At 52.5% G+C, this 103,647-nt stretch overlaps 2 protein-coding genes and 1 pseudogene across 4 annotated transcripts; 1 reads left to right on the top strand and 2 right to left on the bottom strand.

The window, feature by feature from the left end:
- The first annotated feature begins 10,649 nt into the window (after nucleotides 1-10,649).
- On the top strand, nucleotides 10,650-34,015 carry TKT (transketolase). Its single transcript, XM_043442686.1, has 14 exons — nucleotides 10,650-10,899; nucleotides 20,184-20,301; nucleotides 21,093-21,206; nucleotides 21,895-21,992; nucleotides 25,757-25,948; nucleotides 27,444-27,562; nucleotides 28,899-29,092; nucleotides 29,392-29,556; nucleotides 30,727-30,883; nucleotides 31,004-31,134; nucleotides 31,738-31,821; nucleotides 31,930-32,023; nucleotides 32,621-32,743; nucleotides 33,725-34,015. Exons 1-14 carry the CDS (start codon nucleotides 10,793-10,795, stop codon nucleotides 33,898-33,900), a joined length of 1,872 nt encoding a protein of 623 aa, XP_043298621.1. The 5' UTR covers nucleotides 10,650-10,792; the 3' UTR covers nucleotides 33,901-34,015.
- Nucleotides 34,016-47,607: 13,592 nt separating this feature from the next.
- LOC122424815 lies at nucleotides 47,608-49,296 on the bottom strand (annotated as a pseudogene).
- Nucleotides 49,297-53,826: 4,530 nt separating this feature from the next.
- On the bottom strand, nucleotides 53,827-83,807 carry PRKCD (protein kinase C delta). 3 transcript variants are annotated; one of them, XM_043442976.1, is made up of 19 exons: nucleotides 83,531-83,807; nucleotides 79,959-80,065; nucleotides 66,120-66,280; nucleotides 64,810-65,009; nucleotides 63,489-63,549; nucleotides 63,160-63,322; nucleotides 63,029-63,060; nucleotides 62,301-62,386; nucleotides 61,910-62,039; nucleotides 61,257-61,357; nucleotides 60,488-60,581; nucleotides 60,204-60,301; nucleotides 59,864-60,037; nucleotides 59,461-59,552; nucleotides 58,832-58,894; nucleotides 57,931-58,069; nucleotides 57,591-57,779; nucleotides 56,864-56,992; nucleotides 53,827-54,436 (listed from the first exon to the last, which is right to left on the bottom strand). In XM_043442976.1, the coding sequence occupies exons 3-19, from the start codon at nucleotides 66,232-66,234 to the stop codon at nucleotides 54,278-54,280; spliced, it is 2,025 nt and encodes a 674-aa protein (XP_043298911.1). In that variant the 5' UTR covers nucleotides 66,235-66,280; nucleotides 79,959-80,065; nucleotides 83,531-83,807; the 3' UTR covers nucleotides 53,827-54,277. The 3 variants fall into 3 exon arrangements, with proteins under 3 accessions (XP_043298911.1, XP_043298910.1, XP_043298912.1); XM_043442975.1 differs by having other exon boundaries at nucleotides 66,120-66,253; nucleotides 83,531-83,805; XM_043442977.1 differs by lacking the exons at nucleotides 79,959-80,065; nucleotides 83,531-83,807 and adding an exon at nucleotides 74,082-74,209 and having other exon boundaries at nucleotides 66,120-66,253.
- Nucleotides 83,808-103,647: the final 19,840 nt, after the last annotated feature.

The following is a 103,647-nucleotide window of genomic DNA, read 5'->3' as shown; positions in this document are numbered from 1 at the left end:
ATTACAGAAAAAAACGTGAACAAACATTTTGGCCAACCCAGTATGTTTCCAAATGAAATTTTCCCTAAAATGTTTGCTTTACCTGCCTGCTTTCATAGAGCAGAGCATATGCTTAAACCTTGCTTTATGACTTTTATATACATACTCAGTCACCACTAATTGCATGCTCATTCAACACATAAACATTGCAGCTATTTTCTTGATCTTCACAATAACCCATTTTAGAGAGAAGGGAATTGAAGCCAAGAGTGACAAGGATGTGCCAAAGGCTGCTGCTTATTAAGCCAGCATTGAGTTAGGGACCTGAAGCCAAGCAGACTGGTGGGCTAGTCTAGAATTCCTTTCTTGATTCCATTACCTCCATGATAAATTACTCTAGATTGCTATTGCTGGGGCTTCTATGTTTGTCAGAGCTACAGGAAGCAGCCTGTCTCTCCTGGATGAGCAACTGGAAATCCAGCCACAGGGTTTCCTCTAAGGATGAAGCGGGGTTCTTGGAAAGCAAAAGAGAAGAGCAGCAAGAAACAGTCACTAAATCAGGCAAACCCCAGAGCCCAGCCTGCATTCCCTCTTTCAGGCATTTGGGGGTCTCTGTTATCTGTAATGGGAAGAAGTCAACAGGTTTCTAAAGGGCTTAAATCAATTTAAGATCCTCACCTCCTAGAGTTTGCTGCCATACTCAATGCAAACAGAACTCATGATATAAGCCTCCCACCTGGCGGGAGGATGGGGCTTACACACATCACTTCAGGTTCACCAGGCAAATAAATTCTCTACGGATGGCTGCTAAGAGATACGTTATACCCAACTGGTAGAATGGCTCAGAAGGAGGTGATAACAGAAGCAACACGACAGTCTCATCATGTTTCACAAACATTTCTTTCAGTTAAGTTGGAATAAATTTGAAATACAGTCCCATGATGAATCATAACCAACATTTGTTGTGTGCTGTGTGATTTTGTGCATTGTTTGTTAATCTTCCCCACATCCCTGGGAGGAGGAGGCCATTCAAAGTGCAGCCTCCAGAAAGGGCTCGAAACACACCAGCTTCCTGTCATCTTGAGAAGGGGAAGAAGGGGTACGGGCTCTGGTTAGACTCATGTCAGCCCGTCCATCTGAAAAGAGCTCCAGAACGTGGAGCCGAGAAGGCAGCCACACTCCACAGGAACTGGTGTCTTTGTACCCAGGTCCCTGCCACTCCACAAAGATGAGTCTGGCACTGCTTGACCCTGCCAGACGGAGCTCTAGAGACACCCCCAGCAAGCCACACGCCATGTTCTGTGGAGTTTCTCAGAGTGTTGGCAATGGGGCCCTGGCTTCTGAAGCAGGTACAAAATCTGGATCCCTACACATTTTGCGACCAAGCCCCGTTTATTGTTTCTATATCTGGCATCTGAGTTGATGCTTTCAAATTGCGATGCTGGAGAAGACTTGATAGTCATTTGGACTGCAAGGAGATCAAAGCAGTCAACTCTAAAGGAAATCAACCCTGAATATTCATTGGAAGGACTGATGCTGAAGCTAAGGCTGCAGTACTTAGGCCACCTGATGGGAAGAGCTGACTCACTGGAAAAGACCCTGATGCTGGGAAAGATTGAGGCAGGAGGAGAAGGGGATGACAGAAGATGAGATGGTTGGATGGCATCACCGACTGAATGGATATGAGTTTGAGCAAGCTCTGGGAGATGGTGAAAGACAGGAAAGCCTGGCATGCTGCAGTCCATGGGGTCACAAAGACTCAGACGTGACTTAGCGACTGAACAACAATATCAGGTGTCCCTACCCCCAGAGACTGGCCCTCCAGCCTCTCTCAGGCTAACATCCTCTCCTGTCCTGCTGGCACCCAGAGGCTTCCTTGACTTCCACTTGACCCCTTACCCTGACAGGCCCCCCGATGGGAAAGGGGGCTCCGGCAATACCAGTTACTTTGTGGTCTCCACCATGGGCTGCATGCACCCCAGCAGGCACCTCACCCCATTTTAAACAAATATTTTGTCATCTCACCTTTACCATTTTATTTATTTATTTTTTTTTACCTTTACCATTTTAAAAAAGTATTTGTTTCTTTGACTGTGCCAGGTCTTAGTTGCAGCATGTGGGATCCAGCTCCCTGACCGGGGATCAAACCCAGGCCCCTTGCTTTGGGAGCACAGATTCCCAGCCACTAGACCACCAGGGAAGCCCCTCACCTTTACCATTTTGACCCAGAATTCACAGAGAAGGTAACCTAGGCCTACATAATTTTTAAATTAATATCGTAATACAAAGGAGAAGTTTTAAAGTGATTTATAATCAGATGTTCTATATTAAATATGTAAATGCTTGGGCACGACTACACAAATTCTCAAAATGCCCCCATATATCAGAGCCCTGGCCTTCACCCCGACACTTCCCCTCCCCCACAAAAGACAGCGGCTCTCCCATAGCGGGCCTGTCCAAGGCCGACACACACTGCCCACTCTGTCTCCCTGCGCTCCTGCCCACAAGGAGACTGAGGAGCTGTTTGTGCTCCAGCCCAAGATGGTGAGGTTATTAACGCCTCCCAAGGACTTTAGCACCCTTAAATGATGGACCTGTGCAATGACTGGTAGCTCAACCTCAGAGCAAGTTAAGAGGGAAGATGGGAGAGAGACACATACACGCACAGACCCTATTTGTTGGTCCCCATCTGACCCTCGGGGCTGCGGGTAAGAGCTATTCTGTCTCAAACCCAGTGCTGGACACCACACGCACACACACCTGCCCCGTCCCCTTAGACTGTGGCTCCGTAGGAAACTGCGGACTGGGGAGCCCCTCTGTAACCACAGTGTGGCCCAGAGCAGGGATGCAGGGCGCTGTGGAGCAGAGTGACTTTCACCCTCCTGACCACCTGGGGGACACAGATGAGGGAACTGGCCATTGAGTGAGTGGCCAAAGACCGTCCGTCCAAGCTCACCCAGCTAGAGGGCAGCAGAGGCAAGGGTTGAAGTGGACTTATGCCCACCACCTCCCTCTGGGTTTGTGGACCATGGAGAAAGGCTTCGGGTCCCTGGAGAATTTCGGAGCACATTTGGAAGTGACAGCAGCCTTGCTCCCAGTCCCCTTCTGTTATTCCTCACTCACAGGTATGGTTAGTTCTCAGAGGGTTTTCTCAGCCCTAAGCCAGAGAGGGTAAGAAAATGGGAGAGTGGATTACAGGCATCCTGCCAGGACAGCCAAGCAGGAAAGCCAAGGCCCAGATCTGAAATGAGTTTATTGTCTCAATCCCCATCACCCATGCCAGCTTGACACAGGTACAGTTTGGGGGCAAATTTACTGTTGGTGGTCACCTCCTCCTCAGAGCCTTCCCTGATCTGCAGCCTCAGGAGGCAATACTTTTGTGTAGATCACAGGGGCAGAGCCGCATGGCCCCCACTGACCTAATATGACCTGTGAGCTGAGAACTGATACAGGATCATCTTCTCCAAACATCTAGCACAGTACCTGCACACAGGCCTTGGCAAATGCAACAAATAAGTAAATTCATGAGTGAATCAAAACGTCATTTGAGGCCTCATCAAAGTCACCAGAAGGAAGGCTGACTAGATGTCGTTGCTAACTCTGAGGGTGGGGTGGGGAGAAAAAAACCATTGTGTTGTAATCTGAGTAGGGAGCCTGGGCGCCTCCCCTGGGTGCGGAGCAGCCAGCTCGGGCATGGGACTTCCTATAACTGCTGACTGCTCCTCCCAGCCAAGCACTCCTACAACTTCTTGTTTCCCAGGAGGAGCTGTGTGGCTCTGAACAGGGAAGTGATCCATCTCCATGCCTTTCTCCAGAGTCCTCGCCTAAAAAACTACCACTTCAGCTATTCAATAACTGCCCAGGAGGAAATCCACTTAATCTCACCACAACAAAACAAAAATAAAACATCTGGAACAAAAACCACCCCTAGTGCCCGGCTTGCTTGGAAACAGGAGCAATCAGAACAAGGCACAAGGTGACATCTCTCCCCACTCCACGCTGCAGGCCAGGCCAGCTGCCCTGGAAGTGCCCCGATTGTCAATAGCACTATCGGAGCCCAGCCTGGCACGGTGCCCCCAGACAGGAGCTGAGGGGGGTTGACTCCTTGCTCCCAACGCAGGGGAGGTGCCCAGGCTCCGCTACTCAGATCACAAGCTGCAGTGACTAGGCACTTTTCTTTTGTGTGCAAGAAAAGCAGGCCTGGCTTGGCTGGGCTCCAGCCTGGTGCTCACCTGTTAGGAATGCCAGGTGCCTGCAGCCCTGGCCTTTGGTGGTGATTCAGAGGGTCAACCACCCAATTTGGTCCTGAGATTGGCCAAGGACACAGTGAAAACCAGAAAAAAAAAGTCCTCTCTCCTGGAAGCTAGGGCTAGCTGTTCTGAAAGCATACATATTTTTTGTTACAGTGCAAATGCCAAAGCAATGTCCAACCAAGGGGGGGCAGTGGATAACCTTCCTCTGCCCAGTGATAATCCTGGGGGAGAAGAGCACGTGGACTCTGTGGAAAAGAATTTAAGATGCACAGTGATGTAAACCAGAGGGGTCATGACCTTGTTTGAAATATTTATATTCATGGAGAAAAAGGAGAAAAAAGACTGGAAGGAAATAAATGTTGTCCTCGGTGACCTTGGATGGTGGGATTATGAGGGATGAAGTTTTCCTCTTTGTGTATCAGAGTTCAAGCAGAGAAGCAGAAACTGTCTATATTAAGAGATTTGGTACAAGGAATTGAATTGCTCCATGGCAGGGAGAGTGGAGAGTGGCTGATCAGGTAAGTCACAAATAGCAGGGCAACCTGTCAGGAAGTGCAGGCTAGACCCTTGGGCTCAGGTGGAACTGCCATTGAAGGAGTTTTTCTTTTTCAGCCTTTCAACCAGCTGAATCAGATATTCTAGATAACCACCCAGGTTATTTAGAATGATCTCTTTTACTTAAAATCAACTGACTATGGGATTTAATCACATCTATAAGGTATCTTCACAGCAGCACTTAGGTTAGTGTTTAATTGAATAATTGGGGACTACAGCATAGCTGAATGACATAAAACAGACCATCACAATATTTTTGTTATATTCTCAAATTTTCTGCAAGGGACATGTGTTATTACTTGTATAATTTTTTTAAAAAGCAGTAAATGACAAAACCACCATGAGATACCACTTTGCACCTACAAGGCTGATTAAAATAAAAAAGACAAGACAATAACAAGGATTGACAAGAATCTGCAGAAATCAGAACTGGCATCCATTGCTAGTGAAATTATATAATGGTGCAATCACTTTGGAAAACAGTTTGTTCCACAGTGTATACCCAAGGATACACATAGACCTGGTTCCCTTTCCCCACCACTGCCTTCCTATCATGGGGTGCCCTGCCCAGTGCCCACGTCCCAGAGTTTGCAGCTGTCCTGGAGAAAACCATCTACAAAAGTCATCTCAGAATTCTCTCGGAGGGTACAGTCTCCAATCACTCCTGCTGCCTACATACCACTACCAGAGAGAGCTCACGGTCCTGTTAAAATGAAGGCAGGCTCCCACCCTTGAAAGAAAGGGAAAACAAGAATACATCTCTGTTTATTGTAAGAATGAGCCCATTTTACAGACGTGAGGGATCCATCCAAGGCCATGGGGGTCTTGGATTCCCTCCCGCCACCCTCTCCCCCAGGCACAGTCTGGGACGGATCTACTAAGAGGCAGAAGTACCAGAGTCACAGAACCAGATTTGCTGGAGAGCTCTTTGCCAAATACGTATCAAGGGCTTTGGAATGGTTGCCACCCTCTGACTTAGAAGTTTCCTAGTTGAGAACTCCCAGTTCAGAGCTAAGCTACCAGGACAACAAGGATTTAGGTACCACATGTTAACTGCAGGGTAATATATCTTGGTGAAAACCTGGAAGCACTCCAAATACCCATCACTAAAGGATGGTTCATAAATGAGGACATAGCTCCATGATGTGACAATACACAGCTAATCAATATGATGTCTTTGAAGAATAGGAAAAGGAGTACGTCAAGACTGTATATTGTCACCATGCTTATTTAACTTATATGCAGAGTGCATCATGAGAAATGCTGGGCTGGAAGAAGCACAAGCTGGAATCAAGATTGCCGGGAGAAATATCAATAACCTCAGATATGCAGATGACACCACCCTTATGACAGAAAGTGAAGAACTAAAAAGCCTCTTGATGAAAGTGAAAGAGGAGAGTGAAAAAGTTGGCTTAAAGCTCAACATTCAGAAAGCTAAGATCATGGCATCTGGTCCCATCACCTCATGGGAAATAGATGGGGAGACAGTGGAAACAGTGGCTGACTTTATTTTTTTGGGCTCCAAAATCACTGCAGATGGTGATTGCAGCCATGAAATTAAAAGACGCTACAGCTTGGAAGGAAAGTTATGACCAACCTAGAGAGCATATTAAAAAGAAGAGACATTACTTTGCCAACAAAGGTCCATCTAGTCAAGGCTGTGGTTTCTCCAGTGGTCATGTGTGGATGTGAGAGTTGGACTGTGCAGAAAGCTGAGACTCTTGAGAGTTCCTTGGACTGCAAGGAGATCCAATCAGTCCATCCTAAAGGAGATCAGTCCTGGGTGTTCATTGGAAGGACTGACGCTGAAGCTGAAACTCCAATACTTTGGCCACCTCATGTGAAGAGTTGACTCACTGGAAAAGACCCTGATGCTGGGAGGGATTGGGGGCAGGAGGAGAAGGGGACGACAGAGGATGAGATGGCTGGATGGCATCACCGACTCAATGGACACGAGTTTGAGTAAACTCCGGGAGTCGGTGATGGACACGGAGGCCTGGTGTGCTGCGATTCATGGGGTCGCAAAGAGTCGGACACAACTGAGCAACTGAACTGAACTGAATGGGAGAATGTAAAAGAAAATGGTAAGTTTGATATGATCTTGACAATATCAAAAAAAAAAAAAAAAGATAGCAAACACCTATTGAGGGGATGCCCAATTCTATTCTCCAGCCCCTCTCCCTAACCCTTGATCCTATTCTATTCTCTACATAACAATTGTAATAAATCAATATTTGTCAAATGAGTGAAGTCCTGGTCCAGTGGTTAGGACTCTGAGCTTCCACTGCAGAAGACAGGGGTTTGATCCCTGGTTGAGGAACTAAGATCCTGCATGCAGCACGATGTGGCAAAAAAAATAAATAAATAAATGAACCAATGACTTTTAACAGTGGTTCCTCTTTGAGTGGAATTATGTGCAATTTTAGTTTACTTTTAAATTTTCTATACCTTCCAGGTTTTTACAATGAGCATGCTTTCCTTTTACCTTTGAAGTGGGGAAACGTGTTTTAAAAAACAAGGACAATAACAAAAGTCAAATCAGAAAAGTCAGAGGTTCTGTGAGTTAACTGTGTGAGAGCTCACATTCCTGGGGACATCATTATCAAAAGAAGCATTTCACCAAAAATGCCTCTGGAAGGAAATCTGGGGCACTAAGAGGAGAGATGGGGACTTCCCTGGTGGTCCAGTGGCTAAGACTCTTGAGTTCCCAGTGCAGGGGGCCCAGGTTCGATCCCTGGTCAGGGAGCTAGATCCACATGCTACAACTAAGACCCAGAGCAGCCAAATAAATAAATAAAATTTAAAAAAAAAAAAAAGGAGAGATGGATTTATTAAAGCTTGGTTCTTCATCAACCTACACTCCTGTTAGACAGTGTCCGAGAGTGGGCCCTCTGCAGGGCGTTAGGGAACACCAGGCTGGACTCACACACACACACTCACACAGGAATCACGTCAGGCCCCCACGGCCTTCAGTCCTGGATGTGAATCAAAGAAAGTGTCCTGAAGACCCAGACTGGCTTGTTGGCTCCACTGCAAGCTCAGTGCTGGCTTGGGCCCCCAGCGCCAGCCCAGGCCTGCCCCAAGAGCATGACATAGACCAGAGCTGCCAAAGTGATGCCCAGTGCTGTCACTCAGGAACACAGCTGCTCAGGGCCCGTTCACGCCTCATTGGTGTCCACTCAGGGGACGTGCAGGAGCACATCACGATAGCTCTGCCCTGCCTTTCATGCAGACAGCTGCGCAAGGGCAGGAGGGGCCCCCACTGGTGAGCACCCCCGCTGCCTGGAGGTTTGCTCCCAGCTCAAAAACATCAGGGCAATGGCCTGGCTTATGAAACACAGAAGCAGCTTTACATAATCACGAGAAATGATAAGAAAAAGCACATTCATAAAAGTGCATCTCCCAATCGACACAGTAATTTTTCAAGATAGAATTTGGTTTTGCTGGCTGGTGGTTTTTTTTTTTTTTTTTTTTTTTGTGGCAGGTTGGGGGTGGGGGTGCAGATTATAAAAGTCAACAGTGTTTACTAACACTAAATTCCAACCAAAGAAAAATTCATAGAAACCAAATACTCTTGTTGAAATGAAGAGAAAAATTAACCAGTGGGTTTTTCTGGCACATTTATGGCTGCAGGATAATTATCCAGCTTCCACAGGTGGAAATTATAGCTTTTACCATAAAGTCCCAATGCCTCCAAAGTCCCCTGTGACTTGAAGCGCATCCTTGCAGCCTCTGCTTTGCCCAGGCACACTTACGAACATGCATGTGCATGAGAACACATGGATGCGTGTGCACACTTTCATTTATTTTTGACAGAAATAGGATCACACTCTACAGGCTGTTCTGTACCTTGCTTTACTCGTTTACAACATGGCAGACATCTCCCCACCATAGCTGATCTTTCAGTGCTTCACTCAGCCCCATGGGGCAACCAGCAAGGCACTGGACTCACATCTCCCTGGTGTTTTCCTTTGGAGAGTTCGCAGAACACCAAAACGGGACTGCCTGAGGGTCTTCATAGAAATGCAGAGTCCTAGGCCCTGCCCCATAGGGCTTCCTGGTGGCTCAGTGCTGTTTCAGCCCCTGGGGTGGGAAGATCCCCTGGAGAAGGAAATGGCAACCCACACCAGAATACTGGCCTGGGAAATCCCATGGACAGGGGAACCTGGTGGTCTGGTCCATGGAGTCGTAAAGAGTCAGACTTGACTTAGTGACTAAATAACAACAGCAATCAATCCTTCTCCAGAGATTCTGATTCAGAAGGTTAGATGTGGTGACCAGGGATTTGTATGTAGAATAACTGCTGCAGGAAGGCACAGAGCTTACAAAAGTTTCAAAGGTGTGTCCTTTCTTATCAGACTGAGGGCAGAGGTACATGTCTGGTCTCTGACGTGGCATACCCTTGGGGCTATCTCACTCTGATCTAGCCTGCAGCCCTTGCCAGCTTTGGGGCCAATCTTGGGTGGGCAAGCCTCCATGGTTTGGGCCAGCAGGAGCCAAGGCCCATGGGATGCACTTGGCTTAGGGTTTGGCTGGACATCTGGGTGCCAGGCCAGCAGAGGAACAGGCAAGGAGCAACTGAGATGGGCTGCAGGACTCACTCACACTCAGTCCATTGCTCCTCATGACCCAGAGCTCTGAGTGTGGGCCATGCAAAAGACAAGAGGGCACAGGCGAGCAAGGACTGGCCACTTGCCTCCCACAGATCTGACACAGCCTCCTCCTCAGCCACTGATTTGAGGGGGTCCCTTTCTCTGTCCTCAGTAATGTAAAATGGAGCTCCTTCCTGTACAAGACATAGTAAAGGGTATCCACCTCATGGGGCAAGTGAGGTGGGTGGACTCCACCGACAGAATCTGTGATAACTGTCTCCTCCCTACTCCCACTCTGGGGACCCTCATCCCCCTGGGGCTCAAGGGCCCTGGTAAGAGCAGAGGTCAGTGCTTCTGTCCCTACACCCTGTAGGTGCTGGGACCAAACCCAATGACCTCCCTCAGAGTCATTGTGTTATCAGGTCCTAATAACTTGTGAAGGGCTTGCCTCTAGTAATTTCTCAATTAACACTAGCTGATATTATTACTAGTGCTAAGTCGCTTCAGTTGTGTCTTACTCATTGTGACCCAGTGGACAGCAGCCCCCGAGGCTCCTCTGTCCATAGGATTCTCCAGGCAAGAATACTGGAGTGGGTTGCCATTTCCTACTTCAGGGAATCTGCCCGACCCAGGGATCGAACCCGCAACATTTTCGTCTAATGCATTGTCAGGAGGGTTCTTTACCCCTAGCCATTACCACTGTTCTGTAATCTCATTTTCATAGTCATCATCCCCCTCGAGGCTCAAGTCCTGGCCTCCCTCTCTGGGGCTAGGGCTTGAGGATGGGGCACGTTTGCTAGTACTGAGCCCAGCACCCAATAGCCCTGTGACTTTAATTGACCTTGCCAGTTTTAATTTGATCAGTTTTAAAACGGGATTACCAGTGAAGCCTCCCCTGTCAGTTTCGCTCAGGGCTATGGGGAGGGAGGAGAGCTGTCTGCAGGGAGGATTCGAATCAACAGGAGAATTCTGGTCCGGGCCTAGAACCTGGAGTTACGATCACATTATTTGTGTGTTGTGGTTAATCCCGGCAGAGCAGTGCCGCTTGACTCAGGAGCCTGGCAGCTCGAAGCTGCCCCGCAAATTTCGGGGGGAAGGAAAAAGGAACCGAGAGGCGAGGCGGGTGGACAGCATACGGTCGGGTCGCAAAACGCCCAAGCTCGCCGCGGCCTCAGTTTCCCTATCAGCGCTGGAGGGCTGGGGCGGAGCTGCCCGCGCAGGTCCGAGGGCGGGGCGGGGCGGAGCAACCTGGGGTGATGCCGGCGCCCCGCCCCGCGGGCGGCTCCCGGGACTCTTAACGCGCCCGCGAGCGGCCTCGGGCCTCGGCCGCTGCTTGCAGCTCCGCAGCCCTGCGTCTTAGCTTCCCCGTCTGCGTCCTCTGCCTCGCCACCCGCCCGTTCGCCCGGCCGCGCCATGGAGGCCTACCATAAGCCTGATCAGCAGAAGCTGCAGGCCCTGAAGGACACGGCCAACCGCCTGCGTATCAGCTCCATCCAAGCCACCACGGCGGCCGGATCGGGGTGAGTTGGGACGCTGGGCGGCGGCGCCGGGGCGCGCTGCACAGTGCGACCACGGAGGCGGCGCCGGGGTGGGGGCGGGGGGTCGGATGGTGGAGCGCGCGCCCGGGAGGTTGGAGCGGAGGATCCTTCCGCCGCGCCGGTCCTCAGCCCGGCTTCCGTCCGCAGGGGCCCGGCTCTCTGCGCGCTTTAGGCCGGCTCGGCCCCTCCTTCCCCTCCGCTCTAAGGCTCAAGAGACGCGGCTCGGCACTGTGGAAACCCCTCGTCCGCCGTGGGGAGAGTGCCACCATTAGTGCAGTCTCGCCGAGAGCCAGGCCCTGTGCTTGCGATCGGCACACGCGGCCCCTGGACCCTTTACCCCCTGGTAATTGATAACGTTCCGCCCACACGTGAGGAAACCGAGGCTCCGAATTTGTCAATTGGCCGAGATCGGGCGCAGAGAGAGCTGGAATTTGAACCGGCTCTGCCCGAGACGAGAGCGCCTGTTTTAACCCCTCATCTTGCTGGGAAGCCTGGGGCCCTGGCCTTGTCCCTACCTCAAACTACCCGTCCCTGTCGCCACCTCACATTCCTGTTAAGAATCAAATTCCTGCCACCTTGGGTTTGGAGCGAGAGCGCTGCGACTCTAGGGGAGTAAGGGTGAGCAGGGAGGTCGCCACGTGGATGCAGAGCCGTTGCATACCTTGTGAACTGAAGGTCTAAGTGAGATCTCCTCTGAGGAGACAGGAGAAGGGGATGGGGTGGAGGAAGGGAGGTTTGAAAGGCTAAGAGAACCAAGAACCAAGTCTCAGGGCCTTGGGGTGAACATGCAGAGCCAGCCTCCACATGCACTTTCCCCAAGACAGGCCCATCCCCCAACGCTCTTTCCCGCCAGCCCTTGTGGCTCAGAGGCGGAGAAAGGCTGCTGTCCATCTCAGGGAGCCTTCTCTGAAGGTGGCCAGTTGCAGGGACAGTAATGATAACCGGTCACTGTGCAGCTGGAGGCGTCCGCTGGGGTACTTAAGAAAGTCAGCCAGTGAGTCACTTCAGAGCCTGTTTCCCCCTCTGTAAAATGGGAACAGTAGTAACTCCTACACAACTCGGTGGTTTCCAGGATTCCAGCCCTTTAGGACTTGGGACCAGGCTGCCCAGACAGCATTTCATGATGGGTTCCTGAAATGATTTTGAAGTCTGGGTTGGGGATGGTTTCCAGGGACCTTCCCAGATTAAGTCTGTAGAACAAAGACAAGATTCTACCTTCTGGCTAATTTCATACAGAATATATATATATATATACATATATATATGTATATATATATATTTTTCATTGAAGGATAATTGCTTTACAAAATTATGCTCTCTGTCAAACCTCAACATGAATCAGTCATCAGTTCAGTTAAGTCACTCAGTCATGTCCGACTCTGCGACCCCATGAACTGCAGCACGCCAGGCCTCCCTGTCCATCACCAACTCCCGGAGTCCACCCAAACCCATGTCCATTGAGTCGGTGATGCCATCCAACCATCTCATCCTCTGTCGTCCCCTTCTCGCGCCCTCAATCCTTCCCAGCATCAGGGTCTTTTTCAAATGAGTCAGCTCTTCACATCAGGTGGCCAAAGTATTGGAGTTTCAGCTTCAACATCAGTTCTTCCAATGAACACCCAGGACTGATCTCCTTTAGGATGGACTGATTGGATCTCCTTGCAGTCCAAGGGACTCTCAAGAGTCTTCTCCAACACCACAGTTCAAAAACATCAATTCTTCTGCGCTCAGCTTTCTTTGTAGTCCAACTCTCACATCCATACATGACCACTGGAAAAACCATAGCCTTGACTAGACAGACGTTTATTGGCAGAATACTGTCTCTGCTTTTTAATATGCTGTCTAGGTTGGTCATAACTTTCCTTCCAAGGAGTGTTTTTAATTTCATGGCTGCAGTCACCATCTGCAGTGATTTTGGAGCCCAGAAAAATAAAGTCAGCCACTGTTTCCACTGTTTCCCCATCTATTTGCCATGAAGTGATGGGACCAGATGCCATAGGTATACATGTATCCCCTCCCTTTTGAACCTCACTCCCCATCCCACCCCTTAAGGTTGATACAGAGCCCCTGTTTGAGTGTCCTGAGCCACACAGCAAATTCCCGTTGGCTATCTATTTTACATGTGGTAATGTACGTTTCCATGTTACTCTTTCCATACATCTCACCCTCTCCTGGGATATGTTTTTAATAAAACATAAAATCCTAAGCTCCAGTGAGGGGCTCATGTTACCAGGAAGACTTCTTGGACAGGTGGGAAGCACCAGGCCAGCGAAGAGAAAAACTGGAAAGGGGGAGACCAGGCTCAGTGATGGGCATCTCAGGAAGTTTGAAGGCACTTGGAGAGAAATGAAACAAATACTTACAACTTGGGGTGGGGGGCTCCCAAAGGGAGAGGGTGTCTAGTGGTACTTCTGCATGGATCTTTGTTGGATAGTTAAACTCTGATTTCTACTGGGAAAAGATAGTGGATCTGGCAACTGAGTTACAGGCAGGTTTATACTGTAATGCCTGAAGGAAGAACTCACTGAACTCAAAGTGTCCATTTACAAAGAGAAAAAAAGTGAAAGATACAGTGATTCCTGTGAGTTGTGAGCAAGCCTAAACGATTCAGGAAAGAAATACTTAAGAGAAACATGCCTTAAGACCAAAAAAAAAAGAAATACTTAGAAAACTGAGTTTTCAGAAGGAAGTAACATTACTATGTAACCTCTGTCAAAAGAGATTTTGAAAGGCATGTGCCAAGAGTTCTGTGTGCAAAACAAACAAACAAAAAAACCAATAAAGGAAGACTTGAACAGGCCTCCAAGATGTTTGTTTTGAGGCAGTTCCCTCATGACAGTGCATGAGCTCTGCAAAGTGAAGGCACAGCTTTGAGGCCTTGGCACTGTGCAATCATGGTCAAAGGGACCGTGCTGCCAGGCTGTCTCCTTCCTAGGGGAGCTTACATCCCCGGTGATGCAAACAACACTTTGACCAAAAGGCTTTGCATGGTCACTGCAGATGCTGGATTGATAGTGAGTCGGTGAGGACCATGGGGTCCTGATATCTTGGTAACTTTCCCCTTCCTCTGCCATCACTGGGCAAGTGACAGTGAACGTCCCCGGGCCTGGAAAGTGAGGACACTGGCCTCTGTGTCGTGGAGCTGAGGGATAGCCTGCACAAAGGGCTCACTGTGCAGTAGCCAAGCTGCTCCAGGTCACCTCGCCCTCCCTCCGCGTGCCGGAGGAGCTGTGGTCGCCGTGGCAACGGTCCAAGTCACCCAGTCTTTAAAAGATGATACTCAGGGACTTCCCTGGTGGTCCAGTGGATAAGACATAGAGCTCCCAAAGCAGGAAACCTGGGATCGATCCCTCATCAGGGAACTAGATCCCACATGCTGCAAAAAAAGACCTGGTGCAGCCAAGGAAAAAAAAAGATGACACTCCGTGGCCTTGTCAGAGGGGCCCTGACTTCTAAGGCTGTTGGTAGAGATTTCATAGTTCTCACCAACCACGCTAGACTCACAGTATCCAAACAGTGCTAAGTGTTATCTGAGGACTCCATCAGAGTCAAACCTGAATCTGAAGGCTCAGTCCGTGCTTAGAGGTCCCCAGGGCTCTGACCCACAGCGTTGGGGCGGGTACTCAGGAACAGAAGGTCTGGCCAGGCCCAGCTGGTGGGCACAGAGAGACAAGAATCTCACCGTAGCTGTGTGCCGAATGACTGTGCCTTTGTTGAAAAGACCCTGTTCCGTCTGAGGCCTCAGTTTCCCCATCTCTAAAGAAGTTCATAGCTAGATGGTTTTCAAACTGGGTTTCTTGAGAATGGGGCTGGGGGACCAGAATGAGTGAACTCTGGGGTCCTGCCACCACCTGTTGTGGGTTTCATGTCCTGGAGAGAGTCCCTGTGACCTTAAAGTGGCTGAAAGTGCATCCTTGCCACCCAGCTCTGGTGATGAGGGACTTGGAGTGCTCAGAGGGCCCCTGTGGGCCCAGCCTATCTGGGCAGAGAACTGCTGCCCAGGCCTTCTCCATTTGGTCTGTCTTCACCCCAGCTCGGCCCTGACTGAGGCAAGAACAAGCCTGTTGGGATTTCCCCAGCAGCAAGCAGCATTTCCCAACTCCCTGTGAGGACATCTGGCTGTCCTGCAGTGACTCTGTTCTCTGCCTCTGAGCTCAGCAGGGCTGGTGGGAGGTGCTCCCTGAAGCTGAGAACCTGGTGCACCTACTCAGGGCCTGAGACGTTCTCCTGGCTTCCATGAGCTGATGACACTGTGGCCCCTGGGCCACCATCTCTCTGACCCCTCCCTGGACTTGGCCTCCAGTCCCACAACATCAGGAACTCCCTTATTGTGCACATGACAGTTGCCTGCCCTGGATGCTGGGTCCTTCTGCAGACTCTGTACTCTTTCCCTGAACAGTGAGATCAAGTGCACTCCATGAGGCGGGCTTGCAGGAGCTGGTAGCTCCCCCAGCATGTGGGTCTGGCTGACGGGAGCCTGCACTGTTTGACCTTCTTGCTCAGAAGTCAGTTGCACCCATGGCCTGGCTGTTATCTCTAAGGACTGCACAACTGGGTAAGGGAGTGTGGCCACTCAAGAACTTCCTCATCTGGGCCCTGAGCACCTTCTTCTTTTTAAAAACCATCCTTTTACAGCTCTAGTGAGGTATAATTTTCATATCATGGCATTCTTAGTGTATGATTCAGAGGCTTCTAGTAGATTTAATGTATTGACAGTGAGTTATTAATGCAGTAAGTTGTAGTGAATTTACCACTTCCCATTTTAACTCATCTGGATATTTCATATAAATGGGGTCCTACAGAATGAGATCTTTGAGGGTCTGGCTTTTTTCACTTAGCACAATGTTTGGAAGGTCATTAATGTTGTAGCACGTAGTGAATGTACTTTGTTTTTATTGCTGGATAGTCAGGTGTTTGGTTAAACTACATTTTGTTTATCCATTCATTCTTCACTTACTCTTAGCATTTTGCTTTTCTGGCTCTTCTGATGGTAGACTGCAACCTTGGGCAAGGCATTTCCTTTCTGTGGACCTCAGTGGTCTTATCCTCAGATGAGGAGGTTAGATTTCATATCTGACATTTTTAGAGCTAGGATTTTACTGAGCAGTTGCCATTTTTCTATGCACTGTGCCAGGCTCTTTACACATAGAAACTACCTCATTCAGATTCTGCTATATCTCCATTTTACACGGAGGAAACTGAGTCTCAGAGAGTTCACATCCCTGGGGTCTTAGAAGCTTGGCACATCATTTATTTGTGCACTGTTTGTGCCAGATGCTCTTCAGGCCCGAGGCTACTACAGTGAAAAGGCTCAATCTGAAGCGTGGAGGCAGTCTTCTCAGGCAGGAGCCACCCCTCATGGTTCCTGGAACAGGAAGAACAAGGATGGCTTTCTAACGTTTGCTTCTGCCTTGGCATCCTAGGATTCTCTCCTGAGGTTTTTTGTTTTTTTTTTTTAACATATGCCTTAAAAAAGAGTATAACTGATGTACATGTTATAAATAATGGACCTGGTAGTATACCTTCCACCAGGCTTAAGAACTAGGATATTACAGGGCTTTAGAACCTACTGGGTGTCTCTCCCTCCTCATAGAAGGAGGGTTCCCCCAAGAACGAGCTATACCCTGAGTTTTGCATTTTATTATTTTCCTTATAGTATAAGTTCATAAACAGTATGGCCTTCCCTGGTAGAGATCTGTCTGCAGTGAGCTTTGTTCACGTGTCATATTTGTGAGATTTTATTGAGATTGCTGCATAGTATTCCAGAAATTTGTTGTCATTAAGTATCTTCTTGATAGATGTGAAGGTGGCTTTCAGATCTGATCATTGCACGTTTCGCTGTGAGTGTGGTCCTAGAAGTGGAGATACTGGGCTTTAGGGAATGTGCATTTACAGCTGTTGATTTGGTCTTTTTAATAGTTAAAAGGTTACTTAGGTTTTCTATCTCTTCCTGAATCAGTTTTGGTAAATCATTTTTTCCTAGACATTTTCCTGTTTCCAAATTTATTTGTATCATGTTGTTTGGAGTATTTTATCATCTGTTCTTATGCCCATTCCTCCACTTCTAATAGCACCCTTTCCTTTTTCTGGATCCTGCCTTAACAGAAGTTAGCTAAACCTTTTATCTTTTTTTCTTTTCTGAAGAGCTTACTGTTGGCTTCGATTTTTAAAAATCGTGCATTTGCTTCGTAGTTCATAAATTTCTGTTTTTCCTTCTACTGTCTTTGAGCTCACTGCATTTTTTAACTTTTTAGGTTGGATCTTCACTGTTGTGTTTTCAACTCATATTTCTCACTTTTTCCTTCAGGAACTTAGTTTTTTCTTCATAACAGATTATTTTTCTTCCTGTTTTGAGGCATGAGAGGCTGGCGGAGCTCGCCTCCCTGGTTTGTTCATTGTTTGAGGCCTTGAGGTATGTGTAGGGTCGGGAGAAGGGCCGTCATGGCAGCTGGCAGTATTAGCTCTTGATAATGGAGTGGAGCCCGGCCAGAGGGCTGAGGGATCTTCTCTGCACTTTTTCTGCAGGAAAACCTGTGAGCAGACAGAGTGCTGAAGGAAGGGGGAAGGGAGAAGGGAACATCTGGAAGGTGTGTCCTCCCCTGGGGTGGGTGGGGAGGGCTTTGGGAGACTTAGGCCCAGCTCCCTCAGCACCACCTTCATAGACTGAACTAATTGGGAATAAGTAGACAGGGTTTAGAACAGCCTTGTAACTCCCATGCATCACAAAGAGTTGCTTAGCAGATAAAGTTCCCTGCAGCTGCCCACCCTGTCCCTGCCTCTCCCCATCTCTAGCTCATTTATATTAATAGGTGTGTCCTCAGCAGCATGTGAGGTAGGCCCCCCCAGGGCAGGCTGGAGTTGCTGGGGAAGCACAGGTCCTCGGGCCACAGAGTCTGTACACTGGCGCTCCTCTAGTAGGTTAAGCCTAAAAGTAACTGTCTCCCAGGAGTTCAGCAGAGCCCCATCTCAACCCTCAGCTTTTTTCCTGCCTGCCTGCCCCATGCTCAGCAGAGGGTCTCAGTCCCAGCCTGCTGATGAGTGGGAGGTGCTGTTGAAGACCGCAGTGTGGCATCTGGTCTTCCAGCAGATGGTGGTGGCTGATGGTGACCTGGGCACTTTGAGTTCACTGTCTTAGTTCCTTGACCCAGGATGTCCCCACATAGCATCCCATTTACAAGTGAGGAAGCTGAGCCACAGGGGGCTGAAGCACAAGCTGAAGTCACACAGCCGGAGTGGCCCATATCCCCACCATGGGACACCTCTCGGGGAATTCCCTGAAAGCTCTGGGGTGGGGGGGTGGGGGGGTGGGCGGATGCCTGGACCCTAAGCATCCCTTACTCTGTATGTCTTTATTTGGCAGTTATGAAGGTAGGGCCAGCAGTGTGTCCATTATGCAGGCTTTCAAGGGAGTAAAATATTATAGGGTCAACCCTCATGCGCTGCATGATTCTTTGTGACTCCATAGACTGTAACCTGCCAGGCTCCTCTGTCCATGAAATTCTCCAGGCAAGAGTACTGGAGTGGGTTGCCATTTCCTTCTCCAGGGGATCTTCCCGACCCAGGGGTCGAACCCGGGTCTCCTGCATTGCAGGTAGATTCTTTACCAACTGAGCTACTAGGGAAGCCTGGTTAAAATCAAGTACTTTTCAGTTTCTGGTGTCTCTTCATGGATAACCTGCCTCCTTCCATGTCAACTTTGCCCAGGCGAGCATGCTTTTGCCATGTGCAGAAAGTGCTTTTGCCAGGCCCTTTATCCCTGAAGCCTCTTCCTGGAAACCACTGGTGGGCAGGAGAGGCTGAGCCCCATCCTGGGCCTGCCTTCTATCTCTTGGAGCAATTTGGCCTGCTGTCTACCCGCATCCTTCCCCCACTGTTCTCCTTATAGGATCTTGACTTTTGAAACAGGGCTCCTCAGGGATGAGGCTGCCCTCGGAGGGAGGGGAGGGCAGGAGGTCAGCCTGGCCGGTGTTGACTGGGGTGTCCGTCCATCCCCGCCCCCCCCCTTGCCCCACTGAATTCTGTGCTAAGGACAAGGGAAGCTGGGTTCCTGCCAGGCAGGGAAGAGGTTTCTCGTTCACATTTCCTCACCTCCCTCTTTCAGGTCTAGTGTCTTTCCCCATGACCCAGGAGTTCGTAGAAATGGTTAAGTATAAGTCAACTGTGTGCTGGGGATGTGGCTACTAAACCAGCATGGACAGTTCCGGGTTTCTCTACTAATGTGTCTGCTCTGGGAGTGACTCACCCCTAACCCGTGCGGGGAGCCGGCTGCAGGGAGGAGGGAGGCCCATGTGAACTCCAGATGGTGCATGTGCCCTTGGGTTTGGCAGTGGGCATGTTGCAGCGTGGAGGGGGCGGCTGGGAGACACGTGCCCTGAGGCTGACGCTGTAATCAGACTGTGGACCAGAGGGCTTCAGGAATTATAGCATGTCCTGCCAGGAACCCTAGTCTCTACACCTGGGGGCTGGGGCTGAATCACCCAAGTGGGTCCTGAGAAACCTGAACAAGTCTCATCTCTAAGATGTACTATCTCTAGCTGAGTCCTCTGCCCAGTCGCCATTCAAATAAGTGTGCTGTGAATAGAACAAGAGCCTAATAAAGGCAGCCCCCTTGACCCCACCAGGACCTGGCAGGACAGGCTCTTGGCTACTGTCAGCCCCACCCCAGTTCTTGTCTCAGGCAGAAGGAATTTTTATTTTTTTAGGATTGTATCCTTTGTAGAAGATAAGAGATTGCTTTTGCCTTTTCAATTCTGTATGAAAGCATGGTTTCTGGTGCTATACCAGCCCTCAGAATGCCCATTAAAAAGCTGCTGAGTAGCCCAGTGATGCTCTTGGAGAGCCTAAAACCCCAATTGCCAGACTACCCCACCCTATGGGTGGAGTCTACTGGAAGTCTCAGTCCATTAACCCCTGACCGTAGCCATGGGGGGCCTGGATCCGTGAGGGCCATGGAGGCCAAGTTGCCCTGGCAAGTGGGCAGAGTCCTGGGCAGTCCCACTGGAATTTAGCTCACTGGTCCTAGAGGGGCTACCACCATCTCCTGGGCCCCTCTTCCTCCATGTCTCTGAGGGTGCAACCCCCATGCTGCCAGCAGTGGCCTCCTTGACACCCCATGCAGCCCTCCCAGGGCCCAGATCACGTGACTCCTTGACAAATCAGGCCCGTGACTCCTTGACACCTGCACCCGCAGTGCTCGGGTGTGGTGAGCCCTGAAGTCAGGGGTCTGGGGCCGTGATACATGTGTCCATGTCTCTCCCGGGCCACAGCCACCCCACGTCATGCTGCAGCGCTGCTGAGATCATGGCTGTCCTCTTCTTCCACACCATGCGCTACAAGGCCCTGGATCCCCGGAACCCTCACAACGACCGCTTTGTTCTCTCCAAGGTAGGAGGCCAGCCCACCACCCTTCCCCTGGGCCTGGGTGGGCCCTGGAACGGTGAGGAGGAGACCTGATGTAAGCCCAGCCTTTTGCCACCTTTCCTCACCCCAGACTCCTTCTCCACCTGCCCCACCCAGCCCTACCCCCTCTTGCTCTGTGCTGACCCTGCTGGTAAATTAAGAAATAAATGACTGAATTAGTAGGAGAGGATGGAAATGACCTTGGGAGTTCCACTCGTGTTTGGTGTTGACCGGCAGGACTGGAGTCCAGGTCTGGGGTACAGCTTTGTGACTTTCTGCACGTGTCTCTGCTGTGCCAATCCTCAGGCCATACTCACTCTCTCAGGAGTCGGGGTGCCCTGCAACAGAGTTTGGGTTGGGGAGCCCTGACCGCCCCCCACCCCACCCACGTGAGAGCCACAGCCGCAAGCCATGCCACGAACCCCCGAAATCCACCAGTACCCAGGCCTGGCTCCGTGGCCTCTGGTCTCTCGAGGCAGGCATGAGAGCTTAGAAGTCTGTCCAAGTTGGCTCACATGCCAGAACCCAGGGATTAGGGCGACCGGCTGCCTGCTGGGGTTTTGGCCTCCGCAGCCTCACAGCTGTGTTCCCCCTGCACCTGTCCTGGGCTCCACTCGGCCTTGACTGTGGGAACCTCGGGCTAGAGAAGGATGAAGGGAGTGGCCTCCTCCTTGCTGCTTCCTTCTCTGAAAGGGATATCCTGGCCGGCAGGCTCGGCCAGGCCCCGGCGGGAACAGCTCCTCACCTGACCTCTCCCCACGGTCCGTCCCCTGCAGGGCCACGCTGCGCCCATCCTGTATGCCGTCTGGGCTGAAGCCGGCTTCCTGCCGGAGTCAGAGCTGCTGAACCTGAGGAAGGTCAGCTCCGACTTGGACGGGCACCCTGTCCCGGTAAGTGCACCGCACCAGGAGCCCTGCAGGCCTCTGCCTCCATTTCCTGTTTCTCAAGGCTTTTGGGGAGCGGGCAGGGCACCCACTGAGGAACTGAGGCTGTTAGAGGGCAGAGGAAGAAGTGGGTGCTTGGGGAACACTGTTTACCCCAAACTTATGCTGAAGTCTGAGGCCTTTAAAGCCCCAACCTAGGGTGCTCTGGGCTGACTGCCGGGAGGGCCTTTCCCCAGCACCAAATACCAGCTTCCCTTCCCCGCTGGGCCTCCTTGGCCATGACACAGCTTGGGAGATGAGATTCACTAAGGGGGTGGCAGCAGGATACTGGTGATATCCAGGGAAGGGGCCCAGTGCGTTCCTTAGAGGTTACCATGAAAACTGTCACATCCCATCAGGGCCAGCCACTAGGGCTAAATACTCAGTTTTGTCCTGAGTTCTCCCACCGACTTCACAAGGTGGGTTCTTTTACAGGGGAGGGAACAGATTCAGTCCATGGCCTGAGGTCACACAGCTCCATGTGGACTGAGCTGGCATTTGAAGCACACCCACAATTACTGCTGCAGGGAAAGAGTGGGAAATCACACCCCCTGGGTCTGGGTGGGGCATGGCTGCCAGGCCCTCATGGCCAGGTTCCTGGGAGGCACTTCTAGGAATCACTGCCTGTGGTAACTGAAGCCCTCTGTCATGACAGAAACAAGCTTTCACCGATGTGGCCACTGGCTCCCTGGGCCAGGGCCTTGGAGCCGCTTGCGGGATGGCCTACACGGGCAAATACTTCGACAAAGCCAGGTAATGCTCCCACTCCCCCACCCCACCCACAGTGGTTTGGTGGGTGGTGCTGGGGACCCAGTTTTACTCTCCGCCCCCAAGCACCTCCTTGCCTGACCTAGTGGAAACTGTGTCATCAGCCGTGCATGCGTGGTGTGAGGCTGGTACCAGAGCTAGCCCCCTTTTAAGATGAAGAAATCGGCTCAGAGGAATGAAGGGACGTGCCCAGAGTCCCTGGAGAGTGGCCAGCAGGGCCAGTTTTGCATCCAAGGCCGCGTGCTCCTTGGCCAGGATGCTTTGACTCATGAGTTTCCTTGCTGCCCTCTTGACCCAGCTCCTGGACCCTGCAGGTCTTAGGAGGCCCCGTCCCACAATGCCTGACTAGGTGGCACAAACCTAGGCCTGAGCCACTCGGCCTTACCTCAGGAAAGGAGTAGATGGTATGTTCTGGGGAATTCTGGGCCTCCCTGAGCCCCACCTGTCAGCCAAGGAAGCCATGAAGCCTGGAGAGGTTGGTCTGTAGGGAGTGAGCAGCCTGGTCAGAGCTTTGCTGCTCCAGGACCCGGGCAGTTTAGGGGAGATGCCCCTTGAGGCAGGTTTCAGCCACAAGGCTCTCCACCGTGGCTTGCAGACGAGTCTCTGCTGTGGAGGGGAGTGTTGGCTACAGGCTCTCCAGGTGGCTTCTGCATTCCTTTATCCTTTGGGGCTGTCTACTCTGCTCAGAGCTTTCTAGGGTTTCGTCTTGATAAGCCCCGTGGGCTGTGTGGTGACATGCGTACAGCTGTCCCTCCACACAGATGAGGAAACAGAGGTAAGATGTTTGCCTGTGGTGGAGGCAGGATTTTGAACCCAGGGTGTGCATCCAGAGTCCGTCTTCAGGGTCCCCAAGGCTGCTCTGAAGTGCCCAAGGGAAGCACAGGAGGTTCAGGGGGCCCTGTGAGTGGGACGCTTCCCAGAGGAGAGGCTGAGGGAGCCTGGCCTGCAGGTGGCAGGTGGCTGCAGGGAGCCTGACTGGATGCTGCACCTCAGTGAGCACCTACTGTATGCACGGGAAGCTGCTGAGACAGTTTTCTCCGGGAGGTAGACTGGGGCTCTGAGGCCTTCCAGGCTCAGGCCGGTGTCAACTGACTGCCCAGCTTCCCCGGCTAGGCTCTGGGGCCAGGCTCAGCTACACCCAGACGTGATGCACTGTGAAGTGAAGAAAGTCACAAAGAATGGGATGTGTGTTTAAGAGTATTTTATTTGGCACAGAACCAGACTTGTGAGTTAATTATTCTCTACAGTTGGTTGAAATAATTCCTCGTGAAGGGTCATTTCTTGACCCTTGACATAATGGGAGAAGCCAGTGCAGGGAGAAGGGGTTTAGCAGGGTTCTCGGCAGCCAGGGTTGGCTAAGGCTGAGGGGTCGAGGGAATTATCAGGCTGTGCTGGCTGCCAGAGTTCCTGATAGAGCAGATCCAGCCTCCAGTCCAGTCTGTCCAGCCAGCAGCCGGGGAGCACACATCCAACTGGCTCTTTTCCATTTCTCCCTCTCTCTTTTTTTTGACTGCACTCTGCAGCTTGTGGGATCTTAGTTCCCCAACCAGGCATCAAACCTGGGACCCCAGGCAGTGAGATGGTGGAGTCCTGACTACAGGCTCACCAGGGAATTTCCCCATTTCTCTTTTAAATAATTTGGGGGGGGGGGGGAATTATAAAATACATACTAATCTGAAACACAGGAATGCATTAAAAAGAAATGAACATTTTCCCTATTCTTAACCACCCCCCACTCCCATTTCAACCTTCTTAACAACAATGCATTCTATTTCCTCCATGTTATTGTGAGAAGGAACTCAGAGATTTATCATCCTAGTATTTATACACTTTTACCTAATGCTTTTTGGGAAAATCTGAACATTTCCTCACGCACTGTCAAGAGCTAGTTGTAATGCCCATTCTGTTTCATGGGGATGCTATAACGTGTTTAGACATCATTTGTTGTTGGACATTTGAGGTGGTTTCCCAACTCCTGCAACAGATATTGGCCCTGTCATTAGGGTTTCTTCATGGTCGTTCAGGACTGTGGGTATTTGCAACTTCCGCCCCAAATCTAACAGCTTCAGGCAATACACAGCCTCAGGGTTAGCCCCAGCTTCTGCAGGGCACCCTTTTCTGTTCTTTCCAGTCCAGTGTCTCCCCAGGCTGCCCTCCTGACCTGAATCTGAGGCTGTGCTGTGACTCCACTCTTGGCCCCAGTTCAATTTCCTTGGAAGTGGGTGTGGTGTTGGGAGGGTAGCTGATCGGCTTCCCTGGAATCCCTTTCTGGAGAAGTCAAGTTCCCTACTGGCCTCTCTGCTCAGCCCCATCAGACTGGTCATTTTGGGGAGCGGCTGTGCAAGACGCCCTACCCCTGGTGGAGGAACCAGTGGCCTGGCCCACTGGAGGCCGCGAAAGGGAAGATACAGGCCTGACATGACATGGAGAGGATGAAGGAACTCTCTATGACCTGGAGGCCTGCAGTGGTGCTGAGTCATGCTGACAGCTCCATGACTGGCCCCGCCTCTTCTCCAGCTCCTCCTGCCTTGGCCCTGCAACAGGGAGGCACGGAGGCCCGACCCGCTCAGCAGCAGGCAGTCTGTGTCCGCTCCAAGCCATCCAGGCAGCAGCCTCACTTCCTGGTTTCAAGTACCTCAGCCTTTGAGCCTGTTTCCTTATCTGTGTGTTTTTTGGGGAATAACAATTGCACTTACCTTTTTGTGGGGCTTCTCTTCACAAGGGGCTTCCCTTGTGGCTCAGCTGGGAAAGAATGCACCTGCAAAGCAGGAGACCTGGATTCGATCCCTGGGTTGGGAAGACCCCCTGGAGAAGGGAAAGGCTACCCACTCCAGTATTTTGGCCTGGAGAAGTCTCTGCCTGGGTGGCAGAGACTCGGACACAATTGAGCGACTTTCACTTTAACTTTACCTTCTTGAGAGGGTTACTCAGTGCTAAGCATAGTTAGGGGGTGGGAGGTGGGGTCAAGGTCTCTGAGTTGCCCTCCTGGCCTCTAGCTTCACTCTTGGCTCCACCCTCCCCAGGGAAGGTTTTATTTCTGGGTAATTTATCCCAACTTCATTGCCCTTTATACTGTGTCAGACTGCCTTTGGAAAATCATGGCTACCTGGGTTGAGGGCAGGAGATGGCCCCTGGAGGGGCAGAAAGCCTAAGCCCAGCTCTAGTCTTGGGCAAAAACCAGCCCCCCCCCCCCAAAAAAAAGCAAAAAACCAGCCCGAGAACCTTGGGAGAAGCCCATCCTAGGAGGCACCTGCCCGCAACAGTGATCTTGGCCTTTAAGCCCCCTTGTGAGTGCTCATCTTCACCTGAAGCCTGCCTCTAGGGTGCTGCCTGCTGTGCATCACAGGTGGCCTCTCCAGCCCACCTCCTCTGAGCAGAAAGGTCTTCTCTCCCTCTGGCCCGCCCAGTGAGTCCCAGGGCTCCCCCAGCAGTCCTGGTTCAAGTTGGGGTAGAGAGAAGCGGATGCACCCCTGTGGTGGGTGGCTCCCACCCAGTGTGAGTAGTTAGCCCCCATGAACCTCACCGTTTTCTTCATGCCCTAATAACTCCTGATTGCCTGGATCTTATTGGTTAGACTGCTGTCTGGAGCTCTTTTCTGGGCAGCCAGTACTACTTTCTGGAGCTTCTGACAGTTTCCATCACAGCCCTTTCCTCACTGGGTGTGGACTTGGGTTTGGCACAGCTGTTGCATGTCCCAGAGGGAGAGGCCAGGGGCACAGGGAGGCCTCTAACCCGCCCCCCATCCACAGCTACCGGGTCTACTGCCTGCTGGGAGACGGGGAGCTGTCAGAGGGCTCCGTGTGGGAGGCCATGGCCTTCGCCAGCATCTACAAGCTGGACAACCTTGTCGCCATTCTTGACATCAACCGCCTGGGCCAGAGTGACCCTGCCCCGCTGCAGCACCAGATGGACGTCTACCAGAAGCGCTGCGAGGCCTTCGGGTATGTACGGGGCAGTGACCTGAAGACCCTCATAGCGAAGGAGACCTCTATGCCAGCAGCTTTGTAGGTGCAGGGGCTGAGCCGGAGGTTAAGCTGCGTTTTGATGCAGACTCACTTCAGGGTTTGACTCACATGGCATTTGGGCTTAAAGGGGCCGCCTTAGCCAGTGGCATGGATTTGTGGGCTGAGACGCAGCTCTGGGTTCCTGTATTTGCACATTGGTGTGATGGCTCTCAGAGCTTCCGCGTGATACGATCTCATACATCCTCACTTTGTTCTTGGGTGAGGAGGCAGGAGGTACACAGTGTAGACCAGGATCGCTCAGTACATCAGTCCACTGGTCACCAATGACCAGCCAGCCTGGGGAGGAGGAGTGTGCCCTTCTCCTAGGGAAATGGGAGATAGGCTTTCCAGATATCTCCCCTGGGCCTCGGATGGTTGTGAGTTCAGAGTCACCTGTTACAAAGCAAGGAGGTCTGTCTGGGTGGGTGGCATCCAGAGGGGCCCCCACCTTGATGTCCCTCCCCTGCCCCAGGTACAGGCTGCTCTGCAGTTGGGCTCAGAGCCCTGGGCCTCCACGGCCACCCTTCAGAGATGAACTGATGGCAGGGAAGGCAGGGGTGGAGTTGTAGTACCTGGTCACATAGATACAGGGCTGTTACCTCTTTTGTGACCTTACAGAGGGAGAAAATGAAGAGAGGAAAGATTTCTCTGGACGAAGAAAGAAACAGCTACAAAATGCTTCAGGGACAGACCTCCCCCAAAACCACATGGACCTGGGGACTTAGAGTATAACCCTGGCAGCGTCCTTGGGTCTGTGTCCATAACCTCGTGACTACAAAACCAGATTCCTTAAGTCCTGGCTCCATCACTTAACTTGGTTTTGTGATCTTGGGGAGGTTGCTCCACCTTCAGTATCTCAGTTTACTTGTCTATAAAATGGAAGCAATAATAGGCTTAAGTGAGTTAATAGGTGCTCAGCTCCGTGCTTTAGAGTGCGTGCTCAATAAGCGTGAGCTGCCACTTCTGTTACTATTAATCTGCCAAAAAGAATTCCAGAAGGGACTGGCTGAAAGAGAAAGTTTCCTTCTGGATGTTTGACAACATAGCTTATTTTATACAAGTTTCTAACACTGCGTCCAGCAGCCATGGAGAGGTCAGCTTAAATAAGAATTCATCAAAAATCTAATAGTAGATTCCAGTCTCAGCACATTGTCCCAAGAGCAGCTTTCAGTAGGAAATGAATAGCTCAGGAATGAAAGACAATAAGTACACTGGGCTTTGCTTTACTCAGAAGAGAGGAGGAAGGTCTGTCCAAAGGCAAACAAGAGGAAGTAAAACAATGTGAAAAAAGAAAATTAAACCCAAATTGGAAACAGGCAGGTTTGAGCCATCCCAGCTCCTCTAGGTCCTTTTTTGCAGTGAAAGGAGGGCAGGCCTTTCCCTAGGACCCTCGTCAGGGCCCTTGCCCCTCACACCCCTTCTCTGTTCCCAGTTGGAACGCTATCATCGTAGATGGACACAGCGTGGAGGAACTGTGCAAGGCCTTCGGGCAGGTGAAGAACCAGCCAACAGCCATCATCGCCAAGACCTTCAAGGGCCGAGGCATCACAGGTCTGTACATGAGCCTTCCACCCGCTGCCCTGCCCGGGACTGGGCCCTGCAGCTGACTTTAGAGCTGGAGGTTTCGGGGGTACCACTGGAGAGCCTGCCCCTTGCCCTGCTCAGCGGAGTGTACCCAGTCTGAGGAAGGAGATGTAGGAGACTCGGTGGGCAGGGTGGCTGAGCTGGGATTTAGGACCCTAGTTGGGTGGCCTATGGGGTCACGTATAGGCAGGAGGACTTTGAGAGGCCTCTGGGTAAGGAGAAAGGACACTTCCTGGCTGGCATTTGCAGAGAGACCTTGGCAGCTCCAGCTGTCTGCCCTGAGCCAAAGGGCTGATGCAGGGAGCCCCAGGAGAGCCTGGGGGGACCTAGATTCTCCCCTCAGAGGTGAGCAGGGTACCCCTCGTGCAATGGAAAAGTGATTCCAGAGGCTTGTGCAGGTGGGTCGCCCAGGAGGGTCTGTAAGATAGTTCCTGAGCCAGGCCTGAGAGCTCTACAGGCGTTAAGTCCCTCCCTAGCACCCAGCCATAGATTCCAGACCCTTGTTTGGGGCTAGGATGGCCACTGCCCATTGTAAAGAAGGGAAGATGGGGCTAGAAGTGGCCAGGAACTAGACTATGGAGTCTGGCATTAAGAGAGCTACCTGTGGATCCTGGGCGGGCTTCACTGTGGTCCCCAGCTGGTCCCCTACCCACCAGGGGTCACGTCCCTCTCTGCCTGCGTGGACCTGGGGCAATTGAGGACGTTTCACTGGAATCTGGGGAGAGCTGTACAGCCCTCTGAGCCTCTGGGAGAGGCCTCTGGGATACTCTCACAGAGCCTCAGTGCTGCTGACACTCACCCTTCAGGTGTTACCACTACAGCTTCTGTGGGCTGCCTGTGTCCTTGGCTTTCCCTGGGCTGTGGTGACATCTGAGGTGACCTCAGAGGAGAGGGGTACTAAGCCTCACTGGCCCTCCCACACAGCAAGGCACCATGGCAGGGGGTGACTTTCGGCAGTGCTGACCCTGCCCTGGTTCACAGCTTCCCTCCCAACTCCTTCAGCAGAGTGTGATTTCTGCAGCAGACCCCACTCTGCAAGCTTGGGGTGGGGAGGTGACGCAGAGAACGGGTTGGGCCAGCATGCCAGCAACATTCGTCCACCCACGCATGCCCCCTCCCACTGGGAGCTCCCCGAGGACTGGGCCCCCACTCAGTAGGGGCCTGCAGTTGAGCGCTGGTCAACACAGTCCTCTGTGGTGGTGGCCTGCCCTCACATGGAGGGCCGGGCCCCCCAAGCAGCTTCCTGGTCCCCTGGGAACTGTCACCTTATCTGTCCCTCTGTCTTCCTACATTGTACCTGTAGGGATAGAAGATAAGGAGTCTTGGCATGGGAAACCCCTCCCCAAAAATATGGCTGATCAGATCATCCAGGAAATCTACGGTCAGATCCAGAGCAAGAAGAAGATCCTGGCGACACCCCCACAAGAGGACGCCCCCTCAGTGGACATCACCAACATCCGAATGCCCACTCCACCCAGCTACAAAGTTGGGGACAAGGTACCCAATTGAGCCTCCAATTTTCTGGACTGGCTAGGCTGGGGTGGCAACAGTACTCTATTTTCCAGAGAGTGAGGCCAGGGGAGAGAAAAGAGATTAGTTCAAGTTGAGGAGGAACCCTGAGATGTTGCTCCTTGCAGTTCTTTCATGGGGACAGCCAGCTCTGGAGTTACTTACTTTTCTGTCCCTATATTTTTTCCTTTTCCTCCCTGGTGGAAGCTGTGGCCCAGGGGCTGAACAGGGCTCCAGGCCACATGCCTCCTAAGGTGCTCAGCCTACCCACTCTTTTCTCCCCCCAGATAGCTACCCGCAAGGCCTACGGACAGGCCCTGGCCAAGCTGGGCCATGCCAGTGACTGCATCATCGCCCTGGATGGGGACACCAAGAACTCCACCTTCTCAGAACTCTTCAAAAAGGAGCACCCGGACCGTTTCATTGAGTGTTACATTGCTGAGCAGAACATGGTAGGTAGAGCTGGGGTCTGTCGGGTGTGGGGGCAGGGCTGAAGCCCTCCCATTCCGTTGAGCAGCTGTATCGGCATGCTGGTCCTTGACCCAGCATGAACCCATGACCTCAAGTGACTGGTGGGAGAGGGGTGATGTGACACCCAAGGGCTGGATGAGTGGAAACAGGGGAGCTGAACAGGGGGTACTGCATGCCAGCCAGGCATTGTGGTGGATGGGCTTTCTCTGGGGGTAAAGGGCTCTGCGGATGGAAGGGAAGGCACGCCCAGGAGGCTGGTAGTTTTAGCAAAGGCTGCTGAACCTTTTTATGCACAAGGCTCTGGCCCCTGCCACCCTGCGGGATACAGAGATGAGAGAGTTTGGTGAACCTCTATCATGTGCATGGCTGTATTCACAACTCCATGTCAGGAACTGTGGTTGTTAAATAAGAAACAATGTTTTGTCCAGTGTTTCAAAATATCTGCTCCTCTCTGCAAAGGAGCCCAGCAGGGCCTGCAGGCCCCTAGGAGCTGGGAGCTTCCGCCCCCTGGTGGCCACTTGGCTCTATTGCACCCAACATTCTTCCTCTTAATACCTGAACTGGAAGTTGTCTCTGGCTTCTGGCCTTGGCAGCTGGAAGATCCAGACTAAACTGGTGAGGTGTGGAGAGGGTGGGGGCTGGGGAGGCCCCAGGTGTGCTGGGGAAGGAGGGCTCATGTCAGCTGGTGGATTTCATAGCTGGGGAGGTGGTGCCGATTTGGAACTGATGCCTGCACTCAGTGCTTCTAGGCCAGGATTTGGGGCCTGGAGCTTGCGGAGCTTAGGGTTGCAAGGGCTTGTCTTTGCAGAGGCCTTGGGGCAACAGGGAGATGGTGGAGGGGAACTTGCACAGGCCTGGGAAGGATGAATCATCCATGCCCAAGCTGACTAGCTTGCTCTGTGAAAGGCTTTACTGGCTGCAGGAAAAGTATTCCCCAGGAGAGTGATTTTTTTAAGAGAACTTTTGAAACAGTTATATCAGTTCAAAGGAGTCTGGAAAGAGACTGGAGTCCCTAGGTGCACAGGATCACTTGCATGAGAGAAGGAGAATTAATGGTTACTGGGATGATACAACCCTTGCCTCCCAGGAGGTGGTCCTGGGCTTCCTGGTCACCTCTCCCTAGGGGCTGACGCCGTCCGCTCTGTCCCCAGGTGAGCATTGCTGTGGGCTGTGCCACCCGCGACAGGACAGTGCCCTTCTGCAGCACCTTTGCAGCCTTCTTTACACGGGCCTTTGACCAGATTCGCATGGCAGCCATCTCCGAAAGCAACATCAACCTCTGCGGTTCCCACTGCGGCGTGTCCATCGGTGAGTGGAACTGGGGTGCTTACACCTGTGACGTCCTCAGACTTCTGGAGCAGGGTGTGGGGCCAGGATTCCATTACATGCGTGGGGTCTTACGTTGACATATCCTTTCCCACACCCTAGGAGAAGACGGGCCCTCCCAGATGGCCCTGGAAGATCTGGCCATGTTTCGGTCTATCCCCATGTCAACTGTCTTTTACCCAAGTGATGGGGTGGCTACGGAGAAGGCAGTAGAATTAGCAGCCAATACAAAGGTGGGTCATGTGACTTATTTCTTCAGCTGCAGCTAGTCCTTCCCTAGAGAGACAGGAGGGGAGGCCAGCATGCTGACCCAGAGCTGCTCATTTGCTGCCCCAGAATGGGTGTCTCCTGACTTTGCACTGGTGGTGTAGCTTGGAGGAGTTAGACCAGGAAAAATGAAATACACACCTCCCTTCCTGCTACATGGCAGACATTGCTAATTGATCACTGCACTCTTTGCCCATTGAGCATCCCAGCAGCTCCTGGGATACTCCAATCCAGCTCCCTGCCTCCATTCCAGCAGTTGAGGCTTATTTGCCCTCCCTGAGTTGGATTCTCCAAAACAGAATGAACTGAGTCCTGACCAAGAGCCACCTGCTGTTGACCAGACAGCCCCCACATGTTTCTGATTCCTCTGTCTGAGGACAGGGACCAAGGCACAGCGCTTGGGTAGGGGCAGCCCTTCCTTGAAGCTAGTCTACCTGATAGAGACTCTTCTGTCTAGGACTTGGGGCTGGCTCTCACAAAAGAGGAGAGGCACACGCTGCAGAGGACTCTGGTCCTTGAGATTAGATGTCCTACATCCTGAAATCCTTCATTATTCTGTTTCATTCCAGGGTATCTGCTTCATCCGAACCAGCCGCCCAGAAAATGCCATCATCTACAACAACAATGAAGATTTCCAAATCGGACAAGCCAAGGTTAGTTGCAGTTTATGCCCCAGTGAGGCCCCGTAGAGTGAACCCGAGGTCGGGACCCACCCCAGGCCCCCAGTCTCTGAGCCTCACTGGCCCCCATGTTGCCCTCAGGTGATCCTGAAGACCAAGGATGACCAGGTGACTGTGATTGGTGCTGGGGTGACCCTGCACGAGGCTTTGGCAGCTGCTGACCTGCTAAAGAGAGGTAAGGAGGGTGGGATGCACAAAGTCTTAGACACTGACTGCAGACCAGGCTTGGGGGTGAGGAAGAATCTCATCTAATTAAATGATGAGAATATCAATAAAAGCCAGACTTGGAGCCCTTATTGTGTGCCCAGCATGGTGACCAGATCAGAAGCTCTGGAGCCTGACCATAGGACTTGAATCTACTTAGCTGGCCTCTAAGTATGTTATTCAGCATCACTGTGCCTTACCTTACCTCAGGGCAGACTCTTGGAATGTCCCTCGGGCTTCCTCTTTAGCTTGAAAAGCATCTTTGATGGAGTTTCCTGACAGTTCAAATGCCAACATCCTGCAGCCCAGGGCAGGAGGGGGAGGGTGGGGTGCTCCTCATCTTCCTGGAGACCAGTTGATCCGAAATCAGGCCAGGGAGGCTCCCAGGTGGAGGGGTGGGTATTGGAGGATATGGCATCACTGGTCAACAGCGGAGGGGGTGAGCTATTAGGGGTGGGTAGCTATGTGACAGGCTCCCTCCCAGGGTGCCCATCCAAGGCCCTTAAGGGCAGACCCACAGCACCCAGCTCCTTTGCCTTAGCCCACCCCTCTTCTTCTCCCCTCACAGAGAAGATCAACATTCGCGTGTTGGACCCTTTCACCATCAAGCCCCTGGATAAGAAGCTCATTCTTGACAGTGCCCGTGCTACCAAGGGCAGAATCCTCACTGTGGAGGACCACTACTATGAAGGTGAGAGCGCTCGGGGCACACGGCTGGACATCCAGCCCCAGGAGGGTAGCTGCAGCCCAGGAAACCCAGAGTAGCTGGCGCTTGGTTTCTTATTAGACCTCAGGCTTGGGCTGTGGACCAGTGAACTCAATGGCTGGAACGGCTCCTTGAATCCCTGCCCAATCCAGGAAAGCTGCAGGGGGTTCCAGCCTTGCTAAGAGTACACAGTGGTTATTGTCCCTGAAGTTCTTGAACATTAAGGCTGTTGTGGAGAATCAAACTGGGAAAGCAACACAAATATCAGACTTTTATGTGTGTGTGTTTGCTTTCAGTCGTGTCCGACTCTGCGAACCCAGGGACTGTAGCCCACCAGACTCCTCTGTTCATGGGGTTTTCCAGGCAGGAATACTGGAGTGGGTTGCCATTTCCTCCTTCAGGGGATCTTCCCGTCCTGACCCAGGTATCAAACCTGGGTCTCCTGCATTGTAGGCAGATTCTTCACCACTGAGCCACCTGGAGAAGGGAATGGCAACCCACTCCAGTCTTCTTGCCTGAAGAATTCAATGGACAGAGGAGCCTGGCGAGCTGCAGTCCCTGGGGTTGCAAAGAGTCGGACATGACTGAGTGACTAACACACATCTGGGAAGCTTTCACTAGTTCTTCACAAAGCCATCCTCCACAAGTGTATGCTACCCTCCTCCGTGGCAGGCCCCTGGGGCAGAGACAGGCTTAGACCCTGAAGTCAAGTGCATACACTCATTGGTTGATGCCCAGAGAATGGTGTTAAAAGTGATTCAGAGGCCATATTTGGGCTTATGGGGAAAAAAAAAAAAAGTGCTGTGATTGGTGACATCTGGTCTGGTTACAGGCGTGGGGCAGGGTGGAGTATATGCCCTTCCCCATCCTCAGGACTGATTTGGGGCTGGGCGGCAGCTAGGGGTGACCCGCCCACCACTCTCCCTGAGGCTGCGTCCCCTGACTTACCTCCTTTCCTCTGTCCAGGTGGCATAGGTGAGGCAGTGGCCTCCGCGGTCGTGGGAGAACCTGGCGTCACTGTCACCCGCCTGGCGGTCAGCCAGGTGCCGAGAAGCGGGAAACCGGCGGAGCTGCTGAAGATGTTCGGCATTGACAGGGACGCCATCGCACAGGCCGTGCGGGGCCTGGTGACCAGGGCCTAGGGAGAGCGTGGGGTATGGGGTGGGAGTGAGTTCTACACATTCCTGAGATCCTGGCCAAGGTGCTCAAAAGATGTACTGAGAGGAGTCATAAAATATATGTTTTGAGAAAAATGAATTGGCTCCTGAAATGTTTCTTCTTGGATGTGAATGCAGCCAGTGCTGGTTCGGAGGAAGAAGGGTAGAGAGAGAGGTGGGGAGCTTGGTTCTGGACCACGACCTGGGGAGGCCCCTCATCTGCCCCCCACTGTCAGCGCTGTTGCTGCCTCTCAGGCACCACCTTCCAGCCCAGAGGCAGAAACCCTCACCCTTGGCTGGCCTTACAATCCAAGCCCCGTCAACCCCAGAGAAGCAGAGGGATATAGGGCAGCTTGTCCTGGGGAAGAAGGTGCTTCTCAGGTTGGCATCAGAACTGCAGGTGGCAGAAAAAACAAAGAAGCTCTCACCCAGCCCCTCAGACCAGCTCTCCTCAATTCCAAGTGTGCAGAACTCCCTTCAACTTGTGAAAACGCCTTGCCTGTGGGGCTGGGGACTCTGCTGACCAGGAGCTTCTGCTCACACATAGCTCTGCAGGCCTGAGCTCCCAGGACCACCGCGGATTTCCCCCTTGCTCCCTGGGCTCAGCTGGGGTAGTCTTGGTTGTGCTTAGTCACTTGGTCATGCCCGACTCTTTGCGACCTTTTTGGGCTGTAGCTCACTAAGAGGGCTGGGTGCTCCCAGCCACTGGTGGGGTTCCCAGGAAATCCTTAGAGTCTTCAGGGAGATGAGACATCCGCAGGCATGTCCATTTGTCCACCCAACAATCTGGACAGTATGAACCAAGTCACACCCACATTGAGCAAGCTGCTGCTCACAGATACTCAGCCAGGTTTGGCTGGGCCAGGGCCTGTGTGCCTAGCTTTGATACCAATTCCAGAAGGTGCCAGGAAGAGCAGGGGTAGAGAAGAGCCCTGGGCCAGGGCTTGTCTGCCTGCTGGCACCAACTAGAGGTGAACACGAGAAGAAGCCAAAATCAGGGTGAATACCAGGGAGGCGGGCACCAGGTACCATAGAAAGCCTACATGGGTAGAGCGAGGAGGGGAACAGACAAGCCCTCTCTCCCTGCCTGCCCAGTGGGGTGGGGGAAGAAGACAGTTCTCAGCCAGCACTCTGGATCCTGACGTAACCATGACGCCCCTTTTATTGAATATAAACCATAGAAGAAGAGTAAGGAAATCTATGGTAGTCTGCAAAGCTGAGCCTGGGGATAGGGAGCTAGAGGGGTGGGTGCCACCTGGTGGTCATCCCTGGTATTGTGATGCTTGGTAGGGGCTGAAAATGGGAGTGGGTCAAGGCTTTGTCCCAGGACTGGGAGAGCAGCCAGTCAGGAAGGGTGAGGAGTGGGCAGTGAAGGTGACATGGCCTAACACCTGCAAGCCAGTGCTTTATGTGTACACGTCTATTTAGCCCTTGCAACGGGATTATCCCCATCTTTCAGATGACGTTCGAACTAAGGCAGTGACCCCAGCACGGTGAGTAAAGGGCAGAGCTGGGATTGGAACCACATCTCTGACTCCAGAAGCCCCGACATCTGCACCCTACTACCCCTTGGCCCCCTGGAGAAGGGTCTTGGGTCTTCCTGCAGGACCATGACCATGGGGAATGTGGAGAGAGTTGACTGAAGCTCAGATTCTGTCATCTGTCAGGAAAGCCACCTGTGGTTCTTGGGGCCTAAGGCCCATGCAGAGAAGTTTCCAGAAGCAAACGATGAGATTTGCCTGGTGGTCCAGTGGTTAAGAATCAGCCTGCCAATGCAAGGGACACAGGTTCATTCCCTAGCCTGAGAAGATCCCACATGCTTCAGACCCACTAAGCCCATGTGCCACAACTACTGAAGCCCGTGTACCTAAAGTCCATGCTCTGCAACAAGGGAAGACACCACAGCTAGAGAAAGCCCTCTCAGCCAAGAAGACCCACCACAGCCAAAAATAAATAAATAAATATAAATATATTTAAACAGAAGGGGGGAACAGAAATTCATCCACAGGTCACTGACCATCCCCCAACACACACTCAGGCAAAGGGTGGTGGAAACCCAGAGCCCCCATTCTTTTTCCAGGTCTCACTGCAAAAAAAAAGAGTAACAGAGTTTCCAACACTGGCAAATGTTTTTCCCCGGAAAAGGTCTTTCTGCCTCAGTCCTCAAAATACCAAGGGTGAGTTTATTAGTACATAAGTCATACATGGCCCATTTTTATATTGCTTTCAGATCTTAACATGCTGTTTTTTTTCACATATTTTCACAGGGGTAGGAGACAGCCGATCAGCGTTTTAACAAAACGTCCTATCCGTATGCAGCACCTTAAATTCAAGACGTTTGCACCTCTGCTCTTCCATGCCCAAAAGACTAAGAAAACCACCACCCAGTTAAGAACTGGATAAGAAGTTTTTTGCTATTGTTTTATACTGTTGCTCGCTCTCTCTCTCATTTTATAAATTTAATTTATTTATTTGGTTGCACCAGGTCTTAGTTGAGGCATGCGGGATCTAGTTCCCTGATCAGGGATTGAACTCTGGCCCCCTGCACTGGGAGTGTGGATTCTTAGCCACTGGATTTCCAGGGAAGTCCCTGGATGAGCAGGTCTATCCCCACAAGAGGTATTTGGAGACAAGCCAGGGCCTCTACACCTGCATGAGCCCAGGTTCACCAGGCCAAGGATGAGGAGGGTTGAAGTTTAGGCTCACCAGGAATTCCATTTTAGCTGATCCCGGGAACACAGACCTCAGCAACTAGCCTGTCTCCCCATCACCTCAGAGGTCCAAGTCACATCACTTTGTGGGAAGCAGGGGCCCACGTGGAGGAGGAGCCTGCACTCCCAAGGACAGGGTCAGGGAGGGGCTGACTCACGGACCAAGACCCTGGGCTACAGCAATCGCTCCCAGTAGTCACCGGGCACTGAGGTTTCAAGATGCATCCTGGGACAAACAGGAAGGTTTTGGGCAATTACTCACCCGCAATCCTTCCTATCCTGCCACCCCTGCCCGTGGGCCTGGACGGAATTCTCTCCCAGTTAACTCCAGGCCTCACTGACTTCGCTTACTGTGGCTCAGATGCGCAGCCGTGTCTGACTCTTTGTGACCCCATGGACTGTAGCCCACCAGGCTCCTCTGTCCATGAGATTCTCCCGGCAAGAATACTGGAGTGGGGTGCCATTTCCTCTGCCAATGGATCTTCCCGACCCAGGGATTTAACTCAGGTCTTTTATGTCTCCTAAACATGCCACCTTCTGTCTTCATCCTGCTCCAGACCTCCGTCATCTCTTCTTACACAGAGCACAGTCAGTGAGGGTGCCTTCTGACCTCGGCCCCTGCCCCCAGCTCATTCTCTACACAGCAACTCAAGAAAAACCTTCTCGAACCTAACACAAGCACTTACAGGTCAAGCACATCCCCTCCATTATGACTCCCACTGGATGAAGACCAGCCTCTGGCTGAGCCCCTGAATGACCTCCTCCTGCCCTGCTCCAGCCTCACTGCAAACCATCTCCCCCTGGCTCTCCAGCCCCAGCCCAGCTTCCGTCACTTCCGCCATGGTCTCTCCCACTTCCTCTTCTGCCTGCCCCCCGCCGCGCATGTGCGCCCCCACCCCGAGATGCGTCGTGCTGGAACGCTTAGTGCTGAGGAAAACACGAGGCAGTTTGACAATAGGAAGGAAAGGGGGACCCAAGAAGAGGAAGAGAAAGCTTTGGGCAGGGGGCGGGAATCAGAAAAGACTTCTGGGAGGAGACGGCACCGAAGCCAAGCCAAGCCTTCTTCGGGCGGACTGCGGGAGGGGCGGGGGCGGGGATGGGGGCGAGGGCCTCTCAGGAGGATGGCACAGCCAATTTGGGTGACAGCCCAGGCCTGGTGTGACTAGAGGGCACACGTCGGGGGGTGGGGATTCGGTAGGGGATGTGGGTAGGGGAAGAATGCACCCTTGAATGCTAGCTTCTCTAATTTAGATCTCAACTCTGCCCGAAAAGACTTCCAGTTTTACTTTAACAGGAAGAGGAACTTGTTTCCTTCTCCAACCAATATTTTATTGAATGCTTTCCATGGCCCCGGTCTTGTACAGAGAATCCAAAGCTGGACTGGCCCTAAATTGTGTCCTCCAGACCAGTGATTCCCCAAACTTGGCTAATGAACAGAATGGGAGATTGCCACACAAATCAAGTCCTAGGCCCAGAAAATCACCTGTGTGTGACTTTCCTTAGCAAAGGCAAGATGGGCTGAAATTCTCATAAAAGGATCCACTAAACCAAGAGAAAGCAAAACGTGCATAGAGTAGTTGAAATACAATTTTTTTTTTTTTCTTTTTGGCCATGCCACATGGCTTGTGGGATCTTAGTAGTGAAAGGATGAAGTCCTAACCACTGGATTGCCAGGGAATAAATCCCTTGGAGTATAATATTTTTTTTTTCTTTTTTTTTTTTTCCCCCACACCCTGCCCCCTGCACCAGGAGTATAATATTAATTACACTTTTCCATAGATTCCAAACCAAAAGGTCATCTTTCTGTTCACACCCTCTACAACAGTCAGCCCTAAAGGAAATCAACCCTGAACATGCACTGGAAGGACTGATGCTCAAGCTCCAATACTTTGGCCACCTGATGTGAAGAGTTGACTCATTAAAAAAGACCCTGATGCTGGGAAAGATTGAAGGCAGGAGGAGAAGGGGACAACAGAGGATGAGATGGTTAGATGGCATTACTGACTCAATGGACGTGAATTTGAGCAAACTCCGGGAAGTGGTGAAGGACAGGGAAGCCTGGTATATTGCAGTCCATGGGGTTGCAAAGAGACACAACTGAGTGAACAACGGCTGAGAAATCTGCAAGCAAGCCCAAACAACAGTCATAATTTCCAAGTCCACTCACCCTCTTACCCACCACCTTTGAAGATAATCAAGATATTCTGGTGGTGAAAACTATGTTCCTCCACGTTGTTGCCTCACCATCCATTATCTGTGCATTCTCTCCTCATCTCTCTTCCCTTCCACGCCCCTCCAGTTTCAAACATAGTAGAGTAACAGAAGGTGTGTTGAGCATGAAGCAAGAGGAGAAGTTTTATATTTTATATTCTAAGCATTTAATATTTTAATCAGCAGTTGCCAGTAAATGACAGATAAGGTGCAGCCTTTCTTAAGTAAATATTTCTAAATTCTCATGCTTTGGAGGGTTACCTAGGAAATAGCCTTTCTTAGATCTCTGGTTGGGAGAAATCCCTCCTGGCCTCTTCTGTATTTCTTCCTTTTATAAAGCAATTATATTTATTACCTTCTCTCATGGTGATTTATTCTAGATTGTGAAATCCTTAAAACCTGGGTAATTTTCTGGCTCATCTTTTTCTCTGCATAGCCAGTAGCATGCTGTGTTGTGTACAGGGCAGATGTCACATGAATGGCTGTCCACCAAAGTGGGTAAATGAGAAATGAGTATCTGGGACTTCCCTGGCAGTCCAGTGGTTAATACAGGAGGTCCAACGTAGGGGGCGTGGGTTTGATCCCTAGTTGGGGAACTAAGGTCCCACATGCCATGGGATGTGGCCAAATTTTTTTTTAAAAATAAATAAATAGAAATGAATAGCAAAAGAGTACAAGTAACCTGAGAAAATTTCATTGAGGTGGTTGAGAAAGGTGCATGCAGATGCATTGCTAATTTCCTATAGTTCATTGTCTACAGAAGCAGTTTTCCTGCCTTGAATCCACCCTTATAGCAATAGTGACATTTTTATAAAGCAGTGTTAAATCACGTGACCTCTGGGACTAAGATGGCCTCCATTTGCAATTCTAGAAAACAGTTCACCAAAACTTCATTACTATACCAGGTCATCCATTCTGTTGTGCTTGGGATTCACTGAACTTCTTGGATCTTGTTTTCATCAAGTTTAGAAATTTTTCTGCCATTATTTCCTCCAATATTTTTTCTGTACCATCATCTCCTTATACTTCAGAGATTCCACTTATATACACATTAGATTGCTTGAAATTGTACCACGACCTACTGGTGCTATTAATTCCACCACCACCACCCCCCATCTCCCAGGTTTCATTTTGGATATTTTCTATTGGTATGTCTTCAGGTTTTTAACTATAATGTCTAATCTGCAGTGAATCCCAGCCAGCGTATTTTAAAATCTCAGACATCATTGTGTCATTGGGATCTTTTTAAATATCAAATATATATTCTGTTTATTTTTTTTTTTTTTTTGAACACAGGCTTTATTTTTTAAAAGCAGTTTTAGGTTCACAGCAAAACTTAGTGGAAGGGAGAGTTCCTATATACCCCCTGCCCCCACATGTGCATAGCCTCCTCTGCTGTTGACATTCCTGATCAGAGTGGTACATCTGTCACAACTGATGAGCCTATACTGACAAATCATTATCACCCAAAGTCCATGTTCACATTAAAATTCACTCTTGGTGTTATATATTCTATGAGTTTGAGTAAATGTATAATGACATGTATTAATATATTATTAGTTTTTTATTCATTGCTTAAAAAATCCTCTGTCCTTTGCCTTTTCATCCTCTACTTTTTTTTTTTTTTCATCCTCTACTTCTTGAAATATGAAAGAGTTATGATAATTGTTTCAGTGTCCTCGTCTGCAAATTCTAACATTTGTGTTGGTCCTGGGTCCATTTCAATTGACTGATATTTTTCCTGTTTATTTTCATGCCTGGTCACTTTTGATTGGATGCCAGACATTGGGGGTTTTACCTGGTTGGGGGTTGGATGTTTTTACATTCCCATAATTATTCATAGGCTTTGTTCTAGGTACCTTCTGAGTACTCCACATAATGACCCTGAATCATGAGGATTTCCAGTCTGGCTGCTGGGGAACAGGTACTGTTCCTGACAACAAGTGAGTTCTGAGGATTGCTCCCTCTCACCCACTCAGATGAGCCTTTCCTGCCTTGGGGTGTTTCTCACACGCATGTACTGCTGAGTACTCCAGGAGAATTTTCTGCAAACCTCCAGGCTTTTCTGTCTCATCTCCCATGGACTACATTGTGAATTCTAGCCACCTTGGCTTCCCTGAACTCCCAGTTTCATCTTCCCAGCTTGGGGACCCCACAGGGCACTCCCTTGGTTCCCCTCCTGGAGCCTTGGCCTGAGGACTGTCTTGAGGCAGTAAAGCTGGGCAACCATGGGGTTCACATCCCGTGTTTCACGTCTCTCGGGGAACACTGCCCTTTGTTGCCTCATGTCCAGAATCTTGAGAACTGATCTTATCTTGTTTTGATCTTATCTTGAATTGATCTTATCTTGTTTATGTTTTTAGGGTTTTTTTTCCTTCCTGCTCAGGCAGGAAAGAAGGTAAACACAGTCCCTTTTACTCTATCTTGGAAGGATAAAAGCAGGGTTCTACATCATTTATTTGTATGAAGTGTGGTCATTATATAAGATAGAATATCACACAGCCCTGAGAGGAATGCCTTAACCAGTCACAAGAGACTACATATTGCATGATTCTATTTATATGACGCATCCTGAAATAGGCAAATCTATATAGTCAGAAAGTAGATTAGTGGTTGCCAACAGCTGAGGATATGGGGGAAATGGGAGGCTGATGGCTAAAGGGTATGGGGTTTCTTTTTTGGGTGATGAAAGTGTTCTAAAATCAACTGTGGTAATGATTGTGTAACACTATGTGCATACTGAAAACCATTAAATTGTACACTTTGAGTGGAGGAATTGTATGGTGTATGAATTATATCTCAAAGCTCTCACAAGAAGGAAGGAAATACACTTGAACTACAGGGCTTAGAAAAGGTCAATTTTAAAAGTATGCGTGGGTGGGGGGGGGTTAGAGGGGAAATCTGGGGGCAGAAGGATCCTCTGTGCATGGACTCTATTTATAATGACGTTTAAAAACATGCAAAACAATTGCCTGGGCGATGTTCAGGGTCGCCTATGGTACAGAGAAACGGTCCACACACCAAAACCAGCTGCTGGTTCCCTCTGGAAGAATGCAGAGGAAATGAGGAAGTTACCAGGGGCGATGTGCTACCCTTTTCTTTAAGAGCTTTCTTAAGAAGATGGCTTGTCAGATAAATCAGCCTCATTTGCACTGACTGTGCCCCTCCATCCCTGGGCAGGCCCAGCACCCCACCGGGAACACCAGCCCCACAGAGCCCGATTTCCTATCGCTGATGCAGAAAGAATGCCAGAGAGTTTTAAAAACAACTCTTGAGCTTGTTTCTGGCTTCCCTTGGGAAAACTCAACTAGCCCATCACTCTCGCCCATTCCGTGTCTGCCTAAACCTTCCCAAAGCCGCAGAAAAGCCTACCGAGCTGGTGCAGGTGGCCATCAGCAGAACCTCGGGAGCCCAGGGGGGTCACTGCTACTGTGTCCAGGGTCCTCAGCCCTCTTTCTGCAGCCCGTCAAGCCGCCAAACCCTGGCCACGAGTTCTTGCATTAGCTCAGCTTCTGCCTCCAATGAGAAACGCTAGCATCATGATAAGCCCCACCTGGGAACCTCACACCCGCCGCTACCACACCAGGAGGGGCTTAAACCACTTCATCAAGCCCATCTTCTCACTCCAGCCAGCGCCCCTGCATGAGCCCTCACTTTCTATCCAGCCTCGCGCAGGAATCAGCCCTGCCGGTCCCCCAGTGCAGAGAGACAGACCACCTGCGGCCCAGGGCTGGGTGCAGGGCTGTGCTCAGGGGACCCCACTCAGCCTCGGGCTGGGGCTCCCAGGGCCCTGCCTGGCACCCAGGCCTTGCCCTGCTAGTTCCTCTGCCTTGGACGGCTTCCCCGAACCCAGCCTGTCACCTACTCATTCTTTTTAACTTTTAAAAAACTGTGAATTATCACCTCTGTAAAGAAAAGTGCAAATGTACAGCGTAAAAAAGTCATGCAAAAGGGACAGCTGGGTAACCAGCAGTCAGGTCAAGAAACAGAACGCCTACCTGTTCTCTTAAAAAAAAAAAAAAACTTAAAAAAATTATGAAACATTTTGAGCATGAAGCACAGAGAATAAAATAAGCATCTGCAGATCCTCCACTAAGCTCTGTGAACCTTTAATGGGCTTTTTGTACATGCCTCAGATGTTTTTAGTGAGGTAAAGCCTTACAGACAGAAAAGCCCAGCCCTTGGGTAGCCTCTGGAGTCTAGGCCTCCCCCACCTATTTCAGAGGAGCCAGCACCCCGGCCCCTGGGGGTCTGGATGCTTCACACAAAAGCTTGTTTTCCCGAGGTCATACAGCTCTGCGCTTTCCCATTTCATCACCCCACATGTATCCTTCCACATTTCCCCTTAATGTGGGCTTGAGGCTCTATCAGCGTTGAAGCTGGCAGCTCTGTCCACTGCGAAGGAAGATGAGCTATACCCACTGCGTGAACTCACTTCCATTTCTCCATTTAGTCTTCTGTGTGGACATTCAGCTGTTTCCAACTTTGCACTTTACAATGTGCCCAGGAAAAATCTTGCCTGTGTGGTCATCAATACTGCGACCAAGACTTTCTCCAGCTAGAAGAAGGCTGGATCTTCAGCAGTCCCCAAAGGTGTCAAGTTGCCTTCTGGAGGAATGTGGCCAATTTCATTCCCACTCCTTGCTAACAGGGACCCACAGCTTCGCATCTCTGCAATACTTTATATTAGCAGACTTTATTTATTTATTTTTTTTACATTTTTAAAAAAGTTTTAATTGAAGTATAAATGACTTAAAATACTATGTTAGTTTCAGGTGTATAGAATAGTGGTTTGATATTTTTATACCTTACAAAATGGTCACCATGATAAATCTAGTTACCATCTGTCACCATGCAAAGTTATTATAGTATTACTGATTGTATTCCCTATACTGTACACTATATCCCCAGGTCTTACTTCCTTTAGAGCTGGAAGTTTGTTCTTCTTAATCCTCTTCATCTCTTTTGCCAAACCCTCTACCTGCTTCCATCCAGAGACCACTGGTTTGTTATCTGTCTCCATGGGTCTATTTATGTTTTCTGTTTGTTTGCCAGATACTCTGCCACAGGTAGAAAGCATGTAGTTCTCATCTTCTCAAAGTGGCTTCTTCCAGTGGAAGAGGAGGTTCTTTCCCTGGCTCACTCCACCCCCACAAGCAAAGGGAGTGTAACTTTGTTTCTTCACTCACTAGTCCCGCCTCCCCAGCCTGGGATGGAGATGCTAGAGCCAGCTGAGCTGAAGTCGCTCAGTCGTGTCCGACTCTTTGCGACCCCATGGACTGTAGCCCCCCAGGCTCCTTGGTCAGTGGGATTTTCCGGGCATGAATACTGGAGTGGGTTGCCATTTCCTTCTCCATATATCAGCAGACTTTAAAAGTGTTGCTGGTCCAACGACCAGACCGACTCTTTCTTTGGACCTCAGGATTAAACGTCTCCTCTTCCAGGAGGTCTTCCCAGTCCCTGCTGCCTTCGCAGGAAGAGCCGGCACCTCCTCTGTACACCCACAGCCCCAGCGGGCACCCTGACCGCCCCCCTTCCCTAGTATTGTAATTGCTTACAGACCTGCCTCCCCCAGGAAACCACGAATCTGTTCCTCATTTGCACAGTTTTCCACCATCCTGCAGAATCCCTGATATACAGTCAGCGCTTACTAAATGCTCACAGAGTGAACTGATGAGTCCGGCCTTCATTTCAGAGTCCTGACCACAAATGTATTAAAGAAGCCTCCGGTGCAGGATCTGACCTTAGTAGCTGTTCGAGAAACATCAACCAAGCCTGTGTATGTCTGCATCTCAGATGCTATTTGGGGTCCCCCAGGAGACTCCAGCTCTGCCTCAGAAACATGCTGGGGAAGGTCATGAGGGTCAAGGGAAAGGTTTTCATGTGGCCCTGAGATGAAACAAGAGGAGGCGGAGAAGGGGTGCCCTCCAGGCATCGGCCGCTCTTCCTGCTGCTGTGGCAACTTTCAATGGAATTTTGTGACAGTGGGAATTACTACCTTTCATGTCATTTGGTTTTAGTTTGTGCCAAGAACTGGGGGTATTCTAATTTTCTTTTTCATAATTTAAAACCGCATGAAACCTACCTGCCACTCATGTCAGTTTTAGACTCTCATTTTCCTACTATAGAGCTGGCTGATGGCCCAAAGCCCAAGGTGAGGGAGGAGGGGATGGACCCTGTTGGAACCCACTCCTGACTCAAAATCCAGGGCTCTTCACTCCACTCCCATCCAGGAAATTTGTGTCACCTTTCTATAAGATTCCTGAACACTAGCCTGGGCCCAGCCATGCCTTGTACTTACAGCACTGTTGTGAGGCAGATGTGCTTGGAAACATGGAAGATGTTCATGGAGTTAAGAACAACATTCTTAGATTTCCTGAGCATTCACTGGGTGCTGGGCTGCAAGAAGAGTTTTCCAAGTTTTGGCCTCATAACAACCCTATAAAGCAGGTATGATTATGCCCAATGACAAGGGAGGAAACTGAGGCTCAGAGAGGCCAAGTAACAGCGGAGGATGGGGCAGGCAGGCATAGAACCAGATCTGACTCCAAGTCTCCATCTCACAGTTTGTCAACAGCACCTCCACTTCCTGTCCCATGCTAGGCTGAGTCTGAGTATGGGTCCAATATAAACAGGGGCATCTGCTATCCAGCCATTACAAACTTGAGCCAGGATTTAAGGGCAATCTTTTTTTTTTTCCTTAAAAAAAAAAAAAAAAAAAAAAAACCTTGTTTCCAGAGTACTCAAGAACAGTTAAGCTAACTAGACCCATTTTTAATAGAATGCAAGCATGTTGTGAAGTGAGTTACTTTTTAACTTGTCATTGATGCAAAATGCATCTAATTCGCTTAATTTTTTCTCAGCTCATGATTTAAACCCAGGAAATGGCTCAGAGAGGTTTTGCCGATACTATTGATGGCAAGTTTCCAATGGGCTGTGGCTGGCTACAGCTGTCTTGCTCTTGAGCCAGGTCCCAACCCTCAGCTGGGGCAATGGACCAATGCCACCTGCCACCTGGAAGACATTGATTGCTGAGTTCCTGGGGTTAGGTCACCTGCTGCTGCTAATGCCACAAAGCAGGACTGGCAGCCACCCCCTGTTTTTACCTACTCTTTACTGTGTCCCCAGAGCAGGGGCAAGGGAACTCATATTAGTCATTCACACCTTAGTAAGGAATAAATTGGGGGAAATGGGATTCTAATTGGGTGATGGATGCTAGGGAATGGGGTTGAGGTTTGGGGCAGTCCAGAGACCCTCTTTATGCCAGGGGAGCTGTCTAGATGTGTAATCTCCCCATCTCTGACTCTCTGCAAAATGGTCCTCAAGCACCTTGTTGCTGGAATATTTCCTCAGAGTAATGATAGTAGGTGGGTTATAGCACTGAATATGTGTCTAGCACAAAATGGTCCTCCCTGGGCCTGAGAGCCTGCCTCCCACCAGAGGGCGCTATAGCCACCCCAGCTGCTGCAGGCTCCCTCCCCTGTGCCTCTTTGACCCGCCACTCTTTTGCCTGTGGTGGGCGCTCCCACAGGAGTGCCAGGGTCCAGCAGTGGAACCTTCCTCACACAGGGGCTGAAAGGTACTGGTTGGTGACTTTGCCTTCCAGGGTGTGGCCGGCTCACAGCAGCATCTCCCTGCTCCAACAGGATGACCGGGCAAAATGTAGATTCCTGAATCTCAACCAAGTGACTCTCAGTTCTGGTGCCCATTGGATTGTGGGGCGATTTAGCAATACTGATGTGGGGTCCCCTCCAGAGACCACCTAGAACTAGACCCAGGGCGGCCTGGGCATCACGTTCCGGTGCACAGTCAGGGCTGATACCTGTTGGTTAGAATCTGGCATAAAGGACGTATCTTAGCAGGATGCGTTGCATGCCGACTATGAGAGCCACTGCCATGAAGGGATTGTGATCTGCGCAGCCCATTCATTCATCCTTCACTTTTGGGTGACCACATAAGCTGGCACATGGAACCACAGAGTGGAATCACTCTGAAATTATGGTTCTCTAACTTGCTTGTCTCGATCCCCTTGTCCTGCACCACTTTCCACATCAGGGAAGTATTTAACCACCACCCCACCCACCCCTAGCTGTTGAGGGTCCTGCTTGCTTCTGGTTTTCCCCAATTAATCCATGAGGTGGTGGGTATCCTGATCAGTTTCCAAGGGCCTCTAGGTGAGTCTCCTTTGGGTAACTGCTTGGGAAGGGGGACTGCTGAGTCATGGGGTGGGTGCATTTTAGGTTTTAACTGAAACTGCCAAGGTGTCCTCCTGCAATCTGGTCAGAAGGCCCAGGGGTTCCAATGTGCAACTGACAGGCTGCTGTCCTAAGCAACTTTCATCCCCTTGAAGGGAAGGGGTCACCAAGGCTGCTATTTACTAAGCATCTACTGTGTCTGGAGCCCACGGGATGCACTTACAGAAATCATCCTAGTCCACAAGCAGCATCATAGTTACAGGCATAACTTGGCGATATTACAAGTTTGGTTCCAGGACACCAAAATAAAGCATGAGTCACACAAAGGTTTTGGCTTCCCAGTGCACATAGAAGTTGTGTTTAGATTATCCTGTAGCCTATTAAGTATGCAATAGCATTCGGTCTGAAAAAAGTGTACAGTGGTGGTCCGGTGGTTAAGACTCCACACTTCCACTACAGGGGGCATGGGTTCTATCCCTTGTTGTGGAAGTAAGATCCCCCATGCCGTGCTTCAAGGCCAGAAGGTAAAATAATAACAAAATAATTTAAAAATTTAAAAATGTATATACCTCACTTACACAGTACTTTATTGCTAAAAAATGCTAGCCATCATCTGAGCCTTCAGCAACTCATAATCTTTTTGCTGGTGGAGGGTCTTGCCTCAATGTTGGTGGTCACTGACAGATCAAGGTGTTGGCAGCTTGAAGACTGAGGAAGCTGTGGCAATTTTTTTTTCAGCTGATCCCTTTTATTTAGAAACCCTGCACCTCTTTGCTTTGATGAAGTCACATAGCTTTTCTTCAACTTATTAAAAAAAAATTCTACCTAAAATAGCTGTATTTTTTAAATAACAAATATACTGCCAGCTTGTAGAGCTGGGGAACTGGGTGCTGTGTATCAACTTCCATTATCATTTCTCCCCAAATGCTGCTGCTACTGCCATTGGTGTCCATATGCTTCCTCTTGCTGAAGCTGTCAGTTCCTCAATTTCAGCATTTAATTTACGCATTACCCACTCCATTTCTTCTTGGCCTTTATTAGCATTTGATGATATCATACTTGCCATCAGCCCTTCAAGGTAATGGCTGAGACTGACTCCTTTCACGGTAATTATGGCTTTATGAGTCAAAATAGTTTTTCTGAGTCTTGAGGATGTGGTTTGTATGTAAGTCTCCCATCTATTCAAACCATATTTGTAAGTGAAATATTTGTAGATTTAAATTCCTTTGTTTTCTCTACAGGATCCACTACAGAATATTCTTGCACAGATGTTTTGGTCCTTGCTGCACCAATAATAGATTTCACAATGGAAGGCAGTCCCCACTCTGTGCTGAGAAGTCTATGACTGTGCAACTTTCCAGAGGGATCTATGTGTCTGTCCAGTACATCAACTCCAACCACACTCAGGTTCAAAGGGTTTGAACTGCAGCTGTTGTAACAGTTTCCCATGGGTGGTCAAAGTTGTGCTCCGAAGTCCAGATCGTCATGGTACTGGTGGCCAGCATGGTGTCAGGGCGGCCTAGTGGCAATTTCTTACAATAAGACAGCAATGAAGTTTGCTGTATCAAATGACTCTTCTGTTCATGAGCAATTTTTCTGTAGTACACAGTGCTGTTTGATAGCATTTTACTCACAGTAGAACTTCTTGCAAACTTGGAGTCGGTTCTCTCAAGCCCTGCCACTGCTTTATCAACTTCGTTTATGTAATATCATTCTAAATCCTTTCAACAATCTTCACAGCATCCTCACCAGGAGTAGATTCTGTTCCAAGAAACCACTTTTCTTTGCTTGTCCATAAGAAGTAATTCCTTGTTCATTTAAAGTTTTGTCATGAGATTACAGCAATTCAGTTATGTGTTCAGGCTCTACTTCTGGGGCTTCTGTGATTTCCACATTTGCAATGACTTCCTCCAGGGAAATCCTGAACCACTCAAAGTCATCCATGAGGGTTGGAATCAAATTCTTCCAAACTCCTGTTAATGTTGATGTTTTCTGACCTCTTCCCATGGATCACATGGCATCTAGAATGGTAAATCTTTTCCAGCAGGTTTTCAATTTTCAGATCCATCAGAGGAATCACTATCTGTGGCAGCTATAGCCTTATGAAAGGTATTTCTTTTTCCCTTTTAAATTTTATTTTGGTTGTGCTGGGTCCTTGTTGCTTAGTTGCAGTGCGCAGGGGCTTCTCTTTCACTGAGGTGTACAGGCTTCCCACTGCAGTCACTTTTCTTGTTGTGGAACACCGGCTCCAGGTACACGGGCTTCAGTAGTTGGAGCACACGGACTCAGTAATTGTGGCATGTGGGCTTAGTTGCTCCATGGCTTGTGGAATCTTCCTGGACCAGGGATTGAACCTGTGTCCCCTGCACTGGCAGGTGGATTCTTATCCTCTGTACCACCAGAGAAGTCCCTGAAAGGTAATTTTTAATAAGATAAGACTTGAAAGTCAAAATTACTCTTTGGTTCATAGGTGGGATGTTGTTTCAGTGGGAATGAAAGCAACATCAATCTCGTACATATCTATCAGAAGCCTTGAGTGACTAGGTACATTGTCAATAAGCAGTAATATTTTGAAAGGAATCTTTTTTTCTGAGCAGTAGGTTTCAACAATATGCTTCAAGTGTTCAGTAAACCATGTTGTAAATAGATGTGCTATCATCCAAGCTTTATTGTTCCATTTACAAAGTACAGGCAGAGTAGATTTAGCATCATTCTTACGGGCCCTAGGATTTTTGCAAACGTAAATGAGCACTGGCTTTGGCTTAATCTCACCAGCTGCAATAGCCCCTAATAAGAGTCAGCTTGTCCTTTGAAACTTTGAGGCCAGCCAATGACTTCTCTCTAGCTATGAATGTTCTCGATGGGATTTTCTTCCAAGATAAGGCTGTTTTATCTACAATGAAAACCAGTTGTTTAATGTAATCACTTTCAGTAATTATCTTGGTTCTCTTCTGGATAACTTGCAGCTTCTACAGCAGCCCTTGCTACTTCTCCTTGCACTTCTTTGGAGAAAGTTCTTTCCTGAAACCTTGTAAACCAACCTCTGCTAGTTTCAACCTTTTCTTTTGCAGCTTGCTCACCTCTGTCAGCCTTCACAGATCTGAAGACAGGACCTTACTCTGGGTTTCCCTGGCGGCTCAGATGGTAAAGAATCTGCCTGCAATGCAGGAGACCCGAGAATCCCATGGGCAGAGGAGCCAGGCAGGCTACAGTCTATGGAGTCCCAAAGAATCGGACATGACTGAACGACTGACTGTGAAAGTCGCTGTCGTGTCCGACTCTTTGCGACCCCATGGGCTAGACAGTCCTTGGAATTCTTCAGACCAGAATACTAGAGTGGGTAGCCTTTCCCTTCTCTTGTGGATCTTTCCAACCCAGGGATCAAACCCAGGCCTCCTGCATTGCGGGAGGATTCTTTACCAGCTGAGCCACAAGGGAAGCAACTAACACTTTCCCTTTTTTTTCAGGGCCTTACTCTAGATTGGACTTCCCTGGTGGCTCAGATGGTAAAGCGTCTATCTACAATGCGGGAGACCCAGGTTGGATCCCAGGGTCAGGAAGATTCCCTGGAGGAGGAAATGGTAGCCCACTCCAATACTATTATCTGGAAAATCCCATGGACAGAGGAGCCTGGTAGGCTACAGTCCATGGGGTCTCAAAGAGTCGGACACGACTGAGCGACTCCACTTTACTTTACTTTACTGTAGATTAGGCTTTGGCTTAAAGGAATGCTATGGCTAGTTTGATGTTCTTTCCAGACCACTAACACTTTCTCCACATCAGCAGTAAGACTGTTTCACTTTATCATTTGTACAGTCACGGGATTAACACTTTTAATTTCCTTCAAGAACTCCTTTACATTCCCAACTTGGCTAACTGGCCAGAGGCCTAACTTTCAGCCTGTCTCAGCTTTCCACATGCCTTCCTCACTGACCTTAATCACTTCTAGCTTTAGATTTAAAGGAATGTGTGACTCTTTCCTTTCACTTGAACATTTAGAAGTGACTGAAGGGTTGTTAATTGGACTAATTTCAAAACTGTTGTGTCCTGGGACTTTCCTGGTGGTCCACTGGTTAAGAATCTGCCGTCCGATGCAGAGGACATGGGTTTGATCCCTGGCAGAGAACTAAGATCCCACATACCTGCAACGAAGCCTGCACGCTACAGCTACTGAGCCCGTGCAATGCAAAAAAACATCCTGAGTGTTGCAACCAAGACCCAGCGCAGCCAAAAATAAATAATATTTTTTTAAAAGAAAATATGTTTAAAAAACAACAACAACACAATTCTGTTGTGTCTCAGAGAATAGGGAGGCCAAGAAAAGGAAGAGAGATGGGGGAATAGCCAGTCAGTGGAGCAGTCAGAACACACATAGCATTACAGGTTAAGTTCTTATATGGGTGCAGTTTGTGGTACTGCAAAACAATTACGATAGTAACATCAGAGATCACTGATCACCATAACAGATATAATAATTATCTAAAAATCTGAAATATCCAGAACATCACCAAAATGTGACACAGAAACACAAAGTGAGCAACTGCCATTGGAGAAACAGCACTGATGGACTTGCTCCATGCACGGTTGCTGCAGACCTTACATTTGTAAAGAACATGATGTCACAGAGTGCACTAAAGTGAAGCGCAACCAAACACAGTCTGCCTCTATCCCCGATTTACAGGAGAGGAAACTGGAGCTCCAGGAGGCCGTCACATACTGAGGTCACACAGCTAGGGACGTGCAGGGTTTGAAACCAGGGGCATGTGACAGAGCCCTGCCCCTGCCCCCAGGACCTCCTGCATCTGTGTTAGTCTGCTCGGCATGAGTGTGAGGCCTGCTACACATTTGAGGTGGGACCAGAGCTTGCTGCTCTGCCAGCAAACCTACTTGACAAGTGGAGGGCTGTCTGCCTGTTTCCAGACCCCCGATCCCAGTGAAAGTGTGACTCTGGGCCCAGCCACTGTAGGCATTTCTTGGGCCTCCAGGCAGGCCTGATGCCTACCCAACTCTGGGAACAGGTCTGGAGCTGCACGGCTTTCCAGGCAGTTCTGCAGCATCTCCAGTAGCTTGCTCTTCTGTCTCCTAGGCTTCGCCCAGGACCACCGGGTACTCAGCATCAGTCTCCAGGGGGTCCCTCAGAGCCAGGATCTCCACGAGGCAGCAGGGAGTAATAGTGCCATTTTACAGATGAGGAACTGAGGCCCACCGAAGAAACTCATGGCCGTTACAGTGTGTGGGTGGCGGACTAAACACACACTCCCATTCTTCCTGCCACCCTCCACTGCCTCTGGCTGAAAAACTACTTATTCCCCCAGCCCACGCTGGAGGAAATGGGGTCTGGGTGCACGGCCCCACCTTGGAGCTACAGAAAGGTGGTGAGAGGCTCTGAATTCACACACCAACTGTATTTCTGTTCTAAACTCACTCTGAACCAACCCAAGGCTGTCTGGGGCCTGGGCAGCAGGGGTCCCTAGGCTCCTCCTCTGGGCCCTCGTAGCCCCAGCGTGCCCCAGCACAGCCCCTGTCACCCAATGTCTCCCCGACCTGATTGTGAGCCCAAGGGGACAAAGCCCCACTTCTGGACGCACAGCAGGGACTCAAGCGTTTCCTGAGAAGATGGCAGGTGGGGGGAGGGGGGAAGGGGACGCTTGGTCTCTCCAGGGAAGGTTCGACACCCCCCAGCACCCTCCCTGGCCAGCACCAGCCCCCCTCCATATCCGACTCCTCTCCAGCTGTGGAAACTTGTACCTCAGCTCAGAAAATAAACTTGCTGGAAGCCAGCTGCTTGGCTGCCGGGGCCAGCCAATCAGGCTCTGGGGGCACCTCACCTACCACCAGGGACCAGGGCTGGGGGCGCTGGACCTGAAGGACTGGAGGGCGGGCCCTCCCCAAGGCCTGTGCCCCAAGAGAGACAGACGGGAAGAAACAGGAAACCGAGAGCAGGCCACTGAGGTGGTGGGGACACAGGCCTGCAGGCTCAGGGGCAGCAGCCACCCCCCGTTTCCTGGCTGCACGAGGGCACACTGGGGCAAGGCTCTCGACCCCGACCCAGCCACTCAGCATTTTCTCGCTTTTTTCACCTACCTGGCTCCCCTCCCTGTCCCCAGGGCTCCTGGGGAATAGATTCTAGAACTCAGACACAGACTCCTCTGTGGCAAGGGTGGGGACAAACTTGAGGAGTTAAACTGAATAACTCAGGCCCATTGTACAGATGAGGAAACGGAGATTTTGGATGATTAAGTGACATCTGAAAAGCCACATCTTTTGGCTCCTCTGCGATTTGAATCCACATCTGCCTGAAGTCTGAGCTGTATTTCCTTCCTCTCCCCTCTTCTCCTCCCCAGTCTAGGCTGGCCTCGCCACCTTTGCTCACGTCTTCTGGCTGGCCCTTGCACTGTCCTGCTCTTCCACGCTTGCCCCTCATTCTTCTGAGATGGACTTTCTGCAGCTGGTCCCATCACCCCAAAGAGACAACTGGGGCTCCCTCAGCCACCCAGAAAAGTTTTCTGCTTTTGGCCCCCAGCTTTGGAGCCAGAGGAAACCCATAAATACAAACACATTTGCATGAAAGCCCAGGGGTTCTGCATCTGCAGTTAACAGCTAGGTTTAGCGTCCAAGACAGCTGCCGGAAGTGGAAGCAGCAGCCACCAGCTTCCTGGGACAAATGTGTCCCATCAGCCAGGTTGGTACCACTTGGTGTTTATTTAGACAGACAAATCAAAGCACCTGGTGGTTCAAACACTTTGTGCTCCTTTTTCTTCTGGAGAGGGGGTAGGAGGTCGGGAGGGTGTGTGTCATATATATATAATATATATATTTTAAAAGATCAACATATCACCAGTCCCCCACATTTCTTCTCTACTGAGCAATATATACAGCCTATATATATATATATGTATGTGCATATATATATATAATATATATATTTTTCAATAGATAACTACATTCAAGTCATGAAACACAGGATTTACAATTTCCCTCTGAGGGCAGAGGAAAAGCAAATTCACACACAATTCACAGAGGAAGTACCATGAAAGCCCAGCTGGACAGGAGCTGAGGCCCCTCTGGGGGATACGGGGGGCGGGCAGCAGCAGAAATCACGACAACTGCACAGTTGCTTATCGTGGGGGGCAGGCAGGTGCCGATGAAGTGTGGGCCCCACCTGCGCTGCCGGGTCGGCAGGCAGTGCTGGCTGACCCAGGCTCCCAGGCTGGGATGGGTTTCTGGGGCACACGTTCTGGAACCTCAGTTTTCCAGGAGCCTCTCAAATTTGGGGTTCACGAAGGAGAAGCCAGCAAATGCTGTTTGGTCCATGGAGTCGATGAGGTTCTTGTCGCTGTAGGAGAGGCGCGGCTTCTCATTCAGGAACTCCTGGTCGAAGTTGCTGTAGTCTCCGGGTGACTTCTGCAAGCAGAGGGCAGGGGTGTGTAAGCAGGACTCAAAGGGCGTAGGTTCCTGAGGTTCCAGGGACCCACCCCTGGGGCCAGAATCCCTGCTGGGCTGGGCCAAGCAGAGCCATCTTTATTGAGAACAGAAAAGGGAGCCTCTCTGCTGGAAGGGGGATGCTGTCACCCAAGGGGCTGAGGGAAGCCAGCAGGGGGCCTGGAGGAGGAAAGGTGGGCATTTGCCCAAGCAGGCAATACAGCCCTGGGCCAAACCCCTCCCACTGACTGTTTCTGTAGGTCCCACAAGCTCAGACTGGATTTTGCATTTTTAAATGTTCAGGAAAAAAAACAAAAGGAGAATAAAATTTCATGACATGTGAAAATTAAATGAAATTCAATGGTTCAGCATCAATAAATAAAGTTTTATTAGTACACAACCATGCCTATTAACTGATATGCTGCTGTGTCTATGGCAACATCTATGGCCACTTTGAGACTATCTGGCCTGCAAAGCCTACAGTATTTTCTATCAGGCTGTTCACAGGAAAAGTCTGCCAACTCTGCTTCTCAGGGTACAGTGAAAGTGTGATAGAAAGAGGTCTCAAGCTGGTGGCCCTCAGGCCAAACTGAGTTGCAGGTACAACCATTTTGACTAGCCATTAGTTTCAATAGCATTTGAGCCAATTTTTTTTTTTGGCCGCACCACGTGGCTTGTGGAATCTTAGTTCCCTAGCCAGGGATTGAACCTGGGCCCTAGGCAGTGAAAGCTCAGAGTCCTAACCATTGGACTGCCAGGAAATTCCTGAGCCAATATTTTTAAATTAGGCAATATGACATCAAAATCAAGTTTTTGGGACTTCTCAAAACCACAGGTTCAATCCCTGGTTGGGAAAGTAAGATCCCATGTGCTGTGTGGTTCAGCCAAAAAAAAAAAAAATCCAGGTTCCTGGCTTCTTTGAAAAACTGACAGAGCAGAGCAGTTTAGGCCAGTTTCCTGGCAGGTCTGTCCACTCTTGGTGCTGAAACCCCTTGGCCAGCTCATCACAGGCCCTACCTCTTCCCTCCGAGAGGGATTGCTGCTGATTAGCACATATGCCTGGTGTTGTTTAAAATCAGTCCATCCCTCTTTCTGTCAAAAGCATGACACTAAACGCAGGCTGTGGGATATTCCTGCCTTGCCTGGTAGTAATGTGCCCAGTGCAGGAGGCGGCGAGTTTGAGGTCCCTGGAGTTGGGGGAGTTCTCTGTGGTCTTAAGACACAAACACTGGAGCACGTTACACAGGCTGCTAGGTGGGAACAGTGTCCTCAAGGAGCGAGGAGGAGGAAAGGAGAGACAAAGGAAGGGAGGGAAGAGCTGTGATCAGAGAAGGGCCTTGGCGTCCGACTTCTGAGAAGCCCAGCCTGCCTCTGCTCTCCTGCTTGCTCCTGGCGGCTTCTCTAGATTCTAGGCTGTTATGTACAGCAACCCTGCTTTCCTTGGAAAGCATCTGGCCCCAGCCTGGCCGAGCCTCCTCAGCCCTGCCCACATCCCATTTCCTCTCAGACCTACTCCAAACTCGGGACCCTGGCTCCTGCCGCCAGATCCTCATGGCAACTGATCATGTGTGGCCTTGTGACATCTCTCATACTGATGTCTTTTATCATAAATGATCACCAGCATGCAAGTTCTTATCTCTCTGAGGAGCTGGGGTCCTCCAGTTCTGGGGCTGGGCCTCCCACTCGGCTGTGCATGCAGCCCAGCTCAGTGCTCTGCACTCAGAAGGCACTCAGCATTTTCAATATTTATGGCAAAATGGATTGAATGGGTGGATGAATAGATGGAGGGAGGGAGGCCTTAACTCTGATTACCAAAGCATACTCCCCTGCACACAGTGGGTGTTAAAGAATGTATGGTTGGATTTCCCTGGTGGCGAAGTGGATAAAAATCCACCTGCCAAGGCAGGGGACATGGGTTCAATCCCTAGTCTGGGAAGATTCCACAATGCCTCAGAGCAACTAAGCCTGTGTACCACAACTACTGAGGTCTGTGTGCCTGGAGCCTGTGCTTCTCAGCGAGAAGCCACCACTATGAAGAGGCCAGGCCCCACAACAAAGAACAGCCCCCCGTTGCTGCAACTTGAGAAAGCCTGCGTGACGCAACAAAGACTCAGTGTAACCGTAAATAAATAAATAAAAGAGAATGTATGGTAAAGGGTGCTGGATCCACTGTTACCAAATGTTTGTTGAATGACTGACTGACCGAGGAGAGACCATGAGAACACAGGGGTAGAGGCTGTGACTCAGCCTGCCAGAAGGGTTGGGAAAGCAGATTCATCAGAAGAAGGGAGAGGCGGAGAGCATGTAAATGATGCAGGAGGGAGGAAGGGCAAAGCAGGAGGAGCCCACCCAGGAAGGCAGTAGGGGGCAATGTGGAGTGGCAGCCCCCACTGGAGTGGGATCACGTACCACTTTGGGCTTGAAGGGCGGCTCCACTGCACGTTTCTCCAGCAGAACCCAGTTGATGGTCTTGAAGAAGGGGTGGATTTTGATGTTCCCTGTCACTCCCAGCCTCTTGTTTATGTCCCGTTCAAGCAGCTGCAACCCAGCAAAGGAACCTGGTTAGCACCCAAGGGCTGCAGGAAACGGGTTCCTCAGAAAACCCCCAAGCAGGCCCACGGGTACCCGGGCCAGTCTGGCCCAGCCTGGCATCACACCCCAGAGCCTCTGGGGTGGAGGAGTCCTCTCTGGTCTCTGCTCCCAAGTCTGCATGGATGGGGGCTGCTGGGACTCCGGCTGGTGGGATTTGTGAGTAAAAGCAGTGGTCATTTACTGGGTGTTTACCGTCTGCCTGGCACAGGCCTGAGCATCACACATTTATGTTTCCCCCCTGCCAGAAGTCTGTGAGAAAGGTTCTCTCCTAGCCTCATTTTGTAGATAAGGAGACAGACTCAGAGTTTAGCCTAGGGTCCGTCTATCTCCTGACCCCAAGCCTGTCACTTCCATGCCAGACTGACTCAGCGCAGGGAACCCAGACAGGAGGTCCTGGGATCGCAGCAGGAGGGTGACTCCCCTGGGTGGGTGAGGACCAGAGCATCGGTGAGGCCACCATCCCTGAGACAGGGGGCTTCTGGCACTCCCAAGACCTGGTATCTGCCAGCCCCCACCCTGGCCAGCCCCGCCCAGGGCCTCCCACCTTCTCCAGGATGTCCTTGGACTCCCTGGTGATCCAGCGAGGATAGTACGGTGAGTCAACCCGGATGGACTCGAAGAGTTCGTCCTCATCATCACCATGGAAGGGGGACTGACCAATGAGCATCTCGTACAGAAGGACTCCGAAGGACCACCAGTCCACGGAGAACGAGTATTTCAGGCCCTGAAGGATCTGGAGCAGACAAAGTGTAGGAGCTGAGGGGGCCCCGGAATACAAGCCCCGGCCGGATCTCCTCAGCCTCCCAGTTGCGGCTCAGACATCACCAGTCATGCCCGCCCTGTGGAGGCAAGGTGTTGGCCGGGGCTGGGAGGGTGCCGCTCACCTCGGGGGCGATGTAGTCAGGGGTGCCGCAGAAGGTGCTGGCCTGTTTGTCCCCGGACATGTTCTCCTTGCACATGCCGAAGTCGGCAATCTTGATGTGGCCGGTGTGGTCCAGCAACACATTGTCCAGCTTGAGGTCCCTGCGGGGAAAGGACAGGAGGACTAGTCATTAGGGCCCACTCCCCTCCTCCAGGCAGCTCCCTCCCATATCCCCACTGGTAGTCTAGCATTCTCCCACAGGGATGGGGGAATGAGGAAGAGGAGGGCAAAGAAGTGCTAAATACAAGTGCTTCCTGCAAGCTGACTACTGTGTGTTCGACACATACCATCCTACTTCCCTAGAGTGAGTCTAGGCATGGACTGCATGTTATAATGTGCATCTCACACCACCTTTTAAAGCCTGGACCCTAGTACTCAGCACACACTGTCCCATGGATTGGTTTTCCACTTGACGACATCCCGTGGCATCATCCCACAACAGCACAGAGTCTGGCCTCATCCTTTGGCATAGATACATATGAATGGCAGGATAGGACTGTCATTTGTTGGGTGAGAATTTATGAAACCAATCCCTATGGGTGGAAGTTCAGAGTGCTCGGATGGGGCTTTAGAGGGAGACTCCATAGTGAGGGAGACACCATACCAGTCAGTGCTGCGCTCCCTGCCTGGCACTGAGTATGCTTGGGGAGTTCCCAGTCCCTGGAGCTGTGCCAGCCTCAGCTAAGGGGCCACAAGGAATTCTAGCAATGGAGTAGGTGGTTTAGGCAAATACCCAACTAAAAGACCGACTCCATGCAGAGATGGGGCCACAGCTGGACCGGGCCCCATTCAGAGCACTTCAGAGGATATGATGGGGTTGGGGCCTCCCCTCCTAAACACCCCCCATCTCCCGATCCCCGCACCTGTAAATGATCCCTTTCTGGTGCAGAAACTGTAGTCCACAGACTATCTCAGCCGCATAAAACCTGGATGAGACAACACACACACATACAGTGTCCTGAGATTTCTGTGAGCAGCCCCTGCTTCTCCCTAGGTCTTCTTCTGTCCCCCCAGGGACAGGAAATGCTGCGCATAACTTCACAGACAACCTGGGCCTCATCAAGTACATCTTGTGTTGGGCAAGTAGGGGCTGGTAGCCAAGACAGGAAAAAAAATTAAGAAGGAAAAAGCTCCAAAGGAGACCATTCTCTGTCCTAAGAGTGTATGCATTTATACAGATATGCCTATGTGCACACACACAGTTTAGCGGTGCATGCAGGTTTAAGGGCCACCCACCTGGGTCCTGCCTTGAACAAGATCCCCACCTGGCTGAGGCCCAAGGAGGGGACAGGATCTGGCATATGACCAGGCTGGGTTCCCAGCCACAGCTCACCCACCACCCCTGGCTTCCCACACCGGGCGGGGGATGGCCCTGGCCACCCCAAGTCTCTCCAACCCCAGCTCCAGCCCAGCCTAGCTTCTCCAGGGGCCAAGGAGAAGGAATGGAAGGCAGGCGGGCAGAGGGCTCTTCCCCCCATGGGGCCTCACGTACGTGGCACGGGAGAGCTCGAAGCGGCCTTTGTCCTGGATGTGGTACATCAGGTCGCCCCCATTGAGGAACTCCATCACAAAGAACAGGTGGTCCTGCAGTGGGGACAGTGGGGTGGGAGGATGGTGAGCAGAGGGACAGAAAGCAAAGGCAGGCACCCTGACAGGATCACCAGGGGCAGGCCCTAACAGGAAGCAGGGAACAACTCTGCCCTGGGGGACCTGCGGGGGGAAGAATGGCCCTGCCCGGAGACATCTGAGGACGGGGGAACTCAGCCCTGCCTTAAGTGATCTGAGGAAGAAGAAGGGGCCCTGTTCTGGCGAGTCTCAACGGGAGATGCGGCCCTGAGCTGAGCAACTGAGGAGGGCTGTGGGCCAGGGGCATTGACAGTGGGTGGGCCAGGCACCTTGGTCTGGAAGGTGCAGAAGAGATGGGTGAGAAATGGATGATCCCCGGCGAGCGCCAGCACACGCTTCTCCACCATGGTGCACTCCACGTCGTCATCGATCAAGACCACGTCTTTCTTGAGAGCCTTGATGGCGAAGAATTCCTTTTTGCCCTTCAGCTCTGCGAGCAGCACCTGATGGATGTAACAGGGGTGCTGAGCGGGGGAGGGCCAGAACCAAGTCCAGGGTGCGTGGCCCCACCCCACCGGGAAGCAGACAGGGAGGGTGGGAAGCAGGCGTCCCCGGGATTCTGGGCTCAGGTGGCTCAGGCTGCCTGCCCCGGGGCCATGGGGCTCTCACCTTCCCGAAGCTGCCTTTGCCCAGGACCTTGACGAAGGTGAAGTTGTCAATGCTGCACTTGGTGCTGCTCTCCCAGATCTTGCCGTAGGTCCCAGTTTCTGCCGAGACATGGCCGCTTCCGACTCTGGTCTCTGCCCGGAGGCCCAGAGGGTGGCCCTGCCCTGCTGGATCCCTCCCAACGGAGGGGCCTCCTCTACAGGCACGTTCGACTGTGTGGGGAGACAGGGTCCCATGCTGGCGGGGGAGGGGAGGGGCCTTCTTGGAAGGCATGGGCATAGCTTTACCTGCGACATCATCTCCAGAGACTCCTGGCTTTTTCTCAAAATTCTGGTAGATCCCAACAGTCTCTTGGGCCTCTGATTCCTTCTTTAAAGATCTCTGGAGGAGGAGGTGGGGGTTGGTGGGGAGGCACCCAGAGGTCATAGCATGGTCAGAACTCCCAACCCAGAGGGAGGACCCCAACCATCCATAACTCCACCCTCAATACCAATGGGGGACAGCGAGGGGCAGAGCCCAGGACGCCTAGGTGGTGCATGTGAGCAAGAGAGTACACACAGAGACACACATACACACACTTCTAGCACAGAGATGCCTTGGAGGTCTGAAAGGCACTGGTTACAAACAAAAGTTTTGGAAATTGAATCCTACCCACCCAACCACTTAATAGAACCTAGACTTATTTTTTGTTGTGGTGGTTGTTTTCCTTCACTTGTGATAGATTCTACAATTTTAAAGTTTTGTGACATCCTTCAAGCTTCACCCACATACCCAAACACACACACACAAAACATAAACATATAAAGGCTTTAGTTCCAAGAGTTCCAAACTTGCAGTCCTCCAGGTTCACCCTCAGAGCACTGCTTGAATAACTAATATCTTAAGAGAACAAGCCCACCACTTTCTAATGGCCAGACCTTGAAATGGGTCTTTCAGAAGTGGGGTCTTAGGTATAAATGCCCCTCACTGCAGTTCACCCCCCAGGAGTGAGCATGAGCCTGGACTGGTCCCCAACCCCAAGACCCTCTGTCCAAGCTCCCCACAGTGCCTGCCCACCTGGCTAACTTGGTTCAAGGCCTCGGCCAAGAGCTTTTGGTTGATGCCACAGAGGTTGGCTACTTTCGTCTGGCACTTGTGATGCACGTTCATGCCACAGTCTGTGGTGGGAAGAGAAGCAGACCATCAGGGCTCTGGCCCAGGCTGGCAGCCAGTAGGGCGGGGAGGGACGGAGGAGAAAGGAGGGCAAGGTCTGCTGGGTTTCCTGCCTTTAGAAAAAGATGTATCTGAAATCATCACCACAAATCTTTTCTTACTTAAAAAATAAAAAACAAATGTCTGGGACAAACTAGAGAAGTCCCTTTTCCTCCAGAGGTCTCTTGCTACAGTGAAGCTGGAGGTCAGGAGAGGGCCAGTGAGGAGCGTGTTTTAAGCTGCTGAGACAGGCCCCTCCAACTGAGCACCTTCAGCACCGTTCTTCTAAGTGACTGGGGCCAACTTGACTCTAAGCCCCATTTTATAATGGAAGACATGGAGCTTAGAGCAGTGGGGCCACCTTCTGATGGTCTCACAGCAGTAAAGGGTAGTCAGTTGGGCCAGTGGGGAAGGGCCAGGAGGCCTCACCCACGTGAGATTCCCCAAGTGAGGCAGCAAAGGCAACCTCAGCTGGTCATGGTTCCCACCCTTCCCACCCCCGCCCCCGCCGCATGCACCTTCACACTTTAATCCCTGCTTCACCAGCCCCCAGAGCAGGCTGCCACAGTGGTCACAGAAGGTGGGGCTCATGTAGTTATAAACCTTGAACCGGTGCGGCATGTCGATGTTGAAACGTTCTTTCTGGAACTGGGATGCAGGGTCACAGGTCAAAGCTCACATGCCAGCTCCAGCCCCTTCCTCCCCACTAACTCTCCCCAACCCAACCCCACACATGGTAGATTTCCCAAGAGGGCCCCATAGGGAATGGGAAATCCAGGGATCCCAGGGGTCAACCCAGGAGAAGGAAGGATGAAGGAAAACAGGGAGGAAGGGAGACCCGACAGGGAAGGGGTGGGGACAGCTTGGATCCCCGCCACCCCCCGACCCCTGCCCTGGGCCCAGCCTCACTATGGTGTCCCGACTGTTGGCTGCAGTGCCTGTACACCGGCCGATGATCTTGTCGATGCATTTCTTGTGGATGGCAGCATTACATTCTTGAGGAGGCACAGGCCCAGGAGGGGGACGGGAAGGCCCAGGAAGGGCAGAGTCTGTGAGCTGGCGCCCGCCGGCCCAGTCCTGCCCTCTACACAAAGCCACCGTTCTCCCCGACCACCCACACCCTCACTCCACAGAGGCCTCGGCCCCGGAGCTTGATTTTTCTCTCCTCCCGCCAGTCCCTGTGGGAGGAGCCTGGGAAGGATGGGGCAAGGAGGACAGGCTGATCTGGGGTGGGGAGTCCTCAGAGATTAGGGAAGGCTCAAGGAGTCTCGGTGGGCAGGGAGTGGGGCAGAAGGGAAGGATGGGGTGGGGCTGGCACTGCGAACTGGAAGCAGGGGAGTCCTTGTTGTGGTCCAGGACGGCACACAGCTCCTAAGCTCTCTCATCCTCTAACCCAGCCTCCCACACACACACAGATGCACCCCTACACAGAGACCCTCAGGCACACATGCACAGCAGCGGAGGAAGGACAAGACTTCTTACACGGGATGCTTACAGTGCACCACTCACACTCAGAACACAGCTTTACGTATTTTATCCCATCTGGTCTTCACAATGACTCTACTATCCCCATTTCACAGATGAAGAAACTGAGGCACAGAGAGGTTAAGTACACACCGGGCCGTGGAGACACTTACGCCTGCACTTGTAGCCTTGCTTGTTGAGACCCCTGAAAGGCAAGTGGCCAGTCTGGGTGAGTATGGGAAAGGCCAGGGATGGGGGCCCTCCTTCCCCGCTGCCCCACCCCGGTGGGCACAACCAGTCTCACCAAACAAACTCTCTGCACACGGAGCAGAATGTGGGCTGCCCAAAGAAGGTGGCGATGAACTCGTGGTTCCTGATATAGTGAATTTTGGCCTGTTTGATAGCTCCACGGCGGTTCATCGTTGGGAACTTGGCCTCGTCTTCACCCCGCATAGACTGCTTGCAATCTGGGGGCCAGTGAGTAGAGAAGTCAACCCTGGCCCTTGGGAGGGGCCTTACCCTTTCAGTCCCTCCCGGGGCAGTCCCAGCCAGACCACTGATGGAAGGTGCTTCCCTAAACCTCCATTCTGGCCTCTGAACCTCCATCCCCAGCCCAGGTAGGGAGGGGCTTACCTACGTCTTCCAGGAAATACTGCACTGACATCAACACCTTGGCCTGGGGTTGCAAGTCCAGCTGCAGGGGTGAGGGTGGGGGAGTCAATGAGGGCGGGCCTGGGCCAAGCCAGACTCAGAACCCGCCCCCATGGTTGGTCCCTCAAGGCCCAGGGAGTCCTGGCCTCCGGCCGGCCACCTGTCTGCCCAGAGTGGGCAGGGCCCCACCCCTGAGCCCCGCCCCCACCCTCATCCTGGGGTATTATTACATTTGGGGAAGTGAAAGGATCCAGCCCACACCCAGCTTGGCCACATGGCCCTGGGAACAGAGTGGGAAGGGAAACTCCCCACCCTCAACCCCGGCCACTCCCTTCACAAGGATCTTAGAATGTAGGTACCCCTCCCCGCCCCCCCAGATATACATAGGCACACGCGCACTGAAACAGTGCTGGTTCTCTCTGTGGCCAGTCTCCTCACACAGACTGGCTGGTCCTCAGGGCAGGGCCCTCAGCTTCCCCAGACCTGGAGCCCGACTGTGTCCGCTGGGGCACTGGACAGACACACGAGGTGTCTCTGCCTGATTATTCAAGACTGGGTGCAGCCCCAGGTCAACCTCTGTCCTGGCCAGTTCCTTCACCCCTCACTGGAGGCTGAGCAGAGTCTCCATGGTCACAGGGTCTTTCCTGGGGGTGGGGGGGTGCATCTTGGCTGCAGGAGCCCACGTGTAACCCCAGGGGGTAGGGATGCTCTGCCAGCATGGGGATCCTGTGGCCACAAGGGACACACGGCCACATGTAGGTGCAAAGTCCAGGTTTGGGTAGGTGAGTGGCAGGCTATGATCCTGCTCCCCACTCCTTTGCTGTGGAAGATCGTAACTGGTGTTCCCCAGTGCCTGCCTGGCCCTGGAATATCTGCGAAGATTCCAAACAGAACTGGGAACAATGGGGGCCTCTGGGAAGTGGGGCCTGGGGCCTGGTGTTGGAGCCAGGAGCTGCCCTTTTGGACAGCTTGAGATGTTTAACTCTGTACATCCTGCCTTTGCAAAATTAAAAGGGAAAAAATCAGCCACAACATCAGGAGGGCTCTCTTGAGAGCTGTCTGGGGGCCAGGTGCTGCAGTAAGCCCTTCACCCTCAGCTTTTCATTCCTTCGAACAACTGACCCCAAGGTAGGTCTCTTTAGCAGCTTCTCCTTTTACAGATTCAGAAACGGACTCAGAGAAGCTAAGGATCTGATGACTCGCAGGACCAGGATTCAAACCCAGGTTGTTGGTGGCTGGAGCCTGGGGTGCCCTTGGCCCTCCCCGCTCCCTTTGCCCACCCATGTTGTGCTGCGCTCCTCACCCAGAACTCGGCTTTGCCATTGTTCTTCTTGCAGCGCTCGGCCAGCACGGACACACCCACTGTCGCCTCGGACAGCGGCTCTTCGGCGGCCCGCATCAGCACGACCTGGATGACGCGGCCCTCGTAGACGTGGGCGTCGAATGTGGACCTCCACTCGGGGTACATCGTGGGTTTCTTCTGCACCAGCGTCTTCCCGCGCTCTGCAGTGGGCCGGCAGGAGAGGTCGGGCGAGGGCCCCTCCGCCCCTCCCTCCCTGACCTCCCCGTGGCCTTGCATCCTGCGGAATCTGCCTGCTCTCTCCCCAAGGGCCCAGGTCGCCATGCCTCAGCCCTCACGACTGTGCTCTGCACGCCTCACCATCTCACTCATGATCTATTCCAGAACACAGAAACACTGGCCGTTCCCTGAGGGCGCCCCTGGGCCTTTGTTCTTGCTATTTCCTTTTCCTGTGACCCTCTTCCTCCAGCCCCTCTTAGATGTCGCCTTCCCTTATGCATTCACTCAGTGAATACTGCTGTGGGCTCCCACACACCAGCCATGATACTGGACATGTCATGTGCCTGTCCTAGAGCCCCAGTTCTAGGCAGAGACATGAATCAGTTCACCCCTCAAGTGAATATTAAATCATAGCTGTGAAAAGACTGAAGAGAGTAATGTCAGTGGGTCTAGACCTACCCATGGTCAGGTGGCCTGCCCCAGCCTAAGGGTCAGGGAAGGCTTCCTAAAGGAAGAGACAGCTTAGCTGAGACCTAAAGGATGAGCCAGGGTTCACCAGGCAAGGACAGAAGCAAGCAGGAATGATGTGAGATGTCTGCTTCTTCCAGGAAGCCCTTCCTGACTGCAGCCTGGGATGGTACCTCGTCTGGATTTCCTTATCACAAGATTCACTGTCTGGCTCCCCCACCTGACTGTGAGCCCCATGAGGGCAGAGCCTGGTCAGCCTTGGAGCATGGCAGTGTCCTCTGTTCCCAGCACAGGGCCTGGCACAGATGGACACATGGAGCTCCTGCAAGGAGCCCATTCTTGGCAAAACAACCAATGGGGAGGAACCAGAAGCTCTGGACTCCAGAGAAGGTTCCATGTAGCCAGTGCAGGAGGTCCTATAGGCAGTGAGTAGTTTCTACTGTCCTGCACTGCCAGGTGAGCTGGGCAGGGAGATGAGGACAAGGAAGAGAAGGATCCCTCAAACGTTCTAGAACAAGATAATTCCTTCCACTGCCGTTGCCTCCTGGCTCTGAATTCCCTGCCCCACTGGCAATTCCCTGTTGCCAGTGACTGCAAAATGGGTGGGGTCCAGCCTCCAGCCCTACCTGTGCTGAGAGCCTCCTTCATCTTCACAGCACAGAAGGGCTGGCTTGCCTCGTCCGCGGCTTTCAGGGAGCCCAGCTCGTAGGAGTTGAAGGAGATGCGCAGGAACGGTGCCATGTTGGGGCCTGCAGTGGGGCTGCGGAGACAGAAGACCTGAGGCAGGCTGTAGGCACAGCCCAGGGAGGGTGGTCAGGTTCCCACTCCCCTCAGAGCTTCCACATGGTCCTTAAAAGCACTAGTCCTAGTTGCCAATATTAAAACTAAGTTTTACGTAAGACGACATTTGTGACTTCCCTGATGAAACTGGAAGGTGTAACATCAGGCCCACTGGGCAATATCTGGCTGGCACCCCCCCCTTGGTTGAGCACCCCTGCCAGTTCACTCTAGTTCAAAGCCCTGCTTACACTTCTCTCCAAATCCTACCTGGGCCCTGGAGACATGTGAGCCTGTGACTTCCACCTTATTTATTTGGAGAGTCAGTCATTCAATGCCTTCTTTAATAGTCAATGGCTAGGCACCTACTATGTGCAGGTACCGAGTATATGCTGGGCTCCAGCACCTCAGTGGCAGCCAAGATGGGAAGGACAGTACCCCATCCTCCTTGCCCCCTGCAGCCCTGCTTGGTTTTCATAGTTTGGTGTTTGCTCATAACTACCTAGGCAGACAGGGCTTCCCTGATGGCTCAGTGGTAAAGAATCTACCTACAGTGCAGGAAACACAAGTTGATCCCTGGGTCATAAAGATCCCCTGGAGAAGCAAATGGCAACCCACTCCAGTATTCTTGCCTGGGAAATCCCATGGACAGAGGAGCCTGGTGAGCTACAGACCATGGAGTCACAAAGAGTCCAACACAACTTAGCGACTGAGCATAGCACCCAAGTAGACAGCCAGGGTCAAGATGATCACCCCCACTTTCCCTACAGGAAACTGAAATTCTGAGGATGAAGCAGAACCTAAAGATGGGATTCTACTAATTAAGTCCCCATTTCGTCTGGGACCAGGGTAGTGAAAAGCCCCACCCAGATCGGTATGCCTGACACTTCTGAACCCAAGCCCCTTGGGTTCAGGCGCCTCTCGCCTACCTGGAAAGTTGCCTGCACTCTTAAACTAAATTTTTCCCAAATATAAAACTATTTTAATATTAAACATAATGTGAATTTGCTTATTATACCACACACATTGGCCCCACATGCCCCCATTCCTCACACTCAAATCAATGGTCATGACAGGTGACCCTGAGGGTCTTTTGGCTTGTCATTGTGGAGGATGCTCAGCTGTGCAAGCCCACAGGTGCACACTCATACACCTGCCCAGACACTGGCTCAGGGTCCAGGGTCCGTAGAGGGGAGCTCCACCACCGTGGCTGCAGGAATGCTCACTCGTGTATATCCACATATACACAGCCTTGCTCCATCCTGAACATAAGATGGCACAGAGGCAGACTAAGACATGTACCCCTATCCCCCCGCCACACATGCCTGTCTGCATAGACAACACCACCTTGGCCCCGGGACGTCTCCCCCAGCTCCTCCACATGGCCGCAGAGCAGCAGCCAGGTCCGCTGGGAGTTCCAAGCCCAGATGAGCTCACAGGAAACTCTGACCTCAGCCTGCAGCCCAGCCCAATGGTCCAGCCAGTCCTCTGAAGCCAGCCACCAGAATACAGAAGAGGGGCCAGGCAGGGCAGACTCCACCATGTCCCTTGCCCGGGCCTGGCTCCTACTTAGAAGGAGTGAGCGTGGGTGTGTGAGCTCACGTCTGAGACCAGCCGCACTGACCACTTAGCAGGCAGGGAGGGAAAGCCATCTGTGGGCTGCTGCCGCCTCCTCCCTGCGCCCCAAGCACGCATGAGTATGCAAGCTGGTGTTAGGGGAAGGGGGGGCGGCCATACATGTGGGTGTGACTCCACGGACATGATGTGTGTGCCTGTGAGGACGTGTGAGTGGGTGGCAGGCGGTGGGTACACAGTCAGTGCTGCAGTGGACGGTGAGCTGCACAGGCCTGGCTGGGAGTGCATGTCGGAGCCCGGGTGAGGGTCTCAAATTTCTAAGCAAAAGGCTATTGCGCTCCTCCTGTCACCCTGTGTGGTCTGGGGTTCCGGAAGGATCAGCATGACCTCAACACAGCACACACTTGCCTCGTGTCTGCAACCACATTCCAGGGCCTGACCCTCAGCAGACATGGCTCAGCCTCAGGCTTCCCAACAGTCCTGGCGGGGGCACTCTGAGAGTCACCTGGCCCAAGTCTTGGTCACCCCCATCCCCCAGATGAGGCACAGTGCCTTGCTGGAGGGCTGCTGCATTGATGCGAACTTGTACAGCCAACACCAACCCCACAAGACTCAGGGTGGGGGCCTCTTCCCACTATCACTTCTTCTTGCTAATAGCAGCCCTCTTTCCTCTGTGCACCATCCTTCACAGCTTACAAAGTACACTAACATCCTCACCACATCCAGGTCTTCAGGCCCCTAGTAGCCCGGGAAGACAGTCCTGATAACTGACCCTACCTCTCAGAGAGGAAAACTGAAGTCTCCAAGAATGGAGCTGCTCATCCTGAAGGGGCCAATGGGCTCAGCGCCTGCAGGCTGGCTCCTCCTCTCCCCCACCCACACCCCACTCCCCTCAGGGCCCAGTCCAGGTGGCCCATGGGCTCTGGGTCCCCTAGCAGGAGCCAGCCGTCCACAGGACCACAGCAGAGACAGTTATCAGCCTGCCCTCCAGTTCTGCAGCACTCAGAACAGCTGGTGCTTGCAGTCAGTTAGAAGCCACTGGAGGGAAAACCACAACCACAGTGGGCCCTGTCCTGGCCCCAAACCTGCACAGCCCGACCGCAGCGTCATGAGGAAGAGGACCACGGGCTGCCCTGGGGCTACCTGGCAGTAACCCAGGGTGATGTCACCTAGCCCCAACTACCTAGGACTGAAACTAGAGCACAGGCCCCAGCCAGGTTCCAACACCATCTCCGCCCCAACCGCACTGTGTGGATCCCCGGAGGAAGAGAGACACTGTAAGCAGACATCACCTTCCATCGATCACCATGAGACCCTAAGAGAGGTCTTGGGCCCTGGCACATGGGGCTCCCTGCACAGCGGAGCTAGAGTCACTCACCCACCTTGCAGAGCATCTGAACACTGGTGGGAAGGCCAGGGGGTGGAGTGATGGCACAAAAAACAAGGTGAGCCAACTATTTATAGCCCTCATGCAAATTGGCTCAGGTCCACAGGCCCCAGAGGAAGGCTGCTGGCTCAACCTCATCCCTGGTCTGCAGGCCCCCAGAGGCAGCAGGGGGTGGACTCCACACAGGCCTCCATGGGGACCAGCTCCTTGGAGCCAGCCGAAGCCAGCCAGGCCCTTCCCGACCACCTGTCTCTACTCTCCTGCTTCTCTAGCCCACAACAGAGGCAGCCCTTTGAAGCAGAGAGCACTGGACTTGGGGTCAAAGGTCCTGGGTGTGAATCAGTGCCCTCACTTAGAAAAAAAAAGATCATCCTTCCATACAGATGGCTAATAGACACATGAAAAAATGCTCAATATCACATATTAGAGAAACGCAAATCAAAACTACAATGAGGTATCACCCCACATTGGTCAGAACGGCCATCATCAAAAAATCCACAAACAATAAATGCTGGGCAGGGTGTGGAGAAAAGGGAACCCTCTTACACTGTTGGTGGGAATATAAATTGATGAAATCATTATGGAAAACAATATGGAGATTTCTTTAAAAACTAGGAATAAAACTACCATGTGACCCAACTCCACAACTGGGCATGTATCCTGAGAAAACCATTCTAAAAGACACATGTACCACAATGTTCACTGCAGCAGTACTTACAACAGTCAGGATGTGGAAGCAACCTAGATGTCCATTGACAGGTGAATGGGTAAAGAAGTTGTATACATATATACAATGGAATATTACTCAGCCATAAGAAGGAATGAATCTGAGTCAGATCTAGTGAGGTGGATGAACCCAGAGCCTGTTTAACAGAGTGAAATAATACAAAAAGAGAAAAACAAATATTGTATATTAATGCATATGTACCGAATCTAGAAAAATGGTACTGATGAACCTATTTGTACGGCAGCAATAGAAACACAGAGAACAGACTTGTGGACACTGGGGAAAGGAGAGTGGGACGAATTGAGAAAGTAGCATTGAAACATATACATTACCACATGTAACGTAGATAGCCAGTGGGAATCTGGTATACAACACAGGGAGCTCAACCTGGTGCTCTGTGACAACCAAGAGGGGTGGCCTGGAATGGGATGGGATGGGAGGTGGGAGGGAGGGTTCAAGAGGGAGGGGATATATGCATGGCTGATTGATGTTAATGTATGGCGGAAACCAATGCAACACTGTAAAGTGATTATTCTTCAATTAAGAATTTTTTAAAAAGGGTCTAAAAAAAAGATAAAATTAAAAAAAAAAAAAAAGTCATCCTTCTCTGAGGCCAACACACACCAGATCAAGCTTCTAATGGAATTAACTCATTTTATCCTTGTGTAGATCCCAGAAGTGGGTAATTTACTGATGAAGAAACAGGCTCAGAGAGGCTAAGTGATTTGCCCAAGATCACACTACTAGTAAGTGCTAGAAGGAGGATCTGAATCCAGGCCTATCTGATGTTGCAGCCCACATTCTTCCTGGTCTGCCATGTCAGGAAGAGGAGATGAAAGGCAAGAGGGGACAAAGGTAGAGATAGATAAATGTGCTGGGAGCAGTGTAGAGAAACACATCTGTGAGGGTAGAGTAAATAAGGGGGTGAGGGGACCAGAAGACAAGTCTCCTATGCTTGACCACCCAACCCCCTCCAGGCCTTACCTTGGGGACCCTCCCACTACTGTACAAAGAAGGTGGGTACAGACTCCTGAACTGCGACTACTTCTCCTGTCCCAGACACTTGGCCCAAACTCCAGTTCTCAAAACCTGGGGAAGACCTAACTGGATCCCAGCCTCAAGGGATGAGGGCTTGCTGGCCCTGCTCCCCACCCTGCCCTAGACTGCAGCCCACAGGTAAGGAAAGGTGGTACTGGGCCAGGCCAGAGCAGGCAGCCCGCCTACTCCAGGGCAGTGGATATCTGCTCCCAGCAAGTCAGGGGCAGTGGGCAAGGCTGACCTCAAGGTAACCAGAGTGACTACGCCAGCCGAAGTTACTGGTGCATGGAGAACGATTGTGCACATTGTACATCCCTGTGTGTGTGTGTGTGTGTGTGAGTGTGAGTGTGTTCCAGTAAGCAAAGGGGGCAAATGGGAACACGGCCCGAAGGGCGTTCTCAGGAACAAGGATGAGCTTTCTCATTTTTCTACAACAATCACATGTAACCATTTTGTTAGAGGCAAAAAATAAAACCTATCAAACCAAAATATCTCCCAAGAGATGGGCCTTCAGAAACTGACCTGTCCATCTCCTCATTATACACAGGGGGAAACTGAGGACGGGGTCCTGCCATAAAGGTTCCCTGGTCCCTAGATTCAGCTGGTTCCCTTCCACCCTAGTCCTTCCCTGGCATTTGGTTCTGCCTCTCAGGCCACAGGGGGATGCCTGCTGGACCAAGGAGCAAAGCAGAGCCCGAGAAGAGAGGCCTCGGGCAGACTTTTAGGGGATAGTGTGAAACATAAAGGGAGGGTCCCTCTCCATGTCAGCCAGGGGAACAAGAGGAGGCAGGCTAAGGTCAAGCAAAGCCAGGGTGAGCAGGATCAGATGAGGCTCTGGTGAGTCTAGGCTCTGGCTCCCTTGAACGGACCCCTCAGGAGTAAGAAATACTCTCCTCCCATGCCACCCTCCCTCCCCTCACACACCTGCCCAGCTCGGGGAGGCCCCTGCCACCTTCCCACGAAAAGCACCACCTGCTGACAGTCAAGGCCGGTGGTGGCAGGAGCAAAGCAAAGTGGAGCAGTATTGGCCTAGGACCTCTGGGGATGCAAACCCTGCCTGGGGGGAGCTCAGAGTCCAGGCCACATCAGTCCTGAGGGGTGACCAGAGGGAGGAGGACCCAGGAAGCCCAGGTAGTGGAAGGGAAGGAATGAGAGAGGCAGTGTGATGGCAGCAGGGAGCAGGGCTGGCCCTGGTAGGGTTGCAACAGAGCGACGGGCCTGGGCGTGGCAGAAGCTGCCGGGCAGGGCAGGCAGGCGGGCGGGCAGGCAGGCCGGCAGGCAGGGCAGGCAGGCAGGCAGACAGCAGTTCAGCTGGGAGGCTGGCTTCCCCAGATGGCCTTCCCAGACGGAAGCAAGTTTAAGAGGCCACAGGGGTTTCACAACCCAGGAAATGGGCTCAGCAAGAAAAGGAGGTGGGGGAGGGAAGGGCTAGCAAAGCTCTTCCAAGGGCCTTCCCCTTGGGCCTGTGCCCCCAGCCCCCACATCCTGGAAGGAGGACGAGCCACAGTCTCAGGTCATGGGCAAGTCCCAGAGCAGGAGACATGCTCCCCCTACCGCAGGTCAGGACTAGCACCTTATCCCCCAGCTGAGACCCCAATCACTGTGGACTGTCCTCTTCTTCCCCAGTGACCTTCCTGCCTGTCACCATTCCCGGTCCCTCCCTGTTCCATTCTTCTCGCAGCTCGGAACCTCCTGGAGAACGCCCACCTCTCAGCCTGGCCCTGGCCTGCTCGCCACCTCAAATCTTACCCCCTGGCTACTCTGTGAACATATGCCTCCCTCTGCAGCTCCCCTGTGCTTTTGCACAAACTGTTCCCTCAGCCAGAATGTCCCCCTGAATTCCTACATATCTTTACAGATTGCTCTAAAGTCCAGTCCTTTCTTCCCCGCTTTCGAGGAGGTCAGCAGCAACTCCACCTCACGGGCCCCGGGAGGTTCCCTGGGCAGGTGTCTGGGATCACATTCAGCGGAGGACCTGGGCGTCTGCCTGGAGCTCAGCCTTCCCAGCTCCGGCCACACATCTGACTGCCCTGAGGACACTAAACCCCTCCACTGCTGGCCAACCTGGCCCGCAGACAAGAATCAGAGGAGGGGCCAGGGCAGCACAACTCAACCTTTTGCCATTGTTGTTCCCTCAGAACCAATGAAAGACCTGGCTTTCCCCGGCAGGAAAACCCATGCCTGGGGACACAAGATTCTGCACATGATAGCCTGCTGGCTCTAGGGCTCCAACGGCCCAGCCTGGCCCCAGGTCACCCTCAGCTCTCCTTAGACCCAGCCAGTGGGCCACAGTGACAAGACGCACCAGACCCACGGAACTTACAGCCTGACAGAGGACATGCAGACACACATTCTAGAGAAGGACGTGACCGCAGGCAGGGAGAGGGGCTGGGCTGGAACGGGGGCCAAAGGGGCCTGTTGGTGGGAGGACGTCAGGAAGGGCTTCAGAGGGAAAGACGCCCAGCGTGCCATGGGGCCACCTAGCCAGAGGGTCTGGAAGGATTAGAGGGGCAGGTCTTGGGACACTGTCTATTACCGGCTCACACTCACCCCTGCCGGCGTGTATGGCTTGTAGGACCTGTGTGGTACAGGCCTGAATCATTCAACTGGCCCTAGGTTTGGGGAAGCCCTGGGTTCAGCCATAGGGAGGGCCCCAGGTACCCCTGAGGGAGAAACAAGCGCCCCTTCACAGCCAGACTGAGAACAAGGGGGCCTCTGTGCGGAGCCGGGGAGGGGGGTATGTCTGGGCCTTTCTCGGAATAACGTCACATGCGCACACATGGGCACACCCACCAAAGCAAACACACTGTTACATGTGGGGAGCCCTGCTTGCAGCTGAACCCACCCTCACCCGCACACAGGCACAGCTGTAAGCATAGGCACTCACACACTCCCGTGACAGCCGAGTAGCACAAACACTGAGAAACACACCCCCGTGCAGCGGCTCTCACGTGTTGACAGGCATCCAGGCCCACACAGATCACACGGGACGTTCACACCCTCATTCACCAGCACCGAGAGATCTGCGCACACACAGGTACACACGGGAATGGAGACACTCCAGGCAGGCAGAGATCAACTCACAAGCTGGGAAGGACCCACACGTGCCTGACGACGGGCTGCCACCAGAAAGTCCCAACGCGGCTTTTTCTACTGCAGTTGCTGGGGCCCAGTGGCAGGGGACAGGGGAGGGAAGGGCCGCTGGATGTCAGGCAGGCTGGGTTTCCCCCGCTGAGGGAGGTGGAGAAAGTCCCTCCCGGCCCCGGGCGAAGTCCAAAGTGCACAGAGGAAGGAGTGGGCCGGTCAGGCTCCTCCCTGGGTAGCCTTCCTCCTTTTAAGAGTGGAGGTCCTTGGAGGCTGGGAACAGGTGGGGGTCACAGGGGCAGATACAGGGGTGGTGCACAGAAGGAGGGGCCGGTGCTCCTTTGTAGGTGGAGCAGCTGTGCGGGCACCCTGTCCAGGACCTCCAGACTCACTGGGAAGAAACTGACAAGGATACAGTCGGTAATTCACCCAAAGCCATGAACTCAACGGGGTGGTCCCCGGGGGAAAGGAGAGGGGACTCTCTGTTTCCAGCTCCAGAACTGCGAGTCTGGCTTTGAGGGAGACAGGGCCAGTGCTAAATGGAGGGAATGGCTCCTCTGCCAGTCCCCAGAGACCACTCCCCAGCCCTCTCTCCGTGTACCTTTTCCTAGAATCCCTATGGTTTTCCTGGTTGTCAACTGTAGCCTTTGTGTTCGGGAGAAGGAGAGATGGCCATCTAAGGCTTTTGCCTCCATCTCTTCCCTGGTGGCTCAGATGGTGAAGAATCCGCCTGCAATGTGGGAGACCTGAGTTCTATCCCTGGGGTGGGAAGATCCCCTGGAGAAGGGCATGGCAACCCACTCCAGTATTCTCGCCTGGAGAATTCCATAGACAAAGGAGCCTGGTGGGCTGCAGTCCATGGGGTCCTAAAGAGTTGGACGTGACTGAGCGACTAAGCACAGCAGAGCACCAGGAGGCGAGCAGGGCCCCGAGGATGCCTTCCCACTTTAGTGATGGGGAGCAAGCTGGAGGGAGGCAGGACTGTGGTGTGCCATCCCATGGCGGGCAGTGAACAGAGGAAGTAGAGAGCAGGGGCTGGGTGTGGGCTGGGTTAGGCTGGGCAAGTCTAGTTCAGGACGTGTCTGCCCTGGGTGCCCTGTGACCTTGGTCAAGGTGCTCTGGCATTATCTGTGAAGGGGGTGATCGTGGCCTGCCCACGGTTCAGCATGGGCTGCAGCGGCATCCTTGTCAGCACCATCATCCGCACACCATGTCCCCTCCCCACCTGCCCCACCACCCCTTTCCAGCTGTCCTATAGTCTCAGGGGCCTCCAAACTTCCTTGGATCAGTGGGGAAAGGGGCTCTCTAGAGCCACACAGCCCCATGATGCCCTGCTCTGCGGCTCTGAGAAGAGACCAGGCGGGGCAAAGGTAGCTGAGTCCACTGGCAGACCCCAGGCCAGCTACTGTCTCTCTCAGGACCTCAGTCTCCTGTCTTGACAATGGACACCTCTCAGCTTTCTCCAGCTCTGACAATGAACGACCCTGAAATTCTCCTCCTGTCTCCCCCCGATCCCAGCCCTGACAGCCTGCCTCTAGCAGATATTTGCTCCAGCCTCGGGCCTTGGCGACTGGCTATTCCAGTGTGCCTGTTTACCCAACACAGCCACAGACATGATCCAAAGCTTCCGGGGCTGTTGTGAAAACAGTGGCTCAGCCACCACAACCTACCCTCATGGGCACCTTGGCAGGGACCTTCGAGGGACAGGCATCCCAGTCCTATAACCAGGGCCTCTCGGACTTGCCCACTGAAGGCCTGCTGAACTCTCTCCTCCCCTCAGTCCCAGCTTTACGTGCTACATCTCGACTCTCAAGTCTCCACTTTCAGCCCAGACCCTCCCAAACTGTAATATCCCCAACTCCACCATGCTCTGGAAGTGCTCAAATACATCCAAACACCTTCCCCATACAAGTGCCCTGGTCTCCTAGCAGCATCAGCACTCAGGTCAGACACCTGGGGGTCGTTTCCACCCTCCCCTTCCTCCCCCCACAGCAAGGCTATCACTTTTGCCTCCTATCTGTCCCAAAGTCCTCTCTTCTCTCCATCACCACCCCATCCCAGCACCATCGCCTTCCCCAGGCCTGCACCAGCCTGCTCACTGCCCTCCAGCCTCTGCTCTAACCCCCAAGGTCCCTCTGCCCCAGTGACTAGAGAGATCTCCTAAGACAGTACAGCAGATCTTGTCACCCCTTGTTCAAGGCCCCGGTTTTTCCCAGACCCCTCTCCCTGACCTTCTGGCCATACCCCAACCCTGCTCCTCAGCCCCAACCCCAGCAAACCATTTTTGGTTCCCTAAACAACCACGTTCCTTTCTGCTCAGGAGCCTCCAAACTCACTGTTTCGTCTCCCTGCTCCTCTCCCAAAACGCACACTGGCTCTTTCTCATCATTCAGATCTCTGATGCACACCCCTAGATCTGCCCATTTCACAGATGGGATGACTGAGCCTTCAAGCAGCCTAGTCCCTAGCTTTAGTACACAGCCAGTAAATATCAAGCAAGGATTTGAAGTCAGATTTCTCGACGCCTGCAGAAGTCTTGCTCCTAAACCTTCAGGAGACCCTTACTTACACTCCCAGCCCAGGCCTCTGCCCCTTTCCACCCTCTAGGCTTCTGACCTCTGCCTACTACAATGTCATCATTACCCCTCAACACCTGAGGCCCCCAGCCCCTTGGCCCTGGTTAGCAAAAGCCGAAGCTCAGCAACCCCCTCACAGGGCTGACTTTTGCGTGTCCCTGGGACAGGCAGGGTCCTGCCACCAGCTGCCACCTGGTGAGGATGTGTGCATGAATGTGTGTGAGAGGATCTCCGGCTCTCCCCACCCCTCCAGGCTCCATCAGCCCCCATGTCCGCCTCCTTCCCGAGCCCAAAGACCGACTTCAAGGGTCCCAAGTGGAGGCAGGCTGGCAGGAGGGCTCAGCAGCCACTCCCACACCACCAGCCTCAGCTTTTCCAAGCCCCATGTCCCGCAGGGGGCCAGAGCAGGGGAGGGGGCTGGGGGAGGCCTGTGGGGGCAGCAGGCAGCTGCGCCTGCCTTTCCCTTCCCTGCATCCATTTGTCAGGAGATCTGTTTTTCTCCTTTTGAAAGGGAGTGAGGGGGAGAAGAGCAGGAGAGGGCTGGGCCGTTGAGTGGGCACAGCTGCTGCATCCTGGTGTTCTTCTCCTTGGAGGACCCAGAACCGATTGAAACAACAGAACCCTCCCTCCCCACCCTGCAGCGTTGCCACCGGAGGCAGAATTGAGATCTGGCTTCTCAGTCAGGCTCCGCAGCTACTCGGCCCTGTGACACCGGGCCCGTGCCCAGGCCATCAGCCGATAATAATCCCATCATCAGTACCACTTGCTGTTCTTCAAACAGTTACCAAAAACCGGGAGCTGCATGCTTTATATAACTACAGTTTCTACTTCTTCATGGAGAAGGAAATGACCACCCACTCCAGTATTCTTGCCTGGGAAATCACATGGACAGAGGAGCCTGGCGGGCTACTGTCCATGAGGTTGCAAAGACTCAGACATGACTTGGCAACTAAACCACTGCTACTCCTTAAACATGAACAGTGTGCCAGTCACAGTGCTGGCTACTTTGCATAAATCATCTGTTGTTTCCAGCACAACCCAGTAAAGGTGGATGCTGTCGTGGTCTGAGGTGTCAGAGGGGGGACACTGAGGCACTGGGAGTCAAAGCCACTTGCCCAGGTCCATTCATACAGCCACTTAGAGCTGCCTAATCCCAGAGATGCAGCCCAGCATCTCTCACACACAAGGTGCCCTTCCTGCCAGAGCTTGTGCTCTGAGCCTCGGCTTACAGCTTGGAGGAAAGGAGGAGCTGGGGTCATGGGGGCTGCGGGGGACTCCATGGCCTCAGCATCCCCACTCCCCTCCTTGTGTCTCCATCCTGGGCTGGCCAACCCTGGCAGTGGAAAGCCCGATCGGTCGACCTAATCCACTGTCCAGACACTGTTCCCCTCGGGGGCCAGGCTGGGGCGGAGCGAGCCGCAGATGGAGAGCTGGTCAGTCCCACTTTAAAACCACTTCCTGGGCAGCCCAGAGGAAGTGGGCCTCCGGAAACACCTCAGACGGTTTCTCCTTGGGCCCAGGCCGTGGAAAGTGCACAGACTGCCCCGGGAGAAGTCTCCTGCCTGCCTCCCAGTCCCCGGGGCCCAGCAACTCCGCGTGTACCAGGCGTGGACACTGCAGGGGACAGACAAGCTGATAGAACCGCCCACCCGCCTGTGAGCACCTTGGGCCCATGACCACAGACAGCCCACTTCCTCCTCTGTGGCAGCAGCCACAAACGGCCCAGCTGACAAGGCTCCTCCCCGGCACTCATCCCCCCTCCCCCTCAATGCCAGGCCCGGTCAGCCTGGGGGCCTGGCCCAGGTGGGATAGCTGGTAAATGTCCGGGCAAAGCTCACCTCCCAGGGTGGCGCTGTCCCCTGGAGTGCCTGTGGTCACGGTTACACCTCAAACCTCACCCTCAGTGCCAGATGCAGGCTGAGCTGTGACCCTGACCAAGGACCCCCCGCCCCTTCCTGACCCAGAATGGGCACAGTGTGGTATGTGTGGGCAGGCGTCTGAGTGCACGGATGACTGGGTGAGCGGGTGAGCGTCTGTGTGCGTGTTTCAGCGTGCCTGCGAGTGAGTGCATGTGAACACCTGTGTACGTGTGTGCGCATGTGTGGTGTGTGTGCAGGCACTCGTGGGTTTGTGGGTATCGGGGCAGAGTGCAGCTCAGCTTCTGTACCCCTGTGTGTGTTTATATGCCTATGCCGGCAAGGTAGGTGACCTCTGAGAGCAGAAAGTAGGCTGGCTTCAAGGTTAATTAATTGGACTTCTTAGGAAATGAGGCTCAGTGGTGGGCAGGAATGGACCCCTGACCTCACATAGCAGAGTTCCCCAGCCAACCAAGGACACATCACTCCCTGCCCACCAAGTTTGGGGAGAGACTGAATAAACAGAAAACCCAGCATAGACCCTGCCCTTGTTCAGCCCCCACTCCCACTCCAAGAGCCAGAGCCCTGATGTCCTGCCCTCCCTCCAAGGGGGACCCCAGCCCCCACCATCTCTTCACCCTCAAGATCTGTAGGTGCCTGAGAGCCAGGAGGGGTGGGACTGAGGGGTTGATCTGGAAGGACTTTAGGCAGAAAGAACATCTTTGCCACCCTCAGCAGCCCCCAGTGCCCCCCAGGATCCTGTTCAGTGGACTCTGGACACCCAAAGGGTAACTTTCACTTCTTACTGTCATGCAGGTGGAAGGAGGCAAGTGTGACCCAAAGGAGGGAACTTTGAGCTTTATAAGGCACCTGAGAGAGTACAGCCTCCCAGCGCACCCTGAAACTGGGGATTTTGGGTCTCTCCTCTGGCTCCAAAAAGGCCAGGGAAACAGGAGGAACTGGGGATGTGGCAAAGAGTTTGGTTGTGCCAGGAGCTGGGAGACCTTGTGTCCAACTCCTAGAAGGCCCAGGGCAAACGTCAGTTTCCCTGTGTGATGATGAGGACAGCCTGAGGCAGAGAAAGAGGCCATGGAAAAGCTGATATCCACTCTCACTCTGGCTCAAACACCACCTCCTCTCTGACTGACCGGCACGTGTCACCACTCTTGGCACCCAAACACCGGTGGGCCCCAGGTCTCTGAGCTCCAAGGCCAAAGCCTTCCCTGGGCCAGAAGCCACTTTCAGGCAGGGAGCTTCCAGGGGGAGGGCAAACTGCTACCCTCCCTGGGCACCCACACCCCACACCCAGACTAAGGACTCTGTGTGCACCAACCCCCAACCCCATACCGACTCCAGGCCCAGGGCAGAAGGGGAGAAGCCCAAAGCGGAAGGCCATCCCTGTACACTGTCCATCTGTCCACCTGCCTAAAAGGACCCAGTCTTACCTGAGGCTCCCAGATCCCCTCGGCCTCTAGTCCTGGCTGCCACCGCTGCCACACAACCACCACCAGAAGCAGGCCTGTGTCCTCACCTGGGCCAGTTCCCGGCAGACCTGCAAGAACAAGAGAAAACAGCTGAGCTGGTAGGCGCCACCAAACAGGCTCTCCCCATCTGTCAGCCCCAGCAAGGCTGACACAGGCCTGGGTCAGCCTCGTCTGGTTCTGAGACCTTGGCCTCTTTGGGCCTGGCTGTCTCTTCTGTGAAGTGGGGCATTGGGGCCATCTTTTCCAGGGCACCAGCTATGTGTCTACTTCATGCTAGGGGTCAGAAGACTATGTCTTAGCCCTTGGAGCATTTCCAGGTTACAGACACAGCAAAACAGCTGTCCCCAGTCCTCTCGTCTTCAAGAGCCTGCCCTGTGGGCTTGGAGGCCTACGGTGCAATCAGGGACCACTGCTTTGTGGCCTGGGGCAATTCCTCTGAGCCTCAGTTTGTCTCCTCTCTGAAGTGGGGAGATGTCTCAAGTGGTTGCAAGGTTCCAATGATGTGGTGTGCCGGCTGCTGTACTGAACTCACTGGCGTGCCAAACGAACAATGACACTTTCATTTTTTGTTTTGTACCTTCTAGTTCAGATGATTTTCTCATTACCATTGTGCCCATTATACAGCTTTAAAAACAGACGCCCAGAGAGATCCTAGAAGGAAGGAACAGCAAAAGCAGCAGGATACCCCAGGTCTCCTTGCTGAAAGGCCTAAGCACTTTCTCTGCAGGCCAGGCCAGGTCTCCACAAAAGATTCTCCTTCACAGATGCAAGCCCCTCCTCCCACTGAAGACCCCCATCACCACTCCCTCCGGGCCAAGGCATCCTCGAGCTTTATCTTTTTGTCTGCACTTTATTTCTAATTTTAAACTCCAATTAGCTGTGCCAGTTAAACGGTGTCAGTGCCCTGCGGTCACAGCTCCGAATCACCTCCACCAGCACCATTGCTGCTGCTGAGACTGGTGGAGGGTATCATCTGGGCTGGCCTCAACAGGGCTGGATGCAGGTAGGGTCTCTGTCAGCCATCTTCCCTCCAAGCGGATGGGAGGGGGCAAGAGCTACATCACGGGCAGGAAGTTGGGTTGGGGCTACCTTGGCTTTTAGCAGCTCCAGCTCCCAGGAGAATGGGGACTCTACAGTTCGGAGGGGCTTCCCTGGCGGCTCAGTTGTAAAGAATCGACCTACTAATGCAGGAGACACGGGTTCGATCCCTGGGTGGGGGAAGATCCTCTGGAGAAGGAAATGGCAACCCACTCCAGTATTCTTGCTTGGGAAATCACATGGACAGAGGAGACTGGCGGGCTACAGTTTATGGGGTCGCATGAGTCGGACATGACTTAGTGACTAAACAACAACAATGATGATGATGACGACAACAACAACATTTGAGGGGAGGTAAGTGTTCACCAAACAAGACTTAGCATCTGCTGAGCTTTCACTATGGACGAAGGCTAAAGGACCTCTGGTCCTCACAACTTTGTCCACTCTGCAGATAAGGAAACCGCCTTAGAGAGGCCTAGTTCCTGGCTCTTGTTCTTAAAAGGCACAGTATTTGAGCTTAAATCTTTCTTGGATCAAGCCCAAGGTCTTGCTCACAACACTGTGACCTGGGGTGTCTGTGAACTTGAGAGAGTGGAGGAAGGTGAGAGATGGAGGGTTTTCCCCATCTTCCCAGGAGTCAGCGCTGGGCTTGAGTGTGTCACATGCACATCCACAACCTCATGACCTCCCACATGTACATACACACGTGAGCGCACACACACAAGGGCTCTTACCTTCCCTCCCAGCACTGCCACCTCAGGGCACAGGCAACACACACCTTGTTGCACCTCCTTCTGCAACTGACACCCACGCCCAAGCACTCTCGGTTCCCCACAATCACAGTGACTCCCCAAGCACACATCTGCACAATTTCATATAGTCACAGTGTGAGTCTCCCACCAGTCATTCGCTTAGCCTCGCCCCCAGCCAAACTCCTGTCATACACCAGATCCCTCATACCACCCTACAGTCAAGTACAACTGTCCAAACACCTCCACATCTCTCACACACACACACACACACACACACACACACACACACACACACACACGCGCGCGCACGCGCACAACTGCCCTCTATTGGCTTGTCCACCACACCCCAGCTCAATCCACAGCAGGAACAAGGAAACCCAAGGGACCAGTCACCTCTCTCAGTGACCAGGTCAGCCTGCTCACAGTGGCTCAGCGCGGAGAACATGTAAGTGCGCGTGCACACCCACCCCCACACCCACGAGCCTGGGGGGCTGACACTAACACTGAAGGCTGTATGTATTCATGGTTAGCGGGTCACCATGACATAGCCAGTGTGCAACACAGGACCCTCCAGGCACATGGGCACACATCCCAACACATAGAGGGGAGTCTGGTGACAAAACACCTAGTCCATACATAGCTGCAAAGAGCACAAAGAGCTTCAGGACCCCCAAACAGACATACACACAGGCAAGTCACACATGTTTAAAAGGACACACAGGAGCAAGTCCCAGACCCGGGAAAAAAACATACAAGGAGACACAGATATACAACATACCTACATGACAGGTACAGGCAACCGAGCACAAGACGACAAGGTCCAGGCGCATAGCGTAGGGGCCAGAAGGGAGAGGAATGTCCCCCTACTCACTCCAAATCCTTCTCACCGGGTTCAAGTGGGGGCTCAGTGGGCTCTGCCCTCCCTGACAAGGACGAAGAGGGGAGTTGGGGAAGCGGGGCAATTCTGTCTCTTGCCTCTTCACCTCTCCTCTCCTCCACCCCTTCCCCTCTCCTGGCTGGGCCCCTAAAGGGGAAGCATCTGGACTGGGAAGGGACCACCGGAGGAGGGGGCGCAGGGGTAGGACGGAAGAGGGGGGATGGTGGAGTCTGGAGCCACGCCCAGCCCGGAGACAGATGGGGAGAAAGACACAGAGAGTGAAAGAAGAGAGCAAGCGACGAGGAGGCGCCGCGGCGGCTGGGCCGGACAGGGTTCCAAGGCGCGGGAGGCGAGGCCCAGTGGATAGCCTGGTCTCAGCCCCGTGGTAGAAAAGAGGCGGCGGCAGGGGGCGGCGAGCGTGGGCCGGGGGCGCAGCTCCCAGAGGACAGGATCTAGGGGGTGGAAGGAGGCAGGGTTGGATGGGGTGATGGGGAGCCAGGAGGGCGAAGGGCAGACAGATAGGGACCAGGGAGAGGCGGACGGGGAACACTAAGGGAGTGGGGACGGATGGACTGATAGAGAGCTCGAGAAATTTGGAACTGAGGAGCGGACCCTCAGAGGCGCTGGGGACATTTAGCGTAGAGAGGGGCCGAGAGCAGAAGGATGAGAGCCCCTCGGCCCCCACCACTGGACAAAGGGCCAGACAGACGGACAGGGTTACGGAGGCACCGGCGGGACTTTCGTCGGCCGGAGCTCAGTTTCTTAGTTTCGGAAACGAGAACCGGAGCGGGGAGGGGAAGGGAGGGACGGCGCGCCCTCGGGGCAGCCCGATCCTACGGCCCGATCCTACGGCGGCCCGCACTCACCTCCGGGCGCAGGGCCAGGCGCCTGGGGTCGCGGTGGCTGGGGTCCGGCTCTCGGCGCCGCTCGCGGGAGCGCTCCCGGAGAGGGGTCGGTGGGCGCCAGACCCAGACGGGCCCGGCGGCCGGTGAGTTACCACCCGGGCCTCGGCGCAGCGGGCGAACGCCGGGGGTCGCTCAAGAGATCCCAGGTCCGCCGCCTCCCGCTCCCGCGCAGCGGCACACGGAAGTGCAAGGGGGCGGGGCGGTGCGACCTCACCCAGGTGCCGGCCCCAGTCTCGGCCCGCCCCCGCCCTGGGCCCGCCCCCACGTAGGCCCGCCCCCCCCCGAGGCCCCGCCTCCGCCGGCCGCCCCCGGGGGTCCAGCCGCTCTGCTTCCCCAGGCCAGCCACTCAGTGTCTGTGCCTCTCCGCTGGCTCGAGCACCCCGCACCCACTAAGGGCACGAACGGGCCCTCAGAAGGGGCCTCACTTTACTGAGGGCGCAGAGGCCCGGGGGGCGCTTTCCCCACCCTACGCCCCGCACAAGGAGCCGGGGAGGCGACGGCGGGGGTTCCCCAGTTCCTAGCGCTGGCGCCCGGGACTCCCTGCCCGCCAGCTGGCCCGCCTCGCCGGGCCTTCGCTCTTTCTCTTCCTGTTGGCTGGAGTGCGGACGCGGTCGGGCTCGGTGCCCGCCGCCAGGCCAGCTAGTCCCGGCTCTGTGCCCGGAGACGAATGGGAAGACTCCAGGGCCGGAGGCTCTAGTCGGTCCGCCGGTGCTGGTCAAACGATTCTGAGAGCAGCTCCTGCCCTGATTCATGAGTATTCCTCCCCCCGCCCCTGCTTTTCAGAGTTTCCCATCGCCTCTGGGAGGCTCCTGAGCTTCCTTTCAAGTTCTAGACTTAGAACTTGATTATCTGGCATAACTCATTCATTCATTCATTGAGTATCCTCTGGGCCTCAAGTCTGGAGAGAAAGGCCCAGGGAATCCATTCCTTTGCCCCCAAATATCAGAAAACATTCCATAACGATTCCATACTTCCAAAGAAATGTCAGTTTCCAGAGGAAAAGAAAAGGGTTCCAGTTCCAGACCTATCCTCCTGGGGAATCACCTAGAGGTCATGCGGACAGCCTGGACAGCTCTTTCTAGCTGAGACCTAAGGGATGAAAATGGGAGACAATCCCTGAGGAGGCCTGAGCTGATCAAGGGGTCCATGGCCAACACAGGCCATGGCCAAGACATTAGTCTTCTCAAGGAGCAAGTGCTGGCAGCTGTTAGAATGGAATGGGCTTGTGGAGGAAATGGATGGGACATAGTGGCTGATGAGAAGAGAAGGGCTGGATAGGGCCAGAAGAGCTGTCATGTTGCTCAGGTGGGAGGACCCTAGGTTGGGGAAGATGGGTGGGAAGAAGGGGCCAGACCTTCTGGGTTACAGGGCTGTGGGGATGGTGGGGGGAAGGGTTGTCTAATGACACCTCCAGGGATGCAGACCCCTGGCCAAGATGTGAATCTGAAACTGTGTGTGTGTGTGGCAGGGGTGTGTCTGAGCTGGAAAGAAAACTACTATTGATACAATGATTTTTCCCACACATGGCAGGGTGGGGATGAGTGCTATTCTACATTCCAGAAGGAAGACCTAGTTTGAAAACTGCTTAATGTCTAAGTTCCCAGCTCTGATGCCTGTCCCTTACCCACTGGGGTAGGCTCTGTTCACCAAGATGGACCCTTCAGGTTGCACTGGACCATCATTTAGGAAAGAAATCTTATACCTTACTGCTTACAACCAATTTTTTGTACACACTGTTCCCTGGGCCTGAATGTCATTTCGCACTCACTCCCAAATCTCTACCTGTCTTGGTTGTGTCCATTCAAATGTCACTCCTCCCTGATGTCCAGCGGTGAATCCATGGGACTTCGTTGAGCTAAAGGACTCTACTCATCAGTGTTTTTTGTGTCCTAGTCCCCACCCCCACCACATGACTTACTTGGGCTTGAGCTAAAGAAAAGGTGAGCAAGATGAGCTTCAGGTGACTTTTGCTCACCTGGAATCAAGTTTCCTCTCTGGCTCCTCCCTCCAGGTCCACAGTGGCCAGCTGAGCCTCTCCCTCAATGTCAACAATAGGCCCAGCTGGTGCCAGGGACCACTGGAAGGAGGGCAATGAGGGCTGCCACTTGGAGATTTCTAGGTCCAGCCACCAGACCTTTGCTCCCACACTCTGAGGTTCACCTTGGAAAATGGAAAAGAAGAATAATGGCCAACACTGACAGAGCTGCCCCAGTGACAGGTCGTGTGCTGGGTACTGGATCTGGGCAACCTGATCAGACCTTAAGACCCTTCACAGTGAAGGCCACTATTAGTGCCACTTCTGGTGATGAGTAAACTGAGTCTCAAATCCACCTGCCCAAGGAGACACAGCTAGTAAATGGCAGAAGTGAGATTCAAACCAAGGTCTGCCAGGCTCCAAAGTCCATGTTTTACATCAGGGGTTCTCAGTCTCAGTGCTAACCTTTGGGTCAGATCATTCTTTGCTGTGGGGGCTGTTCTCTGCACTGGAGGATGTTTAGCAGCATCCCTGACCTCTACCCACTAAAAATGTCTCCAAAAAAGGGAACCCTCCTACACTGTTGGTGGAAACGTAAATTGGTGCAGCCACTGTGGAAAACAGTATGGAGGTTTCTAAAAAAAAAAAAAAAAAACTAAACTAAAAATGAAATAAAGTTGCTATATGACCCAGCAATCCCACTCCTGGGCATATACCCAGATAAAACTATAATGTGAAAAGACACACACACCCCTATGTTCAGAGCAGTACTATTCATAATAGCCAAGACATGGAAAAAACCTAAATGTCAGTCAACAGATGAATGGACAAAGAAGATGTGGTACTTATGGAATACCATTTCTGCTTAGTTGCTAAGTCGTGTCCAGCTACAGTCGTGTCAAGGACTGTAGCCAGCCCAGCTCTTCTATCCATGGGATTTCCCAGGCAAGAATACTGGAGTGGGTTACCATTTCCTTCTCCAGGGAAACTTCCCGACCCAGGGATCGAACCCATGTGTCTTGCACTGGCAGGCAGGTTCTTTACCACTGAGCCATCAGGGAAACCCACATATGGAATACTACTCAGCCATAAAAAAAGAATGAAATAATACCACTGCAGCAACAAGGAGACGGACCTAGAGATAATCATACTAAGTGAAGTAAGTCAGAAAGAGAAAAACAAATACCATATGATACCACTTACACAAGGAAATCTAAAATATGGCAAAAATGAACCTATCTACAAAAGAGAAACAGACTCAACAGACATAAAGAACAGATTTGTGGTTGCTGAGGAAGAAGGGGGATGAGGGAAGGATGGATTGGGAGTTTGGGATTAGCAGGTGCAAAGTATTATATACAGGATGGATAAACAGCAAGGTATATAGCACAGGGAACTATATTTGATGTCCTGTGATAAACTATGATGGAAAAGAATATGAAAAAGAATATACATACATACATGTGTGTATATATATATACAACTTATATATATATATATATATATATATATATATATATATAAGCTGTACAGCAGAAATTAACACAACATTGTAAATCAACTATCCTTCAATAAAATAACATTTGAAAAAAAATGTCTCCGTCTACAGTCAAATGACCCCTGCGGGCAAAACCACCCTTTGTTGAGAACCACTACTTTAGAGCAGGGTTAGTGTTTCAGCAACAAGGATTTACAAAGTAGACATCAGGAAGCACTATCCTTGCCCTCAAGATTATGCAGACTCGGGAACTCAGGGGCTGCAAGCATACACTGGCCTCAGCCAACCTTTCCCCCCTGGAGACTCCAAGGGAAGGCAAGATGTCCTCAGAGAAGGTGGAGGGGCTGAAGCTCTGCAGGTCACACTGTGGTCAAGGCAGAGATGGGATGCAAGTGGGCTCCCGTCTACGCCCTGGGATTTAGGACCCAGGGAATCCAGGCCAGGCTGGGCTGGAGTGGCTCTGCACGTTGGAGTTGCCCTCTGGTGCCACACTGGATGCGCAAGGGCATGGTCCAGATGAGCTTGCTTCTATGCCCCCATAACCTGACTGGTACTGACTTTAGTAGGGCCTGCTGAGGCTTGGGAGCAAGCCTGGGCTGTGTCACATGCTAACTGTATGACTCTGACAGGTGACCACACCTCTCGGATCCTGAGGTCTCACCTGTGAAATGGGCTGATGACAAACCACCACTTTGGGGGCTAAGTGTTGTGTGAGAAGATGTGCGTGGAGTCTCAGCCAGGGTGGACACCTGGTGAGGCTCAGCTCACCTTGGCCACAGCACAGGTAAGGTCACTTTGCCAAGTCACAGGCTGTCAGGCTTGGAAGAGTCCTCGATACCCTCTCATGACATGGGGCATAAATCCCCAAGAACGGCTGGGTCCACAGCAGCCACCCAGAAGTGGTACTTTCCCTTGTTCCCTCTCTAGGTTTGCAGCCAAGGAAACAGGCCCATCAGAGGCAGCACTGAGCAGCCAGCCACCAGACTCCCACCCCCAGCATCCACCCTGTTCCCCTGAAGGCTCCCGGAGGGTTAGTCCAGAGGAAGGGCAGCCTGACCCCTGCAACCACTACGCCACGGAGGCCACGAACCCTGGAGGCCCTCAGACCCCTCCACAGAAAGTCCAGGACTCAGCCAAGCAACCTGGAAAGGACCTGGACATCCCTCAATCTCTTGGGGCGGACTGTCCACCTGAACTGGCAGGAAGGGGTCCCTCACTTGAGCCCTGCCAAGAGATGGTCCTTGATCTAGCCTCTCTGCCTCTGCTCCCTCTCTGCCCTCTCTGTATCACCATCCCTCTCCCTGGGGCTTTGGCTGCCAGCACCACCCCCATCACACCCAGAGCACTAGGCTGGCCAAGGGAGAGTGGGGCTCATGTTTCAGGGTTAAGGAGGCCAGGCTAGCAGAGATGGTGCTCCTGCAACTTTTAGGGATGGCAGAACCTGGATGGATCCTGCTGGGTCTAGTCCAAGTGAGAAGGAAACTTGGAACATAGTCCAACATGTAGCAGTGCCTCAGGTCACCGAGATGATTGTGGCGGATTTCTGCCTCAGACACTGGGTAGTAAGGGCAGAGGCCTTGGGGGTAGTACCAAATGGCAGGAAGTGCCACATTAGGGGCCTGGAGGGGCCAAGTTTACACCCTAACTCCACCCTGGCCCTATGTCTTAACTGTGCCTCAGTTTTCTCAACTGTGGAATGGGCAAGATAACAGTAATACTGGCCTGGTGGGTGGCTGAGAAGATGGACAAGATCAAGCTTGCCGGGTACTCGGGGAGCAGAGCTCAATCCATACTGGTGTTAACCGGGAAAGAGTTAGTGAGGCCAGCTAATGGTCCACAAGTTCTGTCCTCAATACATCTGTGTTTGGGTGGAACTCGCAGACAAGGCGAAGGTGCTTTCTGGGAGTTCAGGGCTCAGGGCTTTCCTGGGGTCCTTACAGGGTAAGCAGCCCCTGGACTACCCCGGTCCTGCTCTGACCACCGCATAGCCGCTGCTCTTCTGGGTCTGCTCTTCCGCCTCCTCTACCCCTCTGCCCACCAAAGGGGCGTGGGTGGGTGTTGATGTTGTCAGGGGCAGCCACAGAGTAACAGATATTCCCTGGCAAGGAGACCCAGAGGAACTCCCAGCTTTCCAGCACCACCCCTACCTCTCCCATCACCCGCACACAGCAGTACCCTCGGCCGCTAAGATCTGCCAGGTCTCACTCTAGGCTCTGACACTGGACGAGTCGAGGGTGGTAGGGGGGTCCGTCACCACAGGGCGTGAAGGGCCGCGGGCTTCATCAGCTCCCTGGCTTGCTCACCTGCCTCAGTCTCCCTCCGCAGCGGGCAGCTCACCAAGCCCGGTGTGGCGGGTGGGAAACAGGGACCGCGGGTAGGAGCGGCCCTGAGCTGACAGGGTGCCAGAGCGACCGCCAGGCACACCCCCGACCCCACCCCGACAGTTTCGCCCCCAGCAGCGGCCGCCGCGCACCCGGCCCCGCCCCGCCTGGCCCCCGGGAGGCCTTTCTCGGCCGCGGGCAGAGGCGTCCGCCCCGTCACGTGACTCAGGCCCGGCTATAAAAGACCCGGCTCTATTCCCGGGTCGGGCCGCCACCTGGAGGCTGGGCTGGCGCCGCCTCCTGGGCCGAGGCGGCGCCCTCTCGCCCGTAGCTGCTGGCTCGGTCCTGGAGAGTCAGAGAGACTCGGACACACCCATTTCATGGAAGGCGTAACCGAGAGCCTGGGCGAGAGTGTTGTCCAAGGCACCTCAGCCTGCTGCCTGGCTGGGAGGACAGGGGGCTGGATGTGGGATGCCAGGTGGGGACGGGGAGTCACAGAAACCTAGAAAAGAAATGAATGACACATATTGGCTGTTCTGATGAAAAATAGAGCAAGTTAAGGAAAATAAAGACAAGTTTACAGAGATAAGTAAAAATTTGTCGTTATTGCACGGATAATTTCATCTCTTCAGACAGACCTACACTCCACACTGTCGTTGCATCTTAAAAATTGTCTTACTGGAAGGCACAATCAGGGCAGGCTTCCTGGAGAAGGTGGCTGTGTGGTGGTGGCAGAGCAGTCTGGGGCTCAAGACCCCTTGTTCATTTTACCTTGATACCAGGATGAGGGATCCCAGTCTCCTGACCAAGCTTCACCCAGGGTTTGCCAATAGCGCTTGGCAAGGCTGTAAGCAGGGGCAATGAGCAGTGCCTGGAGAGAAGTGGTTAGGCCAGTTGGACCAGCAGAGCCTGAGCAAGGTGCCTGCACAGCCAGCACCTTCCATTCTGACTCCTCCAGGAATCTGAGAGGCACTGGGGCGCCGGGACACCCCTTGCAACTCACCCACCATCCCCCACCCCCCACGCTCCTCCTCAAGGCCACTGCTCAGGTTGTACTTTGCACTTAAAATACCATTCCATTAAGCTCTTAACCATCTAACAAGACCCCATCCAAGAGGTCCTCCTCTAGATTCCTGTCTCTAACTGAGGAGGGTCTCTGCTTCCTATGAGCTCTGCCCTCACCTCCATCCCACTACTGGCACAGTCCAGGGTCTTTCCTGGGGCACTGACCACATGTACAGAGGGTCCACAGTAGGAAGAACTCACATGCCGTTTCCACACTAACTGGCTGTGTGACCTTGAGCAAATGTCAGCTATCTCTGAGCCTCAGTTTCCTCATTTGTAAAATTTGGAGTCCTTGAGGCTGCTCTGAGGATGGATTGAAATGTTGGTTGCAGAGGGTCCAGACCTGCGCCCAGCACTGGAAACAGGCAGCTGGGCTGTTCGCGTCTGTCTCCCCAGGCTCTTAGCTCCCTAGGCAGACACATGCCTCCTCGTCAATGTCCAGCAGCCTGCAGTGGAAAGAGACAGGTTGGCAGGGAGGAGCCTCCCCAGGAAGCTGAGTCTCACCCTTAGGCTACTTGCCCACCCTACCACTTTCACATGCCTTGTCCTTGCCTCTGCCCATAGGCTTCTGCAGGCACAGGCTGAGGCCATCTTGGCCACTGTGGCTGGGCAGGTGGCCAGGCTATTGGACAGGACTTAGACAGCAGGATGGTGAGCCACTGGGGCTAGAAACACCGCCGGTTCCCAGGCCAGCCCCTCAGGGTCTGTGGGCACCAGGCGGTCATCCCAGGGCAATAGAAGGAGGAGATCCAGAAGAAGGCTGAAATTTCCAGATGGGGGTGACATTTGGGTCAAAGGCTGGGATATATAATTTAAACCCTCAGGTTCAGGCCATGTGGGACCCCTTACACCCTCACTCTAGACAGGAAGAAGGGGGCATGAGGACCCAGGCTAGCTGTATCCAGGTGCACCAAGTTGCCCCAGGTGGGCACTGGAATAGGGGCCTCAAATCACAGGGAGATCTGAGGACCCTGCTTGGGAACCTTGCAAAGAAGATGAACTAGACTTTCAACTTCAGGAAGAAGATCTGGTGGCTTCAGACGCAGGGGCACCTGGTGGTTAAATCTGGGCCACAGGCTTCTGGGTTCCCCTCCCAGCTCAGCCTTCTCTGCTTGTGTGACAGCTGGGCAGGTGGCTCAGCTTCTCTGAAACAAGATGAAGGATGTTAACAGCTCCAGCTCTCAGTGACCCAGTGAGGGTAAGGAGGAGGCCACAGGCTTCCCTGTCATATCTCTCCCCACTCCTCAGGTCTGCAAGCAGACCTGCTGGAAGCATGGACAGGTTCCCACAGTCGTAAGGTTCTGCCCTGATACTTTCCTCTCTTTATCCCTTGGCCAGGAGCCTCACTCAGGCACCATGGTGAGTCCCCTGATTGCTGTCTAATTGCTTCCACCTGGAGAGACTAAGCATTCTGAGCCCATCCCACAGATGAGAAAACTAAGGCTCTGGTGCATCCCTGGCCAAGGCCACACAAGGCCAGGGTTGTTGGAAGAGACTGAGGCATCAGTCCAAGGCCTTGCCTGTCCACATGTCCTATAAAAAGGTTCCTGACCCTTCCCTAGACAAAGGCTGGATGTTGTGGTGGGAGACAGCTCTGCTGCCCTCCAGTTGGTTCTGAGAGGGGCAGATTCAGGACAATTTCTCAGGACACTGGAACAGGGGTAGCTGTTTGGTCTGGCCCGGCTGAGCCCAGAGGGCATCTGGGACTTTGGCCAGTATCCCCACCAGAGAAAGAGATGGAGTCCAGGATGACTGGGGGTGCTGGGCACCTGTTTTTCTCTGCCTGGCCCGGATGCTGGATGTGAGAGGTCACATTCTTGGGTGACTGCCCTTCAGGGTTCCCTCTTCCCTCCCACGTGCCTGTGGGGTTCCAGTCCACAGTGCAGCCCAGGCCCCTGAGCCTGAGCTCCCTGAAAAGGGCCTATCCTTACAGGTGGTTTTGGAAGGCAGTGGCTGAGCTCAGGAGGCCCAAATCTGAGACCAGGAGTCTCCTGGCCACTGAGGGCTGGTTTCTTGCAGTGTGACCTTGGGCAAGTCATTTCCCCTCTCTGGTTTCATCTTCCTTATCTCTCATTGGGGTTGTTAATACCCCTCAGAGGCTCAGGGAATGTAGACAGAGGAGGTCTAGCACTGGGCCTAGATCAGAGTGAGCTCTCAGTAGATTACTGCTATTTTTGTTATATGATTTAATATTATCAGGATGTGTTTAGGGGTGGGAGGGGAAGCTTACACGGCCTGAAGTCCTCTGCATAAAACCTAAGGCTCTGGGACTTCCCCAGTGGTCCAGTGGCTAAGAGTCTGCACCTCCAATTCGGGGGGCCCAGGTTCAATCCCTTGTCAGGGAACTAGATCCCACACACCACAACTAAAAGTTCCCACATGCCACAACCAAGACCCAGTGCAGCCAAATAAATAAACAAATTAAAGTGAAAGTGTTAGTCGCTCCATCGTGTCCGACTCTGTGACCCCATGGACTGTAGCCTGCCAGGCTTCTTTGTCCACAGAATTCTCCAGACAAGCATGCTAGAGTGGGATGCCATTTCCTACTCCAGGGGATCTTCCCAACCCAGGGATCGAACCTGAGTCTCCTGCACTGTGGGCAGATTCTTTACCATCATAAACAAGTAAAAAAAAAAAAAAAAATATATATATATATATATATATATATAAAACCTAAGGCTCTTAGAAGCTTAATACAACCATCTCATTTAACTCCCCATTAACTTCCCATCGTATAGATGGGAAACTAAGGTCCCAAGAGGCCAAGTAACTTGCCTAGGTAACCAGCACAGACTCCAACAGAGCCTGGAATAGAACCGAATTCATTCATTCTCTCCAGCAGTCGTTTAGCAAGCACCTACTGTGTCCCTGAGCCTGTACTAGAGCTGAGGAAGCAAGGACGGCTCCACCACAGGGTGCCCCTGGCCTGGGCCAGAAAGGACAAGGAGGGATTCCTTCTCGGACAGTGGTGAGGAGGCAGAAGAGGCACTCACAGCTGAAGCAAAGACAATGTCCAAGACCAATCCTAGGAACATCGCGGTGAGCCTGGAAGGCTAGAGCAGGGGGTGCACAGGGGACTCTAGGGGTCAGTGGGGGATTCACATTCTCAGGGGTTGTGGATGCCATGCAACGGGTGGACCTGCATTTGGGCCCTGTGCTAAAGACAATGGGAAATGAAGATTTGGGAAAGGCACTTCCCGGACAGAAACTGGAGGTGAGAAGATTGGGAAGACAGGCATTCTAGGTAGAGAAAAGGGCAGGGATGTGGAGGCAGGCCCGGCTGCAGAAAGCACCTTTAAATGATTGAATAAGTGCAGCATGGACTTTATCACTCATGCTGCCCTGTGGGTCCAAAACGGTAAGGATCGGAGTACCCTGCGCCGTCCTGCTGATGGCACCTGTAGGGCAGGGGTGGACACATAGAACCAATGCAGAGCCCTCCGCCCACCCACCACACACCCCTCGCCCACTGCTGCCAGGCTGATGACAGCCTGCTCCCTGAGGACAAGGTTTGCCACATGAAAGGGCACACAGGTGTGGGTCCAGGGACACTTCTCTGATCCTTGCCCTTCTGCCCTTTGTTCTGTGAGCTTGGAGGCACAGCCCTGGGACTCTGAGCAACAGACTCAGGGGTGAGAGTGTGGGTATGTGTATGGGGTTCCTGCACCACCTCAAACACCCTTCCTTTCTTTCACTATTTGTTTTGGAACCTTGCCTATGGGTCTCTGGGCTCCCTGGTGTCATGGTTCTGGCACGTGACCTTGTTGGTGCCTGTAGGGTTGAGCTTGTATGTCTTTGTTCTTTCCCTAGCTGTAGGGCCACATCCCCTTGAACCCATGTCCTCTCCTCCTGACCCCTCCTCATGCCTCCACACACATGACTGCCATACCATGAGGGTCAGGCACACTGTAGGTGCTTAGTGAAGACTGGCTTTCCCGGGGTGGCACCCCAAGCCCAAGCAGTACTCAGCAGCATCTGTTCACCGCATTTGTTGGCTTCCTCTGGGTCTCCACAGGGCAATGGGGCCGGGGGGAAGCAGCCGGGGAGCCCCTTCCCCAAGGAAGTCAGGGTGGCTGGGGCTGGCCTGAGCCTCTGGGGCTCTCTGTCCTGTACCCCAGCCCTGGAAGCCCCTCTATGGATCCAGGGACACCCCAGCCCTGTCCTGGGGAGAAAGATACACTAGGTGGGGATGTGCCCAGAAGAATCAGTAGCAGCAACACACGATGAAGCAGCTCAGGGTAGACCGGCCTCTGCTGATGCCCGGGAGTGCCCGAAGCATTCAGATGCAGGATCCTCTCCACAACCCCAAGCCTGACTCCTGGAGCCTCCACCTCTTGCTGCTTTAAGATGAGGAAGTTTGGGGTGAGAAGTCACCATTACTTCCTCCCTCGTCACCCTGCAATTGCTGATATGGTTGAGTGGACAAGGTCCTGTGAGAGGCCTGGAGCGTGGGAGAGCCAGAGGGTGCAAGTGCTCACGGCGGTGAGTGGAAGGTCAGGCTCCAGCCAAGCAAGGGTGCATGACCTCCAGAGATGGCTCAGGCTCAGGCTCCGGGTTTGCCCTTGAGGCACCACCATTCCCAGCCACCACTGCAATGACCAGCAACTGTCCTCGTAAAACCAAGGTCTGGGTTTCTGAGGGGAGGAGGAAGAGGGGACAGTGGCTAGGAGGACAAGGATGGAGCATGCACTTTGGGGCCTTAGCATCCTTCATGTTCTGGCTTCACACTGTGTCCAGGAAGCCCTGGAGAGCTCCCCATCAACTCTCCTGGCTCCCCAGAGTAGTCTTTGCTCCTGGGCCTGGGCAGAGGTGGATCTCTGGAGACTGTGGGGGGTCTTGAACTCTTGGCACTCAGAGGTCAGCCTCCTTGGAAGGGTCTCCTCCCCAAAGGACTCAATCTCCATCTGTGTTTAATAGTGGCCAGCAGGTGTGGGGCTGCCCAAGGGCACTGAATGGGCAGTAACATAAAACTTGACAATGGTTTCCCCACCCAGTGCCACAGACCTCTGCTGGAAGGTAATTATAGATGGCCTGGGATGGTTGACTCTGCCCACAGCCCAGAGCTCAGTGGGCCCAGAGGCCTCAGGGCTGCACAGAACCTCTGCCTGGCCCATCAGACTCTGCCCCAGGCCTTCAGGTTCAGGACATCCCAAGTCCCCAGCCCTCCACCAGCCTTGATGCCTACCAATCTTAGAAGAGGTCCCCCAGGAGTCCAGGTGGAATCAGGACTCTGCAGAGGATGCGGTAAATCATAACAGGAACAATAACTCTAACCCTCACATATCAAGTATTCACTACCTACCAGACCCTGAACTAACCCTTGATGTTTATTAACTCACAATCTTTCCACAAAGCCTTTATGATGTGGGGACCATCGTTAGCCCCATTTTACAGGAGAGGAAACTGAGGCCCACAGAGGCAAAATGACATGCCAATTCTCACACAGCTAGGATGCGGCCAGACTGAGCCTCACATCCCAGACTACTCCGAATTCCAGACCAGAGCTCATAGTCACTAGGCCAGGCTACCCCTAAAGTCACAGGAGCAGTTGGGGGTGGGGGAACAGTTGGTAACTGGTCTGGGTGAAGTCAGATGAGCGATGGGTGTGGAGGTGTTGGTTGCTAACAGGTCAAGGGCACAACACCCCTTCCGGAGGCTTGTTCCCCAGCAGTGAAGGCTTGTGCAGACCTTTCTGTGTGGCCTCACAGGGTGGGTGTCCAAGGGGCAATGAGAGGCTCAGGGAACCAGGGTAGGCACACACAGGCTGCCCCACCATCGGCTCTCTGGGCCTTGTCCCTTCCCCAGAAACCTGCCCAGGTTCTCCCATCCCAAACGGAGCATCGTGCCTGGCCCCACCTGCTCTGGCTCCACCAACATTATTTCCCCACAACCTGGGAAGCTATGAGAGGGAGGGGCTCTTGCAGGAGTTGCATCCGGTACCCCTATGTGCCCCTTGCATTGCCCCAGGCCCAATGGGGATGCCTGAGTCTGCCAGACTTCATAGAAGGCTTGGGCCCCACCTTCTGCAGCACAAAGTGCCACCCCCTGGGTCCTTGCCAAGATTTATCTCTGGAATTTGCCTCTGAAAACTCTTGGTTATTGCTGACTGGTGAGGGCAGAGCTGTGCCTGGGTTCAGGATCTCAATCCATACTGCCCAGAAATTCTCCTGCACATCTAACTTCTCACTTACTGTCTGTCATTCTTTTCTATTCTCTTCTCCTTGTTCCCTTTCTGGTTCTTGCAACTGCAGTAGTAAAGAGTCTCTGGGTTCATATCTCCTTCTCCACAAATAACTAAAGCAGAAATGACTTCTGTCCTGACCTTAGTAGTCAACAGTGAACTACGGGACTTCCCTGGTGATCCAGTGGTTAAGACTTTGCCTTTCAATGCAGGGGGTGTGGGTTCGATCCTTGGTTGGAGACCTAAAATCCCACATGCCTTGGGGCCAAAAAAAAAAAAAAAATTGAAACAACAAAGGCTTTGAAAATGGTCCACATCAAAAAAAAAAAAAAAATCTTAAAAAAACAGTGAAACTTCAGAACTTTATTGGGTTCCTACTCCGTGCTAAGAGTTAAGGAGAGGTGAAAGGAGGGGCTGACAAATTGTGACATGGGCTACTGTGTCCCCCTCTGTACTGGTGGCCGATATTACTAATTGATCACAGCATTTCTGAGCCTGGAGGGATACAGCTCAGAATCCTCAACACAGCTGTAGGGAGCCCTTGGCAACCAGCTGGAATCGACACATAAGTTGAAACCCATTTACCCTCCCTCCTTTCTGGAGCCCACCTCCTGCCAAGGATTGAGGCCAGGGTCAGGCCAGGGCTTCTTGTGCAAAGCTGTCCTTGTCCTGTCCCACCTCTCACAGCCTGTGCCCTGATTTCCTTGTCCTCGTTCTCAGCACCTGACACAGGCTGGGGAGAGGGCAGACAGGATCATCTGTCTTTGCATCTCAGCTTCCTCTGAGGCTGTGATGGCCTGGTTAGGGACTTGGCCCCAAAGTGGTGCAGTTCCTTTGGACAGAAGACATGTGGGCCACTAAGTGTAAGTACCTTCCAAAGCCACCTCCATCAGGGGCCCAAGACCCTCCCCAGAAACACATCTTTTCAGAGATGCTCTGGAGTCCAGAGAGTCCCCTGGCCTGGTCTCCTACTCCTGAAGTGCTCACTGTGCATTCCTTCCCAGGTCGAGGGCAAGATCCTGACTGCTGCCTTGCCTTTTGTAGCCATTCACACACATGGATTAACATTTACTGGATGCCAGAGCCTATGGCAGGGGTCAAGGCCCTCCAAGCAGAAATATAAGGTCCCTGATTCAAGGAGCTTGAGGTCTGTACAAGAAAGAGATGTGTTCCCAGGTAGATAATTGAGAAAGCCTTAGGCTCAGGGCCAGGCAGGTGGGAAGTCAATCCCAGCACTGCCACTGGGCCTCGGTTTTCTCTCGTGTAAAATAACGATGATTGTGATAAGAAACTAAATAACTCCAATAAGACTTCACAGACTTATTTAAAGATTAAACAAGATAATTTATGCTATTCTTCAACACTGTTTGTTGAGCACCTACTATATGCCAAGCTTTGCTTTTAGCTGCAGGGAAACGATTGCTCTCTTGGAGCTGACAATCAGAAGGAAAGCAGGCAAGTCACTAGGAAATGACCACCTCCAGGAAGCAGAGCTCACATGGGGGAAGCTTAGGTACTATGAGAGCCAGGAGAATGCCTGACTCCACCTAGGAAATCAAAGATGGCTTCCTGGAGGAGGTGACTCTTGAAAGAGGAGGATGAATTAGCCAGACTTGGGGAGAAAGGTGTTCCAGGCAGAAGGAGCAGCCTGAGCAACAGTTTAGCAGTGAAGATGGTGCATATGAAAGGGCTCTGCAGTGGGCCTCAGCATTTGTTTAAAAAGCGCAAGGCAAGAGAGGGGGCCCAGACAGACTGACCTGGGTGCTGGATGTGGGGCAGATGAACTAGGTCGGGTGCATCCAGGGAGCTGCATTATTTACTGTCCCACCTATAAAATATTTACACGGGCTTTCTGATGATTTATGGTGTTTGTTTTCCTGCCTCCAGGCTGCTGGCAGGTAAACCACGTGCCCTGCAGCTCACCCTTGGGAGGAGTCCTGGGGGACCTACATCAAGCATCTAACTGGGCCAGGAGGAGGGCTCTGTCCAGCAGGCCAGGACATTCAGCTGCTCCAAGCTCTTCTAATGAGGTGTGAACCCCACAGGCCTCAAGTCCATGCCCCAGAATCCCTGCGGCAGAGCCAGTAATCCAGAGTAACAAAGGTCCAGGCTATGGGGAGCGGCAGATCCAGACCGTGGCCCAGAGCTCCCTGGCTATGTGCCAGACCACGCTCAGCTTGTCTTCTCCCCCTGTAAGAGGGGGTTCACGGTGGTACCATGTTTGGAGGAGTAGATTGAGGTCACATAGCACAGGGTGTCAGCTCAGGGACCGGAAGCTTGCAACTCTTACATGTTTCTTTAAATGTCTGTGAAGTGTAATATTAGAACAACCTGTCACCTGGAGCACACATAAGAGAAGAGCACAGCTCTTATAAAGTGATTCAAACGTGTTTTATGTGGGAAGCAGGCGCCTTTTAACCCGTTGGGGTTGAGAGCCAAGAGCCTGCAGAAACCTTAGATGGGCCTGACCTCAGCCTCCAGCGGAAGGCAACTTGCTGTCCTCTTGGCTTGGCACCTCTCTCAGAATCTTTCTAAAAATCTTATCATATCTCTAGAACTGGCCCACTTTCCTGTCCATTTCTGGAAAGGAAAAAAAGGAGAAGCCCCAGATAAAGGGAGGGAGGTGGGGCGGAAGGCTTGAGGGGAACCCGGCCCAGACTGGGTGGTGCCTCCTCCTGCTCTGAGAGCCAGTGAAGAGCCAGCCCTCAGCCAGTGAAGGTGGAGCTGGGGTGGGAGGTCTGGCCCCATAGCTGATGGGCTGGCAGACTCATGAAGATTGGACCACAAGGAGAAGAGGGCGCTGGGCTGGATGCCTCCAGCCTGAGACAGCAGGATGGACAAGACATCAGATGGGCAGGTACAATGAGGTCAGCAGATTCCTGAAAGCAGCTTCTGGAGAACTGTGGTGTGGACGTGGATGAGAAATCAGCCCACACACGAAGGGTCTTCTTTCAGGGCCCACCTGGACCAACTTGACCAACCTCACCATTGAGCAGATGCCAAGCTAAGGCCAGAGAGAGTAGGGATCAGCAGGCCATGCAGGATCAGAATGGGAGCAGAACCCAGGGGAATCCATGCCCTTGCTCTAAGAGTCACAGATCCGTGGACTTTCAGAGAGCAAGTGTCCTCAGGAACCATCAAATCTGACCCCTTGCCTCAGTAGACAGCAGAATGTGTCCATCCTGAGGCTGAATGCATGCTAAGTCACTTCAGTTGTGTCCAACTCTGTGTGACCCCATAGACTGTAGCCCACCAGGCTCCTCTGTCCATGGGGTTCTCCAGGCATTATACTAGAGTGGGTTTTCATGTCTTCCTCCAGGGGATCCTCCCCATGGATCAAACCCACGTCTCCTACATCTCCTGCATTGGGAGGTAGGTTCTTTACCACTAGGGCTACCTGGGAAGCCCATCCTGAGCCTACTTACCTCAGATCATTCCTCACGCTTACCCTGCTCTGATCCTTGTCTATGGCAAAGGGGTCAACCTCTTCAGGCTGCACTCCTCAAACTTCCATGGCTTGGTTTACTCATGGAGGGCACAGGGAGAAAGGTGGAGGGAGAAAGGAAGAGAAATACCTTAGGCAATGTTTCCAGCAGTGGCAGCCTCTTCTCTGTGACCTCCGATCCCTCTGGACAGGCCCTATGTGATTCTAGTTTCTTCTGATACCCAAGTATCAGTCAGTAACACTTTAGTGAGAATCAGCTGATGAAGTTCCTTAAGTTCACTGCATTCCCAGATAGCCCTCCACAAAGCAGGGGAAGGCTGGCACAGAGCGAGGGTGAGGAAGGTAGATTCCCCCAAGGGAGAGGGGGCTGAGGAAGCACAGGATGGATCCTCTGATCCCGGACAAGTGGCCTTACCTCTCTGGATTTCAGAGTCCAATAGGAAAAGAGAAGCCACTTTAGGTATTTCAAATAGAGGGAACTGAATGTAGGGAATCCATTACACAGGTGATGGAAAAGTGGAGGAGCTCTCAGGGAAAGGAAAGGCAGCCCAGAGAGTAGCACCAGCAGGAAGCCACCACTGCTTCCAGGCTAAAGGGACAAAAGAGGAGATTGAGTAGTGTGTACATGCCACCCCCGGAGATCCCCCGCCCCCCAGAGCCAGCAGCCTGGTGGATTTTCCCCACTTTGTTTCTCAACTCGGTGGTTGCAACAGCAACTTCCCCACTGAGGACATACTTCTGTCCTTCGGCTGCAGCTCTGGGGCACAGCTGTCTGGAAAAGCCTGCAGTTTCCTCTACCCAGCTGGTCTGTGAACGCAAGAGGCTAGGCCTGTGCCTTGCCCCAGAGTTTCCAGAGAGAGAGTCAGGGGTTGCTGCCCAAACCAGGGACTAGGGCAGAGAGAGCTGAGGACTGAGCCCCTCTGAGCGAGGCCCCAGAAACCCAGGAAGTTGAAATCTCTGCCCTAACTTCTTAACTCCAAACAGTACCACTCCCTCAGGGTCTCAAAGCCAGTGCCAACCAAGTTGCCCACAGATCTTTACTGAGCACCTCCTGTGTGCCAGGTACCATTAAGTCACCTTGGTTTTACCTGACTCCAAACCTGTGAGGTGGGTATTATTACATAACCCCATTTTGCAGATGGGGAAATCAAGATTCTAAAGGGCCAAGTCACTTGCCCAGGCTCCCTACACTAAGATAGGGCTGTATTATTTTACATCTATTCCCTCAGAGCCTTGAGGGATAGACGTGGAGGACCCTTGGCATTCACCATTTCAACATGGTGGCTTCAAGTGCTTGAGAGTGACCCCAAAGGTTGGGGATTTTCTGTAGCATTGCTGAGGCATGAATTTGAACCCTGCATAGGTAAGGCTGGTGGTGGGTGGGAGTTACTGACTCTGAAGCAGGCTAAGCATTTTACCAGCACCCTGTGTGAAAGCATGAGGGGCTATTAGATTCTGGAGTCATGTTACCCACCTCCCTCCACAGTTGCCTGACCATCAGCCAGTCTCTTTACCTCCTCAGCTATAAGAGGAGATACATAATCCTGACCTCTTAGAAGGGTTCTTTTGAAGACTGCAATCATGTATGTAAAAGTTCCAGTGCTCTGGTGCCTAGTAGGGGTTCTTAGGACAGTGACGTTATCTTGGCCTTTGCAAATGGTAGCATAATTCAGGGTTCATAATTCAGGTAAGTTGTGAGGCCCAAATTAGTAGGAGCTCCAAGGGCAGGCAGTGTGATCCTGGCAGGCAGGCTGCCCAGAAAGGTCCACATTGGTGAGATTCTTAGGGCAGGCAGACAGGAGGCACTGGGTTGTGTGTTCAGAGCCTCTAGTCTTTGGGGTCACAGAGGCCTGGATGCAAATGGTAGCTCTGCCCCTTCCTGGTGGTGTGACCTTGTGCATGTTTCTTCAATAGGGCCTCACCTTCCTTGTCTATGAATTAAATGAGACATTAATGCCCATTTTCTAAGGTGTGTTGAGGAGGTTGACTGCAGTAATAATCTGGTATGTGCCTGGCATGTGCAAAGTGCTTAGCAATCATCAGTAGTTAATATTATTTAACATCACGGGTTATTATTACTTTCATGAAGGTTGGAACAGCGTTTCAGGGCATGAGTGGAGGTGATGGTTCCTTCACAGCCCCAGCAGTGATTCCTGGGTCCCAGCTGCCTTGGGCCCACTTGCTTACCAGCTTTGGTCTTCTCTGAGGGAGATTTCTCTAGTCCCCATGGGGAGGAGGTTTTTCTCCATTACTTCTCATCAGAATTGGACTAGGGGAGTGGTGGAAGCCTTCTGGCCTATAGTACTTGTGACAGCTCCACCTGACCCTAGAAGGTCACCAAGAAAAGAGGTCTGGAGGGACTTCCCTGGTGGTCCAGGGGCTAAGATGCCACATTCCCCATGCAGGGGACCCAGGTTTGATCCCTGGATAGGGAACTAGATACCACATGCTGCAATTAAGACCCGGTACAGGCAAATAAGGAGATCCAACCAGTCCATCCTAAAGGAGATCAGTCCTGGGTGTTCACTGGAAGGACTGATGCTGAAGCTGAAACTCCAATACTTTGGCCACCTCATGAGAAGAGTTGACTCATTGGAAAAGACCCTGATGCTGGGAGGGATTGGGGGCAGGAGGAGAAGGGGACGACAGAAGATGAGATGGCTGGATGGCATCACCGACTCGATGGGCATGAGTTTGAGTAAACTCCGGGAGTTGGTGATGGACAGGGAGGCCTGGCGTGCTGCGACTCATGGGGTTGCAAAGAGTCAGACACGATTGAGCGACTGAACTGAACAGGAAAATAAATAAATAAATTATATATATATATATATATAAAACGAAAGAAAATGGGTCTGGCGACCCAGCTGTGAGGAACTGGCTCCCGTACCCTGGTGTCAGCTCGAATGTCACTCTGCAGAGGCCCTTCCTGTCACTCTGTTGAAGGAGGCCTCTGGATCGCATCACCCTGCCTTCCTGACTTCAAGGCTCTGATCAGAATCTGGAATTATCTTATCAGCTGGGCTATAGGTTTACAGCCTACATTTCCACACTAGGAGGAAAGCTTCTTGGGGCAGAGCCCAGTTTGGTGTGTAGCTCTCAACATGTCCTCAGTAAATATTTGCTGGATGAATGAATGGATGATGGCTGGGGAGGCGGAAGCCATGTCTTGGTGGGAAGTACAAGACCACCGGACAGAGGCGTGAAGGCCAAGTCCTTAAGCACAGCTCTGCCCCAACCAGCTGTGTGACCCTGGGCCTCAGTCTTCCCATATGGACCAGGAAGTCTTTGTGGGGAGGAGCTACAAGCCCCTTCAGTTTCCAACTTCCTGTTCTTCCATGAGGTCCCTGGAGCAGCAACTCTAGGAAGCCTCATGGGCCCTCTGAGAGGCACGGCATCTCCATGATAAATGCAGCCGGTGTATTTTGAAATACATTCTTGATTTGATTGTGTCTGGGCTTTGAGTGACTAAGCGCAGAGAATTCTCCCTTCCCTCAGGGCCACCACCATTAGTGAGTGACTTGGAACACCTCTTGCATGAGCACGTGCACACACGCACTATCAAACCTGCTTGTACACGCTCACATACATTTGCT

The sequence above is a fragment of the Cervus canadensis genome, chromosome 22, assembly GCF_019320065.1.
Source record: "Cervus canadensis isolate Bull #8, Minnesota chromosome 22, ASM1932006v1, whole genome shotgun sequence".
In the NCBI taxonomy this organism is placed as follows: domain Eukaryota; kingdom Metazoa; phylum Chordata; class Mammalia; order Artiodactyla; family Cervidae; genus Cervus; species Cervus canadensis.
The sequence above is the reverse complement of the archived record's forward strand: the minus strand, read 5'-3'. Positions and strand labels throughout refer to the sequence as shown.

Coding starts and splice junctions, on each gene's coding strand:
- PRKCD (XM_043442976.1), bottom strand. CDS start 66,234: ATGGCACCGTTCCTGCGCATCTCCTTCAACTCCTACGAGCTGGGCTCC. Junction 63,550..64,809: donor ATGGCAAAGCCGAGTTCTGG/GTGAGGAGCGCA, acceptor TCACCCCTGCAG/CTGGACTTGCAACCCCAGGC. Junction 54,437..56,863: donor CGCCCTTCAAGCCCAAAGTG/GTACGTGATCCC, acceptor CTCTGCTTGCAG/AAGTCACCCGGAGACTACAG.
- TKT (XM_043442686.1), top strand. CDS start 10,793: ATGGAGGCCTACCATAAGCCTGATCAGCAGAAGCTGCAGGCCCTGAAG. Junction 25,949..27,443: donor AAGCGCTGCGAGGCCTTCGG/GTATGTACGGGG, acceptor CTCTGTTCCCAG/TTGGAACGCTATCATCGTAG. Junction 31,135..31,737: donor AATTAGCAGCCAATACAAAG/GTGGGTCATGTG, acceptor GTTTCATTCCAG/GGTATCTGCTTCATCCGAAC.